The 132,495-nt window shown below is 49.8% G+C and overlaps 5 protein-coding genes and 2 non-coding genes across 20 annotated transcripts; 5 read left to right on the top strand and 2 right to left on the bottom strand.

Annotated features, from left to right (window-relative positions):
• The first annotated feature begins 27,811 nt into the window (after positions 1 to 27,811).
• Positions 27,812 to 60,334, top strand: LOC102571105 (calcium/calmodulin-dependent protein kinase type IV). The gene is made up of 12 exons (XM_006267836.4): positions 27,812 to 29,206; positions 29,888 to 30,014; positions 38,794 to 38,872; positions 39,552 to 39,614; positions 46,103 to 46,185; positions 47,946 to 48,018; positions 51,982 to 52,072; positions 52,759 to 52,833; positions 53,985 to 54,060; positions 54,669 to 54,795; positions 56,496 to 56,648; positions 57,457 to 60,334. Exons 2-12 carry the CDS (start codon positions 29,917 to 29,919, stop codon positions 57,736 to 57,738), a joined length of 1,200 nt encoding a protein of 399 aa, XP_006267898.3. The 5' UTR covers positions 27,812 to 29,206; positions 29,888 to 29,916; the 3' UTR covers positions 57,739 to 60,334.
• Positions 60,335 to 63,392: 3,058 nt separating this feature from the next.
• On the top strand, positions 63,393 to 80,883 carry PWWP3A (PWWP domain containing 3A, DNA repair factor). 6 transcript variants are annotated; one of them, XM_014605297.3, is made up of 15 exons: positions 63,393 to 63,482; positions 64,090 to 64,131; positions 64,716 to 64,811; positions 65,254 to 65,333; positions 65,627 to 65,697; positions 66,461 to 67,471; positions 68,610 to 68,732; positions 68,993 to 69,063; positions 70,500 to 70,579; positions 71,561 to 71,621; positions 72,284 to 72,359; positions 73,351 to 73,401; positions 75,115 to 75,545; positions 76,639 to 76,727; positions 78,363 to 80,883. In XM_014605297.3, exons 3-15 carry the CDS (start codon positions 64,755 to 64,757, stop codon positions 78,448 to 78,450), a joined length of 2,289 nt encoding a protein of 762 aa, XP_014460783.2. In that variant the 5' UTR covers positions 63,393 to 63,482; positions 64,090 to 64,131; positions 64,716 to 64,754; the 3' UTR covers positions 78,451 to 80,883. The 6 variants fall into 6 exon arrangements, 5 of the variants coding, with proteins under 5 accessions (XP_014460783.2, XP_019346399.2, XP_014460781.2 ...); XM_014605295.3 differs by lacking the exon at positions 63,393 to 63,482 and adding an exon at positions 63,517 to 63,570; XM_059719947.1 differs by lacking the exon at positions 63,393 to 63,482 and having other exon boundaries at positions 63,686 to 64,131; positions 78,363 to 78,458; positions 79,134 to 80,883.
• Positions 80,884 to 83,847: 2,964 nt separating this feature from the next.
• Positions 83,848 to 83,920, bottom strand: TRNAF-GAA (transfer RNA phenylalanine (anticodon GAA)). Its single transcript has one exon. It is a non-coding gene; the product is annotated as a tRNA-Phe (tRNA).
• Positions 83,921 to 84,959: 1,039 nt separating this feature from the next.
• On the top strand, positions 84,960 to 85,033 carry TRNAN-GUU (transfer RNA asparagine (anticodon GUU)). Its single transcript has one exon. It is a non-coding gene; the product is annotated as a tRNA-Asn (tRNA).
• A 204-nt stretch (positions 85,034 to 85,237) lies between these two features.
• On the top strand, positions 85,238 to 88,378 carry NDUFS7 (NADH:ubiquinone oxidoreductase core subunit S7). The gene is made up of 8 exons (XM_006267832.4): positions 85,238 to 85,300; positions 85,390 to 85,426; positions 85,523 to 85,591; positions 85,734 to 85,851; positions 86,334 to 86,513; positions 86,596 to 86,642; positions 87,432 to 87,520; positions 88,177 to 88,378. The coding sequence occupies exons 1-8, from the start codon at positions 85,285 to 85,287 to the stop codon at positions 88,272 to 88,274; spliced, it is 654 nt and encodes a 217-aa protein (XP_006267894.3). The 5' UTR covers positions 85,238 to 85,284; the 3' UTR covers positions 88,275 to 88,378.
• Positions 88,379 to 89,721: 1,343 nt separating this feature from the next.
• Positions 89,722 to 95,278, bottom strand: GAMT (guanidinoacetate N-methyltransferase). The gene is made up of 6 exons (XM_014605294.3): positions 94,987 to 95,278; positions 92,679 to 92,824; positions 92,056 to 92,119; positions 91,608 to 91,675; positions 91,060 to 91,170; positions 89,722 to 90,666 (listed from the first exon to the last, which is right to left on the bottom strand). Exons 1-6 carry the CDS (start codon positions 95,168 to 95,170, stop codon positions 90,526 to 90,528), a joined length of 714 nt encoding a protein of 237 aa, XP_014460780.1. The 5' UTR covers positions 95,171 to 95,278; the 3' UTR covers positions 89,722 to 90,525.
• A 2,699-nt stretch (positions 95,279 to 97,977) lies between these two features.
• DAZAP1 (DAZ associated protein 1) lies at positions 97,978 to 130,052 on the top strand. 9 transcript variants are annotated; one of them, XM_019490907.2, is made up of 13 exons: positions 97,978 to 98,167; positions 105,812 to 105,852; positions 106,397 to 106,563; positions 106,846 to 106,911; positions 109,624 to 109,734; positions 112,949 to 112,997; positions 117,560 to 117,642; positions 121,262 to 121,415; positions 122,835 to 122,864; positions 123,315 to 123,455; positions 124,371 to 124,553; positions 126,612 to 126,701; positions 129,049 to 129,137. In XM_019490907.2, the coding sequence occupies exons 1-12, from the start codon at positions 98,136 to 98,138 to the stop codon at positions 126,689 to 126,691; spliced, it is 1,137 nt and encodes a 378-aa protein (XP_019346452.1). In that variant the 5' UTR covers positions 97,978 to 98,135; the 3' UTR covers positions 126,692 to 126,701; positions 129,049 to 129,137. The 9 variants fall into 9 exon arrangements, 6 of the variants coding, with proteins under 6 accessions (XP_019346452.1, XP_019346446.1, XP_006267896.1 ...); XM_019490901.2 differs by having other exon boundaries at positions 126,567 to 126,701; XR_363206.4 differs by lacking the exon at positions 126,612 to 126,701 and adding an exon at positions 124,635 to 124,697 and having other exon boundaries at positions 97,979 to 98,167.
• The last annotated feature ends 2,443 nt before the right edge of the window (positions 130,053 to 132,495 follow it).

The following is a 132,495-nucleotide window of genomic DNA, read 5'->3' as shown; positions in this document are numbered from 1 at the left end:
GCCTCCGTGCCTCCCTTGCCATCCACCGGCACAGGACACGGGCCACGCGCAGAGGGGTCGGCACGGGCGGCTAAACTCGCTCCTACCTGGGAACATCGAGCTGCGCCATTTAGCATAAAAGTCATTTGAGTTTGGGCCCCCTGTCTGCTCCTGTCTTATTTACAGGCAGTTGATAACTTTCTGGAACATCGAATGCAAGTCGCCGGCTCAGCGCCGAGAGCTGTGCAGGGCGCGCAGCGTTTAGCTGCCTCCGTCAAGGATAATTGGCTTGTTTACTGTTTTCCTGACCCTGAAAAGACAATAAAATTGTGCACGAAACCAATAGATTTTAGCCACATGCCTGCAGTGCCAACAGAGGTATAAATAAAATATAGGCGGGGTGGATGGGTAATGCATCCTCGGTGCTGCCCGGTGTCCGGGACTCTGGGGGCGACGTCCATCCCCACGGACCACTGGTTTTTGGGATGAGGAGAAGGCACATCTGTTTCTGGAGCTATCCGCCACCTGCCTGGGATCCCTCTCCTTCCCCCCATTTATCTCCATCCATCTCCCGACCCCGAGAAGGAGGAGGGACGGAGGGACGGGACTGTTTGTTTGGGCGTCCTCCTCTTGACCACCACGACCCGGCGCAGATGCCTTATCGTGGGATTGACCGCTCCGGGTCGTGGCCCTGGCTGCTCTCGGCTGTCACGAGACCATGTGCTTTAAAATATCCAGCGCATGTCCGTGGCACCGCGCTCCTTCTTCTCCGAAGCGGCGACTGGATGGCGATGGCTCGCATTCAAGCCCACGGGCCATTATGCAGCTAAGTTTCCACGCACTGTTTGCCGCGCGTCCTGGCTTCAAGCCCAGAGGCCGGTCTTTTAAAGGTTGTTTTAAAAAGCTTGAGGTCGTAAAAGAAGGTTTCCAGCCGCGGCCCGGCCAGCCCAGCGTCTCGCCTCCACCGCCGGCTAATGGCGAATGCACCCGATGGGGTGGAAATGCAGTGCATCTGTGCTGGGCAGGGCGGCAGCACTCTGGGCCCAGCTTCCCCGTCTAGCTGTAACCGTGCCCCTTGCCGTGCCCAGGAAGAGGAGCTTTGTACAGCGCCTGGCACGGCAGGGCTGCAATCTCAGCTGGGCCCATTGGGCTCTGTTGTGCCGGGATCTCAACACGTGGGCATTACTGGAGCATCGCCGATAATACCAACCCGCGTCGTGTCTTGTCCTGCGGTTACGTTTTCCTGATCCGAGCCAATACCGGCACTACTGGAGTATTAATACCACTGAACGATTCATGCGAGCTTGTGTCACATCATGCCTTGGGGTCACACGTGCCCTAATCCCGGCTGGGTGCTAGTGTTATGCCCTGGAGCATGAAGACTAAAGGCCCTGGCAGACACAATCCTATTGTACAGCTCTGGCCTGATTTTCCATCGGCAGCTCCTGCGTGTGCTAGTCAGAAAAGGGAGCAAACTGTCCCATTCCCCGCGTGCATTATCTGATGGCAGCGCAGGGGCCCGGTGTGAGCAGGGCGTGTGTGCACGCCCCATGCGCTGATCGTGTAACCCCAGCTCGGCGGGGGTGGCGTTAGCAGGATGGTGCATCTATCGCCACACGGTCCTACACCAGGGACAGGGTCGGGAGGGACGCGTGTGTGCACGGGAGGGTGTAACATGGCACCCATCATGGGCGTGCAGAGGTTTCTGGGCAACTGTAGGTGCCAGGTGTCTTTGAGGAAGGAAAGATGCGGCCGAAGCGAGCTGAGGCTCAGGTTCAAGAGCGTCTTGTGCAGCTGGCAGCCAGGGGCAGGGGCTCGGCGCCGCGGTCCGGCAGCACAGCCAGGGCAGCCGCTGGCACCAGGCGTGTCTCACGCGTGTGCATGCGTGTGTGGGATGGGATTGACCCTGGAGGAACCACGGTTCAGTTAGGCTCAGTCGGCCCCATGATAACTCCTCCTCCTCCTCTGGCGCTGGAGGAAGGCTGCTCCTGGTCCCACCCTGGAGCAAGCCCCCCAGCTCTAGCTCCTTGGGGTAAGAGTCATCCGTGCCCATTGCCTTCGACTGCCTGGGCCGGGGCATTCATCAGGGCAAGCCTCGCGTGGCGCCTGCCGCGTGGACGTGCGTTCTCCCTCCGGACCCGCAGCCGCTGCTTTTCCCGTCGTCCATCAGGGCTCTCCTGGCTCCAGGTGCCAGCGGGAATGGGAGCGCGGCGGCTCGAAGTAGCAGCCCGGCGGGGCTCCAGACGTCTCCCGGCCGAAGCACAGCTGTCGCACGCTCCCAGCCAGCCCGAGGACAAGGCGCTGCGTAGGTCCCCGGAGGAGGAATAATGTGGCTGCTCTGCCACACATCACCTGGGGCGAGCTGGCCCGGGCTGCTGCAATGGCTCCATAAATCCAGGCGGTGACGGAGGCTGCATGTTGGAGCAGGCAGAGGCCACTGTTCATGTAAGGCATGGCTCCGCTGGGGCCCGGTGATGGACTGCCTCGTATAATCCTTCCCCAGCAAGCCGGCAGCTCCGCACACAGTTCGGCGCACGCACGGCGCCCATTGCTGCCCAGGGAACCCAGCAGACTCAAGGCCGTTTGCAAACCAGTGCAAAAGAAAGGGGCTGGCTCGGCCGCTCCCCTCCTTCCCTCGCCGCACACACACGTGCATGCATGCACACATATGCACACGCATGCTGCTGAACCGGCAGGGCAGGGCTTGCCGCAGTCCTGACTCCCCCCATGAGAAGGAAGAGGCATCAACCCCTTTGCGGCTGCGCCCCAGGGAACTAAAAACTTCCGTCTCTCCCAGGTGTTTCCATTCGACTGCCGTCATTACGGGAGAAGCCTTTACTCCCTCGAATACGCTCGGGGGACGAGGGATGTGAGGACAGGCGGCTGAGAGAGAGAGAGGAAAACCTGTGGGGGAAGGCACAGGTGGAGGTGTAGAAGATGGATGGATGGATAAAAGGGTAGGGAAGATGTGGAGAGGGGAGGAAGATGGATGGATAAGAGTGTGGAAGCCTTGTCTGGGACGAGGGAGTCGGGGCTGGTCCTGCTCGGAGCAGGGGGTTGGACTGGATGCGACCTCCTGAGCTCCTTCCCACCCTCCTTGTCCATGACTTTTAGAGGGAAGCAATAAAGCTCTCCAGGAGACCAAGCACAGCGACGGGTGCTACAAAGCCAGCGTCACACCTGCGATGTGTGGAGGCCGTGGCAGAAGGAGGTTCTCCTCCTCATGGCATCCTACGAGGACGTGGTGCCCGCCGGCCCAGCTCCACGGTAATGCACGGGGCCGCCAGCTCCTGCAGCACGTCTTGCAATGGGAACACTGGTGTTTCTCCATGGAGAGAGATGCAGCACGCGGGCAGGGACCCGGTTACCTTCCTAGACGAATCCTTGAAATAGCACTTAATAGAGGCTCCCTGATTTTTTTTGCCCCGGGGTCTGAATTTCCCGGGGAAGCGGGGCCGGCCAGGAGCAGGAGGGGTCCTCCGTGAAATCCAGGACTGGACCGTGTTACAGAAGAGTCCTGTTCCCACTGCTCTTGCCCTCGTGCCACGAGCAGAAATCTCTGGGATTCACCCTTGCTCCGGCCCTCCCGACACGAGTGGGAACGTGGCCTTTTTGCAGAGCGGACGGTCCCGGCGCAGTGGGCACCCTCCCTCCAAGAAAGAAACTCCTCCTGGGGCATAATGGCTGTTCTGGCATCCCGTTTCCCTCAGTGCCAATGGGATTTAGGCACCTCAATGCCTTGAGGCCAACCGGTGCCTGTGCTATGGCGCTCCTGGGAGCAGAGACCGCGCTGGGTACCGCACGGCAGAGCCGCACGTGGCCGGAGCAGCTGCAGAGTCAGGCGCGAGCATGGGGAGGCCGACGCAGGTCCCGGGGAGCATGCGACCGATTCTTGTGAGGATCCCCTCGCTTCTCCCAGCCTCCGGCGCGCACGGCGCCGGGCGGGCCCGTGCTGCCGGCCGCCGCGTGTAGCGCCGCGTTAATGCACCACCTCTATTTATTCTGCTCCTGTAACTGTAAAATTGATTTTCTTGCAACAAGACGCTTGTCTTTCACCACTGAACGCGCCCAAATGCTCCAACAGAAGACACTGGCAATTTTTAATTAGTTTCCTTTATACCTCCTGCCTCCCCGAGCAGGCGTGTGGAACCGGAACAGGGGAAACCAAGAAAGGAGCAGAACCTGGCGATGACAAAAGCACTTTTTATTCTAAATATGATTATTAATAATACAAGCCGTTTACCTAACGAGGAAGACAAGCTGCTTGGGAGAGAGAAAGGGAAGGGAGGGAGAGCGGGAGCAGGGGGGGAAGTAATTATCCGCTCCTTAGCTGGAGGGCTTGGGAAGTGACTTGAACCACTAAGGCGGTCTTTAAATAAAAATTCGAACTGGCTAATTCCCACTTGGGTCCTTCCAGATGCACGACGGCAACCATCGCCTGACCCCCACCCCGCCGCCAGCCTGTGCCCGTGATTGCATCCTTGCAATGGCTGGCCACGGCTTGCCATTGATTTTTTTTTGTTTAAAGAAGAGCTCTGCCTTGTAATCAATGGGGGGAAAGAGCCTCCAGCAGCAGCCGCTGCTTGGTGGGTGGAAGTGCCACTCCGCCCCGATCGATGGCTGCGGGCACCGTCCGCCCTGGGCGTGCAGAGCTGGCTGGGAGAGCCTGGCAGCTCCTCCAGAGGTGGTGGGCTCAGTGGAAGAGCCCAGTTTGAGCCCTCGCCGCACTGGTTTAGGGGGACGGGCAGAGCCCAGCCCATAGGAGACGCTGAGCTGGCTCCGAGTGCCTGGCCTGGGGCTCAGAAGACCCTGCTACAGGAGCCCGGCGTGGCTTGACCAGACCTGGCAGCCCTCCCCATCCGCCCCCCGTGGGCTACGATCACGTGTGGGCAGTATCTGAGGTCCCGGGATGCAGGATGCTCGCCTGCAGTATCTGGAGGCATCCGAACCCCAAGACCGCGGAGCTGGGGCTTGCAAGTAGGATGCCTGCCAATGGTTTTGGGGGCATCCGTAGTCCCAGGGTGAGTCCTCCAGCAGGGCCTGGACACGGCATGGATGACCGATGACCCCAGTTTTGTCACCCCGTAACTGGGGTGGGGACTGTGGTGTCAGGTCTGAGAGACCAACAGACTTGGTGCGGGCACCGGTGTGTGTATGGTAACGGGCTCAGGAGGCCAGCAGGCCTTTGCACGGGCGCACGGCTGCAGATACCGTAACGGCTTTACGGCTTTTCCTTTTTGGTGTGGGACTAGGAGTGTAGACAGAGATAACTTTATGTATATAGAGAGAGATCCATTTTTATTATAACCCCCGCACCCAGGGCGATGGGTCTGGGACGGACGATGCTCGGCGGTTGTAGCACCGCACAGGTTGTTTGGAGTGACTGAGTTTCTGCCTGCTCGAGCGATGTGATTTTTGGAACGATTAAGTTCTGCTCAGTCGATATGATTTGGAACCGATTTGGCTAATTGGACCTGGAATACGAAATACAGTAAAAAATAAATGGGCGCTCAGTCTGAGCCCATCTTGGACCAGAGTGGCACCGTGCTCCATGCGGTGTAAACTCAGAGCAACAGGAGGGTCCCTGCCCCAAGGAGACGCCAAGGCAAGAGCCCGGACCAGGGACAATAGTGACCCGTGACATGGGAAGGCGGATCAGGGCAAGCAAAGCTGCCTCCCCCTCCTGCATTGCCCCCAGCACCGGGCCGGTGCCCCCCCTCGGCAATCCCGTGCAGAGGTCCCGGGTGGGCACGCTGAGCCACGCTAGGTTTGGCTGCCGGTCCGGCAAGGCCTCCCTCTGCTGCGCTGCGCCGATGTGCTGGTTTCTAAACAATATTGGAGCGCACCGTGCGGGCACCTTTATTACGGCCATTAATTTAAATTGCCCACTATAATTCCTAAACTCTGCCTAATTGTGCCCTGACAGCAAGGGATGATGGGAGCCCAAGAACTGGCCTCCGGGTCTGCAATGCTTGGGCATTGCACTCCCTGCAGGCCAATGGCAGGTACCGCACGCTTCAAATCGCCCCGGGGACCCTGCAGCCTTCTATCCCGATGCCAAGACACACACACAAGTGTGCATGCACACACACGCACGTGCAAATCCTTTTCATTCATTAGTATTTGCAGCTTGGAGCGCTGCTTTGCACAGCGCCGTGTTTAGCGCGGGGGCTGATTCTCTCCCAAGACATGTTTCGCTTGCACGCCGGCACATTGGATTAGACCCGGGTGGCGAGGCCAAGCAACGCCCAGCAAGGTTTGGCCCAGGGGTGTCAGGGCATTTAGTCCTGATCGACGCCGCTGCAAATAAGGCTCAGATCCAGAGCTCAGGTTCATGAAGGGCAAACTTGGCAGCAAGTTTGCTGGAGTCGATTCCTGACACAGGCAGGGGAGAGGTGAGAGCAGGGCTCCCCGCGTGGCTTTCTGGCCCCCTGCCCCGAAAAAACGCCGGCATAAGTGCTGCCCTGAGCAAATCTGTGCCCCGGCTCTGCAGGCTTCCCAGAAGCAGCCGGAGAGTTCCCAGCTGGGACCATTTACTGTCATTTTTTCACTCCCTCCATCATGGGCTGCAGAAGGACAGACATAAATAAATAAACCACGCTGCGGCGAGGGCAGGAGCAGCTCTTCTTAATGGAGTGTGAACCTGGACGCCAGATTGGGAGCGCTGGCTGGGAATCTGCACGCCCGGCGGGGAGCAGACTCAGCAAGGCGAGAGGGGCCAGCAGGGCTGTGGCTTTCAGGCATCCAGACCAGGCAAGGCAACCAGCCCGCCGGGCCTGCCAACCCGCTGCGTTGGCTGACCCGGCGGATTGAAACGCTCCCGCGTCACTGGGAGGAGGCCAAACCCTGTGGCTCGCCGGGGGAGCAGAGCAGGCCCCCGGATCTATTCGCTGGCGTGTCTGCATTTCCTACCCAGCGTAGCTTTGTGAGAGGCATTGCAGCGACGGGGGTGTGCGTAGCAAATCCTGCTCTTGGCAGCTCTCCGGGGGCCCCCAAAGCAGTGTGCTTACATGGGTATATCCCCGACCAGAATACCCCCCGGCTGAACTGGGGCTCTCAGGAGGGGGCATGGCTCTGTGCTAGCGGTGGGACGGCTAAGGTGGGCTCCAGCACAGCTGTACCCCTCTTCCCCGTGCACTGGGGGCCAGGGCTCATGCTACCAGCTGGAAGTCTTCGTGCCTGCGAATCTTGGAGGAGATCCTTGGTTTCGTCAGTCAGGAAACCAGGGTTACAGCCAGTTAAACCTCCCGCACGTGGAAGGGCCCGTTTCTGGTGCGTGAGCACCGTCATCCCGTGGAGCACGTGCACGTGCAGCTTTGCACGTGCTGCCGCTCACTGGCATGTCCTCTCGCGGGCACGTCTCATGCCCTCCGCATCCTGCCCACGGCACAACCTTTGCAGGTGGGGACCTTGTACACCAGCATCATTGGGTTGTATCGCACTGCAAGGCTCGCCTGCTCGCACTGCCACGGCTTACGTCTTCGTGCACACGATCCGGAGAGGAGAAGCCCGAGACGGGCTTTGACAACAGCCTTCCAGTACCCGAAGGGTGATGACAGGGAGGATGGAGATGGGCTTTTCTCTGTGGCTGGAGGAGACGGGACTGGGAGCAACGGCCTCAAGCTGCAGCAGGGGAAATGTTGGTTGGAGATGAGGAGAAACTTTCTGAGGGTGGTCCAGCATTGGGCAGCTGGGCTGGGCACACCACCCTTTGCATCCAGTCAACCCCAGGCCTCTGTCCTGGAGCAAAGCAGGGGGGCCGGGCCCGTCGGCTTCCCTGAAAGCACATGGTGGGGGAATTGCCCCGAAAAAGCCACGGCTGCGTGTGCAGCGCTCACCGCTGAGCGGGATAGGAGCATCGCCGCGGCTCTTGTATAATTCATAAGCTGGAGGATTCAATAAAGTTGTCGTTATTATGCACTGCAAATGGCTCCTCGCGGCTGCTCTCACCCACGTCAATGCTGCGAAGAGGCAGGGCCCGACCTGGCACTCTTCCTGCTTTCCCAACGGGCCAAGTGCTGCCCGCGCTGGCACTGCCCCATCGCCCTTCCCTGGCACGGGAACCAGGGTTGGGACAGTCCCGCTGCGCTCGACGGCTGCTGGGTGCCAAATAGGGGCTTGGCCGGTGGTCTCGGTGCCTCTCTCGTGGGTCGGTGGCCCCGTGGGAGGGGAGATGGACCCAAATGGCCCATAGCGGGACCGCGGAGGATGATGGTTCCTGCTTGGCGTTATCCGCGGTCTCTCTCCAGCACTGCACTCTTGTCCCGGGAGGCTCCGAGGCTGTGGGTTCAACCCTTGCTCCTGACGCCCGCCCAGCGCAGGGTGCTGCAGGGGTGTGGGTGGCAGCTCCTGCTGCCTGCCCCTGCTTGGCAGTCAGCGTCTGTGTTTCTTCTTAGGGATAGCGAAGCCTTTACTTCACGTGGGGCTGAAATAAAACCAGAGTCCTCCAGCAACGGGAACCAGGAGCTGCCCCCGGGGCTGTGGGAGACCGGTAGAGTCGGCGCAGCACTTTTTTTCGCCCTGCATTCTCCCCCCCAGACATTGCCCATGGAGCCCCATGCCCCCCGTCCCTCCCCACGGCAAAGCGCCATTCCCTTCGCGTCACGGGGAGCAGAGCTGAGGTCGAGAGACTTTACCAAGGCCTCGCAGCAGTTCTGTTGCAGAGCCCAGGAGTCCTGACTCCTGCCCCCCGCCAAAGCCATGGCTGATCCAGCCTGAAGGATGACACCACGGGTCACGCTCAGATCCAAAGGCTTGTCAGGACCAGCACCTGCAAATGTACTCCTTCTGCGTTCAGCCTTTTTTACACCCCTGCCATTCTGTACGGCGCTTTAGCACAAACCGTCTCCAAAGGGGAGGCCCGATGTCACGCCATGATCGCCAGAGAGGCTGGCGCGGGTGTGATTGATAAGAAAATCCGGGCCGGGCTATGGTGGCACCGCATGTCTGTTGATATAAGAGCCACATGTCAAACAGCGTCCTATTTGCAATAGGCCGTGGCTACAGGTTTATTAGCTCTGCAACCTGCTAAGTGCATGGTCTGTGTGCTTCTGTCACTGACTGATAGTAATACTTACCTGCCTCCCGGGGTGGGGTGGGGGAGTGGGTGGACCTAGCTGCAAAGAGATGGAAAGTGCTTGATAAGCGTTAAGCATGGTGGTGCCTGTCACCGGGAAATACACGCCCGGAGGAGCCGGCCCGTGACGGAGCTCCCGCAGCCCCCATCTCTCACATGCGTGTGATCGAGCAAGCGGCCTGCCCTCGCCTCTGCCCCTCGGGGTGTGCAAAATCCTGCCCCGAATGTGCAAGGAGCAGCCAAACACATGCCAAGAACAGCCAAGCGTGTGCTACGCCAAGTGTGAGCAGGGCACCATCCCTGGGTGCAGCCGACACCGCGGGCACAGACCCCTGCCCTCCGGCTGCTGGCAACACACATCCCATGTCCCAGCCCGGCCGGGGGTGCCTTACCAATGGTTCAGCAGGGACCAGGCCGTTCCCCACGGGCGTTTAGGGCCCCTGCCTTTAAAACTAGTGGAGACGAGGGGCTGGCAAAGGGAGGGAGGCAGAAATGATCTGTTGATTTTAAGGCCCTTTGCAAGAGTTTGTAGCGCGCAACATCTGAATGCATGCACGCACACATGCGCATGCACGAGGTGCAAGTACACATGCCCGCCCACCCACCCACCCACCCACGCACACACACACACACACACAGGCATGCACACAAAAAAGTTACTAAGGGGGGAAAGAAAGAAAGAGAGGAAAAAAGAAGTTCTTTGTAATAGACTTGCAGAGATGAAGCTGTTTGTGTATTTTGGATTATAGTGTGATTTTTTTTAAAGTCCTTTTTGAAACGGGGGTGGAGAGGGAAGTGACAGGTGTCTGATGCCTTCCAGAATAAAAACTGAGAGCTGAGCTGTTTTGGGGCTGTGGCCTCACGTGTACTGTTGAACTCTACAAGAGAATATGACTTTTGTACCTTTTTTGCAGGAAGGTGAATTTCTGCAGTCGTGCATTGTACTTGCTTTATAAACTTTTTATAGAAGTTAAGAATTTTTACAGAATAAAATGTTAAGCTTTGTTCTTAAAAAAAAAGAAAGAACAAAAGAAAGCGAGAAAAAGAAAGAGAAAGAAAGAGCGAGCAAGAGACTTTGACTTTTTAGCTACTTTATTTAGGGGTTCGGGGTACAAAAAGTCGGCCCCTCCGGGGTCTGGGTCCAACAGACAAAGCAAAGACAAGCAAATCACGATCAATCCAAAAGCACCAGGTCATGACATTCGTAACATCACCCCGTGACACATACCTTTGTGGTGTTACATGTCGTGTGAAAGAGAAAGAGAAAAAGAGAAAGAAAGCAAAAAGAGAAAGTAAAAGAAAAAAAGAGAAAAAAGAAAGAAAAGAGAAAGAGAAAAGAAAATAGAAAAGAGAAAGAAAAGAGAAAAAGAAAAGGGAAAGAGAAAAGAAAAAGAGAAAGAGAAAAAGAAAAAGAAAGCAAGAGAAAAAGAGAAAGAAGAAAGAAAGAAAGAAAAGAGAAAGAGAAAAAAACGAAAGAAAAGATAAAGAAAGAGAAAAAGAAAGAGAGAAAAAGAGAAAGAAAAAAAGAGAGAGACAGAGAAGCAAAGAGAAAGCAGGCGAGAGAAAGGGAGGAGGAGGCCGAGGAGCGGCGGGAGCGAGAGAAGCGGGCGCTGCGGGGTTTGCGGGCTCAGGCCCGTGTCGGCCGTCACTCAGGGGCTCTCGGCGGAGCTGTCACCGCGGCGGGAGGGGATTATGCCGGGCTCTGTCCAGAGTTGATTCATGTGGAACGTGCTTGACTAGCGGAACCGCTGGTGTGAGTGAGAGCCGCCGAGACCCCCGATTTCCCACCTTCTTTAGACAATCCCGTATTGTTTGGCCACAGCCTTAGTGATCCCTGTCCCGGGGCTGTGACTGACACAGCTTTGAGACTCCAAGGCGTAGTTTGAATTTCTAAACCCTCTCAGGAAGTCCCCATGGGTTGCTTCTGCCATTGTCTTGCGTTTCTCCTTTTTTTTTGGCCTTTTTTTCCTCTCCGCCCCACGCCGCCCCTCCTCTCCTGCTTTCTGCAGTTTTCCCCCCTCGTTTCTAATTCCAGCCCTGCAAATCCCCACCACGGGATTTTTTTTTGCTTTCCCGGCATCCACGCTGTCTCTGGAGCGGCTCGGCCTGTTCACAGCCGTGGTTTCAGCAAATAATCAGAAGGAAAAAAAAAAAAAGACCGAAGGCTTCAAAACAAAAGTTCCCGGGAGCCGGGTGCCGTGTGGCGGAGAAGGGCCCCGCTCCTTCCTCGGCATCAGCTGACGCCAACCCGGGACGCATTAAAAAATAATCAGAGAAGTAACACTGCTGCCTTGACCGCCGTCTCCTGCAGACGTGTCGCCGGGCCGCTCCGACTAGACGGGCTCCAGTTCTTCACCAGGATCCAGCCGACAACCCGGACATGCACAATGGGGAGGAAGCTGGAACAAGAGCCCCGGGCGCCCCTTGCCCCGGGAGGGGAGGATGCACTTGTGTGACCACGGGTTCATTGGGGTGGGGGGAGTTTGCTGTGCCAGGTCCTGAGGATGGGACGGGGATGGGGGGCAGACCCGGAAGGGAGTCAAAAAGCCCAGAGGAGATGGGTCCAGGCAGCTGGGATGCTCTGCAGCCCGCCAGGAATAAGCCCAGATGCCCTGCTTGGGCCTGCCCTGAAATATAAGGCACCTTTGACCCCCGCTTGTGGTTGGCAATGCCTGGCTCGGGGTGCAGCGTGGGTCGGCGGGATGGGTGGACCCACGCAAAGGGTGGCGGGGGGCTGAATCGGCGAGCGGGGCAAGGTCCCAGCTCCCCCCATCCCTTTGCAAGCACAGGCAGGGCTGGAGCAGGTCCCGCGCCCGGGAGGTGACGCTGCGCAGAGCGTCACACAAACCCCAACCCAGCGCCTGGCCGGGGATTCCCGGCGGGGGGGACACATGCGTATAATATCCCTGCACCGCTGCTGCGACCGCATTGTTCAGCTTGTCTCCTGCCTTGCACCCCCGCCCCAGCCCTTGCTCCGGTCCCCCTGGACGCAGCAGCCTTCCCTCCGACTCAGCACTCTATAACCATCTCCCATTTCCAGTCTTAATCTTATAAGAATGAATTGAGAATGACCAGCGTAAATACACAGGTGCCGCCGGGAGCCGAAACCACTCTTTAATCTCAGATATGAAAACAATTCCCACTGCTGCTCACTAGCAATCAGCAAGTGCTATCACTGCTCCACTCTCCCTGGGAACAGGGGAGCTTATAAATATGAATTAGTGCAGAGAAAATCTACTCTCTTACCTAAAGCTAAATGTTATCTGGGTCCCTTTCCAGCCGTGGCTGACATTTCCAGAGTGCTTTAGTCACATCTGCTGGAAGACAACTCATTTCTTGTTAAAAAAAAAAAAAGAAAAGAAAAGAAAAGAAAAGAAAAGAAAAGGGGAAGAAAAGAAAAAAAAGGAAAGGAAGGAAAGGAAAGAGAGGAGGAAGGGAGGGGAGCTGCTGCTTTGTTTCAAGGGCTCTGACGCTGGTGCATTCCCGCGATGCTGCACCAGGAGGGAGGGGGCCCCTGGCACCCCCCGGTCCTGCCCCGGGCTGGGGCTGGGGGTGGGTGTCGCGTGGCTCTGCTTGGACCCCTGCTTGCCATGCAGCGCAAAGCGAGCAGAGCGCTGCGCTCCCTCCAGAGCAGGGGCTTGCTCCCTGGCAGTGCCCCGGGGAGCACGGGCCTGCGGGAGCAGCACAGTGCTTGCAGGGGGTGCACCAAGGCGTGAGTCTAGAGCCACGAATTGCTACCGAAAGCAGATCCCAACCCCACAGGCATTCCCAGCCACTGCCACGGAGGGCATTGCGTTGAACCTGCTCATTGATGACCGCCGCTGCCTGTTGTCGTGCTCTTTGCACGTATTCGCCATGCCCACCAGCCTCCCGCAACAGGCCTCGGGGCTGCTCCTGCCGGGGGCACTTAGAGCAGCCTTGGGGCGGCTCTGAAAGCGGCGGTGCGAATCCAGGATCAGAAGAGGATAAAAGTAGCTTTGCGATGCCACCTCCTTGGGCTCTGCCCAGAGCCCAGTTTGCCCGGCTCCGGGGTAGGTCCCAACACTTTTGAGCCTGCATTAATTCGATGCCCGGCACAGTCCTGGGATGGGCTCGTGGGCGCAGCCGTGATAACCAACCTTGCACCGGCCGTGCGCTTCTTGACAGACGTGCGGTGGAGAGACAGGGCTCAGTGACCAGCTGGGGCTGCATCTCAGAAGCGCTCTCCCTGAGCTCGTTAGGCTTTGGAGCTGCTTGCTCAGAAGCCGAGAAGGCCCCGGTGCTTTAAAGCATTTCCAACCAGCCTGGATGAACGTGCTGCAGGAAGAGAAATCCTACGCGATTAAGCTAAACACGCTGGGGCTTTGCCACCTCCACCTGCCACGGGGCCGAGCGGTGAGATCCCCCTCGGGGAGATCAGGTTGCTCCATTCACACCAGTGTGGATCTAATGGTCAGTGGGTAGAGTGGTGCAGAACTGGGAGGGGGTCAGACTCGGGTGCTGGGACCCCTGGGAGGACGGGGGCTCAGCACCAGGGACTCTTCAGCCTTGCAGCTAGTGGAGCTTTGCCAGCTGATAGCACTGCTTAAACATTGACCCTGCCCCCAAGCCCTGCCCTGCCCGTATCATGCCAAGGAAGTGACTCACCCAAGCACGAAGCCCTTGGCAGAGGTGGGAGCAAACCCCCGGGCCGTGCCCTCACCTGCACGAACGCATGCCCCTCCCGGAGCTGAGACTCGAGCCGAGGCACCTTTGCTCCCCCCTTGCCCTGCTCGTTGCCTCCGAGCCCAGCCCTGGAGCTGCCCGGGATGTGCACCGCCGATCCCACGGGCACAGGAGCTGCTTGTGGGGAAAGCCTCTAGCAAATGGGACGGTGGTTGCCCAGCCGGCAAGTCTGGCCGAACGTGAGCCATGCGGGGAGGGACAGCGGGGGCCCAAGGAGGAGGAGAATGAGGTCCTCAGCTCGGGCCAAGGGAGAGCGCTGGACCACCCGGCAGGACAGGACACAGCCCGAAGCCAAAGTGGGTCTGCCGGGGGTCCCCGCGGGCTAACACCATCCGCAAACACCCCGGCATCCAGCTGCAGGCTCGGCAGGACTCCCGGAGATGACGTGTGAACCTGTGGCAAGGGCTGGAGCCCCCATCCTGCTGGTGGGGGTCTGGGCTGTCCTGCCTATGCTCCCAGGGGGTCCCTCGGACCACGCACCCCATTGAGAGCCCTTCAACAGCCCTGCTCCTCTGCTCCCACCCAGGCAAGACTCCCCGTGCCTGCAGCCCCCCGGAAAACAGCTTTGGGGCGACCGAGTTGATTCCCTTCTCCGATCCGGGGTCCGAAACCAGAACTGAATCCTGCTCTGCTCCGAATGCCCCCCGGTTCCCACGGACGCCTGGGCCGCGGGGCTGAGATCTGCAGGCAGGCGCGCGTGCCGGGGCTCTGGACCTGAAGCGATGAGGTTGAAACCCAAGGGAACTGGAGGTGGGGTCGATGCCGGCCTGGGGCCCCGGGACGCTCCGCCCCGGGGCAGCGGGGAAGCGTTTCTGCTGCCAGGGAGAGCAGAGGAAGGAATTGACTCAGCATTCAGGCCCCAGCGGATCGATGCCGGGGATCGATGCCTGCTCTCTCCGGAGCAAAGGCAAACATCAGATGGGCTGTTAGTCTGGGCCCTGCAAATAGGACTCTGCAAACTCTCCCCCTGCCGCCCGCCCCGGCACAATCCCAAAGGCCAAGAATGCCCTAAAACGCCACGCGAGTGCAGCGCTGGCAGGAAGTCAATACATCCCCTGGCCCTCCATTAGCAGGACGGCTCTGCGGGCCTGGCTCCCGTTCCCCTCCGGGAGCAGTGCACCAGCCGGCGGCTCTCGCTTGCTCCTGAGAAGAGCTGGGCTTCTGCCGTGTCCAGGCTGGTCTTTGGGCTGGAGGGTCTCGGGAGCAGCAGGCCGCGATTGCAAATGCGGCCCTTGCAGGGAGGCGCCCGGGGAGGAGAGGGCAAAAGGCTGGTGTTGGCAGGCTGGGCCAGCTGCAGCACCCTGGTGCCCAGGTGCCAGGTGCTCTCTGGGCATGAACTGAAGCAGCGCCAAGCTCGTTCACTCCAGGGGAGGGTATAACCTGTGGGGGGTTTGCTCACTGAGGGACCCCAAAGGGTTTAGGATCCCAAGCAGTGGGTTGCTTGCACGGATGGTGTGCGCTGGAGCACGGGGTTCCCCAAGTCTCACCCTCACCATGAAGCCCAGGGATGGCATTTCACGCCCAGGCGTTTGGGGTTTGCATTGCAAAAGGAAGGCTCCACCATCCTCCTGATTCCCCCAGGCAGGCCCCTGTAACACCCGCTGCGGCCATCCGAAAAAAGGACTTGCGTGGAGCAGCGGGCTCACAGTGCACTGAGGAAACCTCCCTCCAGCCAAAGGCATCGCTGCCTGCCCTGCTCCATCTTCATCCCGCCACCACCACGGATGCTCTTGCGGTGGACGGGGCATCAGGCACGGGGTCCCAAGCCCACTGACTTGCAGCTGTATCTTGCCCAAGAGCATTTTACCTCCATCCCTCAGTTTCTACAGCGGCAGACTTTGCAGTTACCACGTGCTGGGGGTCGGGGGCAAGGCAGTGGATAGTGGGCAGCCCTGCATTTAAGGCCCCAAACACATGACTTTCTGATTCTCCGTCTCCAGCCCAGCCTGCGGACACCCAGTTTAGTCAGCGTGACCTCTCCGGAGCAAAACGTGTCTCCCCTCGCATGGCTCTGCAGCCGCCTCTCCAGGAGGGAGGGATACGGGGCCTGATCCCGGCGTGGACTTCCAGGCGCGACCGTCCTGATCCCCCCAGGCCTGCGGAGAACAAGGTGCCTCGATCCAAGCAGCTTTGGCCTCGTAGCCTCGATGCCTTTAACTTTCCCAAAGCCGGCTCTGAATTGCATTTCGGTCCCCATCGCTGGACTTGTGCAGGTGCTGCTGGAACAACAGTCACCTCCAGGACCGAAGCGCTCCTCCTTGCCTCCCTCTTCCCCCGCCTGAAGGAGGTCTCTGCCTGCAACAGCCCCAACCCGCTTGCCAAGGGGGTGACGTAAAAGCCTTTGGCCCTGCAGCTGGCCATGCCAGAAATGCAGATTTCCCCCTTTTCCTTCCAGACATGTGGCTGTGATCTCCGCTCTCGCCGCACGCTGGTCTCGAACCGCACAAACATATCTGGAAGGGAAGAAACTACAGAACGCCCGAGTCTCTAATGGGATGCTTAAGCCGTCTTTTAGGTTTTTAATGAGCAGTTCATGGCAGGAATGCTAAACGTCGGCGTGTAGGCAGCCCCGTCTCGCTGTCAGACGGGGCTCTGCGCTTCTGTGTCCTTGTCTGGATGAAGCGAGCTCTGACCTCGCTTGCTTCATACCATTCAATTAACGGAGCGATGCGTCAGGTGGGCAGGGGGGGCGGCGAGGCTGCCGGGGGGAAATTTAGCTGGATGTATTAATTTTCATGTTTTCATCCCTCCGTAGGGATGGCGCCCGGCGTGCTGGTGCCTCTCGTGGGGTTTGGAGTCCAGACTGGGCAGTCCAGCTCGATGGCATCTGTCTCCCTTCTGCGTGTCGTGGAGTCCGTGGCGGAGGGGTGGCTGGGCTCCTGTCCGGGCTGCGGTGGCGGGTATGGCCAGTGTGGCTATGGAGGTGTCCTGTGGGAGATGGCGGCCCAAGGAGCGGTTCCTTCCTTAGAGGAGGCCGATAAAGGACATGGTCCCCCAGAGCTGCCCTCGTGGCGTGTACAAGCGCCCCAGGTCTTCAACCAGTCTGAGGGCCTCCTTGAGCTAACCATCATCTCCAGCAAGCCTGAAGGCCTGGCCTGCCCTTAGTTGGGATGGCCACCGCCTCCAAAGCACCCCCCTGCTGCCTGGAAACCAGGGGGACCCCCCTGTCCTTCAGGACGTGTTGGCTTCAATATCCTAATCACCGTTGCTCTTGACCCTGGGCACCCTCCCCGGCATATGTGGCCATCATGAAGATGATTGCACCGTCACGAAGATGATTTACACCAGGAAGACCCAGTCATTACAGTTGAGGTCAAGAGCAGGATCATCTCCACCAGAGGATGGAGGCTCTTTTCCACCTCACAACCCCTTCTCCGTAGTTAACCACACATCTGGAGACCTGCCTCCATCTAGCCTTCACTGCCCTTCTCAGCCATAGAGGATCGACAGGGAAGCTGTGAATCACAGACCCCATTTGGGGCCTTCCCAAGGGGTCATGCCGCCCCACGTGAGGACCCCCGCACTAAACCTGTGGGCCGGACCTCATGTTAAGTATCCTGCCTCAATGGTTCCCATCCCCCTCATTACTGCTCACTGCAGAAAGGATGTGGACACCTTGGAGAGAGTCCAGCGGAGGGCAATGAAAATGGTTGGGGGCTGGGAGATATCGTATAGGAGGTTGAGGGAAATGGGCTGATTGAGTCTGCAGAAGAGAAGACCGAGGGGATTGAAGAGCAGCCTTCACCTCCCTGCAGGGGGGCTGCACAGAGGATGGACTGGGCTGTTCTCAGTGGTGCAGATGACAGAAGGAGCAATGGGCTCAAGCTGCAGCAAGGGAGGTTGAGGTTGGATATCAGGAAAAACTCTGTCCCTAGGAGGGTGGTGAAGCACTGGACCAGGCTCCCCAGAGCGGTGGTGCAGTCTCCATCCTTGGAGATGTTTAGGACCCGGGTAGACAAAGCCTTGGCTGGGATGATGCAGTTGGGGCTGGTCCTGCTTGGAGCAGGGGTTGGACTGGATGCGACCCCCTGAGCTCCCGTCCACCCTCATTTCTATGATTCTGTGATTCTATTTGCAAGGCAGCCTAAGTGATTTATATGCCTCAGCCCTAGTTTTGGAAAGAACGTGGGGGTCAGCTACTACATTTTAGTAAATTTGCTTCAAACCTGCATTTCAAAAGCACCGAAAGTAGTCACAAAATTGGGTTTGACGCAGCAAAGCGTTGTTGGCTGAGAAAGAAGTTGCGAAGGCAGCGCCTCGAAGCCCCGCGAACGCCTGGCTCCGTGCTGGCACCCGGCAACTTTTTGCTTCAGAAATGCCAGAAAGCTTTTTGTTCTGACCTTTCCAAAGGTGACATTTGTCAGTTTTCCTCGATGGCAGTCTTGAGTTTAAAATTGATCTAAATTAAAAAAAAAGGAAAGAAAAGGTTTTAGGAAGGGGGTTAAATAATCCCGAAGTGAAACAAAGTGGTGGGGGGTGAGGAAGAAAAAGAAGAAGAGACACATCCTGGGTTGCCAGGGTGAATTTTTGCAGCTTTTTTTTCTTTTATGAAGTTGAAAATTTCAAAACAATTTCAGCTTCGGTTCCACTTCGCTGGCTATTTTCCCCTTGATTTCTCCACTTGGTCACTGAACTGAAACATCCGTTATTTGCCCAGGTGGCCTCTGAAGTGCCTGAGTCACTTCTGAAAATGAGAATCTGGCTTTTTGACCATTTCACCCTCTATCACATCCCGCGTTTGGGCTACGCCTGGATGGAGGGTGTTGTCCCCAACCTCATCCACGGCTCGGAGCCCTGGTCTCCTGGTGAACGCACGGCCAGATCTGCTCGAGACGCTCACGTGGCTTTGATTGTCGTCGTGCAGAGCTCCTCACAGCCTGCATCCTCTCAATCAGTTTTAAAGGTGCGGAAATCGGCCCCACGCAGATCAAGCGACATGCCCAGGGCCACGCCGGGTGTCTGTGGCAGAGGTGGGGGCTGAATCGGGATCTCCTGACCCTACAGGAGTGCCCGCCCTTCCCCGAGCCGGTCCCTGCACCTGGAGGCAGGTGTTTGCGTCGGCCCCTTCCAAGGACGTTAGTTCATTTTCCCCCTGGGGGGATTGCAGGCAGCTGGATCCCGGGATGGATCCGTAATGGGCCTTTCCCCAGAATCGGTGTTGAACGAGTCTCTGGAGCCCGATCTCCCCCCCTGAGCTTCGGGCGGCACGTCCGGGGGGGACGTGCACGTGTGTACGCACGGCCATTCGGTTTCGAGCCCGGAACAGCGCACGTTACACCCGTTCCCACCGACGGAGGATCCATCCCGAAGAACTCGTTTGCCAATTAACAAATGACACGATGCAATCAACAGGAGCTATTTGCAAAGGGGCTATTTGTAATTCAGCGCGGGTGAAACCCCCTATCATTATTATTGATTGGCTCAGCCTAGACAATCAACAGAGCCCTGGAGGAGGCGCAGGAGGAAGCAGACCCATCCTTGCCAATTAAATGGGAGCTGCCCATGTGCCTAAGCTAAGCACGCGCTGAAGGGCTCCCCGATGCAGAGGCCTGCCCCCCATCACTCGGATGTGACGTTGTTGCTCTTCCGATTTATACCTGGGTTTTCGAAGACTAAATCAGGACCCCCAAAACCGCAGAGGTGTAGTAGAGCCAGGCTGGCAGGACCCTTGGGCGCTCCCCCAATTAGCTTATAATAACCCATTATCGCAGCCCCTGCATGGCAGGTTGGCCGGGCCGGATCCTGGTCCCACCCGTGACATACCCGAGCAAGCAAAGGTGCAAAGTGAGGGCGTCCGGATGGTATCAGGAGCGCGACGGCATCGTCGTTCATCTTCCCCGCCTGCAATCCAGAGTCGACCTAGCACCCCCTCCATCCGCAGGGGAATGAAGCTATCAAGCCTCCAATTTTGTTTCCCAGGGGGGAAGGCGCAGGTATTGAATAGGACAATGTGGCGCGTTGTGTACAAACAGGCGGTAAGCAATTCTTCTTTCTGCGAGCAGTCGCCAGACAATCATTAGCAGACTGGCAAACCTATTGATAGGGACCGTATTACCATATTTACAAAGGCCCCGGCGCCCCTTCTCGTCAAATATAACCTACCGTTCTTTTTTTCCTTTTTTTGGGGGCTGCGGATAAACAGGGGGATTGGGCTTGTTCTAGATGAGGCGATAAATAATAATTATGCAAACCGAGCTCCTCCAATCCATCCTTATCTCCGCAACATAATAGAGCACAGGCAGGATTTGTATAAATTGAGGCAGAGTCAATTTATTCAGTTATCGGGTCACTCCCTTTAAGAATATTCCTTTCAACGGCGAGTTGCGGCGAGACGAGATCAAGCGGGCCTGAGTTTGCCGCTCTCAGATATGATAAAATATTCTAATAAATACTTAGGAAGCCCGTGACAATGAGAACATTTCATGGCAAGGAGCCCTGCTTGTCAAAGCCTTTCAGAGCGGGGCTTTCCATCCCAACAGCTGATTAGGTGGGCACAATAGGGATCTGAAGGGCCGAACTGGCGCGCCGCATCCCAGTCTGCAGCACCTTGTGCCGGGCTTTCTCGTGTCCTTCTACAAAGCCACCGGTGACCTGGGACCCAAGGAGAAGCCCCCTCCTTGCAACTCCCAGCCCGGTCCCTTGCAGCCCACCTAGTCTGATCTCCTGGATAACGCAAGCCCGAGACGTTCAGGCCAGTGTGAATCCAGATAGGGCCTCGCCGCGGGGTGGGCCGGCGGCTTTGCTGCGATGGAGAATCCCCCATGACCCTCCGTAATTAGTTCCCATGATTAATCCCCCAGTTTGTCCAGAGAGCTTTCCACAAGGCCTCCAAATTGCCCAGCACAGCCATCTCGCAGCAATAGCGCTCGATCTTTATATGCCAGGAGCCCAAAGGCCCTGATAAGATTAGGCTCCTGAGCCCCTCTCTAAGCCCTCAGGGTGGGGTGCGGGTAACTGAGCCCTTTACAAATCCCAGCTTTAGGCTTCCTCTACACAACGATGAATGCTAATTAGAGCATGGATGCCATGCTACCCGTCCAGAGGTGCCATATCCCAGTAGGGCTGGTTTTCTTTCCGGTTCAGTGCCAAAGCCTGCACTTTGGATGGAGGAATCCCACGCACCGCTGCAGGGTTGGGACCGACTGGCTAAGCAACGGGCCCTGGGGGTCACCGTGAATAGGAGCCAGCAGTGTGCCCTGCTTGCCAAGAAGGCTAATGGCATCCTGGAGGGTTGCCACCAGATCCCCTCTATTCTGCACTGGGGAGGCCACATCTGGAGTCCTGCGTCCAGTTTTGGGACCCCCGTTATAGAAAGGACGTGGGCAACTTAGAGATAGCGCAGCGGAGGGTTATGGAAATGGTTTGGGGGCTGGGGGACAAGACTTCTGAGCAGAGGCTGAGGGAATTGGGGTTATTTAGTCTGCAGAAGAAAGACTGAGGTTGGATTGAAGAGCAGCCTTCAGCTCCCTGCAGGGGGTTGCAAAGAGGATGGAGCTGGGCTGTTCTCAGTGGGGGCAGATGGCAGGACAAGGAGCAATGGGCTCAAGCTGCAGCAAGGGAAGTTGAGGTTGGATATTGGGAAAAAGTTGCTCACTTGGAGGGTGGCGAAGCACTGGAACGGGTCACCTAGAGAGGTGGTGGGTCTCCATCTTGGAGCTTTTTAATGACAAAGCCCTGGCTGGGGTGATGCCGTTGGGACTGGTCGTGCTTGGAGCAGGGGTTTGGGCTAGATGCGGCCCCCTGAGGTCCCTTCCCCCCTCACTGGCTGTGATTCGAGACAGGCATGAGTGAGCTGCACCAGTTAAAGGACATTCATTTATAGCAGGTGAGTTGCACCCACCACGGGGATTTGTGCTGGTCTAATGCCCCGGGCAACTACGTTTGCAGACCAGACGTAAGGCTGGGACCTGAGCACCCAGCACCCTTTGACAGTCTAAACGGCCGGCGGGGCATCTTGGGTCTTAGTCGAGCCCCTTTGGAGCTTGCGTGGGCTCAGAACAGGGCTGGCCGCTTGCACTGAGGTCCCTGCACGCGGATGCAGACCAGCGTGGCAATGGGGTCTCTCTGCCAGTCGGCCTGGCTTCACGTCCCGAGCCCTGCTGCGCCGACCAGCACGCCGTGGGCCCACGATGCTGCTCCTCCAAGCCAGGAGACTCCTAGATCTGCTTTGCACTGATGTGGAGGCCCACACAGAGTGCACGGCAGAGCCCCGGGTGCCTTCTGCCTTGTCTGCCCATGAAATATTGCACCGATTTAACTAAATCAATGTGGGCCCTTTGTGCGGATGCTCTTAAATCAGCTTAAGGGCTCCCTTCATCCATTTAACTGAAGCCAAGACCTTTATTGATGTCTAAACTTAAATCCAGTTTCCAAACTGATCTAATTAAATCTGTGCAATTCCTGCGCGAGGACGAGAGGTTTGTAAATGGGGGTCTGACATACGCCCTCTTCCAGAGCTGTGGGGAAGCTGTCTGTCTGTCCGTCCAGACGTCTGTCTCCCAGCGCATCTCTCCACCTGATCTATTGCTGCACTTTACAGCTGAGGGCAATCCCTTTTTTGCCGCAGAAAGACACTACCTACTTCACATGCTTTCTTCTCCTCCAGCTCTGCTCTGGCCGAGAGTGAAGCCCGCTTCAGTCTCGTGTCGGATCCAGGTGTTGCCAGCTGAGGGGATGCTCTTGATGCTCGCTCCTGTTCCCCAAGCCTCAGCTCCTGGAGCCGTGGGATGGGATGGGAATGTCTCTGCATTGCATTGGAAAATGAGCATTAAACCTTCACACGCGTGCAGGACAACCTGGAACCCGCGAGCCCCGGCCCCCAATGGCCCAAGCGCAGAACATGGGAAACCCCCAGCTGGCTCTTTCCAAACCCCCTGCATTATAAACCACCATTGGGGTACTTACTGGGCTGCATTATTAGGAGTGTTGCCAGCCCATCGACTCTTCCCCTCTGTTCAGCACTGGGGAGGCCACATCTGGATCCTGTGTCCAGCTGTGGGCCCCACTACAGAAAGGATGGGGGCAGCTGGAGACAGTCTAGCAGGGGGCAATGAAAATGGGTCATGGGTTGGGGCACAGGACTGATGGGGAGAGGCTGAGGGAAGTGCACTTATATAGTCTGCAGAAGAGGAGACCGAGGGGGATTGAAAAGGGGGAGCCTTCAGCTCCCTGCAGGGGGGCTGCAAAGAGGATGGAGCTGGGCTGGTCTCAGTGGGGGCAGACGACAGAAGGAGCAATGGGCTCAAGTTGCAGCAAGGGAGGTTTAGGTTGGATATTAGGAGAAACTTTCTCACGAGGAGGGTGGTGAAGCGCTGGGACAGGTTACCCAGAGAGGGGGTGGACTCTCCATCCTTGGAGGTTTTTAAGACCCCGCTAGACAAAGCCTTGGCTGGGATGATGGAGTTGGGGCTGGTCCTGCTCGGCCTAGACGTGATCTCCCGAGGTCCCTTCCACCCTCGCTGTCTGTAGTTCTGGAAGAGCCTGGCTGATGATGGCTCAGCCCCTGGCAGATCCTCCCATTAGCAAAAGCTGGTCCCCAGGGGCCCACGCTCCTGGGAGCACCCGCTTGGGGCCACGCGCTGACGAGCGTCGAGGCCCAGGAGGACACAGAACGGGGGCTAATCCTGTTCTGTCCTGCCCTGGCCCTTGTGCCACGCTCCCCGCCCTAGGGCCTGAGCGTCGAGACCAACGACGAGTCTCGATCGCAGCTTTGCTCTTCCCTCTTGCACTCGGCATCTCTCACCTCGATGCCTGTAGGAATCAGGCTCTGGCCATCGTGTGGCAGCAGGACGGGCCTGTCCTCCGGGGCAGGAGTGATGTCCTCTCCTTCCCCGCAGCCCCGGGCCAGCACGTGTTGCTCAGCTGCGGCGCCCACCACGCGCGCCCTGTCCGAGCGGCTGCCGGCAATCGGAGGCAGGCTCTGAAAGCCGCACCGAATTCCCAGCTTCCTCGCTAACAAGCAGAGAGAAATGGAGCGTGTTATTGCAATCCCCGCCGCACGCGTCTTGCATATGTGCTATCAGAGCTCCTATCACAGGGGCCTGGTGCGTGGCATGACCTGGAGACGTGTTCTCAGCCCAGCATTAATTTCCTCGCCTTGTACGTACAAGAGAGATCTCCTGTCTGAATTCCTGGCTGGCTGGCAGCGCGCGGGAGCCGGCGGGGAAGGCGCATCTTGTCCTGCTCGTTAGGGCCGCGATGGGGACAGGTCCCTCCGCCCGTGAGATGTCTGGATCCCGGGACGCGAGGCTTTGATGAAGGCCGTGGGGTCTGCGGTTTTACGAGCCCGGCCTAAACAGCGTGCCTGCGGAGGAGATGTCATCTGGAGGGGGAGGCTGGCTCATAGGGCTGCCAGCGCTGCGCCCAGGGGGACTGCATAGGAGCCAGGTTGGCACAGGGCACATCCAGCCCATCCCCTGCCGGAGGCAGGATCAGCCCCGTGCAAACCAGCCCCGACAAACCCATTGCCCGAACTCTTAGCCCCACGACACGGGGAAGGTCGGGGGACCGCAGTGGCCAGTTACAATACTCAGCATTTAGCTGAGTAGTTAAAAGTGGGGCTGGTTGGGACCTCCGGAGGTCACATCTAGTCCACCCCCTGCTTGAGGCAGGGTCAGCCCTGCCCAAACCAGCCCGGACAAACCGTAATCGAAACTCTATGTAAGTCGCTGACCTGTTCTGCTCCGGGCACCGCAGAGGTGATGCTCTCCATCGGCCGGGGATGCACCCCAGAGACGTTGCAGCGACCCCCTGCTTTGCAACAACCCCTGCGGAAAGGGTGCCGGTCCCTACTCCACATCGCGGCCCGGGGATGGAGCTTGTGTCGCTGGAGCATGGAGCTCCGCACGGATGCCCACCTCCTCCCCGCTGGTCCCCTTCAGCCCCCGCTACCCAGGCTGCAGCCCCCCGGTCCTGCACCGAGCCCCCTGGTCCTGGAGCCCCGCGGCGCGGCTCATCCGGAGGGCAACACCGCCACCCTGAGGCCAGCCGCCGGGATGGCAGTGGCCTGAATGGCTGGGACTCCTGGGTTGTCTCCCCGGCTCTGGGAGGGGAGTGTGGTCTAGTGGTCACCCCGTGGCGGAAGGCTAGATGCCAGGACGCCTGGGTTTCTGATCCCAGCTCCTGCGGTCTTGGCCAGCGAGACTAGGCGGGACCGAGCGAGCGCTGTTCCAGCTCCACGTCTCTCCCGAGGCCAAAGCAGGATGCAGGCGAGGGGCGTGCAAAGGTGTATCACGCCGTGGGCCTGAGCCCAGCCCTGCAGACGTGCAGAGGGGTTTCTGTCCACCCAGGAGTGGGCTTGTGCCTCTCGGGAGCCGGGATCTCTGGCATTGCAGAGCAGGGGCACGGTCTCTGCTGCCCGGAGCCGTGTGCCCATGGGCGCACACCCTCGCCAGCCACCCCCAGTGACCCAGCGAGGCGTCATGCAGCTTTGCGGCTTTCAGTGGGCAATACCGATTTCGCCCCACGGGAGCTGTGGCTGCTCCATTTTTTAATTTTATTTTTTGCAAAAATCTTTATTTCTCTCTCTATAAAGAAATAAATAGATAGCTATAACCGTACCTCTAACACCCCGCCAAGCAGCCCCTGTGATTCACCTGGCAGATCAAAGCACGCTTGGACAGCGAAACCATTAAAAACCCCATGACACCGTTTGCATCCGTGCCCCCGCGCACCCATCTCCATTCCCATGCCCTCACTCCTCAGAGGGCCTGCCCCTGCAAAGGTCTATGCCAGGCCCTTCTCCACCGTATGAGGTTTGCCATTTCTTCCTTGTTGTCCTCTTCTGCCTTTCTGGAGTTCCAGTAAGGAGAGGGGGGTCTCTGCCCTGCGTCTTTGCGAGAGCTGGGTTGAGTCTGCCTTTGCTTGGCCTGGTCCCATCCACTTCCAGGGAGCGTTATCCCTTGATGCTGGAGGTGGATCTGGCTTTTGGGGCTGAGAGACGGCAATCACAAAGTGCCCTGCTCCTGCAGCTTCTGGGCGCCGGTTGCAAGCGGCAGGGAGGGGGATCAGAAACTCTGCCGCCGTGCAGCTGGCCCTCCCCAGGGTGAGTCGGGGCAGCAGGACATCCCTGGGACTTCCCTGCCTAATCCGCGCGTTGATGGGAAGATGCTCGCATAGGAGCAGTGGGTTGGGGTGTCACGGCAGAGGGCTCCTGCTATGCCGGGGGGCGAAAGGAGGGGCTCTTGTGCTGCAGATAAAATGGGTTTTGCTCCCAAGGCACCCAAGAAGCAGCTCCGACCACCCGCAAGCAAGGGACCGCTCAGTGGGGGACAGTGTCCGGCATTTCCCACTGGACATCAACCCCCACCGCTGACCGGGCTTTGATCAGCTTGAGGGAATCTCTGCAAAACCTTCCCCACGCCTGGCAGCAGCTGTGTCCGACTGGCACCAGTCGCTCGAACGGGGATGGTCCCCTTTGGGATGCACAGGAGTCCCTTTTCCCAATTGCTTCCAGGCACAGCTCGGGCGTGCGAAGCCGTCGCTCCTCGAGGGGCTGGCCCATTAGCACAGCAGACGGCCGTACGGCATCACTCAGGGGTCTGGGGGATCAAGTGGCTGGGAAAGCCTGTCTCTCCACCTGTGTCCCCAGCGGCCCCCGTGCCCGGCGAAGGCCTGGCAGATGGCACTAGCGCGGGATGTCTAGTGAGCCTGTTGGCCGCGGCAGCTCGGTCCAGATGGCTCCAGGTTGTAATATCTTAGCAGCTGCCGTCTGTCTGAGATCAGAGATGCCAGCAGCTGGACCTCTTTGGGGGAAGGGGCAGGCAGCAAGGGGTGGAGAGCAAACCTGGGAGGGGTCCCTTGATGCTCCCCTTCTGCCCAAGGCTCCCGGCGAGCGTCCTGATGCACCCCCCGGCCGGATCGGATAGACCCTGTTCATCTCTTTCCATAGCGGCGTTTTATCCCGTGCAAACGCAGCGCCCGTTAGAGGCAGATGGGCGCCAGGAATTGTGCACGCAGGGCATGGCCAAAACCACAACCCTCGAGAGCAGCGAGCGAACACCGACGCCCCTTCCACACTGCAAAGCGGATGGGACGCCCCCCAGCCCCAATATCCTCCGCGTCCTGCCTTCCCAAGAAGAGGGGGAGCTGGGGGAGCGTGCCCCGGCAGGCGGGCAGCAGCGCCGCGGCTTGGCCTAGATAGCTGGGAAAGCATAAAATAGGTCAGCGAGGAAGAGCCACTGCCTTCCAGCAGCACACGCCGCAAATCGCTCCCTTCCCGTTCCCCCGCGGGACAGAGGACTATGGGGCTGCCACGGGGGCCCGGTCCGTCCCGCGCCTCAGACCCGTGCAGAGGGGTCGGGGGAGCGGTGCAGAGGCCGTGCACCTCGCAGCGGAGGGGAGAGCTGCCCCGGGCTCTGACAGGGAAGGGGCCGTGTCCCATTGGGGCTAGAGAGGACATTCCTGTTGCAGCGGCCTCCCGTCCCTTCCCGGCACCAACTTCTCCTAAAGCCCCATATGCCTCGGAGGAGGGATTTGTCTATCAGGGTCTGAGGGCACACGGCTAAAGCCCTGGGCATCACTTGAGGCTTCTGCTAGGCTTGGACCCATTCATGCTTTGCTGTCGGTGCCTCCCTTCTCACCCCACCCAGGGACTGTGGGAATTGTCATCCGGTGACGGACAAAGGCAGGAGTCAGAGCCTGCTTATGCAAAGCCAGCTCCGTGCCACAGAGCCGCCTTGCTAAATGCAATCACCGTCCTTCTGCGAGCACAAATTACAGCCCACCGAGCAGGTTTCCGCACGGCTCGAGCTCCAGCTTCGTGTCTGGGGTTTACCAGGCCCTGCCAGTCCCTTCCAGGCGCATGGGGTTGCTGAATCACGCATTGCAAAGAGAGCGACCGCCGCACAGGGAAGCAGCGCCGCTCAACGGCTCTGAACGAGGGGAGCGGCTCACGCTGCCCCTTTCAAGCACCCCGCGGGAGGGACCAGGATCTAACCACTGCCCAGCCCTTCCTCCCACGTGAGCGGCGGGGGCCGTAGCTGCCCTCGCCGGGACGATGCCCTGTTTCAGCGCAGCGTGGGGCACCGGGGCTGAGTCCTGCCCAGCTCCCGCATCAAGGGGCTGGGATGTGACGGAGGTGGGCATGCAGTCTGCCTCCTGCATGGGTAAAGCAAGGTGGGGAGGACTTCGAGAGCCCATCTAGCCTGTCTCTCCCAGGCAGGCCGGTCCTTCCTTCCTTGGGGCTTCCCCCTTTTGACGAGATGGCTGAATTGGCTTAACGTGGACTTCATTCCCCGAGCCCCCAAGATGGCTGTTCTACGGGCCCCATTAGAGGGTGCTCGTACCCAAAAGCTTGCAAAGAACAATTTTTCCAATGATTTAGTTGGTCTAATAGAAGATATCACATCTACCCAAAGAACCGTGTCTGCCTCGCTTCTCCAGCAGTGAAAATGGGTTGATCGCTGGCTCCAGAAACCATGGGTCACCATGGGCAGAGGCCCAGCAGGCCGCCCTCCCACCCCCAAAGCCATTACCGGGTGGGCTTTGCATAGCGGAGCGGACCCCATGCACATTGCAAGCCCCAGCTTTCATCTCCCTTCACCTCATTTTTAGGAGCGTATAAAAGGGGGTGATCCCTCCTGAGCCAGGCGGGGAGCCCTGGGGCAGTGCCCGCTGTGTCCTGGGCTTTCAAAGGTCAGTGAGCCAGATAGTGCAGCCCCGAGTGCGAGATCCAGGGCGGATCCCAGCGTCTGGGGCCAGGCCAAGGAAGGGCACGATCGGGATACGTGGGGGGCTGATCAGGGCCCCCCACTACTCATGCACCGCCGGCTTCGATCATTCATCCCCTGCACCCGGGACTGTCGGTGCAGCGGGGCCGTGCTGCCCGCTGCAATACAGGGTGGGCAGCGGGGCTTTGGAGGGGACCCCGCTATAACCCCGGTTGTTCAAGGAGCAGGCTGCGGTGTGCCGGGGGTGTTGGGTTTCTCCTTGCCATAGCGGCAGACAGCCATGGGGCGGCACTGGAAAGCCGGCGAGGGAAGGAGGGGCTGGGGAAGGTCACTTGTAGACTGCGGCGGCCGGGCGTGGTGTTGTGTCTTGCCTGGGCCCCACAATAATGACACAGCCGGAGCGCCAGCCACGCGCCGGCGACTGATGGCGATGCCGGACGGCTCAGACTGAGGCTGGCGCTCGCTCTCAGCAAGCCTGGCCTCAGGTGGCCTGGGCATCTCCTGGGCTTCGGAGGCTGCACCGCGAGCCACCAGCTGCAGCTGAATTGGAGCATCCTTCGAGACCGCCTGCCCGGGATGGCTTGGATGGCCTGGGGCAGCTTGCAATGTGGGCCTTGAGAGCCAGGGCCGGGAGCCAGCTCGGCAGGGAGGGTCACGGGGGTGTATTTTGGTTTCTGCATCACCCTGGATGCGTGGGACTTCAGCAAGCGGGCGCTGAGCAGGGGCAGGACCGCGGGGAGGATTCGTGGCGACGGCATGCAGCTCGTCCCTCTCTAAGGTAAGGAAACGGGGGCGATTGGGAACCCGGTGGCAGGTAGCCACAGGCAGCAAGCTACCCCCCGAGGACGGGAGCCTGCGGGAGGCTGAGCATAGCAATCCAGAGCCCGATTCCCTGGAGGGGCAACTCTCCATGGGCAGGGATAGGTGCATGGACCGGGGGCGAGTCTCCATATAGGCGCATGGACTGGGGGCGAGTCTCCCTATAGGTGCATGGACCGGGGGCGAGTCTCCATGGGCAGGGATATGTGCATGGACCGGGGGTGAGTCTCCATATTTGTGCATGGACCGGGGGCGAGTCTCCATATAGGTGCATGGACTGGGGGCGAGTCTCCACAGGCAGGGATAGGCACATGGACCGGGGGGCAGGTGGGCATGTGGGCACTTGCTTCTTCCTGAAGCCTGGGCAGGTCTAAGTGAGGTGCAGCTTTGCAAGGGATTGGGAAGGGGGCACCAAAAAGGGGGGTGGGGGAGCGAGGTGGTAGCATGAGAGACAGGCGGGGGGAGAGGGGTACCGAGCCTGTTGTGAGCAGAGTTCACATCGTGCCCGCAGAGCTGAGCTTGCCATTTAGTCCCCCCCAGTAATACTTGCATTTTTTTGCATGTGACATTCCCTGAAGCCCGAGTGCCTTCAGGGAGAGCCGGGGCAATACTTCAGCCTGCTCTTTCCAACCTCTGGTAGGGAATAGAGTCCTTCCGGCAGCCTCCGAAATGCCGACCTCCGAGCCCGGAGCCGAGTACTGGATCGACGGGTCCCATCGCGACACGGCCCTGGAGGATTTCTACACCATGGGCCCGGAGCTGGGCAGGTAATGTCAGAGGTAGCGGGGTGGGATCAGCAGCCTGGGCCGGGCTGGGTGGTTGCTTTGGGCTTGCGGTGGGTTAAGAGGCCTCTCGAAGTCAGGTCAAGTGCGTGGCACGTGCGGGCGTAAGGTGAGGATCCCTCTGGGAGCCGCCACCGGCGCGTTCTTCCGGAGGCCGGGGAGCGATCGATGATGTGGGGCAGGGCGCGGACACCCTGTCACTGTTATAATCCTGGGCTCAGTCGCCAAGATGTCTGGGAGGTGGTGGAGGGGGTGATGAAGGGGCTGCTGGATGCATTGCAAGCCTGTTCACTGCAGGCTGGTATAGCTCCTGCCTGGCGCCGGGATCTGTGCCAACCCCGGGCCGAGCCTAAGTCGTGTCGACCTGGCTGAGGCATGCCGAGAAACAAACTTCCCGGGATGCAGTGAGTAGTGAAGGGCTCTTCCCCACCCACCTGGAGCGGGACAGGAGCTTGCGAGTTGTGTTTGCTCCGCATTACTGGAGAAGTCACTGCTCCCCCCACGTCCCCTGGGGCTGCCAGGGGGTGCGGGCACAGGGCCGGCAGTCCAGGTCCTTGTGATAGCCCGTCTATCAGCACAGCAAGCACCCCTGGATGTGGCTGGTTCATGTCAGGGCAGGCATCACCCCGGATCCTAACACTTGTCCACATCGGACAACTCGAGCCTCATCCTGCAGCCGCTCAGAGCACCCACGATAAAAGCCAGCAGGAGGGGCAGGTGTCCGGCACCTTTGAATGCAACCTGTACCAATCCAGGCTGGGAGGTCACCGGGACAGCAGGGACCGGGGCTGAGACGGATCGAGGGATCCCGTGCCCACTGCATAAGAGCAGCGTTTAGGGCCCCGCTCCCAGCCGGGCCATGCACGCAGCGTAGAGGGGGCTGCATTCAGGTCTGTAGCCCGTGTGGGGCACGTGGGATGGGATGCTCTGCACAGGGGTCTCGGGCCGTGGTCGTCTAATCAGCGCCACTTGCAAAAAAAGAGCGGCGTGATGGCAGCTCCCACCAGCTTCGGTAGCTCGGGGTCTCTCCGGATAAGCATCCTTGGCTGGGCTAGGGTTGTAAGGCACTTTCCACCCCTTAGGGGAGAGCATGAGATCTGCCAGGGTGACATGCCCCGTGCATGGAGGCTGTTGGAGACCCCAGCCTGCAGCCCCAGATGTGTGGGCTTTGGCTGGAGGACGAGCATAGCTGCCCCTGCCCCGTAGGAGGCTTTCCTCTTTCCCCAGCCGCTCGCTCGCCTTGCTGCTTTTCTGCTCAGTGCATCACATTAATTATTAAACAGCCACACAAAAAAAGAAACCTGCAACGGAGGGAAGAGCTCGCGTCCCTGTTCCTCCCCAGCTGCGGGTGTGAGTGCCGGTGGCTTGGCGAGCGGGGCTGACGGCCGTTCAAATCACCGCACATTTGGGGGGGGTTAAAGCGCTTATACCTTTATCCTGCTCTGTGTGAGGACCGTAACTGAGCCGCCATGGTCCGCTGTGTAAATCCATAATTAGCGACTCTTTTTAAAAGCTGATTTCCCCCCGACCCCTCCTTCCTCCGTGACCTGATCGGCCCTGTCATGGCTGCGGGCGCAGAAGAGCTGTTCAATCTGTTTGCGCTACGCAGCTGGTAGCCGAGAACAGCCTCGTGGGATTGAGGAGACGGGGCATGGCCTTCCCTTTATAGTTTCCTGGCTGGTAGGGGCTGGAAGGGACCTTATGTGTCACTGGGGCCAGCCCCCTGCCCTCGGGACCTGGCGGGGGGTGGGGAGGTCAGCTCTCCTCTGACACCGATTCCCTGTGTGGCCTTGGGCAAATCACTTGATTGCGCTCTGCCTCCCCTCGGTGAGATGAGGATCCCAGCTCTGCTCTTTCTCACCCGGAGAGGGATGAAGCTAAACCCGCTGCAGGTAGATGGCAGGGTGCCCAGATTCAGCGGTCAAGGGGGAGACGTACCTACCTTAGAGGGCAGAAAGCGCATTGAGGAAGGACATAGCTCTGCTGGTTTTCCTCCGTTCCCCTCCCCGCCCAGTTCCTCAAGGAATCGGACTAGTTTAGGGCCTGGTTTGAAGCCCATCGAGGGAAGAACTCCTCTCGACTCCGGTGGCTTTGGATGGAGACCAGCGCCCTGCACAGCATTAGCCACGGTGCTTGTATCTACAGCGAGTGCTGGGTCGGGGGCAGCTCAGGCCACAGGTCGCTGTCTGCCCCTCTTCCTGCACAGGGACAGACCTTCCTCGAGCCTCCCACCTTGGCTCTTGGCTGCAGAAACCCAGTTGCTGGAGCCATTGAGAGCCAAGGGACGGGGAAGAACCAGCCCCCCGGTAGAAACCAGAAGCCAAGGACAAGTGGAGAGGGTCTTCCAGCTCCAGGTCACCGGGCATTAATATTGAAGACGCACAGAATTTATTAGGGCCTCATCTGAGAGCGGAGCAGAGCAGCCAGCATGGATGAGCTCCAAGGGGATTGAATTTAAATTTCATTTATTTAGACTTTGGGGGATTTCTCTTCTCGCCGGCGCATGAGGCGAAGCTAATGCTTGAACTGGAAAATGCGACTGCATTAACTTCTAAGGGCACTTCAGGGGTCTTAATAACGCACGAGGATACCGCTGCAATGTGGCTTCCCGTCCTGGAGTGAGAACCACCTTTCCCCGCGCGGGCTCTAGGAATCGAACAGGGGTGATGGAGAGGCTTCACCCCAGCAGGCCCCCAAGCAGCGGGGCATCTCAGAGGGCTTTGGGGGACTACCAGAGGGTGGCAGCAGCCTTGCAGCAGAAGTGGCAGTGAAGGAGTTAATTCCCAGTATGCTCGACCTGGGGCAATGGGGAAGTTGGGCTGTAGCTGGTCAGAGAGGATGCAGCGAAGGGAGAGAGGTGGAGCTCCCCGTGCAAGCAGTGAGCTGGCAGGAGGGCACCGGATTTGACCCTAAACGCCCATTCAGGGCTCTGTGCACAATCCTTTGTCCCAGAGCAAAGGGGGTATAACCCCGTGCTGTTCCTGTCCAGCCCCTTAGCACCCACCAGCCCTGCTCCCTGTGCCCCTCATTCCCCGTGAGCACCGACCTGGGGAAGCTTGCCCCGGCATGAAACAGGGGCACTTTCACTTACCCCGGGGTAATTGCAGGCAGACGGGCACCTGAGGTGCAAGAACCTCTGCTCCTCGTTAGGAGTTTAGGAGCACGCTGGCTAATAGCAGATTGGAGGGGTTTGGAGCCTGCGAGCGGCACCCTCCGTCCTCTCTGTGCAAAGCCAGGGTAAGCTGAGGCCCCAGCTTGGCTCGGATCCTCAGCTGACACCCGGGGGATTTCTGGAGCAGAAACCAGCCAGGTCATTCATCGCCCACAAAGCATCCTTGCTCGCACCTTCACGGGAGCTCAGCTGTCGAGCATCCTTTGATTTCCCAAAGAAGCGTGATGCAACCGGGGCCTCCTTCCTGGCTAACCCACCCCAGCCAAACCGCGCGCTTGACCTGCGCTTGCAATCTTCTGAGGACAGAGAGTCCGCAACCCCAGGTAAAGACTGCAAGGTTGGGGGATGCACTTACATCCGCCTGGGGAAAAGCAGGTGTCTGTCCCCTGATCGGGCCGTGGCCTGTCTTTAGTGCATGGGGATGATTCTGCCTCGGGCAGGGGGTTGCACTGGATGACTTGTGGAGGTCCCTTGCAGCCCTGCTTCTCTGATTTCTACCATTTATCTGGATTGCAGCATTGCCTGCCAGGCCCCACCATGGACCAAAGGCTGGCCTCTGCCCCAAAGAGTCTCCAGGGGAAAGAGAGCAGGATGCCTTTGTCTAGCAATCAAAGGTTTCTTCCTCCCTACGGTGTGGATCGGTATGTTGGCTTTGACAGCGCTACGTTTTCCCAGCCCTTTGGTGGCCCCACGGAGACGTAGCAAAGCCCCGATTAAAGAAGGGGCGCGGGGCACGGCGTTGAATTCACATATTTAGCTCAAATGAATGCAGCTCCTTCACGGGAACCCGCCTTCTTCCTAGTGGAAACCCCCTTTGTTGCTTTTCCTTCTCTCTCTTTTTTTTTTTCCTCCCAGCAACTGTGCGTAATCCGAAGTGATAGAAAACCATTCTCCACATGCATTTTTCACTTAATGCCACGCTGCCTCTGGTGTATTGGAGCTGACCGAGCAGAACACCGTCCGCAGCCTGATTTGTGGCCAATAGTTTCTCCTAATCAAGCATTGAATCATGGTACTCAATTTAAAGAGGGGGGGCCAAAAAAAAATCCATAAAGCATGGTTTCAAGGCCATTACCAGACAAATGAGCACAGACAAGTGATATTTGTCAGGCGCGGGAAGGAGGGCTCTGCAATATTGCAGAAATCGGTTCCAAAGGCAGATTGAATTGAGCAAGAAAATGGCCAACCGGGGAGTTTATTCCCTGCAAACATTAATTGCCGAAGGGCCCCGATCCTGATGTCCCGTTGAAAAAGCTTTGAAAGACTCGTACAGACACAGACAGATATCATCACAAGACACAGGAGCTGCCTGATCTGGTGGCAAGCCCGTGCCTCCTGCTCTGTGGGTGTTTGCTCGAGCCCTGGGAAACGCGGACTGTTTTCCTATTGTAGCGTCGTTTGAAATTAAAATTGCTGCTTCTTGGTGCTCAAGGACTTTAAAAAATGCAGCCTCAGCTCTGCATAATGCATACGTGACACCAAGGCCTGTTCTCTCCGGGGATGCTAGGTGCTAGGGACCCCACCAGTTGTATGGGGTCAGGAAGGGATTGGTGCAGCCTGGGTCGGGGTGGGAAGTTTGCCTTCCTTTGTAGCTGGGGGCACGGCCTCTACCTGGGCCCTCTTGAGAGTATATCGACCCTTTATAGAAGCGGGACGTTGGCCGCCGCGGTCCCCGTGCTTTACCTGTGGCAGGTTCGGGTGTGCTGCCTGGTGCCGTGGTAGCTGTGCTAAGCGGTTAGATGATGGAGGTGTCTAGGATGGTTTGGACAGGGCTGATCCTGCCTCTGGCAGGGGGTTTGGATTAGAGGTAACCTCCAGCCTGGCTCCTCTATGATCCCGCCACCACCTGTGAGGGACAGAGCTCTGGCTTCCCTCGCACGTTATTTGGTAGGAGAGAGAAGTCCTCCTGGGAGAGGCGGAGCCAGCTAGCAGGGAGGTGTCGCCTTCCAGAAGAGGCCTGGCTTGCATGGTCGGCCTGAAACAACCTTTGTGCTTTCTTGTATATTGGGATGATGTGTGCTGGGATTATGGAAGGGCCCGGGTGCAATTTCCAGCTGCTTCAGGGCGGCCCCAATTTCTAGTTGAATGCCCTTTGAACCTAGGAGCTGGGGATCAGCACCGTGCAGACACCACCCAGCCGGGTGAAGACGGAGAGGGCCTTTTCCACCCACTTTCTATCCTCTTCCCATTGAGGGAGCAGCAGGCTGTCCATGAAAGAGTAAATGCTCCCCTGCAGCTACTCTACCGTGCATGGGTAGGGCAGCCTGGGACCCCGGCCCCGGCAGCATCTCGCAGCAACTTTCTCTCTCCTCTCCCTTCCTCCACGCAGCGCTAGGAGTGGTTACAGCAAATCCAGGCTTGGTTCCGGCGTTAGACATTTTCCAGTTCATCTGTAATACAAATACAATTACATCTCCATTCACAGTCAAGGTTGATTGCCAATATTTATTAAGAGCTGGGAGCAGAAGGCAAAGAGGGCTGTTTTCTGGAGGCTCAGCGGATGGGCCAGCCGCGCCGGCAAGCTGGGGCGTAGCTAATTCCAGTCGAGAGCCCGGTGCTGCCGCAGATAATGTGATTGGGAAGAAACAAAGGGTAGGAGCTCCGGCGTGATACTCACAGCAGGTTGTGTTTTATCAGACAAGCTGAGCTGATTAGTTTTAAATGCTGATATGTAGCGTGGGGTTCGGGACTCTCGCTCTGAACTGGAGATGCGCAAAGTCCAGATCTGGATCCGGATGTCTCCAAAGGGAGGATCAGGAGTCTAAAGTTAGTCCCAAGTCAGTCCACACACAGCGTTAATGCGCTTTAATGCCTGCACGTGTAGATGCCGGCCTATTCCTGCTTAACGAACATCTTGCTTATTCATTCATGTATTTATTTATTTATTTTTAATTTTCACCCAAGAGTGGTTGTTTCTCTTTTTCAACAAGCGCTGGTCCCCGGGGAATGCCGCTGTTGTCTGTTAGAGCGGGACAGGTCTTTTTTCAATCGAAAATCTTGCAATTAGTGGGAAACTGTAAATTTTTGCTGAAAATGTCACTTTCTAACAGAAATTTGACGGTCCACATATTGGATTTGAATTAAGAATATTCAGCCATCAGATTTGCTGCTTTTTTTTCTTTCTTTTTTTCTTTTGACCAGGAATTCAACATTTTACTAGGTTTTCTGGAGACAGCTTACAAGCAGATAATACAGTTTTCTGTCTAAAACTCTAGTTCTGATGGAAAAAAATTAGTTCATCTTTGTTTCCTTGTCTTGAAGTGGGCTCGGGCTTGGACAGATCTGGGAAATTGTGCCTAGTGGAGCGATCCCCGCTCTTCAGTTCTGCAGGACCATTTGCTGTGGTCCCATGAGTGTTAATTTTTGGGTGTGGAACGTGGATAACCCTCATAACGAGAGAGATTTGGCATTTTTCAGAAGGACTCGGGGAGGATGCTGGGGGTCCTGAAGCAGAACCTGAACGTGGTCCGAGAAGACGGGCAAGTCGAAGAGCAATGAAATTTGCTAGATTACTCGGTGGGAATTAACCTGCTAAGAGGAATCGAGCAGCAGAGATGAAATTGCAAGCAAGGCTGGTGAAGGCTTAAAGAAAGGGATTGATTTCACCGTCCAGTGGTTAGAAAACATTATTAACTAGAGCCAAAAATCACTGGCAACCGACTGACACTGCTGGGGGGTTGAGCACCACGATGGTTCCTCTTGCGTAACTTGAAGGGATTTAACTGTCTGTATCGGTCCCTTTGCTGGAGGGTTTGGCTGATGCTTGGAGGGCTTGAAAGGTGCTTTGGTTCCTTCTCCTCCACCTGGTTTGTCTCCATCCCTGTGTTTGGTGTCTGGCCTTGCAAAAGGAGCTGGGGATGGAGAGTCATAGCTTCATAGGAAATGAGGGTGGAAGGGAGCTCGGGAGGTCACATCTAGTGCAGCCCCCTGCTTCAAGCAGGACCAGCCTCAACTGCATCATCCCAGCCAAGACTTTGTCTAACTGGGTCTTAAACACCTCCAAGGATGGAGACTGCACCACCTCCCTGGGTAACCTGCTCCAGCGCTTCACCACCCTCCTCGTGAGACTTTCCCAATATCCAACCTCAACTTCCCTTGCTGCAGCCTGAGCCCATTGCTCCTTGTTCTGTCATCTGCCCTCACCGAGAACAGCCCAGCTCCATCCTCTTTGCAGCCCCCCGGCAGGGAGGTGAAGGCTGCTGTTCAATCCCCCTCGGTCTTCTCTTCTCCAGACTAAAGAGACCGTCACGGTTCAGTTCCCACCCTTGGGGAAGGGTTTGGCCCCTTGTGGGATGTGAAGTCAGGATTGTGGAAAGGGAGCGGGAACCCGGACTCCTGGGCCATTTACCCGTTGTCCCCAGCCCTTACCTAGCGGCTGCAATCCGGAGTAGAGCTACATACAATCATGGGGGGGGACATGACCTGCAGCACTTCCCCGGGGTGCTGGACCCAGGTGGGGTGGAGGAGTGGAGGAAAGATCAGGACTGCTCCCTGGGCACACGTGTAAATGGGGTAAAGCAGGAGGCTTCTGTAAAGCGCAGCCGACACTGCCAGAGTGACTCTGGATTGCACCAGCCTAGGATCTGGCCTGTCTTTCTCGTGCTCTGAGCCATGCCGGGGCTTTGGAGGTGAGCGTGCTGGATAGGGGAGGGCCTGGCTGCTGGGGAACTGCCTGCAAGGACCCGCAGCAGAAGGCTAGCCGGAGCGGGGGGGACCGGTTGCCAATAGCACCTCATTAAAGATGCAGCTGAATATATTATGCAGATGCCACTTCTCTACCTGCCGCCGCCTTCGCAGCGCTGAGATAGAAGCATCCCCAGCTTGCAAGCTGCCTAGGAACAGCTCGGTCCCCGCTGCTCCCCCGGGACCCCCGACTCCGCTCATTAGCTCCCTTCCCCAGCAACGAGGGTGAAATGGCAGCAAAGCCAAGCAGCAGCAGGGAGCCCCATTGCAGCAGCTGCAGCGATGCTGGAGGATTGTGGGGGGGTCCCAGAGCCAAGCACCCACCCGAGTGTATCTTGAAGCCCATTCCTGGAGGGTGCCATGAGCTGGGAAGAGTGAGGTGTGAGCAGCTTCATCGTTTTCTCCTGCTTCCCTCGTGTCTCCACACCCGTGGGCTCCCGCGTCCTGCCCGTTGCAGAACCGTGCCGGGCACTTGCTGTGCTTTGGACCTTTCCCTCTTGCAAGCTGCTTAAGGGTTTAGGCTGTCTTGGTAGTCTGCTTTTTAATTAAAAGGGCTTTCAGCAAGGAGAGCCGGAAGCAGGTCGGAGTTGGAGGGCTTGGCAGCACTTCTTTGTGCGGCTCAGCTTGAGAGGCCGTTCCTTTGCCCTCCTGGCTCCTGGTGTCCCCCACCCCTTAGGTCTGCAGTGTGGACACAGCGGTGCAGACCAGGACTGGGGGTCTTCCATGCTAGAGGAGGTCTGGGCAAAGCTAGCAGCAGCCCACCCCCCTGGCCCTTTCCTCTGCCTCCTCCGTCCCTTGGACAAATATTTGCAAGAGTCCTCGATTTTTGGCCGGAGGTTTCAGACCGGTCCCGGCTCTCCTGTATGGGGGTCTGGTGCCTCCACTGATCCTTCCTTCCTCTCGTCCCAGGGGGGCCACCTCCGTGGTGTACAGCTGCAAGGAGAAGGGGACCCACGCCCAGTATGCAGCCAAAATCCTGAAGAAGACGGTGAGTCTCTGGAGCGCTGTTGAGAAGGGAACGTGATGCCACGGGGAAGGGCTTGGGGGGTGCTGACCGGGGTTCCCCTTCACTGCAAGAGGAGTCGGCTCATTAACAAGCATATGCTAAATTACACCAGGCTCATCACCATTGAGACACGGCTGAGCATAACTTGACCATGAGTGAAGAAGTTGGGGAAGCCCTGGCCAAACCCTGCTCTTGAGCCATCCGCACACCCGCACGTCACCGTAGCCGGCCTGTCTCCACCTCCCAGCCCTGTTCCACACGTCTCTGGTGTTTCGGCTGGGTGCTCTGACATAGGGACTCCCCCCAGATCCCTGTGCAGTCCAGGTCGTAAATGGGAGAGGGAGAAACCCTGGGTGGTTGGTATAACCCGAGCCAACGCCTGTAAAAGGGTGTTTGTGCCTGAAATCTTGCAAAGAACTTTTTTCCCAACTATTTAGTTGGTCTAATAAAAGATATTGCATCTACCTAAAGAACCTTGTCTGCCTATGTCCTTAGACCAACACGGCTGCAACCAGCAACCCTATGTCCTTAGACCACCGTGGCTGCAACCGACGCCCGAGCCAACTCCATCACCTTTCTTTAGTGACGGGGTACGCAGGTGACAGAAGGGGGGATCGCGTGGAAAGACTCGCATACATGGGGGTCGTGTGTGTGTTTTCAGATCGACAGAAAGATCGTGAGGACCGAGATCGGCGTCCTGCTGAGACTGTCCCACCCCAACATCGTGAGTATGAGCGTGACCCCAGTCCGCGGATGCCCTCCCCAGCCGTGCAGCCGTTGTAAACCCCCTAGGACGTGCAGGTTCCTCCCCCTGGCTGTGTGTGTTTTAGGGGCCAGTGCCCCAGCTGGTGCAAGCAGATCCTGGGATCCAGGGTGACATGGGCAGGTCCGCTGAGCTGGAGCCAGTCCAGGGAGCCGGGACAGCCAGTGCTCTGCACTCGGGTGCTTGCTTCCCCAAGCGGTGTGGCACGGGTCTGCTTTCTGTGGGCCTGCCGTGGCCGGGGGCTCCCAGGGGTTGAAGCCCTGTCGATTCCCACCAGCTGTTCCTTCCACGGCTTGGCTGGCAAAGGGGCAGATCCTGCTCCTCCTCCTCCACTGCTGCACAAGTGCCTGGCTGAGCAGAGGGTGCTTGGATACAAAGGGGTTAATAGGGTGGACTTGCTCTCATTACCTGCCTCCCTTCCACGTGTCCGTGTCCGTGTCCGTGTCCCTGGGCCCAATCTTTCCTGGGCTGCAAACGCAGCTGAACCAGCTCAGGCCCAGATGGACCGTGAGGTCGCTCCAGCCAGCCTGCCTGACCGACCACTTCATTGCACCGGCGATTCCTTCTCCTGGCGAAAGCTGGGGAGGATGAAGCTTCTGGTGTCCGAGGCAGGAGTTCGGCATCACCTGCCTGCCCTGGGCAGGGACTCCTGCCTCTGCCCATTCACTAAAAGCATCCGTTCAGCCCGTCCCATCTTGCTGCAGGAGGGGATTTTTCGTGAGCCCCCAAATCTGCTGCCCAGGTCTCTCCCGTGAGCCTGCGGGAGTCGACTGGGCTCCTCGCTCCAATCAGCCTCGAGGGAAATCTCAGCTGTAGGACAGTAGAGGTTGGTGAATCCCAGTCTGACGGTTTATGGCCCTCCCCTCTCAAAAACCTTAGATCTGGATGGATTTGGCATCAGCTGCCAGCCCGTGGGCCTGGCACTGCCATTGCCGGCTGGGTGGCGATGCCTTCTCCTCTTCTCCACATCAGCACTCATCAAGGGACCTCTGGACTTTCTCTGCCATAGACTGGGAATGAACTGAGCTGCGTCGGTCTCTGGTTGTAAGGGGTGCCCACTCCGCCAGACTTTGCCACCAAACCGACGCACCCTTTGCTTTTATTTTAAAGGCCTCATTCAGCAGTGCTGCAAATAGGTGCACGGGACTTGTTTTGAAGAACACGATGCCGTGAAGCCTTTTGCTGGGCTTGGAAACTCTCGGAGCTTTTTCAGGGGGTCTCTGAAGTATTCCAGCTCCGCTGCGGCCAGCCAAGGGATTTCCATATGGCAAGCAATTTCCGTGGAGGAGCTCAAATGAGTACCCAGGAAAATTGCCTGTTTGTAATGAATCCTGGAAGGGAAGATAAAGCGAGGCGCGCCAGGTCATCGCTGCCAGCAGCTGGGCTCTTCACCGCTCGCAGCATTTATAGGACTCAGCACTCAGGATAATGGCAGTCGAACTGGAACAATCTGAAACACTCAGGAACAGATCTAATTACACCAAGTGTCAGCGGAGAGGGGACCTTCTTGTCAGTTTGTGTGTAATTGAGGCGACGCGCAGCGCTGCCCGCTCCGCTCGGGCATCCTGGTGTCTGATCCGCCCCGGGGGCTGAGTGCCGAGCGGAGGGGGGCGTCTGCACCCTCTCGGATCAGACCCCACGGGTCTCTCCGTGCATCTCCCCACGGTTTCTCCCTGGCGGTGTATTGCCGGGGCTGGTTTGCAAAATGCTCTGGAATTACCCAGGGACAGCTGAAGGCAAAGCCAGATGGCAGCTTTGTCCCCCTGTGCCCTGTGCACAAGCTGTGCTGTAATTCCTGGAAGAAGCGCGTGCCCAGCGTAAATTGATTTCACAGCTTGGTAGAAAGCCTGGAACCGGTGTTTCATTGGGGGTTTTCAGCGTCGCTCAGAAGGCCCAGATGTGCTTTGGGCCGTTGTCCTGGCCCAGGAAGCTCCCTCGGCTGATTGCAGGCAAGATTTAAACCCCAGCGCTGTCCGCTCAGATGTGACTGCAGTCTTTGTTTGGGGTAGAGCCAAAGGAAGCACCGAACTCTGCAAATCAGGGGGCTGGGGGCATATTACAGGTGTAACTCAGCTAACCCTAAGGGCAGATTTGGCCCCGTGTCTGCTTCGGCCAGCTGGTTGGTTGCACGACACCTTTCGCGGTGCTATCTGTGCTCAGCATTGGGGCACCCCAAACCCAGCACTGTCCACATGATTGCTGCCCGTTGCAAAGAGCTGGGCACCCACGGTGCCAAGGTTGGTGCCAGCTGATGGGCACGAGGCCCCTGCACATGCCCTTTGTCCTTGCTTTTGGACTCTGCCGTGCTATGGGAAAGCTTCCCCAGTCCAGGAGGCAGCTCTGGGTGTGTAGAACGGCATCTTGAATGGATGCAAACGTTGGCACGTGCTTGTGTCCAGGACATGGCTTCATTTGGTCTTTTAGAGTCTGGCTAATTTGGACGTACACCCTTTTAGCCTCGGTTGTGTATTCCAATGGATGGACGCAGGCAGGTAGTTGGCTGTCTCTGCAAGTGGGTACAGTTTCCAAAGCACCTCGGTAATTTAGGAATCTCACGCTCCTAAGTCACTTAGAGCTGGATCTTGCAAAGGGGCTTGGGCGCCTATCCTCTCAAGCTGGAACCTATCCCCATTGAAGTCAGCAGGGAAACTACCCTTTGCTTCAGTGCGATGAGTTTGAGCCCCGCAACACGTTTGAGAAGGACTAGCCTAAATCTCTTTAATACATCTGTTGAGTTATTGGACCACGTTAGAGACTAGAACCGTGTCCCCAGGAGCCGCATCGGTTGACTCCAGCTCCGGATCTCGCCTCTTTTTGCTCTGTTTGCATCGCGTGTTCTCCAGAGTCCTAGCTGTGCCCTGTGCTCAGGGAAGACAGAGAGATGGCTTCTGGTGCTTTATAAATGCAATAGGAAATTGTTTCCCCTGGAATGCAAGAACTAGGTACAGCTATTGGCTAGGCCTACCGGCATAACCCGCTGGAGGGGTTTTAAATCACCGGTTTTTGTAAGGTTCTGCTCCCAAGTTCAAATGATTAAAAAAAAAGAAAAGACATTTCATTTCATTATTTACACTTGTGACTCCTCTGCACTCTGTGCTATCATTCAGCACCGACCCTGATAGCAGACGATAATAGGATTGTAAACTTTTGAAGTTAATAGGAAAATTATAGCGCTTCTGTGTATTATTATAATGCAATAAGCTGCCACATAGTGTCTCTTACGCTGCAGGGTCTCATGGCCTGTCACCCAGGCTATGTAGGTGATGATTAAAGCCCCATGAAATTCGCAGTGTCACAAAAGTCTTAAGAACCATGACATTTTCTGTTTTCTTGGAGGGGGGAAGGCAGTTGATATATTTTTGAGAGACCTGTTAATTCCAGATTTGCTGTATTGGCACAAAGGGACTGTGCAGGCAAGCTCCCCTAGCATTACCCCACACCCACTATATATCAATGTCATTAATTGATATTATTATTATTATTATTATTATTTATTTTCTGCTTCCTTTGTGGCAAAACAGGGCTGATGACTCTAGGCATTTCTTTCACAAGACCCAAAGTGATTTAAGAGCCTAACTCCTATTTTCAAATGTAAATTGGGCCTTTGGGAGCCTAAATCCATGAGACGTGGGCTCCTAAAGGCTGGATTTTCAAAGGTATTGAGATGCCAAAAGATGCAGGTAGGCATCTCCTGGGATCTTCAGGAGGCAGGTGACAAATTTTTGAGGGGTCGCAGGCACCTCTAGAAATCCACCTAGATGCCTAGCTTGTATTTGAAAATGTTGTCCCTCCAAGGGTATGCTGGCTAGGATGTCCTTCCTGTTCTGCATTTCTTTGTCACAAGGACACTTCGACTTAGATTTTTTGATGCCTTGGGTTGCTTTTTTTGGTTTCGTACCTTTGAAATAATACTTTTATTAGAGGATTTCCTTTGGCACGAATAGAAACGTTTGCAATTAAAACCCTTTTGTTGAACATTTCTCCCCCAAATCTACTCGGCGGGTTCTGGTTGCCATCAGTCTTGGCGTTCTTGGAGAGCCAAACACATCAGCGTTTCTGTAGGAGTTGGAAGTGAAAACAGCTAGAAAGAGAAGTTGAACTGAACCTGGTCAGACCCGCTGTTCAAGCTGGTGCCAGACATAAGGCTGGCAGCATCAGTGAGAGAGGGGCCACTGGATTTGAAAAATGATTTTGGGCTCGAATAATTGGAGGCATTAGAGCAGACAACCATTTTGATAAGGTTTTCGTGGAGGTACCAGATCCTTCGTTCGTTCGAGTTGGCGTATCGCCACTGAAATCAAATGCCAAACGGTATCCGCTGAATATCTGGCCTTGTACGGTGTTGTGCAACTTGGTTTTCAGTGCCCTGTATGGTTCGTTTCTGCATCACTGACTGGCCCATTATCTCTGGAAAAAAAAAAAGACTAGCTAAAAATAGACACCTAAACATGAGACATTCCCAAAATACCAGCCTGCGGAGTTATCTTTCCAATATGGCAGTCGAATGAAGCACGCTGCGCAGAAACACACGAACCCAACGCCACCTTCCCTGCGCTCAGTGAAGACGTACGCTGCTCTTTCTTTTCCTGGTCCATGCCTGGCCATATCTCCCTCCCATGAACTCCCATCCCCTCTGATCTTCCCTGCCACGCATTTGCCTTTGCACAGACCTGCATTTTGCATATCGGCTTAAGCTCCCATTCGACCCTAGAGTAGACGAACACCAGCCGACTCTCCTTGTGCCCCTGCCCGAAAGCTGGCAAAAAACAATTGTCCCAACTATGGAGTTGGTTTAATAAGAGTTGTCACATTTATCCAAATAACCTTGTCTGCCTATGTCATGGCTACAACCAACACCCCCAAAACATGGAAGATCACCGGGGTTGGTGGTTTTTGGAAAGCCTCAGCTCCCAGAGTCATGGGATTGTGTGAGAATCCTGGCCTGCATTTTTTTTTTTAAAGCAAAAGGCAGGGTTGATTCTGCCTGTCTGACTCCAGGCAAACAGGGCTGATTCCCTCCGCCTTTAAAAAAAAAAAAGTAATTTTTTCTGGTTCCAGAGTTAAGCTTGGAAACAAGACCGCTGAAGGCTTGAATATGAGAAGTGTCGTGATTTTGAAGTGCTTGGGATAGGCCGTGCTGCAAATCTAAGAGCCACATTTACTTTCTACCCTAGGACGAAGCCTTCATGTGCGTGCACAAGGCCCCCCCTGCGCCTGGGCCTTCCCCAGCCAGAGCTGAGTTGGCTCTTGCCCTGCAGCAAGCTTGTGCCCATCCTTTGGCCCAGGGACGGAGTCAGGGGGGCACACCCAGAACTCAGTCCTCCACAACTTTGAAAGGGAGGAAGCAAGTCCTGGAGGGCAGAGCCTTTAAATGGGGCTGGTTTGTACCCCCACTTGTGCCACTAGCCTGCAGGAGGATGTGGAGTGAGTCTCCGTGCCTCAGTGTTCCCATCCGTACAATGGGGATAGTGATACTGCCACCTCTTGAGAGTTCTGCTATTAGAGCTAAGCATTACAGTGGCTGGTTGGTTGGGGTTTTTTTGCCTCCTACTATGGGAAGCAGATCGTAAGTCAGAATAGCCCTGAGCCTGCTCAGCTGACACCAGGGATAAATCAGGCATGCTCTGTCTAGCCCTAGAGCAGAGGGAGCTTTTCCCCTGCTCTTTCTGCTGCGAGCGCCAGGCACCGAGTAACTGAGAATCAGGCCCGGGAGGTTTCAAGCATAATCCCGGCCCAACTGGAATCGATGGCAAAGCTGCCTTAAGCTTCAATGGGGTGAGCGTTGCACACGGGGGGATAGCATTCTCCAATTAGCAGAATTGAGAGGCTGAATGCAAAAGCCGAGAACAATAAGCTTCGCGAAGCGACAGGAGCGCGGGCGACCGAGGTAGCTTAGTCATTCTCACCAGGCTGGGGAAGCTGCTAAATTAAAAAGCTTTCACAGGATACAGTGAATTCCACTTACAATTAATGAGCCTGAAGACCCAGGGAGAATAAACGCATTGTGTGCCTGTCTGATTCCCTGCGCTAAGCTGTGATGGATTTCTCTCTCTTTTTTTTTTTAATTCCTGATGAAGTGAGCAAACCTGGCTCGGCGCAGCAGAAATATTCCACTGAAATAAATAAATAAGGAAAAAGGGTGGGGACCCGTGCCGATGGCGCTAATAAATCTGTTACATCCACGCAATCTGTTCTGCATTTATTTATTCCTCTCACTGCTCCGCGCCTCCTTCAAATGCATCTCGTGAAGGAATTAACCTGTTCTGGGGAATAAATTGATTTGCACTGAGTACATGGCTCTTCGAGGGTCCCCACTGCGTCTGTCTTGTAATGGACATGGTTGGCAGAACAGCCTAATTCCGGTGATGGGGCAGCGCGGGACCGCGGGACTGCAGCAGAGAGAGATGTCACCGTAGACCTTGGTGCTGAATTGTTATTGTTCTTTGCAGATCAAACTGAAGGAGATCTTTGAAACCCCCTCCGAGATTGCTCTTGTCCTCGAGCTGGTGACGGGAGGCGAGCTCTTTGACAGGTACTCCGCCAGACTGTCATTTAACCTGCGCATTGTTAATAAAAGCCGACAAATCTAGCCAAAGGAAGGAGAGAGAAGGTGGGAGAGGAGGGGCTGAGTGGTTGCAGGAATAAATTACCCGCTGGCCCTGCCGAGGCTCAGGGCTCCAAGCAGCTCAGGAAGCCGGACGATTTGCAAAGGATTGATCAGGGCACGGTTTGCAGGCCTGGTTCTCTAAGCACCTGCGTCTTCCTAAGGGTAGCGATGAGTGTTTCTACACCGGCCTTGAAGTGGTGTAAAATGGCTACACCCAGGACAGGTGATGGTGAACCCAGCCCAAAACTCAGGACAGCAGGGGATGAGGCAGCGACTGCTCCTGACTTCTCATTCGGCTGATTGGAGCCTCCAGAAAGGCAAGTGTATATCAGCCAGCTGCACAGACTTCGAGCCCGATCCCAGAAGTGGGTCTTGGAGCAGCTGCACCGAGCTCTGGGCTGCGGTTCACGTGCACAGGAGACGTTTCTGGGCCAGAGGTCTGCTGCGTTTGAGCTCCCCGCTGAAGCTGAAGGGAATGGGGCCACATCCAGCCTGCTTGCCTGTTCAGGGAGGCTGGCTGGATGGATGGCAATCTAGCCCCTTCCTCCCCCTCCCAAAGGCAATTAGCTGCACCGTTTGAGACTGGGGAAATGCTCAGATAAGTCTCCTGGGATCCTCTTGAGGAAAGCGGAATTGCAAAGCTGGGAAGTATAAAAGGCCTCCCCCCACTTCCCCCTCAATATTTCCTGACTTGGAGAGAGGAACAAAGCAAACCCCTGCTTGGAGCATCTGTGGCAGTGCTCGCAAGGCAATTAGGGTGGGAGGCTTTAAAGTGTGGGGTATGACGCTTATTCAGAGGGGCTAAGTCGCTGGAGTGGGGTAAATTGGAGATGGCATCCACAGAGCGTGGCCTTGCTTGTGATACCTGCCTGCCAATATTGGGGGTGGGTGGGAGATAACGAGCGTAGCAGAGGAGCAGGAAGTTGGGTTGTTTCCTGCCCCAGGAGAAGAGCGGGGTCTACTGGTTAGCGCAGGGGCGTGGGGGTCTGGATGCACCGGTTCTGTCCTTAGCTTTGGAAGCCAAGTGTGAGCTCACGTTCAGGACTGGAGACGGATCAAATCCGTCGCTGCTCCTTTCCATTACACCCCAAGGCCAGCAGCAGGGGCTGCACGTGGCCCCGCTCCCCTCTCGCTGGTGCTGCAGTCACAGAAATGAGCTTAACGACCCGGCCCAAATCCCACTGGAGTCACTGGGGTGTGGGTTCAGGAACAAGCCCTCGGAGAAAAAAGTCTGAGGTCAAATGAAATGCTCTGCTGGATCTTAGGGCACGTGTTCCTTTTCCTTTTAATATAATGAAGTGGAAGGGCATTTTTAAATGAAAAGATTTCCCCCGTGCCAAAATCAGAGCATTTTGACCTTTTTTCAATTGTGTTCAGGTTTGATTTTTCTTTTCCAGGCTTGTTTCTGGGTCCAGAAGGAATCTACCCCCCCTGCATCCCCCTCCTTTTTCTTGACAGTCTAAAATCAGGTCTCTGGAGAAGGGGAGGACATTTTCATTCCCTTTCGTGGGGACGATCTAGCAAGGAAAGGCCGGTAGTTTGTAGATGGACAGCTCCAGCATGCAGGCGGGTCTCAGGCTTGGGGGGAGTTCATGCAGCACGTGCTGTGAACCCAAGCCCGTGGCCGCGACGTGTGGCACAGCCGTGGCAGTGTTGCAGTGACTTCTCTGCTGTCCCACGTGCAGGATCGTGGAGCGGGGATTCTACAGCGAGCGAGATGCTGCCCACGTGGTCAAGCAGATCCTGGAGGCGGTCTCCGTAAGTCAGCCTCTTTCTCTAATTGTCGGGCCCTGCAAGGTCCTGGCCCTTGCACCTTCTCTAAGAGGGAGGAAGGTCCCAGCTGGGTGGAAGCAGAGTCCCAGAGACGGCCAAACTGGAGAACCAGCGGGCTTCCCATTCAATCAAGAGACCAACTGGCAGGATTCCTACTCCTGCCTCCATCCCTGATACACAATGTGACCTTGGGTAATGCTGTGCCTTGGGGCACTGCCACGCATTCAAATAAGGTGGATGAAATCCAGCTATAAAGTTGTTACACATTGTCAAGCACTAACGCGGTAGCTGCTTGGCTCTTTTTATAGCTGGATAGGCGTTTTTATGGCACAGTGATAATTCTGCACGTGTGGCCGGTTTACATTTATTGTGCAATTGTCTGGTTAATTGTGCGATATATGTAACACGTGGCAGGGGCCCTGGTGTGCGCAGGGGTATTGCTGTTACGGGTCTGCACGTGGCTTCACAGACGCATGTAAAGGGTTTGGAGCTGCGGTGCTGAGCAATGCAAAGCATGATAGCCGTTCTTCTCATGCTCTTTATGGTCTCACTTATTCTTCTCATTCGCCTGATAAACTGCAAAGAGGTGAGCAGGGTGGCAGAGTGGTAATGGGTCACAGACATGGTTTTGGCACGGAAGGATGTGCTGGCTGTTAAGGTGTAATAATCGAGCTCAGCAGATTGGGGTTCAGCACCTAACTCTGCAGACATCCCCGGGTGACCTCCATTCTCTCCTCGGCTGTATGGAAATGGCAGTACTTCTTCCTCCTTCCTCTTTGTCTTGTCTAGTTCGACTGAGTTCTTGGGAAGCAAAGACTTTCCCCATATGGACAGTGCATAGCACAAGGATCTCAATTAGGCGCCACTGTCATAGAAACACAGGCTTCAGATTTGGTGCCAGATCTCCAGCGGGGCTGGAGATGAAAGGGTGAAGTGCGCCCGAGCACACCTGAGACAAAAAAGGCTGTGTTTGGGCTTTTGTTTTATTAACTGGGGGCCCTTTCCCCACCTGTTAAGGTCACCCGTCTCCCATCTCGGAGATCAGCAGCCTGTGAAATTAAAAGCGCAGCAGCAGCTCCCCAGATCCACCGCCCAATTACAAGGGAGGCTGGGGCACATGGTGTATGTGGAAAAGGGAGAGAAGGGGGAAAAGAAAGAGCCCTAGTCTTGAAGCTGTCAATCCTGATCCCTCCCCACCGTAGTGAGGAAAATGCCAGGTGCTCTGAGCGCAGCCTCCCTGCCAGCGCGAAGCATCGCTGCCCCTTTGCTTATTCTGCCTCAGTGACTTTGCTCTTGCTCGTGCTCTGCTTGCATGTCAAAGCGAGATCTTTCTGCTTTGCTGTGCTCGGCTGGCACTTGGAGCCGAACCTGGCATCTAAAAATAAAGCTGTGTTCTCTCTGTTGCATACGCTGTCTTCGGCCATCAGCAGCCAGGCACGCGCCGGAGTCAGAATTTCGCTGGCAATTGTGCTGGGGCTGCAAGAGGCAGGCCAGATCAGAGCTCGCTCGGTGACAGCTGCTGCGCCCCGGTCCCTCCTCCATATTAATTACCACGTCGCAGGCTGAATGCATCTAGGGCAAGGCTCCCCTGCAGCTACTGGCCCCTGCCAGAGGCAGGATACCAAATTGGAGAGCAGCGAGCCAGAGGCGGGATGAAAATAGATACGCTCGGGGCCAAAGTGTCACTGTCACGGGGTCTCTTTAGTGTGACCCTACCTGATGGCAAAAGCGGTATGGTCCAAAATGTGCTTTGTAAAGGAGACCTAGGATGCTGCATGGAGATGCGGACCCAGGCGAGTCCCATATTCAGGGTGATAAAAGGCTGGAAAAGAGATGGCAGGTGCGAGAGGAGACGTTGCAGGGATAAAGGTGATGGCCTTTGTTAGAAAGAAAGGAAACCCTCAGCTAAGTGCACCAGTCCCGGGGTTGCATGAACAGAGAGGCTGAGCTGAGCTGCATCCTGGATGTTAATCGGTGCTAATGTGACAGTCCAGCTCGAGGCACAAGACGCAAGGCCCCTTGATTTTTTATTTTTTTATTTTTTAAGCCCTGGAGGACGCAATTCAGGTCTCGAGGAAACCCTGAATTCAGCCCACCTGCAGCTGAGGCCAGTGGATCAGCATCGGAGAAAGAAAAGCTCTCTCCGACGGTCAGGTCCAAAGGCGCCATTTGATGAGCTGACAAGGTTCCTTGGGTGCATCTGATATCTTTTATTAGACCAGCCCAAATAGTTGGAGAATAGTTATTAAGCAAGCTTTCGGGTTCAAAAACCCTTCATCAGGCTAAGGAAGTTTCAGTACTTGGTGTGTGCTCTTCATGAGCTGTGAATCCCTGAGCTCAGCCCAGAGACCACTGTCAACCGTGCTGGCGGGGCCACGACAGCCCTGCCCCGGTGGAGGGGTCGCGTGACCCCAGCACCGGGTAGGAAGCAGAACGAGCTGCCGCGGTGCTGGCTTGCCTAAGTCCCACGGTGCTGGTTGGCGCTAGGGGAACTCCATCAGCCTCCCTTCGTAGGGGAGGCCCCAGACGGCTTCACACCCTCCCGGCAGCCGGCAGTTCACGAAGCCCAGAGTCAGGATTTTGGCTTTAGGGGCAGCTTGTCATGGCCGTGGCTGGTCCTGGCGAGGGCTGTCAGCCTGCAGCCGCGAGATCTGCCAGGCAGCAGAAGCATTTGCGCGCAATTGAAAAATCACTGCTGCTCACGGAGGGCCCCAACGCCTATTGTTTGGAGGAGCTGCCTCTTACGATCTGCAGTGAGGGAGAAGATAAAAGAGAGAGAGAAAAGAGCCGGGGCTTGTATTCGGAAGGTCACTGTGTCTCTACGTGAAAGGTCAGATGAAATGAAGGAGTTTCTATGGCAACAGAGGGTTTAAAAATGGAAACTCCTGGCAGAAAATTTCCTTCGTCTGCCCCGTGGACGTGGCGCGTCACTCCATGCAGGCTCAAGAGTGGGCGGTGAAGTGCTGGGGGCAAAGGTGTCCATCAGGCACGGTGTTCACCAGAAATAAATTGCGTTTGTAGCAGCGCCCGGCTTGCCGAGCCAGTGCGGCACGCTGCAAGAGATGCCGTGTTCCCAGCCGCCAGGCCAGGCTTAGAGAAAGAAAGGGGATACGCAGGTGCAGGGTGCGTGAGATGCGGGTACCATGCCATGCCCGTGGGAGCAGCAGTCTGTGACGGCACAAAGGGAATGGCTCTCTGTACCCGGCTCCAACCCTGATTGCTTCGAGCCGCGTATTTGTGAGCTCTCCCATGAGATGCAGCTGGTATTTTTACTAAGGGAGCAGCAGGGCTGGTGCTGCCCAGAGGGAACCATCTCTGCCTGGAGGAGCTCGCGGTCTCCGAATAAGGCAGAGGAAGAGCGGCGCACAGGGATGACGCACGGTCCAGCTCTCCTGACTTCCAGCATGGGTGCACCGTCTCACTGGCAGTCAGTGTGCACACACCTACACACACTCCTTCCTCGCTCCCTTTGTCTCCTCCTCTCTTCTTTTCACCTTCTTGCAAGCACCATCCTCTGCCCTCCAAATCCCTTCTTCCCAGGCCTTTATCACACGTGTCTTGTCCACCGTATATTTTGTGCCTGTTGCATATGGAGTAACACCAGGTGACTGGCATGTTCCTGTTGACTGGGAGCACTCGGGCACAGCAGAGCATGACGCAGTCTTCTCCCTTTCATCTGTGCTGGTCTGGAGGAGAAGAGCAGTGAACTCTGCCTAAGCCTGAGCAGAGATGAGCGGTCTGGGTTTTGTCGCCATGAAAGTCCCTTTCCCATTGCCAGAACCCTAGCAATGAGAAAAGGCCTTTGGCACGGGAAGCCCTCTTTCTTTGCAGTCTCGGTCTGGTGTAATAGAAATGAAGCCTTGGGAATGCGCATGAGTGTGTCGTGATTTTTGCCTGGACCTGAGCTGGCTTCCCCCAACCACTTTTCGGCCTTTTCTCTGTCTCCAGTACTTGCATGAAAATGGAGTCGTCCACCGTGACCTGAAGCCGGAGAACCTGCTGTACGCTGACCTGTCCCCCAACGCCCCGCTCAAAATCGGTACGTTGGCAAAGCTGCCATCAGCGTTAGGCCGTCTGCTGCTGTGTGCGGAGGGAGGAGGGAGCGAGGATTTGTCCCTTTGCTTCAAAAGTCCCCAGTTTGCCCCTCCAGCAGGGGCTTGGCCCCAGGAGGTGGGTTCTGCTTTCCTTCAGATTCAGGCCCACCCCTCATCTTTGCCTTCTCCCTCCCCTTGCCCCCAACCCCGCACCCACACACACTGGGCGCATCTACACTTTCAATAATGCGTAGTAGTTACTGTGCATTTAGTTTAGTACTTAGTACTTTGTTAAGCATTACTAAATGCACAGTAACTACACCTACTGCAGTGCACAGTAGCGCCAACGCATGGTTTTTTTAATTGATGCTTACTGTGCAGTAGACTAATACTACTGTACAGTAGCATATTAGCACAGGTTTTGCCTCGCATGCTACGGTGCAGTGTTATTAGGCTACTGCGCATTAAGCATCTCATGTAGATGCACCCACAGAGTAGTATCCATTGCCTGTAGCCACTTCACTGCCCGCAGGGACTTATTGCTCCTTCGGTTGAGCCTAAAAGAAGGTTGAACCATGAAGTGTCCCCTGGTTTGAACAGGGTCTGCCACTGGCCAAGAGCTCTCACTGCCGACAGCTGACAGCGCTTGTCAGCCTAATGATACCTCTCCTGCCTGTCTGTCTTCTTAAAGGTGATTTTGGGTTGTCCAAGATAGTGGATGAGCAAGATGCCATGAAAACTGTTTGTGGCACTCCAGGGTATTGTGGTAAGTGCATGGGAATGAAGGGACTGCGGTAATCTGCTTAGCAGGCGCTGGAGGAAGGTGTGTCTCGTGTCAGTCGTACATCCCCTGAGACGGCACGTGGAGCACGGTGACAGGTAGACAGTCAAAGAGCTGCTGCTGTGCGTGACAGGGAACCATCCTATTGCCCAGTCTGACTCATGCAGGGTGGGAGAGAAAATGGCACCATTGATCAACAAAACCTCTCGGGCCCAAATCTCCATGAGTAATTAGTGATGGAGGTGCTCCGCTTTCTGGGTATCTATCCTGAGACCCCTTTAAAGGGGCCCAATTTTCAGAAAGGACCAAATCCCCGACCTCCTGCAAGCAAGGTACTCAACATTATTCATAACTTGTGCAAGGTACAATGTGGGCTGCTCGTTTAGAAGATGCCATCATTTCTTTTTAATTACATTTCTGTTTGATACTAAGGCTCAGATTTTCCAAGCTTGCCATTGCTACTAAAATTGATGGGATTCAGGTGAGCTCAGCCAGAGGCTCCTAAACCACAGTAAGCGGTTCACAATTCACAGGTGTCTCCCTTTGCAATGCAAAGCTGGAAGATGAGGCAGCCTGGAAGAACTTTGTGGTTCTGCTTTTGGGTATAATAGATTTGTCCTGTTTCGCTTTTGGCTCTTACATCCTTTAGTCCGGTGCTTTCTTCTTGCGTCCTGAATACTGCAAGGGGATCTTGCATCCAGACAACAAATTGTGTATCTCGTTGACACACATTTCACTCATTGAAAAGAGTTATATTTGTGTCCATTGAGTGAAAGCTCTTTGACAAGTGAATTTCTGATCCTAAATGACTTGATGCCACCTCTTTAGAGGATGTGGCTAGAAATGGAAGTTAGTTCTGAAAGTCTGAAACCCTGTCATTGCTTTGAGATGGCTGAGCCCTTACATTCCTCTGTCCCTTAAATTCCTTTGTCCCTTAAATGGGGATAATGGCATTGGCCCACCTTACAGAGGTTGGCATTGGCCAACCTAATGGCATTGGCCAACCTCACAGAGGTGTTGGGGGGATCAGTACACTAAAGCCTGCAAAGCAGTTTGAGGTGGTAGTGATGACCGTAGGGTGTTGGCAGATGCCCGTCACGTGTGTGTGTGTGTTTACCTGTGATTTATGCTTTCAGCCCCTGAGATCCTCCACGGTTGTCCCTATGGCCCTGAGGTGGATATGTGGTCCGTGGGTGTCATCACATACATACTGTGAGTAATGCTGACAGCCACCTACCCACTCATCTCTGCTTCCTTTTCTTATCACCCTCCATACGTGGAGAGTACTGACCTGCATCTGCAAACAGGTCTGGTATTTGCACCAGTTTGCTGCTTTGCCTTCCACGGGGCTCACGCCAACTGTAACAAGGCAGCAGCTTTCCAATTGATCTGAGAGGCTCCTCTCCTTGTGCTCTATGCTGAAGTGGATCAAGACTAGTGGAAATTTGTAAGAAAAGTAAAGTAACCAAGTCTGTTTGCTATAGCCAATGCAAGCCTGTTCCCTAGGGTATGTTCTTCAGTGTTTTGTCCACTGCAGTTGTCAGTGCCCCAGGCTTTAGGCCTTCCACCATTTTACTAGATTGCTAAAGTTTTACAGATCTTTGTGTTTGTCTGCACAGGGAAGACGGTGCACAGGAAGCTAAAGTGAGACTTTACCACTCTAACGCCCTGTGTAGACGCACATTGCAGAGTACTCACACAGGGCATTCTTCACCACGTGTTAACTGCATGCTCACTTCCCCAAGTCAGAAAAGGTTTCTAGGCACTGTCCAGAGCTTCCTATTCCTTTCTCTTAATTCCATCCCATCCTGTATTTTCAGGCTTTGTGGGTTTGAGCCATTTTTTGATCCAAGAGGGGACCATTACATGTACAGCAGGATACTGAACTGTGACTTTGAATTTGTATCCCCTTGGTGGGATGAAGTTTCCCTCAATGCCAAGGACTTGGTAAGTTTTCCAAGATTGGTAGTGTAAGAAAGATGCTGTTTTTTGGAAGAAATCATACGTTTTGTTGTAAGGAACATGAGGATATAGTCGTGCTTTCTGCTAAAGAACAAGCCGAGTTGACACTAGATGCTTTGTCAGTATGGCAGTCTGTTAGGGGGGTGATTTTATTTTATTTTATTTTATTTTAGTATTCCATTAGTCATTTCTATGCCAGGAAGACCTCCAGTGTAGACACTGTTATATATATATCTGATCAAAAAAGTGCTTCTGCCATGATAGTGTATTTCACTTTGGGAACTGGCATAGCTATACCGACAGATGTGTTCTTTATACTATAAGGGATGTCTACTCTTTGGACAGTTTGCTGGTATAGCTTTATGGCAGCCTCTTTCTAATGAAGCCCGAGAGTATGTTTGCACTGCGGTCAGACATGGGCACGGCGTGTGGGTAGTCAAACCAGTCTGCACCTAATTCATTCAAGACTCAACAGCAGCATAGCTGCAACAGCATGGAGTTGAGGATGTATTGGGGTCCCATTGTGCAGCCTGTACTGGTGCCAGTGCTGCCATAGCTCCACTGAAATACTGTAATGAAGTTAAAGCTCTATATAGTCTCACTCCTGTTGCAATAAGGATGTCCCCAAGGTTTAAGACCTGTTGCGGTGCATTGGACTGTGACTGGTAACTGGAGAGAGACTTTCTGTCCTATGACTTCTGCTTTTCACTTGCTGCATGACAGCACACCCTGGGCCTCTGGGTGCCTGCACCTAAGAAGTGGAGGGGCCTGATCTCACTTCAGCTTAATCTTCAGTGAAGAATTCATCCTAACCTTTATGGGCACCATTGTATAGACAAGTCCTTGGTTTCTCTATGTGCAGAAGGAGGATAGTGATGTGTTGTTAGAGATCTCTGGGGGAACTGCTCTGTATTACGGTTGTTACTGTTGTTATTAATAATAACTATTACTAATATGTCACAATCATTCAAACTGTCCAGGTTCACAGAGCAGTCATGCTGAAGTGCATTCCTCAACTCTTAAGGCGTGAGAAAATACATGAGAGGATGTATTTAGCGCATCTTTATCCTTCCATGCTAGGACATAGATAAGAAGCAACAAAGAAGTTCTTATAGCAAAAATGATTCAGCTGGATGAAATACCTATAAAATAATTGGAAGCATTTGCAAGCCCAAACTCCTGCTGCTTCCAGCAGGGATGTATAAATGAAAATCATTCAAATTTAGCATTGACTATGAATGTTCATCATGCCTTATCAACTGATAATGTACATACCTGGCAATAAAAATACTGTTTTGAAAAATACAGGAGCGCGGGGTCTGCCAAATGGAGCCAGACAAATGGTTCTGATATTCTTTCATGTTTCTGGCTGCGATTCATAAAAGCACTTAGGCACCTGCCTAAACACCCTTCCTGAATAAGGATGCTGTTTGAATCAGGGACTCTGTCAGCCGGCAATGCTGAATGCTACAGAGGAAGGTAATCCCATATTCTGCACCGATTTGTGCTCTATTCTGTATGGGATAAACTTTTTTCCTGACCCCTGCTGGTGATCATTTTATGCTTTGAGGCATGAAGCTCCAGAGCCCTTGCAATTGCATCCTCCATGCTAGGACTGCAGATGACCTTCATTATATCACATAGCCGATTCCTCTTGCATGTGTTTGTTTGAAATCTGGCTGTAGGTTCGGAAACTGATAGTGCTGGACCCACAGAAGAGGCTCACGGTACAGCAAGCCTTGGAACACCCCTGGGTCACGGGGAAGGCAGCTAAATTTGCTCACATGGATAGCACACAAAGGAAACTGCAAGAGTTTAATGCCAGAAGGAAACTGAAGGTAATGATAGAGCGTCTTGCTGTGCATCACTCCAACACAGTCTGTATTGACCTCCCTGCTAAATGCACTGCACAAATGGGGACTACAAATGGGCTTTGAGGTGAGCTGAGCAAAGATCCCCACGGGCGAGTAGCATTACTGACCTGTGGACTTCACACTTACAGTTGTGTTAAGTGTGTGCAGAGTTGGAAGCTAGGGACATGCTCTCGTGCAATTAGAAGAAACTCGATGATGAATTTTAAAACAAACTATCCAACAAAAAAAGATTCTGTCCCCTTCCCCGCTGGGCTGGCCTACTTTTATTTGGTTTCTTGTAAGAAGACACTTTATCTGTGACCCAAACTAGATCCGAAATCCTTAGAAGCAAGAAATGTAGCACATAGATTTCATAGACATTCGGGCTGGAAGCGACATCACGAGATCATTGGGTCCAGTCCCCTTCCCCAGGGGCAGGAGGTCAGGTGGGGCCAGATCACCCCTAGCAAGATAAGCATCCAATCCTTTCTTAAAGGTGTCCAGAGTAGGTGCTTGCACCACTTCTGGGGGGAGTGACATATAATTCCCAGTTATCTGTGGTCTTTGCTATTCACCCCACCCCATCTCACTGGCCTTATGGGAAATAATAACAGCTATAACAAGGTTATTTTGTCTAGAGCTTTTGATTTCATCAGTGCAGGCTTGAGAGCCTCTATAGCCATTTCCTGTAGCACCAGAGTGTTTCAGAAATTATAGATGAGTAGGAAATCACTAAAGCCCATACCCGCTTCACTGCTCTTCATTAATTTTCCTTGCTCGTTTGTCTTAAAAGGCTGCAATGAAAGCTGTAGTGGCTTCCAGCCGCCTAGGTAACCACGGGCATCACGACAGCTCCAGAAGCGGACGTAGTCGAGAACGTACCAAAGCATCTCGCCTGGCTCAAGGGCCTGAGAACTCCTGCCTTCCCGAAGGTCCTCATAACCCCTCTGCGTCCGGCCTGCAAGCTGCCCCTGCGCCGCGTCCCTTGGCAAAGGCTGAGAACCTCGGCGCTTTCCGAAGCAACTGCCCGGTGGCTTCCAAGGTCACGCTGAATGGCACGAGCTGTGAAAGCTAACACTGTCGAGGAGGCTGCTGCCTATTACCGCCTTTGAATAAGCAATATCTCCCTGACTCTTGGACACATCCCTGTAGCAAGGTGGGGGAAAGGAAGAATCGGTGACGGAAGGAGAAACCATTGGAAACTGGGACTCTGAATAATACGTAGTGCGTTGTAGGTGGGCTTTGATAAGCACTTGGTCTGCCATGTGAAGCATCTTTGTTTTAATGTCCCATTTCCAGTACAGTTGTAACTGGTCACTGTTGGGGGGAGTGGGGGTGCTTGTACTAAGAAGCCACGGGTGGGTAAGCTGGTCTCCAGACATAGTACTTATGGCCATCTTGCCCCATGTGGCATATCAAAGAAGAGCAAACAGCCGAAAAAAATAATTTTCACCTTCTGTACTAAGGAAATAACATTCTCTTTGTGACTTGTTTTATAATGTAAAGTAGATAGTCGTTGTGGGTATTACATAAGGAAAGAGGGTAAATCCATATTATTATTATAATTATTATCCATATGATCCAGCTGAGGGACACTGGCATTTTAGGTAAGGGTTGGTAGGCACATTTGAACCTAGACTTTTGGTCCTATACAAATAAGAAGTGCTTGTCAGCGATTCTTTTATAATCTGTGGGTAGCAGAGCTGGGTTTGATTTGGACTTCCAGTGCAGCAAAGTTTCAGTTGCTCTTAAAATGTTCACTCCTGCTCTGAGGATAACAGATTCTTGGGCTGACAGACTGAAATAATGTGATTCTTAACAACAGAGACAATTGGCTAAGTAAGTTGAGATCTGTGTTTGCTTTTTACGCCACAATTTCCATGGTTAATATTAACAATGAGCAATGCAAATATTTCTACTGAGCACTGTAAGACTTTGTAACATGTAAAAGGTACTGCTGTTTCTCGACTGCAGAAAATGTCTTTGTACAACATAATGTTGGGGGGGGGGGTTAAGATCATTTAAATCAGTGGACAGGTTATTTGGAAAAACCCCAATTAGCATTTTTGTAAGCAATGACATAACACACTTTTGGGTAACCATGCGTAGGGGCCAGATTTGTGCAAAGTAGGTTGAAAATCACATTCAAACCATTGTGTCAAGGCACTGGCTGTGTGGGCCAAAGCCGCAGCTGGTATGAACTGGTAGCGCTCTATTTAAGTTAACAGTGCTGCACTGACTTAAACCAGTTGAGGATTTGGTCCAAAGGGTACAACAATGGGATCCAAACAGAAAACCCCAACTGTAAGAGACCGCAGTGTGTAAATAAGGCTCATTTTGGTACTCTGTATATACAATTCAGTATCTGATAACTAAGGGCTTGCAAAGAAACCTTACCTTTTTGCTTAACCTTCACTTAAAGTGTTAGTTTGTTAGATGCAGACAGCTTGCTAGAAGACGAAGGGAAGCAAGACATGGAGCTGTAAAAAATAAAAAAGAGAGACAACAAAGGTGACAAATCGGAGGATGATCAGAGTTCTTCACAGCACAAGTAGAAACTGGAAAGACTGTGCATAAAGGTTTAGAAAGTTATTCTGGGCCCCTTGTCGAGTGTTTTGAAGTGAAGCCAAACAGTTATAGCAAAGAGAGATTAAGTCTAAACAGGTTTTGCTGATGGGGAAAGAACTCATTCTAAGTAAAAAGGTTTTCCTTGAATTAACATTTATGTCGTATGTGGGAAATGGGTCTCTGAGAAGTGTAGAGAAGGATATTGGTTTGGATCAAGAAGATTACCGTTTGGGGGTAATATAGCAGAACACAGTGTGGAGCTCTGGAAATACCCAATTAAAGACTAATGTAGATCGTGTTGATATAAGGAGGGAACAATGGAACAGAAGTATTGGAACAGAGGAGAGAGGGGTTTTTAATGCACTGTATTAATTGACCACACACAATGCTGAACACTCACCTTGCACTCACACTAATTTTGGCACTCACCTTGCAGAGGTCTTTGAGTGAAATCCACTCCCCATCACAGTCAGTGGCAGTTTTTGCATAGATTACAATGGGGTGAGTGCTTCACCTGTCTGTGTGTGCTTTGTTTAAGCATCTGTTTAACAGTTTTGCAAGATCAGGACCTCAGTGCTTGGCATACCTTACAGGATCCAGGCCATAAAATTTAGGGCCCAAGTTTTTGAAAGGCTGAATAATTCTAGTGCTTACTTTAATGAGTGTTTTGGGTATTCTTAATTTTTTCCAGACTGGCTATTTTGGGGGAAAAAAGCAAGATAGGAAGAGAGAGAAGGATTTAGTTACGGTAGTTATCAGCCCTCAGGCCTGCGAGACCAGAGAGAGGGAGAAAAAACCCCAAAACAAAGGCTACTGCTGCGATAGAAAAAACTTAAGGGAAAACTGTAAGCAAAAAAGGAAAAAAAAATGTTAATGCCTTTTATGTCATGTCAACAACGAATGATTCTGTAAGCAACTGTATTTAAAGATAGACAAGATACACTCCAGGGAGTAAACCTAAATAGAACGTGCAATTTTGATCTGTAGATATGTTTTCAGACTGTGTTTTAAAAACGATTCACAGATTCAATCTAGTGCTAATGTTTTCCATGTTAAAGGTATTTATAAGCATAGTGGTAAATAATAAAATATCAATTATGGAATGCACCGATCCTTCGTGTTTGCTGCTGAGCTGTCAATGGGAGGGTGAGAGGTTTGCAGATTGTGGTGCTTATCTGATAGGAACAAGCAACGCTGTGCTGGGGTTTTTTTTCTGGTTTTGTTTCTTTTTTCCTCCAAATGTCTGAGTCTGTTTTCACATGAAAAAAAATATTTGGGGGCCTAAAGGGACTAAAAACACCTGGGTTCTTATGGATTTTTTTTCACTACATGAGTTCTACATAGCTGCTAGGAAAAGCTAAAGGAAAGGATTTGCTGCCTGATTTTGCTTTGTAAGAAAGTCCCTTAGGGTATATAAGCATCAGCTTTTCCAAAGAAGTCACCTGTTACCCAAGTGGATCATGTTATGCTTGCAAAAAATCTAAAAATAATTGGAACTAGCTTGTTATGCTGGACTAGAAACAGTATGTCCTAATAGCTCTTAGGTAGACGTGCTGCAGTCAGCATGGCTGGTTCTGAGCCCAATGCTACGTTCCCTGTGTACTGTACCATATGGGGCAAGCAGCCAGAAGATCTGTTTTAAAGACTTGGCAATCAAATTTCAATAACAAATGGGAAAGGCATGACGGTACGCCAAAAGGGAACCCGTCGGGGGACTGGCAGGGAGGAAACCTTAATACTTGGTATTCAAATGGTAAGTCGATAAAGTCCTTTGCATGTCAGGCTGATCTAGCCAGATGTTAGCCAAATTATGAAGAATCATCTAACTGCACAAAGTTAAAGTGAACTTATCCTTTGTGTGGAAGTAAAGCCATCTCAGTTTGCTATATCTTAACTCCCCTTTCCTTCTGAATAAGGCCATCCACATGGTTACTGCTCTTAACTTCGCACCTTTAGCTAATTAAGGGTAACTTTCCCGAGTGTCCTGCGTAGACAAGCTGCCAGCTGTACGGAGACCAAAGACGCTACCTGGCTCCCTTCCTCAGGATCCAACGAAGAAGCAACCGCGTAGACAGCATTAGGCATCCTGATATGCATGGCTTTAGGCTTGATGAAGCCATTTCACTCTAGGCTGCCCATTTTGTGTGCAATTTTGATAGGAGAGTACACTTATAGATTTCCATTCAATCCAGCAGCTGGATGGGATGACATTCTCTGACTCCTTTAAATATAGGTTTACAAACTACTCGCCCGGTCCAAGGTGAACTCTGCTGGAATTAGAGCGTGTTGTGAGGGCCGAGACCAGACTTTAGGAAGTCAGAAAGCCCACCACCATCACCAAAATGGTTGGACTTTCCTAAGGTCAAGACAACAAATGGCTGTGTCTTTTTCCAGGAGGTTGAAAGTCTCCTTGAACCTAAATGGGCCATCAAGCTACCATGGGGTCGGACTCGATGATCTATTGAGGTCCCTTCGGACCCTAACATCTATGAATCTATGGTTAAGGCAAGCCAGTTCCTGGTCTGGGAGTGATGTGACTACCGTCGTACCCAGCTGCCTTCTCAAATAACTCTGCATACGTTTGCAACTGGGTCAGCAAGAGACTAGAGCAAGCCTCTGAAGCCGCAGCTAGATATTTTAAACCCCTTTCACACTGCATCCCCTCTTCTCGAGAAGGAAAATTGAAGAAAAACCCTTTTTTTTCCCCCTTGCTGTGACCCACTTACGAACTGGCTTTGAGGATTGTGCAGGATCGGGTTTTTATTTTGTGTTGTGGCACCAGCGCTCAACTATACACCTGGTGAAGAATGTAGTTAAAGTGAAAACGCCCTGCTTTCTGTCCAGGGAGCGATTTCACAATGCAGGCCTGAGGGATGCATAATGGGCCGTGGCCTTTCGCTGCTATAAACAGTAGCAGTATGAGCCCCTGGTTAGTGTATGTTAATGACTGCAGCGTATTCAGCTGCTGGCCTGAGGACTAGATACCCCTGCTGGCTAGCAGATCGCTGCTTTTGGGACCCTGCTGTCATATTAGCTAGACCCATTTCAAAACGCAGCAGGGCGAGGAAAAGACGCTGCGTGCCGCCTTCCTCCGCAGCACGCCGCATAAAATGTGTCACATCACAGCGTGTTCCAGGGTGAAGGCGGTCGTGACATCGATGCATTGTCGCCGTGGTTGTAAAGCCGACGGCACTGCGCGGTGACATTGTGAGGGCCCATTGTAACGGGGGGCTTTGTTGCATAGCAGCGCGCAAGGATGGTGAGGTGATACGATTACGGCGCATGGCAAGTTTGGGTCACGTTACACTGGAGCGGTGACGCGATGCTGGCCACACGTGTGGCGGCGCGGCGGGATCCGCTCGTTAAAATCTGTCGCAGGCTCGTCCCCTCTGTGCCAGAGGCACGGAGACACCGCGCGACGACAGGCTTTCGCAAACCACGCTCTTTGGCTGTAAAAATTCCCCAGGCGCGACTACACTCCCGGCTGATGAAACGGTGACGTTTCCCGGAAACTACAGCGATACAGGCCAGTGCGGCGTTGAACGAACAGTCGCACTGTTCATCGAATGCCATTTTTCACGCATGCTCCCACGGTGTCCTGTCTGTGCAGGGCGCCACAACCAACAATGCCTCCTGATACCTTTGCAGCACAGTCTACACGTGCACTAGCTTTTAATGCGCATTAAAGCATGGCTGAACGCACCATGGGTGGTTATACACGTGCTCTTGGGGTGGGGGGGGTTGCACTTTAATTAGAGCCGCTCTGATTAAAGCACCTGGCGTATAAGCCCCGCCCCCCGGCTTGAAGTACCCGAGCCGCTGGAGCGTGGTAATCACCACCAATTAATTGCTGTAACGACAGCATGTCACGGGTACAGGCACCTTGTGCGAGTTAGTTCATGCGCATTAAAATAGGCGAATGCGCTCTGATGTCATACCCCGCCTTCCGTGACGTCACTGCCGTCATTTCCCCCCCCCCCGCCCCGTGACTTCACTGGCGAGCACTGTGACGTTTCCGAGCCCCGCCCTGCCAGGCGGCGTCACGTGGCTGCGGTGACGTCAGCGCGGAAGCGGGGATGTGAGGGGAGGGGCTCTTTCCCTCCAAAACGGGGGGAGGCGGGACAAAAGGAGCCCCGCGCGCTGTGATTGGCCGCGCTCACTTCCGGCCTCCCTCTTCCTCTTCCTGACGCGGGAGCTGAGGCCTTGGATCCCGAGCCGCGCTCTGATTGGCTGCAACGGCCGTTGGCGGGGGTGAGGCGGGGCAACCGTTGCGATGGGGTGGGGCCGCCGCGCGCCCAAATACGGCGGGAGGGGCCGGAGCGGCCGGGTCGCGCGCACGGTAACCGGGGCCTGAGGGGACGGGGTCAAAGGTCACCACTCCGCCGTTTCCGCCCTGCTGGGGGGGCGTGGCCTCCTCAGGGCCCTCCCCCGCCCTTCGGTGGGGCACGTGTCCCCCCCCCCCCCGTCCCCCACCTACTTGAGTGTTATGGGGGCTGGGACTCAGTTTCACCTTTTATTCCTCTTTTTTTGTGGGGGGGGAAGCCCCTTTTGGGATGGCTGCTCCCTGGGGGGGGTAGGTTGCTGTAGGTAGCCAGGGGCCGAGTGTTCATGCCGGAAGGAAACGCTTCCTTTCCTTTCCCGTCCCCCCTCCGTCCCCCTTGTCCTCGGGTCTGTGTCGGACCCTCCTTGCGCGGCCCCCGCCCCTGCCCCCGCCGCGCCCTTCCCTTCCCTTCCCCCTCCACCCCACCTGTCTCCTCTAACCAGGTGGAAGCCAAAGGTGCGGCCTCGGTGCCAAGCGTTACCTTTTAAATCAAGTAATAATATCCACCCGTCCCAAAACGTCACCTTACGTTTGCAGGGCCACGCGGCAGGATTTGGCATGAATTAAGTTTTCAGCCCCGTAAGTGTCTTTTACCTGGTTTTGGGGGTGTATTTAATGTTATTTATTTGTTTGTTTCAGTGTTTGTTTAAAGGGCTGCCTCGTTTGTTAGCGGGAAGCTATTCATTAAGTCCCTGGGGGGCGGGGGTTTGCATTTCTGCACAATTATCAGGATTTCCTATACGTGTGCTTCGGTTTTGAGATGGTAAAAATGTAAACTATGCGGTTACGCTAGTATCGGGGGGGGGTAGTGATCCGGAGCAGTGTCGTCATTCATTCCTCTTGTGTCCCCCCCCCCCGGACTTGTCAGTCCAGCAGGACCCTTCTAGCCAACGGCTGCACTATGGGTATATCTCGCTAGTCTAGGAGGGTTCGCGCGTGGCCGCGTATGCACGCATTGGCATTGAAACTTGCGCTCGGTGTGTTTTGTGCAAAGCCATTTTGGAGGCGTTAACAAAACATATAATATGAAGTCAAGCCATGGCTTCTTTTTAAACTATAAAGTCTTCGGAGGTTTTACAGGACTCTTCATTTTTTTTTATACAGGAAATTGAACTGTAAAATAGACATTTGGTGACGCTGACGTTTTCCCACTGTTGTTTCAGGATGTGCCGGACCTTTCTCTTCCTACATGAAGCGCAATCATGACCGATCCAGAATATGTCCTGTGCAGATGGAAGAAGCGTTTGTGGCCCGCAAAGGTGATCGCGTTACAGACTCTTGTATCAATGAAAACGAGGCTTTGAAGTTCTCCAGCTCTTTTCAAGGTGGCAGGGAAAGATAGGAGTTGTGGCAAAACTTTTGACATGTGAGCCAAAAGCTGAGCAACTTTATTCTATTTAAAACTTTTTCCATTGGGAGATGACACCTGACATGAGTTATGTAGGCCAAACAAATGTGAGTTGGTGAAAGGGACAAATTTTATCTCAAGGTATCTTATTTCCGGGCAAACATGCATGTGTGTTCTTAACCAGGGTGATACTTTAGAGTCGGTTGCACTATAGGTGAGAGAACCTTAATAATCATTATAAGACATTTTTCAGTCCAGATGGTAAATAAAGTGAAGTATTACAACAGATTAGATGATAAAGCTGTGTTAATGGTTCTGAAGCTGATGGGGATTTTCTTTTCCCCTTAATCTAGGTTTTATCCAAAATTGTAACTTCCACAAGATCAGGAAAGACGGCCTCTTTTAATGTTGAAATACTTGGTGTGGCTGAACAGTTAAGTACCTTTGCCATAGATATTTTATTTTATATAATGAGTGTGTGTTTGACACCCTCCCTCTCTTCCCCCTCACCCCCCTTAAATATTTTAGATGGTAGACTCGGCATTTTTTCATCTTGCCCATCAGCCTCTTAATCTGAACAATTATAGTCCACATGAGCAGAAATTGCTCGCTGCATTTAATTGCTAACTGCCTGGGGAAAAAAAAAGACTTCTCAAGTAGTGTAATATTGTCTCTACTTTTAAGACTCTAACATTATTATTTTTTTTTTTTTAATTTTATTTTCAGGACTAAAATAACCTGTGCAGATCCCGAACCATTGGAGAAAGAGCGTATACAAGTAATTGCCTCTGAATTGGGTAAGGATACTCTTAAAGTCTGAACACTCTGTGGGGTGATGCATGTTTTTAATGTGTCTCTCTAAATACCTGGCATTAAGTTCTCTGGGAGATTTCTGTCTTTTTCTATGGATGCATGAAATATATTTTTGAGGAGTCAGCCTGCCACTGACTTGCTTTGTGGCCTTGTACAAATCACTTGATCTTTCCTTTTCACAATCTTGGAGCCTGCATTTTTCATAGATCTCATAGACATTGGGGGCTGGAAGGGACCTGGTGAGATCGAGTCCAGCCCCCCTGCCAGTGGCAGGAAGCCTGCAGGGATCAAATGATTCCAGCAAGATTGAATGAGTCCAGAGTAGGTGCTTGCACCACCTCTGGGGGGAGTCTCTTCCAGACCTCGGACGCTTGGACTGTAAAGAAGTTTTTCTTTGTATCGGGTCTGAATGGGCCTTCTAGAAGTTTGTGGCTGTTAGACCTAGTTATCCCTTGGAGAGCCCTGGGGAGCCACTGTTCTCCCAGATCCTGATGCACCCCTCTTATATACTTGTATATATTATATATAAAATATATACACAAATACTAACAAAAGTGTGTGTGTGTGTGTGCGCGCACACACACACACACACACACACACTTTTGTTAGTATTTGTGTTACTGTCTGGCTTTAAAGCTAGCATCACGTTATGTTTTATGTCAGGCATTGGGCAAAAGGCACAGTTCATGATAGTTCTTTAATACATCCAAGGAAATTAATCATAATTTCATATACACATTTTTTCAGGAGACCGGGAGGAGAAACCTACTGATGAATTGGAAGAAATAAAGTATCGCTGTGCTCTTAGAATTGCTCTAAATATTTTGAATGGGGAAGCCTCTTCTAAACAAGTAGGCCTCTCAAACGAGGGACCAGTTACTCGATCAGCTCGGAAAGAAATTAAAACACTACTTTTGTTATCGCCTGATTCAACTAGTTGTCAGGTGCCTCTCCCCAAAGAATTAAAGGGGCACCAGACCTTGAAGAAAGGGGAACAAAAGAAACAAAGCCCTCAAACTGACCCCAACCCCCCCAAAAGTAAACGTTCTCTCAATTCAGAGGTGGGAGCTAAACCATGTAGAAACAGAACAAGAACTTCAGTATCTAAATCTAAGGACCTGAATAATGCACGCAAGTCAGAAGGCCAAAATCACAAGGCATCCAAATCGAAAGTAAAGACATTAAAAAACCAGGAAAAAGTGAATTCCAAATTGTCCAAAGCAGTCAGAAGCTCATCACTTACACGAGAGGAGAATGTAAAAACCAAGGAGGGAAGAAAAAGGTCAAGAAAGGTATGTGAACCCTCATCTCCAGTCACCAGATTACAAGTGCCTGCTTTCCTTGCACAGAGTACCCCAATATCTGCCTCCTACAGTTCTACCACAGCGAATGCTTTTGGAAAAAAGGCTAGTGGGAAAAAACGGTCTGGAAGGAGATTACTGGATTCTTCTGTGGAATCTCTATCAAATGAATTGCAAAGTGAAGTCAGTGAAGAGAGTGAAGCTTCAGGAAGGAAATGCAGAATCTTAGAGGGGAGCAAGAAGCCAGTGAATTCAAGACGTATCGTCTGGAAACGAGCAAGTAATGCAGTTGCATCTCCGTGCAGAAAAAGGAGGTGCAGAAGTTGCCCTGAGCCTTTATGCAGGGCTTCTAACCCTAGAAAGCGCCTCGACCTCTCTCCTCGGCCTAGAGAAAAGAAGAATAAGAGTAATTTACGTGCAAAAAATATTGAGCTTCCTGACTTTCAGGAAGATGAAGGTAAAGCATTTCAGTGCGGGGGGAGACTAGGACTTTGTACCGTTTGGTGTATGGCTTGCATCTTGCGGTGACTTGGGGCTGGGGTTGTTATTACTGCTCCTTTTATACGGTCTTTCCCCAGTGGTTTCCTTTCTCCCATTCAAAGTTTTCTCAAAATGAACTATTCAGTGGGAGATCTCACAAGTTTGCTTTAATGCCACCTTTATTCCTCCTGTAAATTCTCGAGTCTTTCTCTCTTCATCTCCCATTTCATTTGTTACTGTTTGGAATAACTCTGGCATCTGTACCTCCTTAGTATTAAAGCTCCTACTGGATTTGTTATTTGGGGACTTGCCATCCTTGGCAATAATTGTATTTTGAGTGCTCCTTTTGGCTTTATTACCTCTTGGTATACACTCGATATCCCATTTGTGGATTAATTTTATAATGCCTGTTTTCTGGCTAATGTCTTGTGAAGCAGTACAAGAACATCTGTCTCGCATGCAGCACACTTTATGCCAAAACCTAGCTGCCAGACATGTAGGTGTACATGATAAGTCAGGAAATATGGTAATATGGTAACAGCAGAGCAGTTTCTGCTGCTTAAGCTCCTACCAGGAGAAAGTGAACACAACTCTGGCAGGGTGTGTTGCATGTGATTGAAAATGTGTTAAACCATTGTATATTTGAATAATTATTTCCTCACTATTACTGGCTTCTCTGTCTAAAATTTTCGGTGAATTATTTTCTTCAGGCATTTCATAATCAAATGTCTGTGTTCTCTTCCCCCCCACCTTATGCCCCCTGCCACCCTATCATGAGTTCTACCCCGATAATAGGTCTAGTGCTTAAAGATCCTCATAATTATACAGATGTTTACACATCTTCCTCTCCCTCTATCTCTGATTTGACTCTTGGCTCGCTCTTCATTGCAGTAAACCATTGTAAATTTGTAATATTTCAGGTACCATTACACAATCTGATTACCCTGTTCTTTATCTGTCAACTTGCCTTATCAAGCTGTTGCCTCCTAATAAATGTAACAAAATCATTAGGTTATGGAAATACAAAAATCCTATTAGGATATTTCATTTAGGAAACAAGAAGTTGATTATCTTGGTTTTGTCAACTTTATTTAAAACTGTTCTCCACTCCGCAGAATTGGAAGCTTCTGATCTGTCTTCAAAGCTTAGTTCTTCAGAAAATAGCCATCTTGTCTCATATTTAGTAGATGAGGAAGAAGATGAAGATGAAGAACTCCCTAGTTTCCTTTTACATCAAGGTAAGAAGTAAATGCAGCTGTTACCTTGAGCCTTCGTTACTCAAGATTTAAGTTTGAGAGGAGAGGCTTGAACTTTGGAAGGGCAGCATCCCCTTCTGAATATGTATAAGCGTTTCGTCTGTCTTGTCACAAGCATAATCTAATATAGGCCCTGAAGTAAAATCTTACTTTAGTTTTACATATGCAGCACAAGAGATTTTACATCGCTATTTCTAGTTTAATTATTTAGACCAAGTAACATTTTATTTTTCTGCCTTTAGAACCAAGTTCGATCGAACCAGGGATGCTGGTTTGGTGCAAGTTACGAAGATATCCATATTGGCCAGCAGTGGTAAGAAAAGAAACTTTCTGTTTCTGCAGGTAGGATCTAAGTCGATGCTTCTGTTCAGCTGTATAGAAGCACAGAGCATCTTCAGCCTCAATTGCCTTGAGGAGGAATTGAGAACACTCCCAATGTTACGTTTAATGTTCAAAATCTTTGAACAACAGAATTTTAAGAACAGTTGCTCATCTTCAAAGCAGAGTAGATTTTGCTTTAATGTGGCAAAGTCTACAGAGAAGGTTGAGCTTACTAGGTGAACTGTGAAGGATTTTAAATACCGTGCCTCATATCTCTAGAGACCACTTAAAAAAAGCTTCATCAATTTTTTGTTAGATTTTACCTTTATATCAGGAATGTCAAAAATTGGTCTCCCATAGTTGTGAAAGAACTTGTAGCGAAAGGGATGTCTTGCATCTTTTGCAAATTTTTTCCTTCATTGAAAAATCAGATTTTAATTTTTAATAAACACATCTCTCTCCTTTTTTTTTTTTTTTTTTTTAAATCCAAAGAGCTCATTAGGCATTAACATTTAATACAGTTTTGTACAGACCAGCCAAGTCTGCCAAAGCTTTATCCCTCTAACAAAAATCCATTCCCTAAGTAGCTTGGTCTCTTGAATCTTGTGTCGCCGCTTTTCTAATCCTCTAGAATCCCAGGCTGAACAAAGCCTAAAACTTTTTTAGATGTGGAAAAATAAGTAGGGCCAAAATTAGTCAGAAATTCTTCACTTAATCTTTAAGCATTGGGGGGGAGATGAGTCCAATTTTATATCCTTTGCAGAGTTCCTCTTCAGTGACAGACACTGCAGATTGAGGACGTTGAAGCAAATTTGTGGCTACTGTGCTTGCTTAAAGTTAGAGCCCCTTCTTTAGATGTCAATATAGGAGATGCCCATTGAATGAGCTTATTAAATTTCAGACAGGAACGCATTCTGTTAGATGGGAAACTGTCAGTTCCTCCATAGTCACTGCACAGTCGCTGCGCCACCTGTAAGAGTGGTCCCTCTGGTGGCTGCTTACACATCCATCCCTTTCAGCCTTGGTTTTCTCACTATTGCAGTGCCCAATTCTGAACATGCAGTCTTGTCCTTAATCTGTGAATTTGAACTTTACTTCCTGTTCTTAATGAGAATCTTATATTCAATAATCTAAACTTAAATCTGAGAGCAACATGACACTGAAGAGTGCGGTTTAGCAAGTCGTATCTTTATGTCAAAGTGCTGTGCTACTGCATAGGAATAAAAAGACGGGATGCAGCCAGGTTATACTGTGATCTGGTCTCTCATTAACTGATTGCTAACTAAAAAAACAAGTAGAGCATGTGCGCCGGTGAGATCCTCTGTAAGTGTATGTGGGGAAATGTATAAAAATGCAAATGGATAAAACATGCATGTTTTCAAAAGCAATTGGGATTCTAAAATGTCAATTTGGCTCTGTTTTCTACAGGTAAAAAGGGTGTCTCGGAAACCTAAAAAAGCAAACGTGCTGTTAATAGAAGGAAATGTGAATGTCAAGAATCCAAAGGGGTAAATGCTGATTCCAATTTGTTTCCTGAACAACCTTTGGAATTCTAGTAAATAAATCCTATATTTTCTTCCTAGTACTGTGGCGTTAGTTTTATGCCCCCTGCCTGCAGCTGCACAAATGTTGGTTTTGGGGTGGAGGAAACAGTGGGCGTGTTCAATGAGCTTTAGTTAACGTGTCCCCGCTGTCATTTTGCAGTATGGGATGCTGAATACACGTGACACTGGGCGCTTTAATGAGCTGCTCTCAGAGCCACTCTGATTAAAGCGCCACCCTGGAGCACTTGTATACATGCTTTTCATTGTGAAGTACTAGGAAAAAGTGCATTAACCTGGCTTAATGTGCATTAAATAGTCAAGTGACATTTTAAAGTGATGCTTCATAAGCATTAGCCTATTTTAGTGTGCATTAAAGCATTATGTAAAAAAAAAGTGCTTTTTGCTTAATGCACATTAAAATAGGCTAATGCTTATTAAAGCGCACGTGTAGACGCACCCAGTGGTGTGTACTACTGCTTAAGGGTTTGTAGGATGTAATGTATAAAGATAGTACCTTGAGTTGAGATCTCACCAGTTGCCAACATAATGTGTCACTTTTGCATGTCTGCTTTGTCAGTTTTGCTGATGCATACTGGCCTTAATGCAAAAGCTGGTCAAATTTTATTTATGGAGACTAAGGCCAGTAGAAAAGGTTTCAGCCTACTAGCATAAAGATGGAAAAACCTGGTAGCTGTATTGTAATTAGAGCTACTTGAGGGGAATCTTTCTACCTTTTTACAGGCTTTAATTCTAGTGGGTCTCATTGGCTGTTGGTAACACACATCCGTTTCTCCTCTTTTTTGGATGGGGGGTGGGGTTGTGTTATGTGGGTTTTGCACAAAATTAGAAACTTTACTGCTTTGTTCCCACTTTTTATTATATGTAAAAGACATTACATGAGCAGAATTGCTTGACTTCATTGTTTTCTGACTTTGCCCTATCAAGTTTTTCAACACATCTTAGAAACCTGAAGCATTTTGACTGTGAAGAAAAGCAGAAGCTGATAGTAAGTACAGTAGTAAAATACTTTATGTGCAGTGTCATTTTTCTTCAATATATAACACCAAGTTACTGTCAGATTGAATTGCTGCTTATTGATTTCATTCCATGATGCAGTTTCTTGGCAAAAGTATCTTGCTTTTTCAGCATTTTTGTTTTGTTTGGAAGGGGGAAGAGGATGTCCCGGGGACTTTTTGGGTGTCTTTTTCCAATTGACTGCTTACACGCAAGGACTGGAAATGACGTCATTGGTCAGAGTCCAGTCCCTGAAGGTCATGGGCAACCACAGCCCCCTTTTAAGAAACCTATATCTATTGATAAAGCTGTACTGCTTCAATGATGGATAAATTATGCAATAAGAACAAATTAATCTGCTTTGGGACTGCAAGCCATGCTGTTTCCCAGCTTTCCTGGGAAATAAGAGTTTCAACAGCTCTGAGACATGGAATCAGTGTTTCAGAACATCTTTGAGTTCCAACGGTGAAAGAAGCGTGCCGGAAAGAGCCAAGAGAAGCACGTGTGTGTAAGGCAGTGATTCAGCAGATAAGCATGTGCGCATGTATTTAGATCAGGCATTGCAGCAGGGAGATGTGGAGGCTGCTGTCAGTCACAGCAGACTAATATCTATATTGTGTGTGTTAATTATAAAATCTAAATATCGACTTACAGGACCAAGCCAAAGAGGACTACAGCCATGAGGTTGAGTGGTGCATTGAATTGATTTCAGACTACAGAATTAGAGTAGGTAAGTAGATAGGTCAAAAAGCCATGAATATCATCTACCCTAAAATGCGTGCGTTTGAATATCCGGTTCTGTTGGATCCGTACAGAGCAGAGTGGATAGAGTAGATGGTCCGAGACCTGGGTTTTATTCCAGGCTGCACTTGACTTGCTGTTACATTGTGCTTGACGCCTAACCTTTTTGTGCCTCAGTTTGGCTACTTGTAGACCTGTATCTTGAGGAGTGCTATGAGTCCCTTAGAAGGAGTTTGTGCCCAAGTTACTAAAAATAATATTCCAACTTGGAGAGAGAACATTCAAATAAAAAAAAAAAAAATGCCTGATCTGTTCCCTTCACAGCAATTATGTGCCAGCAGCAGCCACACACTTGCAGGAAGATGCCTTCTTAAGTATTTCTTTATTGTTGGGGCCAGCCAGCTGCTGTGTGCTAGACACCATAGTTGTTGCAAAATGTAGTGCGTTATAGAGCCTTACTGATCAGTACTACACTTCTGCAAACAGTAGGTCTCTTATGGTTGAGGAATGAACTAAAATGTGGTTCTTGGCCAAAGGAGCTGCCTTCTGAATTGGAGTTGGACCTCAGCTGCATTTATAAGCTTACATTTTTTTTTTTTTTTATTTGAGATATTCTGATGAAAGGCACTAGGCAAGTCTAATATGATGGTTATAGAACATGCTGCGTGCCCTTCATAAATTGGAAATGTTTGACTGATAGAGATTTGCTACCCTTATCTCTTTCTATAAAGAGACTTAAAAATGGGCTCGTTGCATACCTCCTTTACAGATACGTACTGTAATGGCCAGACAGCATCTTGATTATATCATCTCAGTTTTAGGCTCTTTGCCTAAAAAACTGTAAAGTCCCTTTTAGGTTCAGTCTTTGTATAGAAATATGCTGTGCTTCTTTGAGACTTACTAACATTATTTAACAGACCTTTTCTTTCAAAGGTGCTAACTGGATTGATAATTGATAAATCCTTTTTTATATTTTTCAGGTTGTCATTCTTTTACAGGCTCCTTCTTAGAATATTTAGCTGATGATATCAGTAAGTATGACTATGGTGAAGCCTTTCTGTCCTCTCATCTGGTAAATTTAGCTCTAATGTCCATGAATGTGATGGGCTGACATATCAGAAGGTGTTAAATTTTTTTTCACCCTATTCTACTAATTTCCAGCACTTGGACTCGGTAGTTTAAAGTTGGAAATGCGGGAGTGCTTCAGGCATGTACAGATTTCTTTGCTGCTGATTTTGCTTAATATGGTTAATGAGAAGTACATCGATATCTTCAGTCTTCTTTAATAAGACTTTTCTTCCATGAGTGACAGCTGCTGCATATACTAATCAAATCAGAAAATGGCTGGCCCAGCTTCCAGAGAAGAGAAAGCAGGGGGGGAAACCTCTGTTCCTTTTTATATTGACCTTTTTAAACTTGTAACTTTTTGGGGGAGGAGGTGGGAGGGTTACTATTAAATAATTAATTTAAAATTGATTTGACCTGGAAAATGGCGCTTTTCTTAGGAAATGTCAAAATGGAACATCCAAAAAAAAATTGAAGCTGTCAAATGGGAACTTGTCAGAACTGACCTTGTCCTGTCAGCAGTCTTAGTCTTCGTGATGTGGCATTGTCCCATAAAAAAAAACAACAAAAAAACACACACAACAAAACTCTTAAGTTCTGTAATAATCCTGAATAACCCAAGCTGGAAGACCTCTATTTTGTGGACACCAGTTCAAGCATGGGCTGGAGAAGGACTTGGCATTGTGCTGTGAGGAGGAAGGACACTGACCTGCAGCTCATGTGCCATTGTCTCATGGAGGGTTCTTCTAGCAAAGTTTGTAGCTGCTGGATGCCACTAGCCAGCTCTGCGTGACGGTTTCCTTTCCTCTACCAGTCTAGTTGTGGTCCCTGCTGATGGCGTGGTCGCCCAGGCCTCCTGCCTCGCTTCTGCCGCTGACCCGAGTTCTGCACTTCTGTTTCGTAGGTTGCTGCTGCTTCTATGCTTTGGCATTTTTTTTCTCAATGTAATTTTTTTTGGTCAAAATCTAATGACGGCGCAGTTTGTTTAATGAATTATTCATCTCGTGCATACAGCCGGTAATGCACTGAATGCTTTTCTCGTTTATCTCCTGTTAATCTGATCCAGGGGTGTCACACAACTGACTCCTAGACTTGTCATGTTATGCAGCGGTTTGTTTGTAGTGACTAGCTTTATGGCAGTTACAAGATGAAGAAAATTTAAGCTGACTTCTTCAGGGACCTCAAAGTGCATTGCATCTTCTGTCTTTTTGCATTGAAAGCGCTTTGAGGTAAAGACACGGTATTTGTTTCTCGCTTGTGCGTGCTGAGCTTACTGTCAACATCTAGCAAATGATGGTAAATTTTGGTGCACAAAGTGGATGAGGTTTCACTCCTGAAGAAATGAAACTCAAATCTTCAGAAGAAAGAGGAATTTTCTTTGCTTGATCTTTTCACTTCCTGTGCTTCAGGATTTTACAATTAGTAACGTGCATTATGAGATGTCTTCGTGCTTCCAGTCAGATATTTGCTGTTGATGAAGAGAGGAAACTGTGCTAGAGCAAGCAGTGGCTCTTGTGGTCTTGGCGCACACTCACTTCAAAACCTCCTCCAGTCCACATTTCAACTCGAATCTTTTGTGGCAAAGTTTTTAAGCTTTGTGCTGAATCCAAACTTTTTGTTGTTGTTATATCTGTGCATTTGGATGCAGTTTACTTTTTTAAAGCTGGCTTTCCTTTCAGGTTACCCCGTTCGAAAAGAAGTCAAACAAGGCATAGTCCAGATGACCTTTCCACACGTACCGGAGGAAGATCTTGAAGAGTCTGTTTTGGAAACTCCGTCTGACAAGCCATCCAAGAAAGTTCTTCCTGATAGAATGAGAGCTGCCAGAGACAAAGCCAATGAGAAGATTGTGGAGTTCATCGTCAAGACAAAGGGGGCCGAGGAGCATCTCCAGGCTATTTTGAAAAGCCAGAAGCAGTCTCGGTGGCTGAAAGAATTTTTGAATTCCAGTCACTACGTGACCTGTGTCGAGACCTACCTGGAGGATGAGGGGCAGTTGGAACTTGTGGTGAACTATTTGAAAAAAGTCTATCATGAAACAGATGCCAGAAATCTGGATTTAGTAAATGGCGATAGAATAAAATTTATTTTAGATGTCCTCTTGCCTGAAGTAAGTAAATAACTTTTTACTGTTGTATAGTGGGGGCTCAGAGGCTTGCTAATGGTTGAGGAATTTGAGCAGGACAAGTTTAAAATTCAAACTGGAGCACCAAGGACTAAAATCTGAGATGAAGTCTGAATGTGGCTTTAAATACCTGTATGCCAAGGAAGTTGTCCTTATTGACAGTGTGCATACGCTTGAAAGGCATGCTGTCTTTTAGTAAAGAACACAGCTGTATCCAGTTGATTCTGCACAGATGCTGAATGCTTATGTGTTAGGGATGGACACTTTGCATTTTTAATTTACTGGCAAATAAAGCCCCCAATTAGCATTTCTGGACTTCTTGCTGGCGTTAGTGTCACTGAAAAGTGAACAAAAACCAGTAGGATGCCAGAATCTATACATTTCATCCCCATCTCCTTCAGGGAATATTTTGGTTAAGCACCAGTGTGAATAGTGACCATTAATACCTCGAAAAGCAATTGATTCGGAATAAGGCTACTTTACAATGTTTCTGCTGTCAGAAAAGCTGTTTTTAGGGAAGATGGCTGCTGCTGACAGAACACTAGCTCACTTGGATTTTTTTGTAATCCATTCTCATACTTGACTTGCTTCCTAGCAAGTAGTGTTCATTATGTGAACTTTAAAATTGTACAAAAATGCAACTTAAAAAAGAAATCTTTAAATACTTGTGTGTCTTATGAGAAAAGAAACGGAAAAGTTCCTTACAAGATTATATTCAAGAAGGACATGATTATGTTTAGTAGAAACTATGCTTTCCTTTTTTTTTTTTTTTTTTTAAACCAACTTCTAGATTGTTATAGTAGCAAAACTGGCCTTCCCAGTATATTGCAGGAAAAGCATGTGGGGGGCAGGGGAGGGCAGGTGGAGTTAACATGGTGTTTTCTAAATTCTCAGATTTCTGTGTTTTTCCCTAAAAATCCAGTGAGCAAACTTCACTGAATAAAGTAAAACCTTAATTTCATAATGTGGTCTTATCTGCTGAGACCATTGAGACCTACTCTGTTTTTTCAGGCTAATTGCATGTGCAGTTTAGCTTAACTTTTTCATTAGTATCAGTAAAGTAATAGTTTTCTTTCAGGCCGTCATTTTTGCCATTTCTGCAGTGGATGATATAGACTACAAGAAAGCGGAAGAAAAATACATAAAAGGACCGTCAGTCAGCAAAAGGTATGACGGTGTAGTTCCCTGACTCTCAACCGGGGTGCCTTGAGATCCTTCAAAGGTGTTGCAGGATGCCACACAACATTACCACTGTTAGGTGTGCAGACGTAACTCTCGAGCCCAGAGATTTCAAACAGGAATCCCCAGCATTAAATATGTTCTGACTTACCTTTCTGGGTGCATCCAGATGAGTACACACGTGTGTTTTCCCCAGGGACAGATAGCAGTGGCACATAGTTGTGCCACTGCTACTGGTCCCCGGGGAACGCCTATGCATGCATGCTCTGGCATGCGGCGGGTTGCCACAGTGGGGTAGGGGAGGCTGGGGCCAACACCTGAACTAGCCCCAGTAGCCTTACCTGGGGACCTCCTGGGCTGGCAGCAGGGAGCCTGGCCAGCAGCTGGAGTATGGCTCTGGCTGGCCAGTTTCGGGCAGCTCGCACTGCCTAGTGTCAACCCCCACTGCAAATTAGCAGCGTGGGGAACACCTGCATGTGCAGTGCGTGGTGCCGCATACCACATGTGCACGCTTGTTTAAACGTGCCCTCCGAGTCCTTTGCAACAGAGGAATTGCTCTAATATTTTCTGTAGTCAAACTGAGTGAAAGCTAATAGCTGGCACTTTCTGAAGGAGGCCTTGAGCCTGAACGGATTGAGAACCCTTGGTTTAGTGCATTCGCTAAAACTTTTACTTGTCAGACATTTTACTTAGAAAGTAATCTCCTTCACCTGCCTTGTCATTTGGAAAAAGGAAAAAAAAAAAAATCTTAGCTCCTGTTTTCAGTTTGAAAGGAAATACCCAAGTGCATAAAGAGGCTTGCTTTTTATCTGTTTTTCTCAAGGAGCAAGTTCTCTGCAAATGTGAGGTATGTAGACTGCCTGCTTACTGGGTGCATCTACTTGTGCAATTAATGCAGAGCAATAAACTCTGGTGCTTATCACATGGGAGTGTATTGCTTCCAGGTACACCATTTGAACGTGCGCCCAGGACCCCACAGCATGTTGAGCTAACAGGGAGCCCAGGGGGTCAGCCTGCCAGCCCAGGTCTCCACTCGCTGAGCTGTGGAGGGGCTGGCTGGGGCACAAGGGTACTCCAGGGTGGGGCTAGCTGACAGGCAGTTGCCTCAGCTAAAGCACCCTTGTGCCCCAGCCAGCTGCATCAGCATCTACTTGTGCAGTGCTGAGGACTTAAAAACTCCACAGCAGGATAGTACTTGTGTATATACAAGTACTTCCCTGCTGCAGAGTTTATTAATTTTACTCCAGCTTAATAGCCCTGCATGTGTAGACGCCAAGGCGTTTCGGCAGTAAAAGTCTTGTGTAGATGTGCCCCCTGAAAACTGATTTGCTCCTCTTGGCTTGGTGAAAATGCAAATTCTAGATGGGAAGAATGACTGAAGTGGGGACGCTTAAATTGCTTAGACTCTGAATCACTCACCTATCAGGCTTAAGTTTTTTCTAAACTGTACTTTGAGCCATTTATAATTGAAGCTGACTTTTTCTTCATTGTCCAGGTGTTGGAAGCATTCTGCAGATTGGTTTGAATGAATGATAAATTAACTTCCTGTTGAAAACTAATCTACTCTGAATGCAGAAGCTTTATTGCTAGTTGATTGGTTTGATCGATTGCTTTATTTTTCAGGGAAAGGGAAATATTTGATGAAGAAATTCTAGAACGAAAAAAACTGGAGCTGTTGGATACTAAACTGGCTTCTGAAGACAGCATCTAGAAAAAGTGGTAGGGAACTTACTAAATCTGCACTGATGTTAAATGTATATAATGGAGAAGAAAATACTTGTAAAAACTTCATATTTTATACAAAACTTTTTTTTTTAACCGATATGTAAATACACGTCAGTGGATGTATTGAATCTTGAAGGTACTCTGTTGCCTTGAGAGCTGATCGTCAATCATTTTTCTTAACTTCTGTGTAAAAGAGCTGGATGTAGTACTTGCTACAAGTATGTAATGCCAAACTCCTTGTAAAACTTGGTTTATGAAGACATGAGAGATGTTCTTTACATAGTGCCAGCTGATCAGTTTGCCTTCATCACGCTCTACTTGAAATGCACTTCAAAGCTATCTAAAAGGGAGGAATAGGAAATGTTTTGCAAGACTTTTTGATCTAACCTCATAAATTTGTTTTTATTTTATACGAATTATTCTATCCAAATATTATGAACAAAGGGCTGTCGGTCTCTGATTTAACTTGCAGTGGTAACAGTATAATAAGAGTTACAGGATTATGTAGCTTGTGGTGACTTCAATGAATATAAAGTACCTGGCTTCTTGTTTTAACATCCTTCCAAAGAGTTGATGTCCTTGCTGTACTTGTATTTGTTGATGGGGAAATAAAAATGTCACCCAGTAAAGAAACCCAGGTTGCCAAAAGCTTTGTTTTTTTGTTGGTAGGCCGGCTGAAGCAGAGTCCAAAAGGAGTTCCAGTTTGCTAAGGCTTGTTTTTTAAAAAAACAATTAGTTTCGCCTCTCGCTTAAAGTTGGAATTCATAATGTGAATCTCATTAGCATACTGTGAGTTAATGGAACTGCAGTTTCTATGCACATATCTGGTCTTCTCAATATATCTAACATAATTGACTATATCAGATGTACATGTTTCTGGGACTGTCAGCATTTTGAAACTGCTCCTATCATGGCATCATAAATTCAGCAGTGCGTTGCCAAAGAGATTGCTGTTGTCAGCTTCAACACAGCCCTGCCAGACAAGTATTCCACAAACAGATTTTGACAGTTTGGAGCCAGAAGGGTTCAGCTACTTGTATTTTGTTGGCAGTGAAAATATCTGACCAGATCAGTCCAAACGGAGTTGCGTTTGACTTTATATGGGACTAAATGCTGAGTCTAATTATTCACATGAACTTCTTGGGGAAAATAGATTGTAAAATGGCACATTTGCTATTGTGTAATTCTAATTCTGTATATAATATGTGGTTAATCTGAATACCTTTTAAGACTTACACTAACTATGTTGCATTTTGGGTTTTGATACTTGTGGTATAATGGCCTTTTTAGTAGGCACATTAAGAACATGAATGTAACAGGAATGCCTATGTGTCGCTTAAAACATCATCCCTTATTCAGAAGCCTTAGTGAAGGAAAAATAGTAAGGGATAACGCAGTTTATAAATACTTGATCGTTGTGTCGGCTCTCTTTAACGCCAAGCCAGTCACATAAATGTACCTTCAGCTATGGAAATGCCTTGAAAGCTGCTTTAGCAGACAGTAGAGAGACTTTGTGGACCGTGGGCTGTCTCCTTAGACAAGCTTCATGTTCATAAAAAAACTAATCCCACTGCAGCCCCTGCTCTCGCAGGTGTTGGCAAGACACCATGCAGATCTCTTCTTGCATTTTAAAAGAAAGAAAGAACCCTTTAAAAATAGCCATGTGGTTTCATTGGCCTTTAACCCTGTAACGCAATGTAAGTGGACTTCTTGATCTCACCACAAAACCATTATGCCCTATTTATATATATATGGCAGCTCCGCCTTCCCGTTGTTTCTTTTTTCCCCCTCTTCTAATCTCCTACTAGTAGGATTTTTCTCTTACCATTTCTCATTGTAATTGCACTTTTCTTTTTAACTAGAGTAGAACATGTGGGAGCTTTTCATATTTTTGGCTTGTGCCTAAACACATCTTAATCCTGAATGTGTTCAAACGTTAAGATCTTTAGTTTTATTAAGAAGTAAAACAGTACCTAGAACTAACGGCAAGATTTGGCCTTAACTTTATCAATAAAATAATACCCGTATTTTTATCAACAGCTTTTGAACATACATATATAAAAAAGCAGAGTTTGATTCATAGTTTTTTTTTTTTTTTAATTATTATTATTGGTATGAGAATAATTTTAATTGTAAGAAAGGTATAGGGAACTTATGGATACATTTTAAAACTGCATTATCTAATCATGCTAAGTTGGTATTAAACTTAAAAATACCTCCAAGTTGGCTAATGTAACAGTATTGACTTTGTATTACCATTATGTACAGTAGTTACCTTTTTAAATGATATGGTACATATCTACAGTTTCTTGGATCTACCTAAGCCGATATGTATAAGGTATGAATTCTTCAAGGGTGCTCATTACATCTACTCTTGTTTTGAATACATTCTTTTAAAATAAAATGGACTTGACCCATGGCTTTCAGTGTTTAAACCAAGACTTCCTTTCAACTGAATTTTGTATTGTGAGAGATGGGTTGACTCTTTTGGGGAGGTGTGGGGGGAGGTATGTCAAATGCTGTTTGCTCTATGTCCCAGCCGCCTGCGGAGGGTTCGGGATTGAGAGTACGGTCGGGAGTAGAAAGGTAAGAAATATTTATTGACTTAACTATGCGTAGTAACAAGACAAACAATGACAGACAGAAGCGATTCGTGTCGGCAACTTATCTGCAGTCCCCTCTGCTGCCTGATACACAGCAAGCTTCTCTTTCCACAAAGTTCAGCGAAGTCAGGCGTCCCTGAACAGCGCTGTCCGAGGGGCACCGGGAAGGACCCTGGAACGCAGTCCTTGGGCTCCTCGAGGTCCACGGGCCCACTGATCCAGGCAACAGCTAACTAATCCTTCTTTACAGAGCTGTATCTTCCTTCTGAATGGCTTCCAGATATTCCAGCCAACTTAAAGCTTCTGAATGGTTCTGATAACATATGACCACTCAAATTTCTCTTACTATAGTGATCAGTCTAAGGACAAATTAGCAGTATAAGCTTTGCATTCCTTTGATAAGGTAATTTTAACTACACCACGGGGCCTTACTACTTCAAGGCTTTGCTAAATTTACTAGGCCTTACTTTATACAAGGCCTCACTACATCTTAAAGTTTAATTAGACGCTTAGCAACAACATACAGCTTAATATCTAAACAAATATAGCAAAACACTTGGTCTAATCTTCATAGGGCCTTCAGCAAGCACCTGTATCACACAGACATAATTCCAGCTGTCGCAGTTCTGTGTGTGAGCAAATACTTTTTGTCTGGATAACTGGGTGAATACAAGCAAACACTTCTCTGTTACAGTTTTTAATAAAGAGCGGAGTCCTACCCGGCTTCTGAACGAGTAACTTGGTCAGAAGCACAAATGCGTTCTGCTGCGTATTCAGCTATGTACAAGCCGCAGTCGTGTGCTGTGCCATATCGGGGCCCTGCCCTATGTTGAAATTCAAGCTGGAGAGTCATTTTTACAGTGTGCCAAGTACTTTTGCTCTGTGGATGGTCTAAACTTGTACAGTTGACCTAGTAGTTGTGTAATATGTGTAACGGATAACAGGGCCCTCAGACTTCCTGAAAGGCCTCAGCTGAACTGTGCACCAGTCATTCAGGACTCTGCCTAAACACAAAGGCCGCATCGAGCTACCTACAATTGGTTTTTAAACCAGCAAAAACTCCTGAGTGCTCTTTGACTTGCATCATTGACTCCAAGATGAACATGGGCCAACAATGCGAGGTCACGGTCGGCAGGGTTAACCAGACCCTATCGTGCATCCACAGATGCATCTCAAGTAGGGCCAAGGAGGTGATCCTCCCCCTCTACGCGACACTGGTCAGGCCACAGCTGGAGTATTGTGTCCAGTTCTGGGCACCCCACTTCAAGAGGGATGTGGACAGCGTGGAGAGGGTCCAGAGGAGGGCACCCACATGATCCGGGGACAGCAGGGCAGACCCTACAACAAGAGGCTACGGGACCTGAACCTGTTCAGCCTTCACAAGAGGCTGAGGGGGGACCTTGTGACCATCTATAAACTCACTAGGGGGGACCAGAAGGGTTTGGGGGAGACCTTGTTTCCCCGAGCGCCCCCCGGGATAACAAGGAATAACAGCCACAAGTTGCTGGAGAGTAGGTTCAGATTAGACATCTGTAGGAACTACTTCACAGTCAGGGCGGCTAGGATCTGGAACCAACTTCCAAGGGAAGTGGTGCTGGCTCCTACCCCGGGGGTCTTTAAGAAGCGGCTCAATGCCTACCTGGCTGGGGTCACTTGAGCCCAGTTTCCCTCCTGCCCAGGCACGGGGTCGGACTTGAAGATCTACAAGGTCCCTTCCGACCTGACTTGTGATTCTATGATTTACCCATGTCGGCTCACCCAGTACAAGTCCCTTGTTTTGAATAAATGCAATGCACAAAATTGCATAGCTACATTTCACTAAATTGGTGTGAGACTGCACTTTCCACCCAGTGACACTGAATATAGACCTAAAAATCTGCCCACGAGGCGACTCCTGCCTTCAGTCACACTTGGCAGCAATCCTGGTCCTTTTAAAATGCCAAACGGCCCCAGGGGTGGCACAGATAGATACCCCCTTTCACCTGCTTTTAGCTGTTACAGGTCCAGAGACCAAAGGGTTTTGGGAAATCAATCTCTGGCTGTTGCATAAAACTCAACTGCTCTGTGGAACGGGGCAATCGAACCCCCGCAGGGAAAGGAGAGTTTGGCAGGAAGGTACCACCAGTTGCCTGTCTGCACGGGCATGTCACGCTCAGAAACGCCGGCTCTGCCGTTGAGGTTGAAACCAGCAGTACTCTTATTCATAAGCGAGCGAACTAAGTAGCCCGAAAAATGCAAAACTCTCCAGCTCTTGGTTCAGAGGCGATACTTTTTATTAGACCAACTGAGAAATCGCAAACAAAAGATCTTCTTCTGCAAGCTTTTAGTCTCTCGCGCCCTTCCTCAGGCTCAGGGACAATTAAAGATGGTAAAAAGCCCCCGTCGGTAGGAAATAAATTTCATTTGTGCACCGAGGAAGCTGAAGATGGAAATCTGTCCTCCTGGGCCCATGAGATTTTATATATATATACATGTATATATATATATTTATTTTTTTTTGCAATTTCTTAGTTGGTCTAAGAAACGGTATCTCTGAATATTGTGGCTGGACTCCATCTTCCAAGGTCCCTTCCAGCCTCGCAATCTCTGAAACATGAGCTGTAGGAGTTGCAGATTTTGCATTTCTTTTCGTCTCTGACCCTCACAGCTACCAAATACATCTCTAATTTGCTCTTATTAAATGCTCCGAGGAGTGCGCTAAAACTCCTAATTCACGAGCAAGTGACGTGCCAGGGACCTCACTTGAATTACCCGTAAAAGCAAGCCTCTAGAAAAACAGCTGCCGAAACCCGGGATCGAACCAGGGACCTTTAGATCTTCAGTCTAACGCTCTCCCAACTGAGCTATTTCGGCTGCTTGCCAGAGCGCCCAGCCCCCTGCCCCCCTTCCTTTGCACTTGACTGTCCACACGGTGCTTCATCAGGAGGGGCGCGGGGTGGGGGGCTCGGAGGCAGGGGCTCTGCCCCCCCCCCCCCATGGAGAGCTGCAGGTGCCTGGCCCGTCCCGAGTTGGAAGGAGCCTTGCAGTGGGGACAGCCATCCCAACAGGTCACCTGCAGCGGGGTGGGGGGGGAGTCTCCATGCTTGGAGGTTTTGACAGAGCCCAGGCTGGGGTGATGTAGTTGGGGCCGGCTCTGCTTGGAGCAGAGGCTGGACTGGCTGTGACCTGGCTTAGACGTGGGTCCTTCCCCCGCCCCATTGCCTATGGCTGCAAGAGGCGCGGGTTATTTTCCTGGGGGAGGCGTGCAACATTTAGGCTACCGGGCAACTGGTGCCTGGGCAGCGGTTGAACAGGAGAGGATGCACCACGCCTCCGCCCAGGGCTGCTGAGACCCTGCAGCAGGGCAGGCGCAGGGGCTCTTCTCAATGCTCAAAGCAATAGAAGAGGGTCCCTACAGTCCTGCTTCCCCCTAGTCCGGGGGTCCCTACAGTCCTGCTCTTCCCGGGGGTCCCTATACCCCCTAGTCCGGGGGTCCCTACAGTCCTGCTTCCCCCTAGTCCGGGGGTCCCTACAGTCCTGCTCTTCCCTCTTCCAGGGGGTCCCTATACCCCCTAGTCCGGGGGGTACCTATAGTCCTGCTTCCCTCTTCCAGGGGGTCCCTATACCCCCTAGTCCGGGGGTCCCTACAGTCCTGCTTCCCTCTTCCAGGGGGTCCCTATAGTCCTGCTTCCCCCTAGTCCGGGGGTCCCTATAGTCCTGCTCTTCCCTCTTCCAGGGGGTCCCTATACCCCCTAGTCCGGGGGGTACCTATAGTCCTGCTTCCCCCTAGTCCGGGGGTGTCTATAGTCCGGCCCCCCCAGTCTTGCCCCTGCCCCGGGCACCTCGTGTCCCCCCGCCCGGCCCGGCCCGGCCCGGCCCGGCAGCAGCGGCAGGCTGCGGGGGGCTCCCGCCGGTCTCTGTGGCGCAACCGGTTAGCGCGTTCGGCTGTTAACCGAAAGGTTGGTGGTTCGAGCCCACCCAGGGACGTCTAGCGGGAGGTGCCTTTTTTTTTTTTCCCCTTTCCTTCCCCCCTCCCCCCCACCGGGAGCTGCTGCCCACCCCCCCCCCCCGGGGCGTCCCGCGCGCAGGAAGTGCGGGGGGGGGGGGACCCTTCCGAGGCCGGAACCCCGCGCCGCCGCCGCGAGCCGCCGCGGGCCGGGCCTGGCTGCACCGCGCGCGCCCGGACGCCTTAAGCGGCTGCACCGCGCCCAGAGGTGGCCTCAAGGGTTGCGGGCAACATGGCGGCGCTGGCGGGTGAGCAGCCGGCCCCCCGCCTCCCCGGGCTCCCGTGCCCCCCGGGTGCGGCCGCGCCCCCGCTAAGCTGTCCCTGGTTTTATCCGCAGCTCCCCGCGTGGCCCGCGCTGGGATGCGTCTCCTGCGGTAAGTGGCCGTGGCACGGCACGGCACGGCGCGGGGGGGGGTGTCCACGGCGTGGACAGGCCGTGCCCTGACTCTCGGCCCTGCCCGTCTCCACAGGCCCGGCGCCGCGACGCCCGGCCGCGCCCGCCCGCTCCACGGGACGCCGCAGACCGACGGCGCGGACAGGTAACGCCGGCGTCGCGTGCCACCCGGGCAGCCCCGCTTCTCCCGCGTCCCTCCCATGGCCCCGGGGGTGTGGGGGGGCTTCCCTGGCAGGGGCGGGTCGCGCGCCCGCGCGCGCCGGTCGGTGACCGCCGTTTGTCGGCAGCCCCGGGCAGGCGCAGCCCAGGAGCGCGGCGCTCGTGCAGAAGCAGCCGTGGGCCCCGACCGCGCGCGGGGAGTACGTGGTCGCCAAGCTCGACGACCTGATCAACTGGGGCCGCCGGGTGAGTGCGCGGGCGCGCCGGGAAGGGCCGGTTTCTCGCTGCCGGCCGTTTCGTGGTATCCGGGAAAGGCGTCCCGTTAAGACGACGCCTCGTTTGAAGCCCAGCCTGGCCCGGAGAGGAGTAATTCTTTGCTTCTGTCTCCGTCACCTGACGTCCTCGTGCAGTTCGTTACGCGCCGGTGGCTGCCTTTCCACCCCAGAGGTGGCTGCATTTCCGTAGCGCTCTGTGAGCGTGAGGGAGCCCGTGCTTTGTGTGCACCAGCATCCCCCTCGTATTAAGACCAGAAGCGTCTCAAGCCGGCGGCGTTGCCTCCTGCTCGTTGCGGTGTAGCGCCGCAGGCAGAACGCGCCACGTCGGCCTTGTCTCTCCCCTGACCCTACTCCCCGCTAAGCGGGCGCGCTGTTGCTCCCGGGGGTTTGATGCTGCGGACGCTCCCCCCCGCCGCGAGCGTCGCTGACTCGCTTCGTCCTCGCCCGTGCCAGAGCTCCATGTGGCCGATGACCTTCGGCCTGGCCTGCTGCGCGGTGGAGATGATGCACATGGCTGCTCCCCGGTACGACATGGACCGCTTCGGGGTGGTGTTTCGGGCCAGCCCCCGGCAAGCCGACGTCATGATTGTGGCCGGCACCCTGACGAACAAAATGGCTCCTGCTCTGAGGAAGGTGGGGGCTCTGTTGCCGCTGTCGGGCGCAGCTCTAGGGACTGGAAGCGAAGGGCGCTCACTCTGAAATCTCTCCCCTCCAGGTGTACGACCAGATGCCCGAGCCGCGTTACGTGATCTCCATGGGGAGGTTAGTGCTGGAGCTGTCTTTCCTCAGGCTTCGCTGGGAGAAGAGCTGCCCGTCCTGAAGAGCCCGTTGGTTGTTCCTGCTTCCAGGGGTTTGCGCTGCGCGCTGTCCTCGGGGTGAAATAAAATGGGGCTCAAACGCTCCTTCCCTGGGGAAGGAGGGGAGTCTAATTGCAGGCAGCAGAGACCCTTTCAGAGCGCGGGCTCCCCCTTCCCTTCCAGAAAGTGCCCGTACAGCATGAAAAAGAAAGAAGCCAAACTCAACAGCGCCCAGCCCCTGGCTTCTTTACTTGTCATCCCATCCAGGAAGAGCATGCACCAATTGCTGAAACTTCCTTAGCCTGACAAAGGGTTTTTGAGCTCGAAAGCTTGCTTAATAACTATTCTCCAACTATTTGGGTTGGTCTAATAAAAGAGATCAAATTCACCCAAGAAACCTTGTCTGGTCAGTGTGACGGACTGAAACCACGAGCTGTCTCCACCTGCTTCCAAGCGCCCAGGCTTGAGCAGCAGGGCTGCTTGGTTACTCGCTTTGGCAAAGAAACTAGATGTAGTTGAAATGAGGGCGGTGTGTGTATGCGTGCACACACTTGTCTGTGCACTCGGATCCGTGGCGGCGAGGTTGATCGCAGAGCTAAGCCGTCTGTAACGTGCTTATTGCTGCAAGGCGTTTGGTTTCACTTGCTGCTTGGCTCTGTTCGTCTTGGCCGCGCGGGTAGAGTTTTGCCTGGCTGCCTGTTTGACGCCGGCCTGGCGTTCTGCACCTCAATACCGAAACATTTGTCCCCTTTAGCTGTGCCAACGGCGGCGGGTACTACCACTACTCCTATTCTGTCGTGAGGGGTTGCGACCGCATCGTCCCAGTGGACATCTACGTTCCAGGTAACCGGCTGTTCTCGGCTCTGCTGTTAGCGCGGGTCGTGGCTCCAAAAGAGGTGGGCTGGCGCTGTTAATGTGTTTTCTAAGCTGTGTGTGCTGTCTGGAGCTAGTTCAGCCCTTTTCGTTGCAATTGAAGCTGCCTGGCTTAAGGTTAGAGACTGTCCTCGTGTGCTGTGTAAGGAACTGAAACGTGCGGCCCTTGTGACTTCATTGAGATGAGCTCCACCTGCACGGGGGGGGGGGGGGGGGGGGCAGCTTGTCACTAGTCCAAGAGAGCTTTTTCTTCTGCTGAGCAATCAAAACGTCTTCTCAAAGCACCTCAGTTTAACTAAAAAGAAACCAACCTCTTTCTCTCTCGCTCATCTGTTTAAAGCAGTGCAGGGAAAGCTGCGTGTCCTGTTTTTCAGCGAGGATGATCGTTGAGGTTGGCTTAAGCTACCAAGTAAAGCAGCAAAATCTCTGAGCTCGGCTGCTTATCTGGAAGAGATGCTAACGTCGGGTGGTAGCAGGAGCGAAATGCCCTGGCCTGGGTCGTGCAGATCAGACTAACTGATTATAATGGTCCTTTCTAGCCTTAGAACCACAGTCTTTTCCTACCTGTTTGTCAGCCTCGCCTAATACAGTGCCTGCTCTCTCTCCCCTTCCTCTCTTCCCACCAGGCTGCCCGCCCACTGCAGAAGCCTTGCTGTATGGAGTCCTGCAGCTTCAGAAGAAAATCAAGCGGGAGAAAAAGATTCAGCTCTGGTACAGGAAATAGCCTCCTTTATTTATGACCCAGCCACTCATGCTACTCTGACAAAGCACCTGTCTTACGCACAGCTATATTCTGCACAAGCTTCGTAATAAAGTTTTGCCTCTTCAGTTGACTCTCGTCTTTAATGCTGTCGCTCGGTTACTTAAAAAAGGGTCCTGGCCTTGACTGAAATGGCTGGGAAGTGTTAAGTCCAACGAGGCTGAGAGCTGCCATTGTCTGGGTTAAATAGCTCGTGTTGAGAGGGGAGGGCGAGTCATGAAATGATTATCTGCTCTTATGAAACAAACGTCCGCGGCAGAAGAGGGGAAGGCTGCAAGTGCCCGCTGCTTTCGGCGGGCACCGCAGGTTGTCTGAGGCGGCAGTGCGGTTCGAGTGCGGGGGTGGGAGCCCTGGCAGTGTTTGGACAGACTGAGCATGGAAAGCTGCTGCAGGTACACGGACAAGCGTCCAGCTGTCAGAGCTTCTTTGTGTGCCCTTCAAACCTGTTGCTTAATGCTAAGAGCTTTATCTTGCCCTTCCATTGATGTGTTTGTTCTTTTTTCTCCTTTCCTCCAGTGAGGTCAGGACTGACCTCCCTTGGCAGCTTCTCCACAGGTGCTATGCTTCTGTAGCAAGTCTCGTGCTTGTTGTAACCCAGACTGCCAGAAATCCCAGCTCTGGGCCTGCAGGAAGCACGGCTGCGGGCAGACGACTCGATGGGGGGCTTTTACGTTCTTCAGTACATTCTAGCACTCCTGGTTTCCCCCCATGAACCTCTTTAGGCTGTGATGCTTATATCTGAGGGGATCGTGCCCCCTCTCCCCAGCTTTCATTCTTAGTCTTACCTTAGCTTGGTCTCTAATATTTCCTGCTAACTAGAACTTTTTTCTCTGCCTCCCTCCTGCTTTGAGAGCCTGGATAGGAGGTGCCCAGTACAGTCCTCCAGAGACTGTAGCACCACAGTCACTTGTTTCCTTGTTCCACGTCCGTGCATACAGCACAGCTAGGTGTAGGTCTCATTCCTGCTTTATGCCATGTCATTCCTTATAAATCAGGTCACTGTTTTTATGCCACCGTCTCTAGCACCACCACTACTGTCCCGCTGACCGTGTGAACCCACTGATGTCTCTTGAAAGTGGAGCTTTCTGGAGCAGAATCCCCCTTTATGCTCTGCCCAGCACCCAGCACGCAGGCCCAGGGCTGCGACTCGGTCTCCTAAGGGCCGTGGCAATACACGTTTGCTGTCGGCACCCGCTCCATGCAGAACCTTGACCCACCGCGCTACAGCAAGGGCGCTGCCCTCAGATGGGGGAAAAGGGGTGTGTGCTGCTTCATGGATCACGAAAGGCTGGAAAAATGTAACGAGATGAGCGCTAAGCTCCAGTGAGCCAGCCACGATGGGGACAAGAAGCAGGGCTGAGTAGTGCGTGCATTGGAGGGATCAACATAAATGACTCCAAAGTCTCCTCTGTAGATTTCCAAGTCAATTTAATGTCTCTAGTGTTTGCATGACCGGCACATTGCCCACCCTTTTTGTGCGGAGTCGGGTAATTATTCATGCGGTAATAAACTTCCAGGAAGGTCAAAAGAATCTTACCAAAATCTGATTAAAAACAGGGCATTAGCAAAAAAAAAAGATTTGCAGAGCCCCAGTGGGACCCTGCTCTGGGAATCAACCCTGTCGCATTTTAATTACAAAATGCAAATGTGAAGGCTCTTGACATTAAGATGCGGGGAGGGAGGAGGGGGGGTTGGCTAGCTTGGGGAAAGCTAAGTGTCTTTTTTTTGTAGTTTTTAAAGGGTCCCGGCCTCTCAGCAGCTTCTGGATTTGTTCCCACCCCTTGATCCGAATCACCTGCGTGCTCCTGACTTCTCCTGAAGTCTGTTTTTACAGTATCTACTGCCAGGCTTTAACAGAAGCTGGTCCCGGCCTGCGATTCTGAGCCCAGGTCTCAGAAGGGGCTTGCCCACTTCTGTCCCAGTCCTCTTCATCCAGGGATCTCTAAAGTGCTGTTTGAACCAGGACGGGAATTGAGGCGCCGAGCAGAGCAGGGTCCTGGATCCTGCTCCGGTACCTGCTTCACTGGGCCGCTCGGTGAGACGTGGCCCAGTGAAAGCCTGGTTGCAGGCGCCACTTCCAAGCAGGCTTTCCCCAGCCCTTCCTACCCCCAGCATTGATCCTCCCTTGTGAGTGCCCAAGGTGAGGAGCATTGCCCCTTCTCCCTGCAGTGTAAATGGTCAGTCCTGGATATTGGTTCTCTCCTCCCGGCAGGATTCACTGCTTGACGACGGTGGGCGTGATCATCTTGGGGAAGGCGTAGTACCTGCAGTCCTGGGGCGGGGTCAGGTCCATCACTGCTGTGCTGATGTTCTCCCTCTTGAACCCAGCCTCCACCAGGTGCCCGACCTGAGTCTCCTGTGGCGGGGAGAGAGGAAGGATGGGCTCAGCATCCGAACCCACCTGAAGGCCCAGTCCCTCCCCACTGAGACTCAGGGGAACGCAGTCTGGCCACGTCCCTTCCCTCCCAGCACCTCTCCGTATCGGTACGATGGATCCTGTCCTCCCATGCAGCTGTCTGGAAGGAACTGCTGGAAAGACCCAGCGGCTCTTAGCAGCTGTGGATGGGATCAGGCCTGGGAGGTGCTGGGGGTCAGTTCTGTGCCTGTGCACCATGCTGCTGCTGCCAGGGGCACGGGGTGGGGCTGTGCGCTGCAAGCCTGTTCCCTCCAGCAGATATTGGGACCACAGGGGATCACGATGGCATACGTGGGGTTTGGCCCCTCCTGCCCCTGAGCTGTCCCCCCTCACCTCAAACATCTTCTCGATGTCTGTGTACTTGGTCTTGAGCAGCTCCCCCCATGATGTCAGGTTGCAGTAGGTGAGGACGCCACCGGGCTTCAGCAAGCGGAAAGCATGGCTCTGCAGGACAGGGAGGGGAGCGGGGTCAGGGATGCCCCCAGCCACTGCCAGCTTTCCTGCACTGGGCTCTCCCCTCCCGCCCACTCTGGATTGTGCTGGGAAGTGTGGGTTTCCCCCTTGCTAATACTTATTTGTCCCTCTCCCATAGTGAAGATTCATAGATGTTAGGGTCGGAAGGGACCTCAATAGATCATCGAGTCCGACCCCCCCAGTGAAGTTCATGGCTGTGATGTGAGGACAAGTGAAGCCTGATAGAAAACGCTGCCTGGAGGCCACGCCGTGCCCCTGGCAGCTTCGCCCTGATCAGAGAGGCCGAGTCTCTCGTTGTGTTGTTCAAATCCTAATCCTGCTGACCAGCGAGTGCCCTTGCTTCCCCCTGCCAGCCAAGGAGGAGAGGGGCGCGGAGAAGGCAGTCGCGTGAGGCTGCAGCTCTGTACCTTGATGAAGTGGAATTGATGAGTGTGCCAGGTCTCTGCGGACAGGGGGTAGGTGTCGTACAGGATGCCTGTGCGGGGAGGAAAGGGGAGGATTCACCAACAGTGCAAAACGCACCACCACCATCTGGGCCCGTTCGCTGGGGCGAGGGCTTGACCAGTGCAGGCAGGGAGGTTCAGGGGATTCGGGCCCCAGGCTGGGGGTTGGCAGAGCTGGGTATCCCAGAGCCAGGCTGTGCCGACTCCTCTGATGGTTTCTGTCCCTAAGGGCCTGGCTCTGAGGGTCTCCGGGATGGAGGATGCTTAGATTCATAGATGTTAGGGTCGGAAGGGACCTCAATAGATCATCGAGTCCGACCCCCTGCTTGACAGGGTCCTCCGAGCCTGCAGCCCCCCTCTCACAATCCCACAGCCCCTCGGGGTTTGCTCTGCCTCTGCCTCTTCTCCTTACCATCAAAAAGTCCATCCGGCAGCATGGGGACCACATCTTCCCACAGGCCCCTCAAGGGGACGACCTGCAGGAGACCAGAGACGGGGGGAGGTCAGCAGGGCACGGGCTGCTCGGTGACTGGCTGAAGCGGGAGTGGATCCACTCCCTTTCCCTTTCCCTTCCCTCGATGGAGTGAGAGATGCAGGGATGATTTACTGGGGGCATGCTTGGCTCCAGGGAGCACGTGGGAGGCGTCTGCCCTCTCCCTGCCCCTGGGGTAGTGTTTCCCTAGCAGGAGGGTGGCACTGAGGTCACTGCTGAGCTGTCTCTGTGTGTCCAGAGTGGCTTCCTCCTCCCACTCAGGGGAATCAGTGGAGCAGGAAGGGGCTGAGCTGGTGGCCCTGGACCTTGGGTGCAACTCGTGCCTTGCCTAAGTCTTGTGTCCTCTTTGCAGCCCCTGTGCCCCTTGGTGCCTCATCTGCAATATAGGGCTGATGCTTTGGGTGCTGCGAGGGCAGCATCCTTGGTGCCGGCGCTGACGGCCACGTGAGGGCAGGGACACGAGCAGAGGGTGCTGCAGCAGAGCTGGGCAGGACTCTGCATTTCTAATTGCCCCTACCCGCCACCGCCAGAGCCGCGTCTACCTTGTGGGGCTGTTTCTTGGCCCACTCCTCCAGCCTCTTGAAGACGCCCTCGTTGCATTCGACGATCCAGTGCTCCTCGATGTTGAACTCTTCCACTTTGCTGGCGGCGATGGCCATGCCGAAGCCCACTTCCAGCACACGGCCCCCTGCGGAAAGACGAGGGCAGGGCACTGCTCAGCTGCCCGTACTGCCTGGTTTCCAAGGGGCCGGCGGTCCTGGTAATGGGTGGGACCGTCCTTTCCTCGGTTGTTTGTGCTCAGAGAGAGCCTGGGGACTCGGAGCCCTTCGCTGCCTGGCTGCTAGCAACTAGGATCCATCATCTCTGGGCTTCCTCGTGCGGAGGAAATTGCCCCCCACCTGCGTCTAGCTGCCCCCGTCCCCCACCTTTCTGGGCTGGTCATTAAAGCTGCTTCTCTGCTGTCCCGGGAGAAGGGAACTTCCCCAGTCACTTTCATTTTTGCTTCTTATTACCTTCCCTTTCTCTTCTGTAGCCCTTCCCAGCTGCTTATCTCCCAGCAGGTGAAAGTCCTGCTGAAATCCATGGGACAGACCAGTCTGGGCACGCGTGTGCTGGACCACTGCTCGATCTCACGCGCTGAATAACACTGCAGCATTTGGGGAGGCAGGAGCGGCCCGCTGAGGGTTTACACCGACAGGAGCGGACGACGGATAGGAGAAATCAACGGGTCTGTTCCAAAGGCAGCTAACCCAGTAGCCTGCGTCGGACTATAGCCGGCCCTGGGGCTTCACAAGGGTCCCTGCACGGGACGGCGATGGAAGAAGCTGACCACCGGGAACTGGTTTTCCCGAGTCCCCGGAGGCAGGTCAGTTAGTGGTGGAGTGGGAAGGGGTTAAGTCCTTCCTAACCTGAGAAACCTCTCTGTTTTTCCTTCAGCTAAAATGGATTTCAAACCACTAAAAACATCCCCAGTAAGCTGAAACAGCTCCAGGCAGCCTTGGACCCTTCTCTGTGCAAACCCAGCCTCCACCGCCTCTCCTCTCTGCTGGGAGCCCCTGGCGCGGGTTCTCCGGTAACAAGGAGCTGCCTGGAGAAATGCAGCGTGCAACCTCTGTCCGACTTGATCCCAAAAACTTCGGGCCCGAACCAAGGTTTGCGGAAGGTTTCCTGTGACCTTTGTCAGGGCTTGGATTAGGTGTTTGTTTTGCAACCGAGAGGCAGAGTCCAAAGCTCTGGGAGGGCAGCTCAGGTTTGCAGGCGTTTACCGACGGCCTCCCATCCCCCACGGCTTGGCCTGCAGCTGTTTGGAACCGTATCTCGTGTGACACAAGAGCACAAGTGTTTCGCACGCTCGCTCCCTCAGCAGAGCTATTCTTAACCTCGGCTCCAGCGGGGCGAATGGCTCGGCCTGCCTTCTCCAGCTCCGCTGTGCATTGTGCGATGGGGCGCGTGAGCGTGCAGAGAAACCGGGGGGGCGACTCTCCTAACTTCAGCTTGGAAAGTGCCTGCTGGCCTGCTGTCATGATTTTTTAATGCTACCTTCAAAGTGGGGCAGAAATCAAATACTGGAGAGGGGCTGAGAGAGCACCAGCCTTCAAAACCACACTCTCAAACCTGTCTCTGGACAGTTGGGCTGTGTTTAATGTCTTAGTGAGAGGTCTTGAATCGCTGCCCGGTTGTACTTAAAATGCTGTTCTTCCTCCAGCCTCTCTCGCAGAGACTCAATCTAATAAAAAGCCAAAAAAAGGCCTGTAGCTCATTCTATTTATGCCGACAGCAGAGCAGAGCTGCAGGGACAAAAGCTCCCCGGGAAGGTTCAAAAATACCTCCCTCGGGCCCCCTGCTAGGAGCTCAGCTGCTCCTTCAGTGCTGCTTGTTCCCGGCACTTCGTTTCTGGATGGGCCAAGTCCAGCTCCCGCAAGTGAAGATGGACGTTCCCTCTCCTCTGCCCTCTCACCCCAGCGATCAGGGATGGAGGCCGCTCGCCAGGCTTTGTAGGAAGTGCTCCTCCATGCATGCAGGCTGCGCTGTATTCTGTCGGCTGCACGGCTGAGAACACGGCATGCAATTAATTCCCAGGCCAATTTACTCCGCGGCCGTCAGTCTTTGTTAGCCGGCTGTTATTCTGGAGTGCACAGGAACTAGGAACCTGGGCGGCCCAGCCTATCTTATCTCTCCAGCCATAAGGATGAGGCCCATCGAGGCGGGCTCCTTCTTATCGCTGGTGCTGAGAATACAGAGAAGCTTTCCATTCAGCTTTTAACAACTCTCTTTCTGCCCCCCAAACTTCTTGCTGCTGCTGTCCACCTCCCTCCCTTGCAATGAACTGGGTTCTCGTTACTTAATTACCTTTGGATGCTGCAACAGTAGCCAGCGAATGCATGTAGGGGGTCTCCCACCGCTCCATCACTGGCTTGCCCAGGATCTTCAAGTGGGTGTCTGTCTGATTGTAGCCAGCCTCGGCCTCCGTCCATGATGGCTTGCAGTTCTCTCCCTGGCGGAAGATGGGACTGGCAGCCTCCGAGGAGCTCATGCTATTGCAATTCTCCCCAGGGAGGCCCGTCCGGTGGGAGAAGCGGGGAGAGGAAGGAGTCTCCTCTGCTCTTGGCCGGCTTTATATAGGCAAAGCTGAAAGAGCTGAGTGTGCAAATAGCGACAGGGCCTCCTTCCGGGTAAAAGAGATCTCTTATCTAGGCAGCCGAACCTGAACGGGCACACTGCAAGCAGGGGAAGAGGAGGGCAGAGCGCTGCGACGAGGGGGGACATCTACTGCTGCCTGGGAGAAATGCACTGCTGCAGACCCCCGGCAGAGCGGGAGCAGGTCGCAAGAGCCGTGTAAAGCTTAAACAAAGCACTCCCATCTGCTCTGCCGTCAGAAGAGAAGAGGCCTGCGAGGCTAGATACACAATTGGCCTGTCTTGCTCTCTGCAATGCATGCAGAGCTGGCTCAGGCCGGGTACAGCCCAGGACCGTGGAAAGGACCCAGAGGGCGAACACGGCTTTGAAATATTTCTTCATTCTTCAAGCAGAGACTGGGGCCTCTGTTGAATGCGGAGACTTGGCAGGTTTGGACAAGCCTGAGTGAATGAACGTTGGATGCCGGGCAACGGCTCGCGGGAATCGATGCCTCGGGAGCCGGGTCCTGGGTCGTCTGCCTTTATCCTGCCCGTTCCTCCATGCAGGGCAAGTGTGTCAGACATGATGGACGTGTGTCAGGAAGATTCCTGTGCGCTTCTACTGGTCACTCCTAGGAGGTCTGGCTTACACATGGGCTTGATGGTCTGACCTTGAACCCGTGGGGCAGAGGTTCCTGTTACTCTGACCTTGCTCCATGTGCACACAACAGTGACTGGTGACTGCACAACACTGGCCCATGCCCATCCCACGCTAGGGTACCTCTGGGCATCCCTCCGTCCCTGTGGATTTCTTCTGCTCTGAAAGCAATCGGTCTTGGGTGCCCAGCACTCATGCAAACCGGCGCTGCCCAGATCCTTTTGGGATGTGGCTACAGCCACTAGATGTCTCTGCTACTCTTCCCTGACGCTGCTAGGAGTGAGCCGGGGGGAGCCAGGGGCCTTGACAACTTGAGTGGGTGGAAAATTAGATTTCTGGGGAAAAAAAACAACCCTCGGGAGGTAGATTTTTAAACGCTTCATTGCAGGGCATAGGAGCCAGAAGGGAGAGGCTCTGCAAGAAAACAGCCTTCCCCTTAATCCCAAGTCAAGGAGTTGTCCCTCCATGACAGCGAGACTTGGCATGCGTGTGCCAAACTGATCGCACACCAGGGCACGTCAGTCGCAGAACGCGCCACACCCAGACTGTGCAACAGGCGGATTCACAAGATGTTTGCCGGCCGCTCGTGGAAGCCGGTGCAGCGATGGGGCTGCAGAAATGCAAGTCACAAGGGCAAAGAGCGCGTCGGGGGGTCCATTAAAACCAAGACCTGCCTCTATTCCAGTGTCTCGGACTCGCACACTTCTACTTCCCTGCATGAAACCAACAGCGCTGCGCACACCTCTGCATAATAAATGCACGGCCTTTGTGTGAACTAAGGCCTTGCTACACATAGCAGTTTTCCTATTTTAACCCTGCTAGAGATGAAACCTCCTACTATGGATGGAACGATACCTGTATAATAGCGCTCGCTGCTACGACTGCCCTGGTCCTTGGATTTTTGCAAGCGTAGCCCTGTCAGCAAAATACCGCTCCCCTTACTGGCCTCATAAAACATTGCAAATGTAGAAAGCGTGCTTTTCCCAATCGAGGTAGCTCCAGGGAGCGAAGCTATAGGAACACGGGACTGCATCGCTGTGTCCCCAGCAAAGCAGCCTTCCTCCCAGTGGGAGTGTGTCCACACGGGGCTGACCTGGGGCATCAAGCTCAGCTCCGGTTTGTTCGTTCAGATGGACACCCTGTTTGGAGACCCCGGGCAAGACGGTTGATGGAGAGGTGGGAAACCCCTTTGGGGGGGTGCAGGGCCAGACCCTGGGCACCGTATTCAAGGTGCGGACTCCCCGCGGATTTATAAAGGGGCATCACGATGCTTTCCATCTTGGCCACAATGCCCTCCTTCATCACCCCTAACATGTGGTTTGCCTCCTAGATGGGTGCTGAGCCCACGTTCCTAGCTAGCTGTTTATAATGACTCCCAGATCTCTTTCCTGGGTCGTAACAGACTGTTCTCAGTGCGGCCGCTGACAGAGCAAGGAGCAATGGGCTCAAGCTGCAGCAGGGAAAGTTGAGGTTGAATATTAGGGAAAACTCTCACAAGGAGGGTGGCGAGGCGCTGGAACAGGCTCCCCGGGGAGGTGGTGGCGTCTCCATCCTTGGAGGTTTTTAAGACCTGGGTAGACAAAGCCCTGGCTGGGATGATGCAGTTGGGGCTGGTCTTGCTTGGAGCAGGGGGCTGGACTGGATGTGAGCTCCCTTCGACCCTCATTGTCTGTGATTTGTATAATAAGGGCCGGCTAGCAAAGACGGCGAGCTGGCCTGGGACCGAGCCCTGCTGGGGCCAGGGCTGGGGTGGTGGGGGCACACACAATCACACTCATATACACACATAATCACACTCACTCAGACTCACACACACTCTCTCCCTCCCCAGATCTGCCCACGTGTGAGGCTCCCCCTTTTCCCCTCTCCGACTACATTTCCCGCCGCGCCCCGCGCCAGCCGCGCCTGCGCCCTAGCGCCCACTTCCTCTGATCACCCCTGGGCTTGTCCGGGTAAACCCCGTGGCTGGGGCAGCCCCGCCCGACTACGCTTCCCGGCGTGCCTCGCGCGCGCCGCGCCTGCGCACTGCCGCTCCCCGCCCCCGGGCGCGGCCTGGGAGACCCCGTCGGAGCCGGGCTGCGCGCGCAGCGGCGGTTGGCGGCGCTGAGGGGAGAGCGGGCCCGGGGCCGCCGTTGCGCAGGTCGGCACGGACCGAGGGAAGGCGGGAGTCGCCGCAGCCCGTCACCTTCCGCCGCTGGAGCGGGCGCGGCCCGGACACCGCCGCCATGAACAGCGTGGGGGGCGCCGACGAGATCGGGTGAGGAGAGCGCCGGGCCGCGCCGCGCCGCACCGCGGGGGGGGGGGGGGAGGGCTGAGGAGCCGCGTGTGGCGGGATCGGGGCGCTGGGAGGGGGCAGCAAGGGAAGGCGCCCCCCCCCCCAAAAAAAAAATCTTGCCGCTGCCCCCGGCGGCCGCCGCGTGGGGGGGCGTCACGTGACCTCCCCCCGCGGGAAGTCCCGCCCCTCCCCCTCCCCTCCCCTCCCCCTCCCCGGGGCCTGTGCGGGGAACCGGGGCCCAAGGTCATCGGGGCGCCCCCCCGTCCCCCCCCACCACGCGGTCCCGCGCATGGACCGGGGGGGGAGGGGCAGCCCCATGGGAGTCCTGTTTGAGGGCCCCCTTGGTCTCTTTGAGGCCCCCGTTTGGAGGGTCAGTCCCTCTTGGGGTCTCTTTGGAGGTCGTACTAAGGGCTTCATCCCATTTGGGGGTCCCCTTGAAGGTCCCATTTGGGGGTCAGCCCCTGTGGTGGAGCCCAGCCTCCTGCGAAGTAAGGGGGGGGGGTCCCCCGCCCAGCCCAGCCCAGCCCAGCCCAGCCCCGCCCCGGGCAGGGAGCCACAGCAGCCCCGGGGCAGCGGCAGGAGGTGCTGGGCTGGCGGCAGGGTGACTCATCAGCCCCCCCCCCCCCCTCCGGCCGCCACCCCCATTTCGGCCCCTGAGATGGGCAGCACGAGGAGAGGAGAGGAGAGGAGGCCAGGCCTGGCGCGGGGTCTCTTCCCAGGTTATTCGGCCCCCTGCTCCAGGCAGGAGCCTCAGGGCTGGGGGCAGATGGTCTTTAACCCAGCCCCTCCTGCCAGCAGGTTTCGGCCTCTCCTTCAGCACAGGCCGGGTTTAACCAGGCAGAGTTGCTCCTGGCTTTAAAGGCCTTCTGGGGACTTTTTTTGCGCAGCTCCCTCCTTATCCGCCCAGGGTCGCGTGAGAGGGTTTTTCGTTGCTCTCGCTCCAGCTTGTTTTTCCTCATCGTGACGGTGGACCGGGCGTAGAGGAGCGGACGGGCATCTCTAACGGTGCTTTTGCTTTTACACGGCGCTGGTTGCTAGTTTCCTCTGTGGGAAAGGTCCCAGTTGGCTTTTAGGCCTTTTCCCCACGAAGATAAGTGGTTCATCCTATTTTAAAAACCTGAACTGTATAAGCCACAGCGACCCCATTCAGACAGGACAAGTGAGGGAAGAAGAAGAAAATATGCACCAGCCGAGCTTTTAGATATTTTAGGCTGTCCAGTAGGGCACTTAAAGCTGCTTATCGCATTGCTCTGCTTTTAAGTCCTGCACTGTCTTAGATGTAGGAGTAATAAATGTCTGGAAAATAATTTGTCACTGTGAGCAGCGAATGCCCCTTGGGTTACATTTACCTGCATGGTTCTTCCTCTGAAAATATAATTTTTCTGTCATGAGCCCAATTACTGTTGCAACTAGTTTATGACACGTCCTCCCCTGGGGGAAGGCAACGAATGCATTTCTTAGTGTGACTTATTTGTTGCTCTGGTGTCAACTGTAAAACATGAGACCACGCATAATATTGTGCTAGCTTCGGTCCTAGGCAGACTCTGCTATTGTCACTGGGCTCCTGAATTGTAAATTAAATCTGACCCCCAGAGCTGCTAATTAGGCTTGGTAGGATTTGATTTTAACGGGGAAATGTGTTTGTCGTTCCTTCCCCTGGCCCCCCCCAGTCCAAAAGTGCTTAGAAGGAAAGGGTGAAAATGTGAGAGCAATTGCAGTTTTACTCAATGTGCTGTAGTGTGCAATCAATCCTGTATGGGAGCCAGTTGGGAATTAAACTTATGAAATAAGATTTGTAACAGATTTTGAATAAAATATGAAGACTTAATAACAGAGTCTTATTAATAAATCTTAGTAGTTAGTATGAGAATTTTAAAATTTCTTTCCTATGAAGAAATGAATGAAGATATTTAAAAAAAAAATCTTGGAAACAAAATACTTAAGGATAATTGTACTGTCATCATGCATTAAAAAGAAATTCCAAGTCTCTTGAACTAATTGACACACAAAATATTAATAATATGGGCACATGAGGGCTAGTGTTGGTTAGATCATAGAAAAAAACATTTTGTATTAGGATAAACTTCCAAAAGGCTAGCTGCAGAGGGGAACATGAAGGCATGGTAAGCAAACCCTCAGGTTCTGAAATATGGAAAAATACGCAGTGGTGGACTAAAGAGAAATTCTGGATTCCCTGGACCCAGTGTCTAAAGATGGATACGTCAACCTGCTGCTGCCTTTGACTTGTCTCTTGTTCCTGATTTCAGATCACAGTGCTGCCCATAACTTGAGGCTTATTACTCCAGCTACCTGTACTTTGTGCTCACGGTCAAAATAGTTATATTTCTTACATTTCTGGAAGCCACATAACTTATTATGTGAATTTATACATAGAGGGCTATAATCTTTACCATTGTGTTGACAGTGGCTCATAGATGATCGTTTTTACTCAGTGTATTAACTACCAGAGTTACTGTGAATGAAGAAACCTGTGCACTTGTGTAAGAGAACCCCAGTACACACAAACTAAAGAACCTTGTCTGCTGTAATAAACTATAGGACTTCTTTCTTTATGGAGGCTGTATTGAGAACACATTCAACATCTAGGAAATTAACTGGTGATCCTTTCTCCTAGGAAGGGGCTTTGTAATAACTTCTTTAAAGTGTTCACATTGTTGAAAGCTTCAGCTGTTGAGTATTTTTGTGCCTGGTTAATAGTTAACTCTGATTCTAGAAGTGCTGGATTTCAGTGGTAGGTGAAATGGCACAGTGTGTGTGTGCATATAGAGATTCTCATGGGAGAGGATACTTTAGAAAAATTGTTAAGAAATAAACGAAGTTGAGAGTGTGTGTGTGTGTGTGTGTGTGTGTATGAAGTCCAACTTTTATCCCCAAAATACATATATTAAAATTTTCAAAGAGTAACTTATACCTCTGACTCAGATTTAAAAAAAAATCAGACTCATGTTGGGGAGTTGTTTCAACTTGGGTTATGGGTTGTCTAGAGCAGTGTCATTACGTGGGATGCTGTATGTAGCCAGCCTCTTTTTCCCCCCCCCTCAAAAAAAAAAAAAAAAGTGCGTGTGAGAGGCTGTTTTCAGCAAACCTTTAATTGATGGCTGGAGTTTTAATAGCTCCCTGCCCTTAAGTGTTTGTACAAGGAAAGCTGTAAATGGCCAGGAGCCAGCCTGTGTAAAACTCATGAGGACATGTTGATAGTATATGATGAACACTGCAGGATGAGCAGTCCTTTTGCAGTGTGTTCTTTCAGCAGCTATTTTGCTTCAGTTAACTATTTGGTTTTTGATTGCTGCTATAGTCTTGTTTTCAGTGGGTGGGTTGGTTAACTAGATTTGCATTTGCTGGGTGTATTAGGATCCATCCGTCACCTAGCTGAAGGGTAAGGCTGTCTTGGCTTTTGGCATTCTATAGCATGCACATAAATAGAAGCACTCTATTTACATACAGCTGCTATGGTTGACCTTAGCCAACCCGACTTTTTTGTTTGAATATTTGTGGGGTGGCTAGGAAAAAATTTCTAATGGAGCCGGAAAGTTTCAATGGTCATTGTAAAATAGGAGGGCTCCCTGCTGTCAGACAACTAGCTGGTCTGGCAGAAGCTTCCAGCTGGTGTCTAACTTTTTGATATTTGATAATTTGGCATAGATAGCTGTTGTGTGTGGTAGATCAAGGGCATAAAGCTAATCCCTAGTCCTTGGTTTACAGCAAAAACTGTCACTGGCTTAAAATGAGGTAGATAAATTTTAGTAGAAAAAGGCAAGTTTATATTCTGGCTAAGAGCATCATCTCTTTAGCGATTGACTAACAGTGACTGCCTCTGCCTCCAAAACCTCCCGCCGCCGCCGCAGAGCTGTGCTTGGAGCTGTGCAGCTGGCAGCAGTGGTGCAGCGTGGGGTGGTGGGGGGATGGCTGCGTGCTGCCGGGCCACCACTGCGCTGCCAAAACCTCCCGCTGCCACCACAAACTGAAGCCCTGCCCCCCCGCATAAAGTTGAATTCGCACAAGTTAAATGCGCATATGACGCGACTGTACTGTATTTATTAGGCAACTTAAACTCTTGCTACAGAACAAGTAAAGCTTAGGAAGGAGTAGTGAGGGCCCTCATAGTCCTTCCTAAGCTTCACCTGTTCTGTAGCAAGAGTTTAAGTTGCCTAATACCACAGCGTGTGTGTGTATATAGAGACACTGCTTGTCTGTCTTGTTGGGACTGAATCAAAGGAAGAGTAGTTGCCTCTGGCCTCTACTGAAATTGCCAGCAAGACTAATTGTAGCACCTGGTTTGGTCTCCATCTGTTTGTTAACCTGCTGGAAATTTGCTTCACCCAGACAACTGAATTGCCTTTGTTAACACCAAAAAATGACCTGTTGCTGATTGGTGGTGTTAACATTGGGTGAGTTCCTTCCACTGGTGCTGCAGGTGTTATGGAGGCTATTTTCAGTGCCATTACAGCAAAGACTTTCAGCACACAATAGCCTGGCCTAGTGCTGTTTTCCCAAAATCTCCTACTGTTGCCCTCATTCTTGTGTTTCCTTGGCAGTATGAGCAAGTGGGCCTACAACACCTGAAAAGAGGAGGATGACAACACTAGCTTCTTTTAACAGGGTTAGGTGATGTGGTTGAATCCCCGTCTTCGTTTGCCGTGGCAGTGCATTGCTTCAGGAGTTGATGGGTAGGCACTCCCAGGGCTGAATATTGCACCAGTCATTAATTTTTTTGGTCCTGGTTCAAGAGGACTCAGAGATGACTGTTCTTAGCAGCAGGACAGTTTCTCCCCAGAAACCTGAGTTACTTTTGGTGATGTGTCTATATACCAGTGACTAAGGGATGCTGATCTGTTCAGGCAAGTTTTCAAGTACTGTCTAATAATATTAAAATTGGTCAGATATGTTTATTATTTTAGATTGGTTAAGCCTACATTCTTAATGGTTTTATTACTGTCATTTACTGGTTTTATTATTGTCACTTACTGAGTAACTGGGATAAACTGGTGAGACAGAGTGTCTCTGAGCAGCTGGGATGAAGTACACAACAAAACCCCACCTATTGAGAGAAGAAAAATTAAATTCCAGCTCGTAGAGCCATGGGAGCTAAAATTAGATTCTATTGAAACCTTTTTCTGAACTGTCCTACTTCCCTGAAGCTTCTAGCTCAAGTGGTTCTAGCTCATGATACTGCCTGGGTTTCTGCAGATGGGTACTACTGTGTCTGCAGCTGAGATGACTCCATGGCAGCGCTTGGGGACTAGGTCTTTCTCTGTCAGTGATGTTGACTTATAAATAAAGCAGGTGAAAGGCATTATTTTTCCATTTGGTTAAAGTGGCTTTTTTATTTCTCTCTCTCTCAGCCTAGATACAAATGAAACTTTCTCCTTTCTTTGGGAGATGCTATCTTTTCCCATACCATACATGACATTTACAGTCAAGTGGAGAACAAAGAGCTGTGGACTAGACTTTCTCATCTCTGGGAAAAAAAGCAGAAAAACAGGACCCTTTTCCCAAAAGTCAACTATTCCATCCCTTTTAGCAAGCTAATGAGGTTTATACAAAATATAGTGGGTGGAGCATTTATTAATTTGGTGCTTCTGGTGAAGAGGGCCAAAGGTTAGTATGGCCTTAAATATAATTATAGAATCTCCCATTATTTTGCATGTAAGTTTTATTACACACTAAAACTGATAAACGTTATGAAGTGGGTGGCCCGCCATCTTACTATCTGCCTTACAAGGATGGGTCAATGCTTTGGGCATGCTGTAACATGAACTTGTGGGTGCATGTGGGGGGGGAAGGGGGGAAAGCTCTATTAAATCCTAGTTTGAAGAATTACTTTTCTTTGGTGACATTGAAATGGCTTCATAGTCAGCTCCGTAATCACAGTTGCTTCATAAGTGTAAGTAGTGGCTGGACCAGAGGTCTGCAAGTCAGTGCTCCTAGTTCACGTTTCTAGTTCAGTCTCTGACTTTCATAGCCCTGGCTAAGTCACTTAGTCTTTCAAATTTCTGAAATGGGTAAATTGAACAGTACCACCTTTGTAGGTGGATTGAGACTTGGTAATTGTAGATAGCCCCAGATGGAAGTCATTGTCAGAGTACCACTATTAGGCTCCTTGCGGGTTGTGTTTGTCTGTACCAACAACTACCATTTCTGACCAAGCTGCTTACCTAAGCAGTACGTTTTGATTGCTTTTCAAGTTACCTGGCTTAGCAGTTCTGAATACTGTGTTTCAACAGGTCCACTGCTACGTACGTGAGGTTAAACTTGACTGAATATGTTCTGTTTTAAAAGGGAAAGACGCACAAACTTTGTTACTTGGCTTTGACAGTATTAATATCATTTTAAACCAGAGTTAGGCTTCAAACAGGCTTGACTTGTTTATCTAGTTCCTAAAGGACCTTATTCCTTGTAACAAAGTAGCAACCACTTAATTACATCACTGGTTTCTGAGTAGTAAGAGAAACTTATTTCTGGAGACTAAAATAATTGAAAAGCTCACTAATGAGTTTGAGATCCATTAATTTCAAGTACCGTTTTGAAAAAGACGGATAAAACCAGTCTCAATTATGGTTAAACAAAGCACTGTGTTGACTACATAGAAGAATAATTTTAATAAATTATTCTCTTTTCCTGTTGAAGATGCCTTGATATCCCAACCTGTCAGCACGAGGCAGAAGTTTTCTATACAGTTTGAGATTTCACATGGATGACTGAAAACCAAGGTTTCTAGCTTGTTAGCATTTTTTGTTCTGTTGGACCAAACCCAAAGTTTTTCACTGGGGGGGCTGGATCCGATGACCTCATGTGGTCCCTTCCAGCCCTGAACTTCTGTGAACTGGAAGCCTCCTTGATCAGAAGCTGCTCAGTTAAATGGACATTTTTGCAGCAGTGAGATTGAAGAGTTTTCAGTTTTACAGCTCTCGGGGGCTTCCAATGTCTCTGCCTTCCTCCCCCAGGGTTGATCTGATGAAAATTCTCTTGAAACCCTGCCTTGGATTCAGTGAAAGCTTGCTGACACCAGGATGCTTCAAATGAAATGTTTTTTTTGGCTTAGTGAACTGGCATGTTTTAAATAAACTTTTGTTTTCTTGGAAAACATGTTAATTGCTCTAGTGGCCCTTGTGATACTCCCTGGATTGTGGAGTTTATTAACAACCACATTGTACCCTTAAGGACAGAGAGAGAAAGGTATATGATGCTAACATGATTCTTTTTCTCTTCTGAGTATTTTAATGTAGTTAGAGGGCTATTCTCTTCTTACTGTCCAGAAATAAAACTATAAAGGGCTAACTTCTGCTTTGGCATATTTCATATCTGCTATTTCAATGTGTGTAAAATATTCTTGGTGTAAACATGCCATTCTCTGCCTCATTGTGATTTGGAAGAACTGATGCTGTAGTATGGTTGAATTTTTTTCACAAGTTTCCAAACAAAATTGAAAGCCTAAAAGGAGAAATGCAGCTCCAGTGAGCGAGGCCTCCTTTTCCAAAAAGGCTGTGGTACTTCATTAGCTGGACAAGAGCACCAGCAGGTTGTGGGTATTTTTTTGTATACTTAAAATGGCATTGATTTAATGCAGCAGACTTTAACTGCAGTGTGTTGTTTGAATTGCAGAAAGTTGTTTGTGGGTGGCCTAGACTGGAGTACAACACAAGGTAAGCTATATGTTCTCAGTTTACCAAAACTCTGCAAAAGGGCGAAACGTTGTTAATACTTCCTTAGATCGCTAAACGTAAATAATATAGGGGTACCCAGAGCAGACGCCAGAGGAGTCTTTAGTCCTGATCCTCAATCTTACTGTTTTTTAACGAATGACAGTAATGCTTTTATAAAAGAACCTTAATACGTATTTGACCTCTTGACTTCTAATGGCCTTCATGCCATTTTATCTTCTTATTTCCTGGGCAAGGCCAGGCTAGATTGTTTCCTATTCAGAATGTTGATTTTCAACTGTAAGTGTTGAAAAGGAAAATATGGGTCCTTGTTTTGAGAATTTACCGCACTGATTTCTTCCATCTGTGAAAGTAAAAGAAGAAAATGTTTTCCAGTGCATGGCTGATCTATTTTCTTGGCAGGCAGGGGGGAAATATAAGTATTGCTGATTAGGTTTAAGGAAGTTAATATTTGAGAAGATGACTATTATGTAACTTCATAAAATTAACAGTAACTGGTTCTGTTTAATACCATGTTTTTTAACAGAAACTCTCCGTAGCTACTTTTCCCAGTATGGCGAAGTTGTAGACTGTGTAATAATGAAAGATAAAACAACAAACCAGTCTCGAGGATTTGGATTTGTCAAATTTAAAGATCCCAACTGTGTGGGAACAGTGCTGGCCAGCAGACCTCATACTTTAGATGGCCGAAATGTAAGTTGTTGGCTGTTTTTTTGTTTTTTTGTTTTTTATTGCATATAATTTTTAATTACTTTTAAAGATGTATCTTAATCTTTTCTTTTTTAAACCTGGTGGCTGTTGGCCTATGAATGATTCAAGCTTTGTTTAATTCAGTGACAAATAATTTAATATTTTTGGGTAACTTTCATTCAAAGCAATCTGTTAAAGAACAGTGATACCTGTAGCTGCTTTGAATGCATTTTTGGAGCAGAATATTCTGTATGCTCTGACTGACCAGTTTGGGACATCTTACAGATTGATCCAAAGCCATGTACACCTCGAGGAATGCAACCAGAGAGAACACGGCCGAAGGAGGGATGGGTAAGGAGATGTCCTTTGAAGTGTATTGATAAAAGGCTACTTTCTGAACCATATCTTGACCAGCAGACTATGCCTCCTCATCTTTCTCTAGCTTAGAGGCCACACATGGTCGCTATCTTTTCCAGTTTCTATTCATGCTGCCTAATTCTGAAGTTTTACCCTGTTTAGAATTGAATAAAAAAATTAGAAATGCTGGCTTAAAATTAGTCAGGCATTTGGCTTTCAGCCTGCTTTCCAGATGGCTTATCGATGAAAAATTGCTATGTTTATACCCTGATCAAGTAAAAGAGTTTCATTTCTTCCAAACTTCAGTTTGGACAAGGAAGTATCTTTTTGCCCAAGGTTGCAGCTGTTGATTGTCATTCCATTAAATAAAGATCCCTGTGGTTATAACTAACATTGTGGTGTACAAATTGACTGCTGCTAGGTATATGACAAGCTACAGTATGGAAGTAAATAAATATGTTTAACAGGAGCCTAACAAAATTGAGCAGGGAGGTATATTGATAATGAAGACCCCATCTACAAGGTCAAACAAACAAATGAGAGGCTATATTGGATGATTTGTGAGATTTCAAATGAGACTGCATTGGTATTGGTTCTCTTGCTGTTGTAAATCAGTAGTTGAAGAACTGAAGACTTTCAGGGATACAGTCAACTCGACAGGACATTTGCATGTGGTGGGGGGACAATATTAATTTTAAGTTTGCTTGTGCTTTTGAATCACTGGGTGTTTTTTACCAGATATTTTGTTTGAATACGTGTGTCTTAAATGAAGAAGCTTAGAAGAAATACCTTTCTGAGGAGAGACCTGGATTGTTGTTTGCTTTTAGAAGTTTTTGCTTTTCATAATGTATTTCTCTTTCTAAACCGTATCTACTCCCTGGGTTTAATTTTAATACCACTCCATCTCCTGGAAGTCTATCTTTAACCGGTAAAGTATCCTTTTGGATCTCATGCAGTTAAAACCTTGGTTGGGCAGCTTGCACACTGCAGGCTACATTGGCCAATTTAGCGGAGTTATCATCTGTTTCTATAGACGTGCAACAAAGTCAAACTACCATTTAAATGCTTCAGCATTTTCATAATGCCCCTAAATTTGGTGAAGTTTTGTAATATCCATGTTTATAAAGCAGCACCTTTCCTGTTAAGGAGAGCTTAGTAGACTTGTTGGTGGTTTCTGGCAAGTGCATGGTCATTTATGTCAAGGAATGGATTTTGAAAGGTGATTGAACTCTCCATTTGAGGTCCTCTAAGAATATCCTTAATAGTTTCCATAATTCTGGACTTGTTAGCTGGTCTAGCTTCTTTTTTTTTTCCTTTGAGAAGTGTCACCAGTGAAATACAAAATACACTGTTCACAGTGGAAAACTAGGGTAAAATCTTTGCAGCTGTAGCAAAAGTATTTAGGCACCATCTTTTTGCCTCTTTCAATTCAGCTGATAGCCCCTTTTTGACCTCACACTTAAGGTATGCATTGAACCATTTCTAAGGAACTGTAGTTCCTAAAATTAAATTGTATGATAGTTAAGCTATATCTACTTGAAAATATAAAAGATTTTTTGGTTCATGTTTATAAAAATTACCGTATGGATATAAAAGTAATATAGTGGTCATATTGTTTCTTCTCAGCTGGTTCTAAGAGAATAAAAGGTGCTAAGTTCAGAGGAAACAGATTTGTTCATGCTGTATGTTCTTAAAGGTTGATGTAAAACTTCTATGTAAAATGGATGCAGGAATGAATGGGCTTTGATGAATTAAGTATAACATTTTCAGATGTGTTAAGGTGACTTGGAAGAGCCTAACTTTGAGTTGACTTTCAGTGTGATCTAGGTTCCTCAGTACCAAAATTATTTAAAAAAACTGGATGGTGGGCTTGTAAGTCACTTGACACTCAGTTCTCCCCTAATTTCCTATCTGCTGTTGAATAAACAGAAGTAGAAACCATTTGATTGGAGCTTTGTGATGTATTTTGTTTACATTCTTTTGTCACCAGTATCTTTAGAGAGATGTGGTCGAATTCCTCAGTAAAGTAAAATTCCATGGAATAGTTATTCTGATAAAGTCTATTTTACTTGGGTCCTTGATTTAATAGAATAATATTTTTAGCTTTAGACTGAGCAAATTGAGTTCAGCTGGATTCTGACTTGTGGTTGTGTATATGTGGGGTTTCTTTGTCTTTTTTTAATTTGTGTACAAAGTCAATAATTGTCAGGTCTTGGCACCTGTTGTAGGGTGTAAATAACTTTAATTGGTTTGATGCAGTCCTACCTTGTGATAGATAGCTAGGTACAGCACCAGCCAGGTCCACTGCAGATGTTCATGCACCTTCATTTCAGTGTTTGACCGGTCGGGTTTTTGTAACATCAGAAATCGTGCTTTTAATTGCTAACTTCACATTTCAAGAATGCAAATGATAGCATCGTTCGCAGGTACAGTCCCAGCCCAGCATGTCCTGCTGGCTAATTTTAATTTGAAAATGAAAAAAGAATTGTTTCAGTACAGTGCCCTCCAGTTCTTCAGAATATTTACATCCTTCATTTGAAACAGCATGGGTAGTTTCCAAACCTGGATTTCTATATGAGCATGCCTTTTTGTGCAGTCTTAGAGCGCAAAATGGATTAGAGCAGCCATCTTTCATGTAACAGCAGAGGAAAAGTTATTGTATAATGTTTTCCTAGTTCTAACAGTATTTTATCCTCCTTGATTTAGCAGAAAGGATCCAGGAGCGATAACAATAAATCAAATAAAATTTTTGTTGGTGGGATTCCTCACAACTGTGGCGAGACTGAGCTCAGGGAATACTTCAAGAAATTCGGAGTGGTGAGTCATTCATCATGATGGCAGACATCGGCTGGTTACAAGATGATTCCCCCCCATCCCTCCTCTCTGATTTCATTAAGCTGTCATTTGATTTTTAATTTAGATAAACTGCCATAGTAATGTATTGCAGCATTTTGTAGTATAGTGTAGTGAACACTTATTTTCTTGAAGCCTCTCTTGCCGTTGGTCATAAGGTCTCTTGCCCTGATGTACACAGCTTATTTTGCTACGTCTCCTGTCTCCTTTGTCTAAATATTCCTACTGCTTTCCTTTCTTCTTTCCCCTCCTCCAAGGGAATAAACCCTCTTGAGTTTAATTATGACTTGCGTATAATTATGACTAGCGCGCTCCTTTGAGGAGGTACCTGAGCATACCTCACAATGGGTATGAAAGTTATCTGTTAATTTTTGGAACAGTGTTTCAGTGAATTTGCTTCAAAGCTCTCCATCCTCCATCAGGTACAGAGTCTGCTGAAGGCTGCAGCATCTTGACCCTGTTTTGGAAATCCAGCACTAGCTCCATGCTGCTATTTTAAGAGTCCTTTCTTTTTCCTCCAGAATTTCACTTCTAAAGACTAGATTATTACTCATGTACTTTTTCTTGGATATAATTGCCTTTCTTGAAACTTTACTAAATTTGCTTGTAGAATGAGACAATTCAATTTTTGTTGTTGTTGCTAGTTTCATATTTGTCCCTACTTTTATTGGCACTTATTTGTCTCCTCCTCTCCTTATTGCTACCGCTATTCAAAGCTGAGTTTGTGTATTAAGTGTAAACTAATATATTTTGGAAAGTCTAAATTAAACTCAAGATTAATGATGTCAGTCTTGGTGAGAACAATGGTAAAAGCAAAGAGACTCACAGGAGATGTTAATGAATTACCGTGACTTGAAATTGCTTTTGTCATTCTCTCCTCAGTTAGATCACCTGTTTGTTTGTTTTTTTGAGTTCTGTGAACAGCAGAAAGTATCCCTGGCATCTCTCTCAGGTGTTTGAGTGGTTTTCATAAGTTTCTTTCAATGGAACTAAATTGTGTTGAAAATATCAACAGCAACAGCTAACAAATATTTCTTTAGTTTGAAAAGCTGCAACAGGCTGGGTGTTACAAACAAAAACGGGGAGTGTGTTCCACAGTTGTGGAGCATAATTTCTAAAGGCTCTTCCTCACAGACATGTGGCTTTCCAGTTCTGACCTCTGGATGGCTTGAGAGATGCAGGGTTAAGTTCCATCAGATATAGGAGGCCACAACCATTAAGTGTAAGTGCCTTAAAAGTAAGTAGTAGTGTTTTAAATATAGGATTTGGGGACCCTTCGTAGCATTCTTAAAACAATGGTGGTTGTGCTAAATAATTAAAGGACTTACAGAAATAGATTCCTTCTGTCTGGGAAGAATATTCGAGAGCGCGCACAGGCTTACAGGTGCCAGTACCCGTAAATACAAACTAAGAAAAAAGACACAAAAGGTTCTGATTCTGAGATGCGTGGGAATTAATATGAACACTGTAGCAAGTATGACTCAAACCAAGCCAAAGCAGTATCAAATAGGCCATCAGGACAAGCATGTCAAAAAGTCTGACACGTTGCCAAGAGGCCTTACAGTCCTAAATGATGCCACACGTCAATCAGCAGAGTTCAGTAACATCCTTTGAGTGAGTGTCTGCGGTGGTAAACTCAAATGTGACTGGGATTTCCCACATAATTTGGAACCAGAATTTGTATGACTACCAATTTGTTTAATGTGATTTGGATTGTGATGTTCTAAATTAATCTGAATGGGGTTTTTTGTTCTGCTTTTTTGGGTTTTTTTCTAAGCAAGGGCACAGTTGTACAAATCTAGGGGCAGAAACTATTTTGACTACTTTTGTTTTTATATAAGATATCTTTAAAGTAATCCAAATCAGTTGCCTTTAAAATTGGTATGAAAATAAATGTTGCCTCTGGGTGTTCAGTCTATGCATATCATGTTCTTTGTGCGATCAGTTTTTACCCTGAAAAATTCCTTGGGAAGAAGAAATTTGTTAAAACATTAAACTTAAAGGAATAGAGAAGAACTACCCAACATGTGCATATACACGGTTAGTTGTACAGGACTAAAAGACTTTATAGATTCTCTGAAAACTCTAGCCTACTCAATATGGATGCAGCAAATAGAAAAGGTTGTGCTGAGTCTTGTGCTTGAACCTGGATGACAGTATGAAACAAAAGAATTGGATTTATACAATTTAGTCTCAATTCAAACTTTCCCATAACTCTTTGGAGGCTAATTAAATTATCCTGTAACTGATAAACATGTGGAGGCTTTTCTGGAAATCCTAATCCTGCTTTCCTCACTTATTTGAGGTAAACCGCTACAATATGGAATGTCAAATAGGGAGGGCAGTTGGAATGATCACTGCCGTATTTGAAACATGGCTTCCATTGGCTCTCCATTGGTACAGCTTTTCTAAAACATCACTAGAAAAATCTAAAGACCTCAATTTGCAACTGACACTGTACTCCACAGTAATATAGAAGCCTGTCTAAGGTCACATTAAGTGGAGTTAAGAAAGTTTCAGGGGTGTAGGTTGTAGCCGTGTTGGTCTAAGGACATGGGCAGACAAGGTTCTTTGGGTAAATCTGACATCTTTTATTAGACCAACTCAAATTGTTGGAAAAATTCTCCTTTGCAAGCTTTTTGGTACAAATACCCTTTGTCCAAACGTATTAGCTGGTAAACATACTTAACATACTTTCTTAAGTTTAGCAGTCCTGTACTTACCAGCTAATATGTTTGGAATTGAGGCTGTATCTGTTCAAGATGACAGGGGAAATGTGGAAGGAAAGGTACTTGGTTAAGAAATAGAACTGATGAAGGCAGTGCTGAACATTTAATTATTTCCTTGTTTCAAGTCTTTTGGCATGGTTTGCATCTCAGCAACTTTGACAGTTAACAAACCTTTCAGTGGATACAGTGCGTTGCACTCTTCTTACTGAAAAGTCTGATTATATTTTAGCTGCCTAGGAGCATATGAGATCAATTTGACTTTAGTTGGGAGTGCTGCTCTTCAGTGCAGTTTATTTGCATTTTGCAATAGAGACGGACAAATATTGATGTCTACATCAAGCCTTTAATTGTGCCTTGTGGTTTGGGTGCTGGAAACCAGCCTATTCTTACTGCTGCTTGTAACACTCCCATGGTAGCATAGTTACTAGAATTTCCCTTCTCTCTTCCAGGTCACTGAAGTTGTAATGATCTATGACGCAGAGAAACAGAGGCCCCGAGGTAAAGGCTGATCTAGTTTGTCCTTGAAATTTCTTCATCCTCTCCTATAGTCAGATGGCAAACTATTTTACACCATCAAAAAAGGTAGATTTCCTCCCCCTCCCCACACTGCCTCAGGAAAAGATTTGTTTCACTGGACAAATATCATAAAAGCATAGGCTTTTCATACACTGCTTCATTTGGTGTCTTTGCTTTTAAAGTCAGGTGTTTCACGTTCATTTTGTTCTGGTTCTTAGTTGAACAAAATTTGATACCTGAACCAAGTGTGGTTTCAGATATTGGGGGGAAAAAAAATTTCGTGAGATGTTTTTTTCTGTTTCACGTGAAGGTATGTTGAAGTCTAGAATTGCATTATTTTGTGAAGCTTTTCACTCCCTCCTTCCAGTTCTGATTTATCTCTGAACATGATATTGGAATGGAACCCATCCATGTTGTGTTTTGTTTTGTTTAAATGGCTTCACTTTAAAATTCACCCCTTCTACCCTGATTTTTCTGAAACTAAATGAAATTGTCTTTGAGAGAGAGAGAGAGGGTATGCTTGAATAGGCAAAAGGCCTTGTACCTGAGGGTACATTACATTTGAAGGAGTCAGAATAGATTCTAACTTTGAATAGATTAAAAACACGCACGTCTGTAGCATGTCTGTAGCCCTTGGTCAAAATATGAAAGTGTTCATGTCATCCACCTTCCATTGCATCAATCATCTCTGTTGATTATTAGAGGCAATATTAAAGCTCATGAAGCATAGTTGCACTGAACACCTTGTAGCATGTTAAACATGCTAGAGAATAGTTTGCCATCTGAACTTTCATTTCTCCTCTGACTCATTATTAAGAGAGATATTCTTCACTTCATATTTATTAAGCTGTTAAGTCTTAGTTTTATTTTTAATTTAGACATACATCCTTAGTGACATATTTAAGTGTTTCATAGTAAAGTACAGTAATGTTAAGTAAGTTCTTTTTTCCTCTTCTCTCTGTGAATTGTTTGATTGTGATTAACGATATCTCTTTAGATTTCTTCTTTCTAGGTGATAATTTATCACAGAGGTACAGGCCAGTTCCACAGTCAGAGGAGGGACGGGCTTTGTCTTTATTGGAGTGTAAACGAAGTTTCAATATATTTGTTTTTTCTCCTGATAACGCATACTTAATTCTCTTGCAACAGATATGTTCTGTGTACTTAGAAAACAAATTCATCCATTCAGTAAAGGCTGTAGAACAGCTTACTTTAAATAGAGGCGGCATTGGAGACCAAGATAAGTGCACACGGGTAAAGCTTGCCTGAAGTTCTGAAATCTTTTAGTAATTACTGCATCATCTGCATCTTTGCAAGATTAAGCTAAATATTTCAACCTCTGAGTAACATGCGTTATAAATCATGGCTGGTCTAAATCGATGGCTCCTCTGCTTAAAGTTATATTAAAAAAGAGGGGAAAAAAAAAAGAAGGCGTCCAACCTACCCACAGAGTTGTAGGGTAAAGCACAGACAAAAGGCATTGTATTGCTGAAAGCCCAGGAATCTCCATCATGGTTATGTTCCCACAATACTCCATCTTTTCATTTCTCCAACTTTTTAAAGCTAATGAAGTACCCAAATCCAATCATTGTTCTGGTTTCTGATTTTGTTTTTGTCCTTCATTTCTGTAATCTTGTCACATCCTATCATGAAACCTGCTGATAGACTCCATACATGGCCTCATTAAACCCTTGGAAAATGCTAGGCAAACTTCAGTTTATAACAAGGAGTATTGAAAATACATCTGGAACATTTTACTCTTGCTGCTTTTCTTACTTTGCATTCTTTCATGGAAAATGCTATTGGAGCTGTACACTTGCTCTTTTGATTCATTACATAAACTTGCTGTACAATGGCTTGCAGAAGGTCACTAACCTGTAATATTCTTTTTCCATCCACTTTTCTCTGAATTTTGCCTTCCTGCTATTGCTTTCCCACCTTTATGCTTTGTACAAGTCCCCTAATGCATGCCTAGTTGTCAGTTCACTAAACCAGAAGGCAAAATTGGCTCTGCTGTTAATCCCTGTGGCATTCGACTACTTCCACTTCAAACTGCTTACAAGAACACTAGGGACTAGATCCTCAGCTCGTGCGAATCACAGTTGTCCAACTTCTCAGGATCTAGCCTTGGGTTTTCAGTATCCAAGCCTGGTCTTAACTTCCTGGCAGTTCTGCACTTACCTGTGATGTAGTGTCTCTTTTGTACAGCACTTTTTAAAATCTTTTCTGAAGTCCAAATCTAGCTGGCATTAATACTTCCTAAAAGAAACATTTGCTCTGTTTGTCATGATCTTAGCTTTCATGCTTTCTATCCCTAACTAAACCAGTAACTTTTTCAGTAGTTCACAGGTTCTTACTGTGTTTGGTTTCTTTCTGCTGGCTGCAATCCAGTTTCACAGCCCTGCTTTCTCATCCCCCCTGGATTCTGTCTTAAACGCACTTTGCTAATCTCTACTCTGTTGGTAAATCCCTGTCTTCAAAAAGGTTGAATATTGGAAGATTTGTTCTATCACTTTAATTAATCTTTGATTTTTGTGATGGATCCCATTTCTTCCTGGAGTGTGTTGTCATCTGTAACCATGCTGAGTTCTTAAATCGCTGCTTACTGTGTGGTGCTTGGTTGCTTTTTAAACTTTTGACTTGTGTTCCTGAATATATTTTTGGTTCCCCCCCCCCCCCTTGTATCCCCTGAACAGAGTTAAAAGGGCAGTCTCCTTCACTGCATAGCGTTCATCTTTTTCTTTCCCTCGTCACCTTAGATGGAAGGCTCTAATTTTAAACTGATTTTTAAAGTGTAATTCAGACTCGGATGTCTCTTCCCTTCACTCCAATGCCTAAGAATTCCAGTTAACTTCAGACAAATATATTGTGATGAAATGCTGCCCTCAGCTTTGAGGCTGCTTTCATCACAGACCAACAAAACTTCGTTTATACTGCCAGTCTCTTGTGTGTGGGAAATGCTAAAAGTTTTTTCCTCTTTATTTTAATTTTATTTTAGTGATGTCTTTTGCTCTTGTTGCTGACAGCAGAATTTGACCTGCTGCAATCTATTTTGGCCTGTATCTTTGTGTATTTTATATATACACCTTCTCTACAATAGGCCTCTTTGGGCTTACCCAACCCAGTTGGATAAGCTTAGAGAGACACTAACTGTTATAGATACTGTATTTCTGTTTAACGCTTTAGAGCAATATATGGCTGCTGTCAGCACTAGCTGCAAAGCAAAATGCAAACCAAGGGGGAAATCTTGGGTTTCAGAAAAGCAGCAATGCATCCATGTTCCATATGCTTTTGATTCCACACTGTTTTTCCCCTAATTTTAATGCTATACCTGTTTAGCTAGTAATCCAAAGAATGGCAGGATTTTAAGTACTGTATGTGTTATACCTTTCCTGGGTTTTGGTTGTTATACCGACAACGAGTGGTTGATGGCATGGACCAGCTCCATCCTTCTGTGGAATTAACCACTATTTTGCCACTTGGCCGTGTCAGCAGCTACAGCCTCAGCGCAGTGGTTCTCAAACTGGCTGCAGGGAGCTCTTGGGTCATGCGAGTGGCCCTGGTTCACTTCCAGCTGCTATTGCAGGCATCAGAAACCTGTTGCCTGTAGAAGTAACAGGATGCATCTGAGCTGCCTTCATTAAAAGGCCATTGCTGTAGAGGGAGGGAAGAAATGAGCCACCCTTGGGGACCTAGAACCTCAAGTAGTAAAGATGTAAAGGAGGGGGTGGGAGCATAAGTAGACAGCAGGGAGCTAGCAGTGGAACAGCTTGGGGAGAGAGGAGATGAAAAATAGAGAGACCAGCAGTATCATTCAGATAGAATGTCACAATATTGAAGAAATACTCTTTTGGGTGTAACAGCTGCAGTGATTCCCATAGGAATGCCATTTTGGAGGGGCAACTTGTGAGGTGCTCTTTGAGAAAGTGTGAGAAGTTTGAGAACCTTGGACTTGGGATGTTACTTTTTGGAGCTTTTCATTTATCCATGGAACAGTAAACTTTTTAGCGCTTGAACAGCTACGTGTAAAAACATTACTTCCATGTTTAGGGTTTACTATTTTCCAGGAAAACAAGCACTAAGCTCTGGGGAAGAATACTTTGTAGGGTTGCTAATAGGGAAGAGTGTAGGTTTCATCTGGGGTCCTAATCCTTGATCAAGGAAAAGAGCAAAGCTGCCTCGTTTTAACCTGCTGTCCCACAAGCATTGTTTTTAATGGTGTGATACAGTAACATTAAAGACTTGCTCTAGCAGGTTTTTTCCTCTTCACCTTGATGGATGGATTAAATGGAAGGACCTAAAACATTTGAATGTGTTCAAGTTGTAATGTTGCATGTGCAGAACCAAGATGAGGCATTCATTGCCCGATTCTACAGAAAAGTACCCACTGCAGTTTTCTCAGAGGACCGATTTTGATGATGTAACACAAGCCTTGGTTATCTGAAACCCCTGCTTGAACCCTTGGTCCGCCCCTAATACTGTTCATCATCCTGTTTTGTGTCACAACACCCTGCTACCTTGATTCACTCTTCGTCGTTGGCTAGGTTTTGGATTTATTACTTTCGAGGACGAACAATCAGTGGACCAGGCTGTCAACATGCATTTTCACGACATCATGGGCAAAAAAGTGTGTAGTTGTAGTTTTATTTTACCTTAAGACAAAACCAAGTCTTGGGCAACTGGCAATTTCACTGGTGAGCAGAATGGGTAATTTATGAGCAAGGGGGATCTTAACATGAAAAATCCAGATTCAAGGCTTTGTCCATGATGATGCATAAAATAATAGGAAAGGAATTCACGCATAAAATAATAGGTAGGAAAGGAACTCAATTTTTCATTGACTTGCTTGACTGTCCCACGAGAAGGAAATGGGCTTTGGAGGCCCAAGTGTTTATGTAAGTTAGTGAACAGCTCAGTTTTGGCCTTTGCACATCGCAGAAATAGTGACCTGCTCCATTGGACTAGAACTTCTGTCCGACTAAATTGAGTAGATGAATAATCACCTTTTGAGCACCGCTACATGAGTGTGTGATGTTTGCCAGAGGTTAGTCTTAGCTCCCACATGCTTGCAAATGAGGATTCCAGTGAAATCTCTCAGCTGGCTAAGGCTTGGTTTAAGATACCACTCCTTCAGATGTGAATATTTAATATTTAAATTTGGAGGTACTTTGCGGGGATCTGCTTTCATAATCCTAAAATTGAACAAAAAAGACAAAAACGTCATGAAGGATTGGTTTTTTTAAAAATTGGGTCACTTACTGTGAAACTTTGATACAAACCCACATACTCTATATATATCTATATATAGTATTTAACCACAATGCAGTTAAGTGACCTCTGGTTGTTTCATCTTCATACTGTGTTGTCAGCACATGAAGGTTTGGTAGGTGAGGGACTCTTTCTCTTCGTTTTGATTATATTATTCAGATGTGAACATGGGTTCACCTGTGGAAAGAGAAAGTAGGAGGAATTTATAGTTCCTGAGAGATTCTGAAATCTAAGGTTATATTGTACCCATTGCAGTTTCTAAAAAAGGGACGTTTTAAAATTAACCAGTAAATTCTGCTTTGATGGATGTAGTTAAAAATATTTTTTAAAAATTGGTAAAGGTAAAATTATTAAAGATTTTGAGTTTATCCTGAATTCTAAAACACACGTGTTAGGCCATGGGAACTTCATAGTGAAAAATGCCCCCAAAAAACTTCCTATTGAAACCTGGGGATATCATCATGTTTCTTTATCTGAAACATATTCCCACTTGGTATTGACAAGATTTCTACAGCTTGGTTATTTCAGACATTTACTTGCTTAACGGTATGTGAGCACTGTTTATGTTCTAAACTAGTGATTGGTGAACAATTTAAAACATTTTGTGGTATCTTAATTATTTTAAGGGATTCTGTTTCTGTAGACTAGTCTCCTTTGAGGGGCAGGAGGGGAGAACTATTTGCCAGTGAGTCAGAGTTAAGTCCTAAATCTTTGTGAATGTCTCTGGGTTTTTTTGCCCTGATCTTGCAAATAGGAACGCATGCAACTTTTTTTTTTCTCCTATGAGTAGCTGAAGAATCTCATTTAAAGTCAGTACAGCTACTCATGGGAGTTAATAAACACACGTTTGCACCATGGGGCATTTGTTTTACTTGTTACATGTATCCTTTGCATGTACCTTGCTCTTTGATATTTCCTTAAAATTGCAAGAACTACTTAAATTAGAGCCCAGATCAAAGGCAGAAGGTTAACTGTGAACACCAGAAAAGGATGCTAGAACTCTTTCCATGGATGTGTGAATCTGAAGAACCCCTCTTTAAAGTGCCACCACCTTTTGGTGCTCAGTGTTTGAGATCTTTCAATTGCCACTTACGGGCAGTGCCACTTTAAATAGTCTCTTCTCAAATGGCTCTTGAACAAGTTTCAAACCAAATAATATTAAGGTCTTAAAAGATAAAAAAAAAATACACAGCTACGCAGGCACAAAATAAATGTAGCCAATCATTTCTTTTGGTCTGGGTATAGCTATAATTTTGGCCTTGGAAGGGCTGGGGCTCTCAGTTATTATTAGGCTATCTCAGTTGCCAGGCTAGCAATGGCCAGACTTACAAAGGCCAGTTGGAACATTAATGAAGCCCTGCTGCTTTGATGAATGTAACCCTGGATGTCCCACCCCTTCATTGATTATTAATAGCCACTTTAAGCTTTCAGAATACTATCTGTCCCTTCATGGTAATTATATTGTAGCTCTAAAGTGAATCTGCATCCATATGTTGCTATTAGAAAGTGGGAAAACTTAAAATTGCAAAGAGGACTTTGCTTTTGTAAGCAGTTACTGAATCCCCTTAAGGAAAATGTGTTAAGACTCATTAATTTGAGTTCTTTGAAAAATTCCCTTGGTTCCCCTCTAGAAGGGCCTTCAGCTGACAGAGATTTGGTTACCATCATGTATAATGTCCTTGGGGCATCTGCAGAAGGCTGGGAGGGGGGGTCTTTGTCCTTGTGCTGTGCCTATTTCCTGTTTGTTCTCTGACATGAATGGCTTTTAAGACATAGCAGTAAGAATTCTGAATACTTTATTTTCTATACTACTCAGGCCCATTGATGATTGAGATTTATTTTCTTTGTACTCTGGCACCCATTAAAATTAATCATAAAATAAAAAAGACTTTAATTCAGCATGCATGAGTGCTGGGACTGTTTCATTAAATCAGGGACTGGATTTTTTTTTTTTTTTTGAGAGGTTTATATGGAATGTGGAGCTTATTTTTAAGTAGGTCAAATGCACTTATTTGATGGCTTGCACTAGGACATTTTATCTTTAAATAAAATAAGTTAAGCACTGTGGCTTATTAACAGTTTTAAAAATGGGAGGGCTTTTGTCACTGACTTAACACAGTATGAAGATTTGCTTCTTATTGACTCAACTGTCCATTTTTATTACTTGCATGTTTGTTTACTTTTTTGTTAGATGTAATGTAAGATTCTCTTATCACATCCATTCCCTCTGACATTGTTTGAGTTAATTGAGATTCTTTAAGCGTTAGCCTGGGGAAGGTAAGTCCTTATCTTCCATTAGACATTTAAATAAACCTATTAAAAAAAATAAAACAAGACCAAAAAAAAAAAAAAAAAAAAAAAGAGAAAAAAAAGAAAAAGCAAATTAAAAAAAAAAATCAAGCTTGTGTTTCTCAGGTATGAGCAGAGCTGAAATTGCAATTGAAGGTAAATGGGGTGGGTTTAAACTCTTGAACTTCCAAATGAAACCCCAAACATCCTTGAATGATTAAAGCATTAGTACCCTTTTTCAGAGTGAACTCTTTGCTTCTGGAAGGAACACCTTTGCTAAAAGCATTGTCGTCTTAAATCTTGTAGTGAGCATTTAGGATGATCCAAAGCTGAAGCTACAAATTTTGTCCCCTACATTTTGAGCGAGGAGCCATTGTAAGAGGGTACTGCTGCTTTAAGAAAAGCAAGCAAACGACTACTTTAATGGAACAGAAATAATTTGTAGGACATATTTTGCTTAAATATATGTTGATGTAGGACTTGTAATGTCTTGCCATTGCATCTATTGTACCTGAGAAACATTTTTTTTATTTAAATTACCAGCCTTAAGTAAGTTTTATAATTAAGTACTTAGACATAAGTCGTAAGGTGCTAAGTGTAGTCTTAAGTGTAAATAAGGGTGTGTGTGAAGGGAAGGGGGGTATATTAACCTACATCATCTCTCCTAAATGGCAAATCTGTTTGTTTAGGTGGAGGTGAAACGTGCAGAACCTCGGGACAGCAAGAGCCAGACTCCGGGGCCGGCAGGTACCAGCCAGTGGGGAAGCCGGATCATGCCAAGTGCTGCCAATGGCTGGGCAGGACAACCCCCTCCTACTTGGCAGCAAGGATATAGTCCCCAAGGTACCTCTTCCTTTTGCATTTGACACGACCCGAGTCTGGAGTCATTCCTTGTACAGTGTTGGAAACTGCAAATCGTTCCCATTGTTTGAAAAGATGGCATCTTGTTAGTGATTGCTCTAAATGAATCAACACCATTGGTGTCGTGACTTTTAAGTAGAAGTGCTGTCTGTTATTTTTTTCTAATTCTGCTTGGTGTGCTGTCCTTAAGTTTTCCCCCAGAATGTTTTTGTTGCCCCCTGGCCTGACTGCCTGGAGATCAGTGTTGTGATTTCCTTTTATTCTTTTTTTTTTTTTTTCCCTCTTGTGGTGTGTGCCTTTCCCCACACCTAACTAATCAGCATGTTCCCTTTTCCTATCGTGGAGGAGCAGAGGAGAGCTCCAGGATTCAGCAGCTGTGGGAGTGAGAGCTGTGTGGGGACCCTGATTAAAAATATTTATGGAACACACGTTTTTCAAAGATGAGGTTTGAAATGAGTAGCAGAGGAAATTACAAGTAAAATGTCAAAGGGATGAAAGGAAAACAGGCTGTCTTGTGTCTTCATATTTCATTAGCATAGCCTGGGAACGTAACAAGCAGCTGTGGGGTTAGTCGTTAGTGCTGGTGCAGGGGAGCACTTACTGCATATAATTTTCTTGATTCAACTTGAATCCTTCAGGGCTGGTAGGGGCAGACGCGTGTTTTAGTTTTGATTGTCATAAGAGAACCTGAGATTTTGGAGATGGAATCATTGAAAGATGTTTTGATGCCACGTGAAGAAATGAGTTGGTATAATTGAGTCGCATCTGACAGAATATCGCCTGCCTGCCTTCAGATATTGAAGAAAGGATTTATCTTAGGGAAAGGGTGCAGCATCACTACAATAGATAATGTCCCCTAAGGATGGCTCATGGTTTCCCCATGGTGCTTATTAACTTGAAAGCTGCACCTGAGGCTTTGACATTCTGCACGCGTGTGCTAATCTGCAGCTTCACAAATTGGGGAACCAGACCACTTTCATCTCGGTTACTTGTAGGGGAAAGGTATGGTCGCAGCCAGTCTGAAACTGTTAATGCATTAACTTTTATACCTGAGCACAGCAGTCAGTAGAAAATGAACTCAACTCCAATTATAACACCCTTGAAGGAGATGACTAATGAACTGCTTGATTAGGCTTGGATTCAAAACATTAGTGTTTTTAGATAGTTTTGTAAAGCGTCTTTTTGGGGCGAGTGCATCTTTTCTGTTTAAACGGTGAATATTTTTGGAGTGTTAAGACTAACGGGCTTACTGCTTTGTAGAATCAATAAAAAGCCAATACAAGAAATGCTACAGGATTTTTCTTGTTTTGGTTTGTTTTTTTCATAATTTTACGACTTGCTTTTATAGGACAGTTCCAGCATATAAGTGCATAAACTACCTTTTTTGTTTGATTGTTTCAGGAATGTGGGTGCCAGCTGGCCAGGCAATTGGTAAGTAGGTGCTAGGGTGTGAGTGCTGGTTGTAAATTGTAGAAAAAATCCTAGTGGGAGAGCATAGGACTTGCTTTTTAAGTAAGAACCTGTGGTGGTGTAAAAGTTTCTGAACTGTAGTTCCTCAAAGCCTTTTAAAACTTGATCTTCACTGGAAGAAATTAGTTTTCTTAACTGTGCAATGCTGGGAGCAGAATGCTTCATTGCTGATAATGGAAATGCACTGGGATTTGGCCTTGTGGGATTGGATTGCTTATGCTTGGGGTTTGCCAGGTGTGGGGAGGGGGGAGGAATGGCTGGAGAGCACTATTTCTCCAAGTCTGTATCCAAAGAGTGCGAGGTTTAGACAGTTCCTTCCCAAGAAGAGTGCATGCGTGTTTGGGTTAGATCTAAAGGTTGCCTTTCCTGTTTATATCACCTTGTTCTCACCAGTCTTACTGGATTTTCTAGGTGGGTATGGACCGCCTCCTCCAGGAAGAGGAGCCCCCCCTCCTCCTCCACCATTTACCTCATACATAGTCTCTACACCTCCTGGAGGATTCCCACCCCCGCAAGGATTCCCGCAGGGCTATGGCACCCCTCCACCTTTTAGTAAGTGTCCTCTGAGTCTTGATCCGGGGTTGTGGGGCTGAACACAAGACTGGGCTTTACTCCTGCTGTGTCTGGTTCCTGCCTTCCTCTGAATTTACTGGAGTTTTCTTCAGTTGAGCCACTTGAGAATATGCAGATTATTCTATCCTACAGCTAAAGCCCAGCATCTTTCAGTTACTTGTGGCCTTTTGTTTCCATCTGTTCTGATCACATTAACAAGACCCTTGAATTCTGTAACTCGAAATCTGTGTTCTGTTGTATTGAGAACGTTTTATTTCAGTGTGGATTTCTACTTTTCACATCTCTATGGTTGCAAAAGGTAAAGTTAGTAATAATTTTAAGTTGAGCTTTCCAAAGAATTTTAAGGCACAAATTCCATGAGTTGTAAGTGGGATTTGGGCTCCTTTTGAAAATCCTGATTAAAAAAAACAAACAACTGGCATACAAATGTACTCAAGCGTCCAGCTTCCCTTGAGCAGCCATCATGTGCCCGTTCTGATTCTTGTGCTTTGAAGAAGTTGTAGCCATGGAATTTGGGCAGTCTCATAACTTGGTTGGATGAAGGCATTCTGGAGGACTATCTTGCCATGACTCTTCCCCACACTCACTTTTCCCAAGGCTTCCTTTTCCTAAATGAGGTTTTTATAGTTGTGTCTGTAGCACACGCAGCGTAAGATTTTGCAACTCTTAAACATTGGCTGTTTTAACTGAGCATAAGATGATGAGCATCAAAAGAGACCGAACTAATTTAGGTCCATCTGCAGGCAGCAAATAGTACTGTCTTATCCCAGTACAACCCAGGGGGTTTTGTAACAATGTAAAGTTGTGCTGTGAAGCAAATAAAATAAAAGTCCAGGCCCTGTGTAAATTTGGCCTCTTAACTTCACCATGTTTATACTCTGCCTCTGATTTCAGGTTTTGGATATGGTGCCCCACCTCCTCCACCAGATCAGTTTGCCCCTCCTGGAGTGCCCCCTCCTCCTGCCACTCCTGGGGCAACACCACTAGCTTTCCCTCCACCACCACCACCATCTCAGACAACTCAGGATATGAGCAAACCCCCAACTGCTCAGCCAGAATTCCCTTATAGTCAGTTTGGTAAGTAACTGCATGTCAACTATACTCAGAACAGCACCTTCCCCCTCCATCCTTCACATTCTGCTTTCCTTTTATTCATAGTGCCTTGGTGACAAGTCAGTGTCCAGGACCAGTGCGTTAATGCTGAAGGCATTTGTACTAATGGTAACAGTGCCAGCTTGGCTCTTGGGGGGCGGGGTGGGGATTCCAAAAATGCCCAGTATTCTGATATTGCAGTATTATTCCTTTCACCAGCTTTAAGGCACTGCCCGTTTCCTGAGTCCTCTAGTAGGGATCAGTGCACTGATGGGATAAAGCCACCATTTGCACTCCAGAAGTTCTGTTTGAAACCCTTTTTGTTTAAGTGTCATGCTGCTCTCAGTAGTTTGCTTCCTTCTGTTTAGCTGTCTCTGCTTTGGTTGGAGAATAATAATATTTAGAAGTAGTATCTGCATTTGAAGGGTAAGAAGGGAGTTGACTGAAAGAATGACAGTGGAGGTGTCTTGCTACACCTGGCCTGCATGCTCCTTTTTCTCCCGGTTAAGACTTGAAGAAGCTAACAGTTATGTGGAAAATAAAAAAGACATGCATAGTTGATGCTTAATCAGTCTCTAGAGATGACTGCCGTAAATAACGATAGTTTAAAAGCTGCAAAATCACTTTTCTCTAGATAGGCTGCAATATTGTAGAAAACTTGTAGTCAGATATTTGTGCTGCTAGCTGAAAGTTGCATTCTTGTGGGGATCAGGAAAGGTTTCTTGCCTTTCCACCCAAACTTTCTGGGAGCAGCACTGCTTATTTAACTGTTCATGGTGGGAGGATTATGCCTTCTGGGGCTTACTGGTAGCTGCTGAAGCAGCATTTTTCATGAGAAAGGCCTAGAGATCAAGGATGGTAACTCTGTCCCTGCATTATAATCACTTCACCCCAGCGTGCTTATGCATGTCCTGCCACCCCCCATTTTAAAACACCTTCAGAAGTGGTTTGTTACGGAGTGGGTGCCAAGCACAAATTCCAGGAGAATCATCCTTTTATTGGTTCTTGACATGTAAAAAGAGGATAGTTCTCCAAAGTGGTGCTCCTAAGCTGGGTTGTATCAGACGTAGTAGTTGGGCACAAAAAGTAGTAGTTATATCCCCTCTGACTTCAGGTAGATTATTTTATCTTGCCAGAAACATACCAATAAAAGGAGGACGCTTAAGAATAGAATCTGATGCATTCAAATTTACATAATTAAGCTTGGCTCTTGAAATATTTGTATTAACATCGACAGCACAGTTGATCAGAACGTTCTGTCCTGGGAAATTTGCAGATAATATCCCTGCTGCCAGACTTTTTAATCAGTAGTCTCCAAATACCATTTAAAAATCTTAAATTATTTACCTTTGAAAACAGAACTGTAAGGGTATTTGGGTTCTTGTGCTAGACATATGCAGTACTGTAGCATTTTATGTAGTGCCAGGTAGGCATTTCTCAAGGAAATCTCTTAAAAACTGGTTTTAGATAGTCTTGGGGTATGGGGTGGGTGGGAGGGCTTAATTGGGGTGGGAGGGGAAGGTGGGAGGGCTTATAGGTGTTAGTTAAATGCATTAGAAGAATGAGTCTCCCATAGGTTCATGCTAGAAAGCAAACTACTTACATGCAAGACTGCACTCTCAGTATATGCAAATATGGCTAGAAGTATTCAGTATAGTATATTACCACCAAAGTTGTTGATCTCTTACGTGCTTACGGAGTTATGTATACACTTTATAAAGAGCGTTGGCACTTCAGGTGTCATTTGCAAATTAGTTCGCAGCATTACTGTACAAATGCAGTGGACCAGTTCTGCATGTATTCACTTAATGCATAGAGTTCATAAACTTTTAAGGAAACATGGAAGTATTTAATCATTGTGGCATTTAAAAATCCATCCTGGCTTGACAGCATCGTAAATATGGCTATGTTTACAGTTAGGGTAAATGTGAACACTCTGGTAAATTAAACACTAACGGGGCTATGTCTCCCTGACCCTCAAAAATTATCTCTGTACAGGGCTCTCTTGGGGTTCGTCACCCTGGTCTCCTCATTTCTTACTAGGGCTGGGTACCTATTCTCAAGACCCTTCAGGCTACGCGCCAATACTTTGTTTACACTCTTATGGTCAGGCTGAGCAGTGAGAGATCCTAGGTAGGTGGAGCCTATTTACAACCAATGCTCTTACTTTATCTGCATTTGGGAAATTAATCTGTGTTTCTTGCAGGGTCTCTTCTCTTTAAGAGGGTGGGGAAGATGTTTGGTTTTGCTGGTTCAAGGGTGATCTAGCTTACATATCTATTAGCTGGCTTAAGCAAACATTCATCAATTATTCTGCTGTTCATTTCCCAAGATGTTACACTGGCAAGTCTTGGTTTGTTTTATTATCCAATTGAAATGAGTTTTCATAAGCAGTACAGCAAATATCCCTTGCTACTATTGGCACAACTTGGAAACCAGGGCACGCAGAAGTTGTGAATCAACTGTGTGTCACCATTGAAAGTGCCAGAGCAGGCTGATTGCTATGCTAGGCATTGGTGGAGAGAACAGGGCAAGAGAAATGTATTTAAATGCGTTGGCTGCTGATTTAAGATTTGGTAGTGGCAAACAAATAGGCAGACATGAGGTTTTCTCAGTGCAAGCCGCAGCATTAGGAAGAACATAGTTTCCTTTGCTCTGAGCCCCATCCCTTGAGCAGAACACTTAAATTGCCTTTTTAGTGGATGATCTTTGTGTTAAAAAAAAGAAAAGGAAAAAAAAAAAAGGCTGAATTAGCAGCTTCAGCCAGTCTTCACAAAGGGAAGTCCATGATAAATGTATTGTAGAACTCATTAGAGGTAGTAAGTCCTGCGAGACAGGCAGAGCTTGTGACTGAAATGCTAAGAGACTTTGTTGCTTTGGATTAGCAGAGTTAAACCTGCCTTAACCCTGCAAAAAGAAGTGGGGTTGTCAAACTGTACTGAGTAATTAGGATTCTCAACAATGACATCTTGCATAGTGGAGTCTCCCAGTAATGCCATTTTAATGACCAACAGCTGTATTTTAGTTATGGAAATACTCTATTTAGGCTTCTTAGAGTAAGGGACTCTTGCTACACATCGATTTGCTTCTAGGAATTAGTTCATGCTCCCTAATTGAAAGGGGGCGTGGGTCTTTTCTCATCCTGCTTACTTGAAATGTATTGCTCCTGAATCTCTGACCTCAGCTACAGATTATGTTGCAGAATGAAGGTCACAGCCTCATCCAGGCAGGAGGAAGACTGGGCAGGAGGCAGAAGTCTCTTGGTTCCATAGTTACCTTTCTCTGTTCTTGGAAAGGAAGGGAGTTGCCAGCGTATCCTGTAATTCAGTGCATGATAAGTGAATGCAGAGTTTCACTGAGGGACACCTCACTTCTAGACTGAGAACTAGTGAGTAAATAGAGCAAAACCAATTAGACTAACGCATTTGTCAGTGTTCAATGCCTGGGTGTATTGAAGATGGCTTACTGCTTACCTGTTTGCTTTTGCTGCATTGGAAGTATTGGCCACAGAGTGGATAATGAAACAGCTTTGCTGTTTTTTGAACTGCTTTTAAGAAAAAGAAAAAAAAAAACTTGCCACAAAGTTTCCTTATTTCAGCTTGTCCTGTGTAGAAAGGTAATGTTAAGGAAAGGTGTTGGATTTTGATGGCAACTTGAGGCTGAGATGTTCCTTTTAACCACGTAATGCGTGCAACAGCAGCGGTAACAATCTTCCTGATTCTGCTCTGCCAATTTGCCTGTAGCTGAGCCTTGAGTTCAGTCTCCAAAGCCTTTACAAAGAACACTGTCAGCTTGATTTTTTTTTTTTTTTTTTTTTTTTAAATCAACTAATCCGTCAGGGCTCAGGACTTAAATTCACTTTAAAACAAGTTCCTTAGGTTTTGTTCACTTAGGTGTCTTTTCAGCAAAGGAAGTTTTGGTTATATGGGGAAGCAGCAAAACCGATTGTTTACAGTCCAGGCAACATATTTACCAGGTACTTCCAGTAATCACCTGGGCTGCTTACTAATAGCTATAGTAGCTGCAAAATGATCAGGAAGTAAAATGTTTCCCTGTTAATCTTCTCTGCCTCTGCTGAAGCGGATAGGATGGAAGTCTTGCTAAGAACTATTCACAAGGGAGTGACAGAACCCACCATCCCACTTTACATGAACCTCTGAACAGCAGTAGGATGATAGTTAGGTCGCTACCAGCTTGGGTAAGATTTAATACGGGGTGAAAACCACAATGCCTGTTGACCCATTCAGTCCCCTCTCTTCGTTACCTGTGCTCTCTGTATGTAAATCAGATAGCTGATCAGAACTAAAAGCAGCTGTTGTTATCTCAAAGTATTAGCCCAACACATCTGTGTATATTTATTAAGCTATGCTTTAGTATGTGTGTGGCATCATTTTTTGCGCCTACTATTGGTGCTGCGCCTCTGTCCTTGAGTATGGATTGTAACAGAAGCTCACTGCAGGCTTTTCCCCTTCTTTCCCAGGTTATGGACAAGAATTGAGTGGTTTTGGGCAAGGTTTCTCCGATCCCAGCCAGCAACCCCCCTCCTATGGAGGCCCCTCAGTGCCACCATCCAGTGGCCCACCTGCAGGAGGAAGTGGTTTTGGACGAGGACAGAACCATAATGTGCAAGGATTCCACCCCTACAGACGCTAGCACATGCTGGCAATCAGGGAATTCTGTCCACAGCGGGATATCTGATACCAGCTGAACCCGAGCATCCCAGACTTCTGAACTTGTGACAATCACATACTTGATGGAGAAAAACCTAACAACATTTGGAGGGCGAGGGTGGGGGGGAGGGGGAAGGTGGCTTCTGAAGGCAAAGCTGTGGGTGTTTGGACTGCAGTTTTTAAATATTTTCCTTTCTCTAACCCATCAGCACAAATAAAGAAAATGTCACTGGTTCAAACTACAGGGTTTTAAAAATGTCTTCAGCTTTAATTCAAAACTTCAGGTTTCTTTTTTTTGAAATTATTTTTCCTGAGCCTTTGTTTTACCGTATATTGTAAACTTTTATGTTTAAAGAAAAAAAAATATATACATTTACAGATTGTGAAATTTTTAAGAGAAATTTTCTACTATGTATGCTGGCTTATTTTTTAATTTAAAACAGGGTTTCCGTTAGCACCATTGGAAGTGAGGGTCAGTCCCAACCTCCTTACTTCTAGCATCAGCAGTAGGGGGGTTGGTCCAGAAACTCTGGGAGTTCAAAGAAGAAATCTACTGAGTGTATTTTGCTTTTGTTACCTGATGGTATAGAAGTGGTAACAAGGCAGGTGCAGATGCACAGAGTCACTTAAGAAGTGCAGCATTTAGATCTGTGCTTCAAACTCTTCAGAATCCTCTGTGGATTTCGTTAGGGGTTAACGGAGGCCTTGTTAAGATGTAGATTTCCCTCAGGCTAAAAGGTTTAGGTGCATTTTGCACTAACCAGTGATTACCCTGGTTTGAATAAAGAGAAGTACATTTGGATTAGAAACACAAGCCTGTCTCCATTTTTTTTTTCTTTTCTTTTTTTTTTTTTAACGTTCCATGTGTATTTGAGTTCTCATGAAAAGGACCAGATGGACAGCTGCAGCACTGATGCCCTTTGGGATATGTTGGTGCAGATATATACCACGTTTCTTGCCCTGTGCCTGAATCAGGATCTTGAGGCTCTGTAATGCACTCGTTTTGTCCGTTCAGCCCATCCATAAGGAAGCCAGTTGTGTAGGGTGATGTGTAGGATGTGCATTGAGACCATGTTTGTTTCATGGATTCCACTTGAGGAGCCAGAACAGCTGTCGGTCACTAGTAGCCTGGGCTGCATTTGTTGTGACCTGAAAGTAGGGGACTTGGTTTTCTTGTTTGGAGTTGTCCATGGCTTACATTTGATGAGCAGGAATGGCTGTTTTACAACATGAGTGTGTTAAGTTGGTGCTAAGCTCCAGGCAAGCTTTAAAGGTAAGTTAACATTTGAGGTGATCAGACTGCAAAGTAATCAAATCTTAAGTGTGGTGTGTAAATAGATGTAGTAACTCTTAAACGAAGAGGTAAGAGACGAGTATGTGTAAATTGTCTAACAGAATCTGTCTGCCTCCAGGAGGTGGTAAGCCAGCATCTCCCTTTCCCCTGCCCCCTCTTCTGAATTTTACGTGGCAGAAAGTGAAAGTACACGGGTAGCTCAGGAGCAGGGGGATGCTGGCTAACAAACTGCTGGTCCTTTCACAGTCCCCACTTACATGTGGATCAGAAGGCAAATGAACAGAGCTGGAGCCAATCTAGTCTTTAGGTGCGGCATCGTCACCTATAGTGACCGTATCGTCCCCTTTCTGACCCACCCAAAACGCACTCCCACAAAGCTGCTCCACCAGCCGCTCTCCAAGCCCGATCAGTAGCTCCTTGTTGGCATTGTGGCAGTTTTTAGGAGCGCTCTTGTATTCCTTGTTCTTCCCCCTTGTGCCTTTCTCCCGCTGCTCCCTGCTTCCCTGCATGAAGTCCCTGCCTTGTCTTCAGCATTTCTGCTTTCCTGCCTCTCAGAGAGTAGACTCAATTCTGCGAGTCAGCCTCAGCATGAACAAAATGCAGCATCGTCCACGTGGCGGCAGTTTCTTGCACCCCGTGCTGCCATCTCGTTTTATTGTGTAAATAGGAAGTTTGGGCCAGGTACTTGGTTCCTGTGATGGATCCAGTCTGTGCTGGCCTGGCAACAAACGGTGCCGATCTGTGTTACCAAGGAAACCAGCACATCTGAGGAGCTACCTGTTTTTTGTCGGAAGCTGGCTGAATTAGGTGTAAGCGTCCGAACACAAGTTAATGGAGTTCAGCGAACGTCAAAGCTTGACGTATGGCAGGCCCCAAAGATGGGAAAAGATGCCTCTGAGCCACGCTTGTAATCTGGATCTAAATGACCTCTGTGACCGTCCCACGAAGAGGACGGTTGGAGGAAATCGCAATGAGGCCTTGATGTGTACTTCCAGCTGGCAATTAGCTCAACCCTTTGATCTCATTTTTAAAAATCTCCGCTCCTGACAGTATAGAGGGCAAGGGGTCTGAATTATTGATGCTGATGTCACTTTAAGTGCAGGGTGAGTCTTACCTGGCTCCGGCGCGCTCTTTGCATTACAGAACAGGGGGGGGCCGCACCATCGCCTTGTTTCTTCCCAGCAGACCTTGAAGCCGAATTCTGGATCCTTGAACCGCTAAACACTCCGGTCTTTTTTCCGCCGCTTCATTGTTTGCCTCTGATTCTCGAGACTGAGGGACACCCATTTAACTTGGTGCTTAGAAGAGCATCTGTAACTTAAGGTAGTTCTTCAGATAGTTGAGGCAAATTGCAAAATGATCAAATGTCATTTTAAATGCTGGGATTGGTGTTTTTTGGTGAATATTTGCTAACGATCCTAGGATTAACCTTGCTACACATTGTTCAACACTTCTCTTGTTTCCAGAGGAGAATGTAGCCCCCTCTGCACTTTTCCTTGCATTTACTCCCCCTTGCACACCCACCCATACACACGCCAAATTCTTTGAGCAAAATGATGTCTGTCCTTGGGATAGGATACATCTGTACGTATCCAGGCTAGAGTAATTTCCAAGGACTCAAAAGTTAAGCTTGTGTTGTCTAATGATTGATGTTAAATGAGGAGTGAAAACCCCTCTTACTGTGGCACTGCCCTATTCTGTCCATATTGCAAGCAGCAGCTCAGCGGGCGCTGGTGGAAAACGAGGCACAAAAATTTTAAAGCAAAGCTGGATCATGGCCACTTCCCCCTGCTAAAGTAGAGCAGGAGAAACTGAGATGCAGCGATCACTCTTCAAAAGATCAAGGCCTGGCCTTGAATTTGAATCTCTCGACTGCACATCCCCTTGGCCCAGTTCCTCGGGTAGTCCATGAGCTGCTGGATGTAACTCGGTGCTTGCTAGTTCTGCTCGTTTTGAATGAAGA

The sequence above is a fragment of the Alligator mississippiensis genome, chromosome 16 (assembly GCF_030867095.1).
Source record: "Alligator mississippiensis isolate rAllMis1 chromosome 16, rAllMis1, whole genome shotgun sequence".
Lineage (NCBI taxonomy): Eukaryota > Metazoa > Chordata > Crocodylia > Alligatoridae > Alligator > Alligator mississippiensis.
The sequence above is the reverse complement of the archived record's forward strand: the minus strand, read 5'-3'. Positions and strand labels throughout refer to the sequence as shown.

Bases quoted from the DNA above. Each gene is read 5' to 3' on its own strand.
- LOC102571105 (XM_006267836.4), top strand. From the start codon at position 29,917: ATGCCGACCTCCGAGCCCGGAGCCGAGTACTGGATCGACGGGTCCCAT. The intron at 39,615-46,102 runs GTGAGTATGAGC...TGTTCTTTGCAG, and splicing joins GACTGTCCCACCCCAACATC to ATCAAACTGAAGGAGATCTT. The intron at 54,796-56,495 runs GTAAGTTTTCCA...ATCTGGCTGTAG, and splicing joins CCCTCAATGCCAAGGACTTG to GTTCGGAAACTGATAGTGCT.
- PWWP3A (XM_014605297.3), top strand. From the start codon at position 64,755: ATGACCGATCCAGAATATGTCCTGTGCAGATGGAAGAAGCGTTTGTGG. The intron at 71,622-72,283 runs GTAAGTACAGTA...ATCGACTTACAG, and splicing joins AAGAAAAGCAGAAGCTGATA to GACCAAGCCAAAGAGGACTA. The intron at 75,546-76,638 runs GTAAGTAAATAA...GTTTTCTTTCAG, and splicing joins TAGATGTCCTCTTGCCTGAA to GCCGTCATTTTTGCCATTTC.
- NDUFS7 (XM_006267832.4), top strand. The intron at 85,592-85,733 runs GTAACGCCGGCG...GTTTGTCGGCAG, and splicing joins CAGACCGACGGCGCGGACAG to CCCCGGGCAGGCGCAGCCCA. The intron at 86,643-87,431 runs GTTAGTGCTGGA...TGTCCCCTTTAG, and splicing joins TACGTGATCTCCATGGGGAG to CTGTGCCAACGGCGGCGGGT.
- GAMT (XM_014605294.3), bottom strand. From the start codon at position 95,170: ATGAGCTCCTCGGAGGCTGCCAGTCCCATCTTCCGCCAGGGAGAGAAC. The intron at 92,120-92,678 runs GTAGACGCGGCT...GGTCTCCTGCAG, and splicing joins CCAAGAAACAGCCCCACAAG to GTCGTCCCCTTGAGGGGCCT. The intron at 90,667-91,059 runs GTGAGGGGGGAC...TCCCCGCCACAG, and splicing joins ACATCGAGAAGATGTTTGAG to GAGACTCAGGTCGGGCACCT.
- DAZAP1 (XM_006267833.4), top strand. From the start codon at position 98,136: ATGAACAGCGTGGGGGGCGCCGACGAGATCGG. The intron at 121,416-122,834 runs GTACCTCTTCCT...TGATTGTTTCAG, and splicing joins GCAAGGATATAGTCCCCAAG to GAATGTGGGTGCCAGCTGGC. The intron at 124,554-129,048 runs GTAAGTAACTGC...CTTCTTTCCCAG, and splicing joins ATTCCCTTATAGTCAGTTTG to GTTATGGACAAGAATTGAGT.